The following is a 116,509-nucleotide window of genomic DNA, read 5'->3' as shown; positions in this document are numbered from 1 at the left end:
AAAGTATCCCTGTCAGGATTTGCCATTTTGGATTTTGTGTTTGTTTACTTTCTGTAAGGTGTTTCTATTCCTTTGGATTTAGTAGTTATGTTTGTTTATTCCTTCTGTCATCCTGATGTTAGTTTTGTTCTCTCTCCTGCCCCCTTAGTTCAGTCTTTCTCCCCTCGCCTATAGTTCCCTTGGTGGTTGCTTTCTCATTTATTTATTACTTAGGATGGTTTTCTCCTCTGGTTATTATTAGTACAGTTGTCCTTGCTTCTCTGGGTTTTCTAGTTTAGTTTCTTGCTTAGTGTTTCTGTGCTTGTTTACTGTTAGGTTATTTATTCTTGCTGCATTCTTCTAGTTTATTAGTTCCTTTTTCTCCACTGGCCTTAGACCCCCTTTTGTTATTATTTACCCAGTTGCTTGTTTCCCTTAAGATTAGTTGTTCTTTCCCAGCCTTGCTCTTTAGTATACTTCTTCATGTCCCTTCTTTGTCTAGTTAGTGTTCCTTCCAGATTTAGCCTTGTGTTTAGGTTTCCTTTCCCTAGAGTTGTCTTAAGTTTAGTTTTCCCCTCCTGTCTCTGCGTTCTCGAGCTCCCGTTTCCATAGTAACATATTCCCTCAGTTCCCTTCAGCCTGGTCCACACCCGTTTCATGTTTCCTCTGATTACCTGCCTCCCTGTCTCATTGGTCCATACTCCACTTCCCTGTTTATAAGCTCTCTAGTTTTCATTGTTTCCCGCTGGTTCCTTACGTTGACAACCCTTGTTGTGTTCCCGAGTTTCTCCTTATGGTTTGTTTATCTCCTGACTATACGCCTGGACTACTTGCCTGTAAGTCATTGCTTTAATATTAAAACGTCTTCTACTCACCATGCGGCCTCCTCGCCATGATCTCATTTTGGTCCTGCCACCAAACCCACAACACTGACAACCCCAGCATTAAAGTGTACTGAACATACTGAGCCTGATTCCTCCTAAATAAATATAATGTTGACTCACCCCAAAACTGTGTCCCTTACATGCCACAAGCCATGTAGTGGACGTACTCTTATCAGATAAGACCTAAACTAAGCTTCTAACTAATTCTGCACATCACCCTGAATACACTAAGGGTTCAAGGGGTATGAACACTTTTGCAAAGCACTGAACAGATAAAACAAAATTAATATTGATATCAATATCAATAACATGGCAATGACTACAGTAATGACATAAAATGACAGCAAATGAGAAACTTTTTGAAAGACAACAGCAATTCTTCGTTCAGTCTACTTCAATACAGAAGTCTTATTCTCTCTTTATTGCATTAGAACATACATATTTCATATATATCTGTATATATATATATATTTATATTTTATAAATGTGAATTTGTACACTACAATCTTTTATTGTAACATGTTAGAAAATACTCAGAATGTTTCAAAAACATAGCACTAGAAACAGTTACCAAACAATGATTATTACATTTCTTCCATTTGTTTTGTATTTTTGTTTTGGCCACTGAGAATAAGAAGATGAAGGAGCTGCAACTGTCGGTCGTGAGGAGATGAGAGGAGAGGATCACAGGATGTGATATGTCACTGAGCTATTGCACGTTGACCTGGGAGCTTTACTAAAACCGAACACATAAGGGAGGGCAGGAACAGTGAGGGAAGGGATGAGAGGGATAGATGAACACAGGTGCGTGGGACTATGAGTATCTCTTTCCCACCTGGTGGTAACAATCTATCTCTGGATACAATCAATTAATGCAAACTAATAAGTGCAATTTTTTGCTAACTGCTTTTTTCTATTAGCTCATAGAATTCTGACAAAAGCTTGTAGCAGCAAAGCCCTGTCTAACCTACACAGCATAAGCTTCTAATGCTGACACAAATGTAGATATTAATCATATCTGAAATCCAGATAGAGCATGGTTGTCTAAACCAGTGTAAAAGTAAAAAAAAACCACATATTCTAGGCATTTGCATCTAGATTTGTATATTCTATCAATTGCGTTTAAGCAATGATATTTTCACATTATAGCAGACAGAAGCAGCATTTGTGGCCGTACAACCATTGTATAAGGCCTTGCGGCCATTTATTTGGGCACCAGGGTTCCAACACATTTTCTACTTCAGACTTTTCAAAACTCAACTTCTTAAACATCTGTCAACTCCGAGACCATTTTTGACATGTATGGAAAAACATTTACAAGACCAATTTTCAGGACGTATGCTTTGATACAGAAATGGCAATAATTTTGCAATTCCTCCTGTTTTTGTTGGATTCAAAATGACAATTATCATCCAAGAACGTGTGAAAGACTTTTTTTCAATTTTATGTTATACTCTTAGAAAAAAATACTCCTCATAGAACACTGGAAATCTGTATGTCATGGGAAATGTTTTATTTGTTCATCTCTAGATACATTATTTTTAAACTACAGTTATAAGCTACACACAGCATATCTATCAAGCAGCGGATTGCAGGCTTGCTACCAGAGCAGATAGCCCTACTATTTACCCAGCTAATATCAGCCTATATTTTAAGTGTCACTCTACCGGTAACACATACTGTTGCCCGTCTCCAGAGGTCATTGGGTGAAAGGCAGGGTACACCCTAGATCGGTCACCAATCTATCACAGGGCAACACAAAGACACATTGATATAATAGTGAAGTGTTTGGACTGTACAAGGAAGCCGGAGTAACCAGAGAGAACCCACACATGCTCGGGGGAACATGTAAACTGCATACAGAAAGAGCCAAGGCTGGGATTCAAAACCAGGATGTTCTTGCTGCAAGGCAACAGCGCTTTGAGTAACATTGAGTAGAAATTTGTTTTATATTTCTGCTTAAGCCTATGTATGAAAATCAAAATAGGAATAAATAACATAACACTATTATAACTTTAATAATCACAATGCATTATTCTTGCAGTGGGGGTAATGATGTGTATAGAAATGTTTTTCCATACTTTCAGGACATTTTAGATGCAAATTTCACACTTTCACCTTCATAACTGTGTAGGAAACCCGGTGATCTGTTTTATCTGCTTATTAAAAACCATTTGGCATAGCTTCTGAGAAGTTTAAACTTGATTTTGCAGCAAGTGGAGAGTTAGATGTCATTGCAGAAAAAAGAGTTGCACCACATAACTACATTGTCATTATTTGGTCTCTAAAAACCACATTTCTTTAGGTTGTTTTACAGGTTAGGATAGAGGGAGGCTTTTGGGTCGACAGGTTCATGCTTTCAAAGTGATGAGACATTTCAAAAAGTGCACCTTTTTGTTAATAATCTGTTAAACAAGACCAAAGCCACTGAAGAAAAAACATATTCTACAATAGCTGATGCAGCGGAATCCAGGTTTTGGGGTAAAATACAGCCAGCAGAAGCAGTTTAAAACCAAATTAGGATTCACAGTAAATATAGATATAAACAGGGCAGAAACAAGGAGGAGGGCCAGTAGGAACAATTAGTAGGAAAGGTAGGAGATAGATCCGTTATACAAACAGGTGAAGCTAATGGTCAAAATCAAACAGCTCCCACTCCACACATGCTAGACCCTGTCACCATAGACTTTAATATAAACATGTGTTAACACTCTCACACACACAGACACAACAGGCTGACAGGTTCTGATCCGAAAACACAGCAGATTCAGAGAGTAGAGATTTGTCACAGAACCGAGAGACATTTGGTCCGAACCACAAAGACACAGCAGTCTGTTACTGATCAGACAATCAGTGCTACAGTGGCACAATGTGACATCCAGAGAAACTTCTGCAGTTTTACCAAATGAGCATTTTATCATCAGTCAAAGAGGCGTCACCACACCTAATGTTTGAGGGTCTTATCTGATGAGACTGAGGAGAAATAAAAATATGATTTTGTTCTTAAAAATAAGCAAGTCACTTTACAAAAAGAAACAAATTTCATTTTGCATTTAAGTGATTTATCAAACATTTCTTAGCTCTTTTTTCTACTTTTCTTGATTTTAGATGGTTAGGAATACTTTTTCCAAACAGTTTAATAAAGAAAAACATGTTAACTCAAAATGCTGTATAAGAATTTAAACAATTTCAGCTTTTTTTAATTAACTGTTAACAGGTTAATGAAAATGCAACAATAAGAGGAAAATTATCATTTAAAACCACTGTTTAATATCAAATGATTTATGTCACACTTCCAGAAGGTAAAAGGAAAACAAATCTGATTTTGGCGTTTAATTTTTTCAAAGTTTTCCATCTCATGTTTATGACTTGAGGAGAGGTATTGCCTTTTAAAAGGACTACAATGAACAGCTCACTACTAGGTCCTTATAGGTTTACTTACAGGTTATCTGTGGGTCTACCTACAGCATACATACAGGACATTACAGGATACCTGTGCAGTTACTTTAAGTGCAGCTATGGTACTTACATGGTACCACCATGTTACCTATAGAGCATATTTACAGAGAAGGTTTTTCATCTTAAATGCAGAATTTATATATTTTTGTAAAATTTTGGATTAATTACTGCTCTGAGTGGGTTGTTCTTTCAGCAAATGGCATGTTTTACAGTTTGTATACTCCAGTTAACAATTATTACATTACTAAATTAGTTGGCAGTTACTTCAATAATTGAATAATCCAATTAATTGCTTTAGCCCTAATGGGGTTCCTACAAAAGTAACCTACTGGGTAAATACTGGACACTTATCGGGCTAATCACAGGGTACCTACAGGGACTGGGCTTTATTATTTGGCGGCATATTATTTGGTTCTTGTGGTTTACCCACAGGATACTAGTGGTACACTTATGGGTCACTTGAAGGGTAACTGTTTTATAAAGTGGCATGTTTGCCAGTGCTTAGAGTACTTACATGCTACCTATTTGGTAACCACCTGGTACATACAGGGTACCAACAGGTAGCTGGCTGTGTTGAGTTTTGACTTACCCCCTAGTTAAATCCTGTTCTTGCATATCATCATGGTTGTACAGTAGATTAATCTATAAGTTTGATTTATTCGCTTTTACGTTATAAATTAAACGTTTCTCTTTAATTATTACAATGACTATTAACAGGAAAATGTTTTTTTTTTGCTTACCCCGAGTTCATCTAAATATTGGAATTAAGAAACCTAGACTAATTGGATGTTTCCAATACATTTGAAACAAACACATACATGGTAACACTTTCTAAAAGGTTTTAATGAAATATAAGACCTAAAGTATCTTGTAGTTACGTATTCTTCAAGTACCCTGATAGGTATCCTGTATGTACCAGACTGTAATATACATAGCCAGCAAAAGAAAAACAAAGTTTAGCAGTTATACCTCCAAAATCGAAATTTATCCTTATTGTTTAACAAAAATGATTTTTTGTTACCATTTTAAAAAATACAGTTTGCTGAAATAATAAAATATTAAATCAATGTTTCTATATCAAACAAACACATGTTGTTCTTGTACACAGTGCCCTCTTCTGGATATCAATAATATTGCCTGGCCAAAAACCTAAGCCCGTTTTAGTCATAAAACACAGGGTAGAAAACTTTTTAGATCATACTGAGGAGTATGAAACCATAGAAGAAGCTATATTATTTAGCTAACCTCTCAGGGCATTAGTGTTGACAGGTGTATACAGTCTCATGAACAACAGAAAGCCTTAACATTTAAGACAACTTGTGCGTCCTTCCCTCCCCCCTCCACCTCTCTCTGGATGCGTGGGATTGTGGTGTTATGATCTTAGCTTCCTAAGGCAGTATCACAGAACACTTCATAGAGACACAACAGCAGTACACAATTACAAGCCTGCCCAGAACCTTATATCCACTTGGGTGGGACTTCGAAAGCTTCTTAAAGTTTATTTAACTTTCTAAAGCCTCTGACTTTAATGTATAATTTTCTAATAAATATTTTTAAAACATTAACCCTTAAACTTTGCCCATACCTTAGTTAATATTATTGACTTTGGTAAAAATTGGCTTTACTCATTTTTTCTTTGATTATTGCTATGATATCACATTGATATTGACACATTAAAACAAGGACAAATAAGGAAAATATGCTTCAGGACCTTTGCACAGCTGGATCGTTTATACTTGGGATGAGTGTCAGTTTCTGATTTTGGGTCATATCCTCATCCAGGATTCCCCTCAATCATGTTACTGTTTTTAAATAAATCAGAAATCTAAAAAAGTGCCAAGACTGGTAAAACTACAAACAGATTATTCTATTCTGAACAGAGATTCAGTTTGAGATGAAACCTTCATCCATTGAGACTTTAGATGGAGACAAGCACAGGATATGGTTTCAGCGTTCAGTGAAAGCTAGACTGAATTATTCTTAAATGATTGCAATTGCATCTAGCCAACCAAACACCGCTCTGGTCTGTGAAACCCCCAAAAATAATAGAAAAGTTCAATTAGTTTTCTCGAAATCAGAGTTAAAACTCAAATGTGTTGGTTTTTATCTAATTCTCATGTATAGCCAACTCCTTCAGATCAGTTTTGATGGGACATGATCAAACAACGTCAACACTCACATATTCATCATAGTTATTTTGGGGCATCGTTTTCTGATGTGGATGCAAACTGCAGACTCATATGTGCTCGTCTGAGCTGCTGCAGTAAATAGCATAGGTTGAGCTGATTGTTGTACTCACACATCAATAATACTAAATGGGAGGCAGGTGTTGAGCTATAACAAAGCCACTATCTGCAGTTAATTATGAAGATAATATAAATAATTTAAGTCAGAAAGTACTATACAACTAATGGCAGCATGTCTAAATCAAATCCATAATGGCAGCAGTGGCACTTGAAGACAACTAAACAAACTTTCTGAGGATTTCTGGGACAACCTATGGATACAAGGTTCTGGGTCAGAACTGGGCCGTTAACTGGCCGACTTGATGTGGGGTGGTTATGGCACCGTGGAGGCCGATCGGGCCAGAACAGCTCTAACTGCCCAGTTTTCTTTATATGAAATAAGCTCAACTTTACACAATGACTATTAGACAGTTACTAAGAAGTTACAATGACTTGATGTGTCCAGTTGTACCACAACCAGCCCAGATGTCTCTGCTTAGTGATAATGTTCTGCATCTGGTCTATAGTACAATAGCAATATCATACAGATGGTCCAATACAATTATAGTACAACATCTATACATCAACTATACATTGTGCGTTTTTTTTTTCTTTATGTTTTTGAGGGTTCTCGGGGGTTAGACTTGGTCACCATTACGTCACTGCTGTAAGACTGGGGGGAGCTCAAAATAACAGGAGGAAAGAGCCATAGATAGAGCGTTTGATCAGTGGGATCCAGCAGAAGCACTACTCCATGCTAGGAGGACCACTGAGTGCAATACTAGCAGGGATGAACAGAGAAGTTCAAGAGTGTTTGGGTTTCACTTTAAATATGCTGCATATTTTTTCTTCTTGAATGTTACAATAAATTTCAGATTTGTGCATCATGACCTTGCTGGCTACTAGGAGAACAATAATCGACCTGGAACTGAAACAAAATGTCTTGTTTTGTAGCATCTTACAGTGTCTTGCAAAGGTATGAATACCCCTCATACTTTTTTGTCTTGTGTCACCACAGACCTCAGTGTATTTTATTAGGATTTTATGTGAAAAACCCACATGATGTCTAGTTGATACCTGTGGAGTAGAAGGAAAAATGACGCATGGCTTTCCAAATTTTTTACAAATAGAAATCTAAAAAGTGTGGTGTACATTTGTATTTAGCTCATTTTGGTTAGGTTTTCATCCATCTTTTCCACAACTCCTCAAGGGCCAAAACCTCTTGGCTGCTTCTCCGATTAATGCTCTTCATGTGGGACCTGTCAGTTTAGGTGGACCTCCATGTCTTGGTAGGTTTGCAGTTGTACCATAGTTTTTAACTTTTCAGATGGGCTATAGTTTTATAACCTCACCCTGATTTGAACTTCTCCACAACTTTCTCCCTGACCTGTCTGCTGTGGTCCTTGGTCTGGATCCTGAAATGCACAGGAAGTCAGTGTAGGGAGGCTAGAGCAGGTGTAATATGCTCTATCTTAATATGCTCTATCTGGTGCTTTTCCATTTAACATTTAGTAAACACCAGTGATTACTGATCAAGACATTTGTAGTGAGAATTGCAGTAATTTTATCTGGATGTGAATTATTGTTCTAAAATATACTAACGTTTGTGATTGTAACGTCACAAAAGACCTTTTTCAGGAACTCGGATCATTTTCTGGGGTAGTTTTCCCCACTAGGAACCTGGACAGAATCTAAAGTGGGTAGAAGTCTACCCCATTAACAACCCTGCAGGGTAGAGCTAGGAATTTTAAATGGACCCTAAACTGAAGGTGGAGATCTGTGTCTCCAGAGGAACCCATAATGGAAACGCATCTAAAATATGAAGAAAAAGTAAGAACTGCGAAAACTTTTGCAATTAACTGTGTATTAATTATGCTTGTGTAATTAACTTCCAAATGAGTGCAGCACTGAATATTAGGTTTATAACTGCATCGTTGTCAGAATAAGCAGTTACAGTCCAGCCAGATCAAACCTTCAGTCTATTTATGGCTCTGGTTCCAGAACAGGGTCAGGGCAAAACAACTCGGTAGTTACAGTTCAGGGGTTTGGTTTAAGCAGTCACAACACTGAGGACTTAAAGGAGTAAAGGTTTCAGGGTAACAGGAGGGAGGTGTTACAATACTAAGGTGTTTGAGAGGTCTGGATGATGACGTGTTGAAGCTAAACAGCATTATTTTTACTGAGATACAGTGTTTTAGAGGTTGATGGGTGAGGAGGGTTAGTGTGAGTCTCATGGGATGTTAATGTTAGGATATGATGGTGGCCTCCGTTACTATAGCAGGATCTTCTATGTCAGCTTTACTTTGAATCATCCTCAGTTCCAGCTGGGGTGGACTGGGCCTCCGACCGGGACCTGCCAACTCTGAAGGAGAGACGCGGAGGGAGGGTGCGAAGGAGGCAGGAGGCATATAGGCAAAAGAAAACAAATTTTACTGTGATGATTGTTTAGAAACAACGTGCCACTGATTGAAATCCTGCTGCACATCATGGATAAACTCACAATGGAAACAAAAGCTTTTTTTGTTGACAATGATTGTTAAAAATGCCTAGATGTGATATTGGATAGATATATAAGTGGGTTTTATGTTCTCCTAAATACTGATAAGAATACCTTCTGTTCATTAAATCCAGGGTTCAAAGAGTGTATAACCCTTTGAATACTGAGAATTTCAAGTTTCGGATATTAATGAGAAATCCTTGTGTCTTACCATGAGCGTAAGATATGGTCCTCTGGATAACATGATGCATCACTGAAAAGGTCTTTTCACAGGCCGTCTGAGAGAAAAAGTAAAAGACAAATTAGAATAACAGCTCTGTTTTCCGATTAGAAAGAAGTCCGTCTGAATAACTGAATTTCTGTGGTTGTTTGTGCACCTTTAGGTCATTGGGATAATGATGTGTCCATGCGAGCAGCATAGCTGCAAACAGATCTCCAGTTCCTACGAAGACGGCGTCCACTTTGGGAACTTCTATTCGAACTCTCTGTGTCGTCCTGCTTCCGTCTGGACGAACTGAGCAGCAAAGCATCGACACTCTACATAACAGTATTTACACCCCTTGAACCTTTTCACATTTTTCCATTTAACAACCATAAACTGCAATTTTTGTTATTAGAATTTTTGCAACAAACACCAAGTACTGCATATTTAACAAGTAAAATAAAAATATATGTTGTTCTACATGGGACATGCATTTCTTTACAACCCCCTTTATTCTCATACCCCTAAATACAATACCTAATACTGGACATTGCACTAAATACACCACCCACACTATGGTAGTGGCAGCATCATGCTGTGAGGATGCTTTTCTTCAGCAATGACAGTGATGCTGGCCAAAATTGATGAGAACATGAATGGAGCTGAGACAATCCAGGAAGAAAACCTGTTAGAGGCTGGGCAGAGGTTCACCTTCCAGCAGCACAATGACCCTAAGCATACAGCCATAGTCTTGTGACGTTTATGATACATAGAAATATATCCATCAGTTTCAAACAGTGGAATCAAGCGTGTTCCACCCACCATGACGCTGGCTGCCCAGTGACACGAGGAAGCGGTCTCCCAGTCTAGGGGGAAGATCGGAGGAAGTAATAACGACTGTGTCTGGCCCCATGGCGTGTAGAAGGTCCATCACCTTCAAACCAACACACAGTGAAGTGGAAAGAGTTTAGGTATGAAGCAGCAACTCCTGCTGCGAGCAGAAAGATATCCGTTAATGAAGTTTTATCTGTTACCTCCACAGCATCTTTCTGTGAGCTGATGTTTTTCCCTGTTAGTAATCTAAAACCCAAGAAAAAAAAGATTTGGGATGAGTTAATGTTAAAAAAATAATCACTTCTTTTCTTCTTTTGGTATTACTATCCAACGGTTCTGTCTCTGTTATGACATGCAAAATAGCATTTTCACAAAAAACTATTTCACACTTATTCTGTTACCCTCCAGCTACGTCATGAACTAAATGTTCAGCTTTGATTTTAAATTTAGAAAGTAATTCAACTTTTTTCAACAAAGTTATTTTAAGGGGAACTGATACTCCAATAAGGAGAGAAACCTGAAACACAAAACTGGTTTAGAAACATTTCTCTGGGCATCTTTAACTGCATACAGAAAACATTATATTTATAAAGCCACTACTGGGTCACAGTAACGTTCTCAAAGTCATAGATATACTTTTGTTATGGTGAAAAAAAGTCTAGGTTTTTACAATTCTGGACATAATTATGATCTAGCCTACCTGATACCAAAATTACTTAAATCTAACCATAACTGCAGAAAAACACACTAAAGTTTCTGCTCTGCTCTCTAGAGGTCCTGGAAACGTTTTCCCACGGGTTTAGGACCGGACTTTGACTGAGCCTTTGCATAACCTTGTTGGGGATTTGTGACCTTGTTTGTGATAATTGATTAGGTGTTTGGTGTTTTGTGCTGATATGCTGTGTTTGGATTTTACCAAACATAGTGCTTTACATTATGGCCAAACGATTCTGATGTTATCTGTCCAAAGGACACTAAATTGTTCCAGAACTCTTGTGATTTATCCAGATGCACATTTGCAAACTGAAGTATTCAGTATTGATATAGTCTTTTTTTAATGGGGAGTCTCCTCAACAAGTTATTCTTGTTCAGCCTTTTTTTTTATTATCCAATTGTGAACTATAACATTTTACACGATGATCAGTTAAATCCAGTGCAGCCTATAAGCACTTGAGATTAGATTTAAATAATTTTACAACCTCTTAAAGACAAGCTGGGGTGTCCTTTTACTATGTTCACTAATCAATTAATTCTTGTACAATTAAGATAATAAATAAATAAACATAGATGAAATTATTTAAATGAATTGCTTTAATTCACATTAAATAAGGGAGTGTATTTTCTTGCTAAAACAGGTTAAATATTTCAAGCAAAGCTTAAACTATCAGGTTTAGACATAAAGCTAATGGAATATTTTTGATAAAACGAATAGACATCCAAGCCCCCTTGGAAGAGTCTGGAAATATGATATATTATTTATAATATTTTTGTATGAATACCTTAATTTGTCTGCAGAAAAAAAGGTATTTTTTTGTAAAGCTATGACATTTCTAAAGGCACTAAATGGTATTTAACTAAACTGCAGATATAAAGATCAAATATATTTACAGTACAATTTTTATACCCCCGGCAGATTTAGATGTATAATTGTTTTTATTCCACCAATCAAATGTCCTTTTTGAAAAAACACAGTTTAAATTTACTGTTTTTTTAAGAAATACCCTTTTGAAAATGATTTATACCCTTCTGAATAATCCAGGTTACAATCTTTATTTACATTACAGCAATCAAACCCATGCTTTTGTAGGTTTCCACTGTCAATTTATCTTCACGATTTATCCATCACCCAGAGCTTAATTGTACATAGCAGACAAAAACAAATTATTTCTTCATTGTGTTACTATAAAAAAACCATAAAGAATGAAATAGGTTAATGAGACAAGGTGACTAATAAGGGATAATATGAGATAAAAACATCTTGTGATATAATAAGAGGTAAAACACTCACTCAGCCTCAAACTGGTTAGGAGTAATAATGTCTGCAACAGGAACCACCTTATTCTTGTAGACTGGATAAAGATTCTGAGGAACATACTGTGGGAAGAAACATACAAGTTAAAATGGTGGTGTAGGATTAAGCGCGCAACACATGTGTAGAGGCTACAGTCCTCGAAGCGGCCGTCACCTTTGCCGAATGTCTTTCCCCTCTCTCTCCCCCTACTTGTTGTCTGCCTACTGTAAGAAAAATTTAAAAATAAAGGGTTCTAGTGCCGCGAAAAAATATAAGAAAAAAAACCCCCATTTAACTGGATCGGAGAAACTTGTGTTAAAAACTGACTAAAAGATCATCTTAAATCCTGAACTAGCACAGGTTTACAAAGTGCTATATATAAACACAATATAGTCAGTGTGTGGATCAGAATTCAATCATCTATTCAACGTGTTTAATATTCCCCCATAACAGTAACATTATACGCTAAACACACGCAGCTAAAATATACAGATTAGAACAAACCGGAAAAAATAAAAACAACTTCTGCAACATGCATTTAAAACACAAACACAGTAGATAAGAGTTGTCTGTAATCTCACCATGGATCCATGATCACCAAGGACAGGGTCACATACTGAAAAGATAGACAAGCACAGTCAGAAATCCATCATATACCTGCACACCCCTCTGAGAAGAACTACATTACATAAAATACTGCAGTGATGGGAGAAATGAAGGCACAGGATGTGGACATCTGAACTCATCCACAAATATGGAGGAGAACATAAGAGCAGAACAAACATTTTCAAAATATATGACAAAGAGACTAAAAGGCTCCTCTATAGCCTGTTCTGTTTATTAAACTTTACAACAACATGCTATCAAAGGGAATGACGATGTGCTGATTATTACTTAGAATTATGCGATGCTTCATTAGTGAGGATAAAATTGTTCGACCACAAGGCGGACCTATGCTGTAGAACAGGGGTTTCTAAAATTGGTGTCGGGACCCCCGGGGGGATCACAAGACACCAAGTGGGGGGTCGCGAGATCATTTTCAGAATCATTGTGATGTGAGCTCTGAGGCGTATGGAGGGCCAAAGGGGACATATTAAAAAAAATCATTTATCATGAAATAAATAAATGTGAACATCCCATGAAATATAGAAATGTCCCATTAAATAATTAAATAATATATGATGAAATTAAATAATCAAATGTCATGTTTAAGAAATAAATTAATTTAAAAATACATATAATACTTCTATATAAATATAGAGTGTAAAGATGACATTTGTAGGGGTCCCCAGTCTCTGGCACTCTTATTTTGGAGGTCAGAGGTTAGGGAACCCCTGCTGTAGAACATTGTTTTTACTGAAAGCACCTGTTATAAATGGGAGCTGGACTCAGAACCAACTTAAAAATATGAAGTATAAAAACTAAATTTAAAGGGCATAAATCATCGTTTTTAGGGGATTTCCTTTTCAGTTGTGCCTCCTGATAATTACATTAAGTTGTATGTCCAAAGAAGAGAAATATGTAGAAACGTGAGTACTGGCATTATGTTATGAACACAGAACCTGGGCAGCTTCAATGTGGGCCCATAAGATGGATAGTTAGGTGGTGATTTGTGAGGAGAAATGTTCTGTAAGAGCATTCATTTAGAGATCTAATGGACCAAACACACAATTATGGTAAATATTACATATATTTACTGGTTAATCACAGTCACATTAAACTTGTTTTAAATACTACAGTAAGAATGTAGTGATTTAATGTGAAATCAGATTTGTAAAATAAATTAAACTGTTGCTCACCATAAACCAGGTTAGGATTGGCTCGCTTTAGCTCCTGAACAATGTCCACCACCATCTCTAAGAAGGACGTGTCTCTAGTATACCCTGAACACATCCCATACAACAACAAGGTTCATTTGATTTAGGAAGGATATTCAAAATGTGTTACATCAAGCTTGGTCATTAAAAAGTGAAGACACAAATAGATAAAATAATGGATTATAAAAATAGAATGCAAGAAGCTTTACAACAATGTATGTACAACTCTTCTACAGATAAAAGAAATCATAAGTAGAGCAGGTCTTTCCAACATGCAGCCACACACAAAACATATGAGGTGGTAAATCAATAACAGCGTAGTTTAAAGCCAGATTTCGTTCAGTTCTATTGTGTTGGATCCAAGGACAAACTAATAATAATTTATTTTCAAGTCACTACCAATGAACCCACCACAGTGAAGGTAGGAAGACAAATATCCACCTGTTAATACATAGTCATATTGATGAACATTGTTCAGTTTGATTCCCTCATAAAGAACGTGCAGCTCGTCAGCTGTCAACACCTGGCCTTTCCAGTGAGAATAACCTGTAAAAGAACAAGGGAACAGATTGATTTATAGAGGCCACCTACACAACAGATCAAGCCCACCCTATGATCTCCATGGCTCCACCAGTAAACTCCATCATTATTTCAATTCAGTATAGTCAGCAGCATGAGAGGATGCAGGTGAGGGTTTGTCTGTGCAGAGGGTTGCCACCACTGAACATGCCATCCTTAATAACTACTGTTTAAGGACTGTGAAAAGAATCCCTTTCCAATAGGTGCCTTGAAAATCCAATTTCCATGTACAAAGGACCAGAGAGCAGGATGGTAATTATTTGATGCTTTCCTTTCAGCTGAACTCAGAGCAGTAGCCAGACACAGTGCACATGAAACCAAGAGAATTACAATAATTCTGAGCTCTGTTAATGTGGTGCAGGCGTGATGAGGTTCTACCCCTAACATGAGGCTAGTGTCACCAGTGCCTCTTTAAAAATGTCTGACGATAAAGGCATGAAGGGGCACAATGCTCTCACTGATAAGGCATGCTGACACTGCTGCCCCCATGTTCCCTCATGCCTCTGCTCACTGGGAACAGGTTGCACACTGCACCCCAGAAGACCTTAATAATATGGTCCATTTATGTCCCAACATGGGGATCCCTGTTTTGGCCACGGACCCCTTATCATGTTATGGCAGAAGCTGGAATTAAACTGAAAAAAAAGATTTTCACTTAACATTTACCTCTCACAGTGGTTTTGTTTAAGTAATTGATCTGCGTATTAAACCTTTTTTTCAGTCCATGTGACTTTGGTTCAGATCTAAGCAGAGGTATGAACACACACATATTAAACACTCTCCATGCACATGATGACATTTGATCAGATAAGGACATGGAGGATGATGGAGCCCCTCCCACCAAAACAGACACTTATACTGTCCTTATGTGTAGCTTCTGTCTGAATATGTGTTAAATACCAGATTTTAAATAACTCATCACATTTCTGTGACATGGGCACCATGCAAGCCTGGGTTCATACATGGATGTCTATGAATGGCAAGTTTGCTGCAGGCCAATAATGTCGCAGCTCCAGGTGAGTCACAGTCAAGTCACATGGTGGTGGTGGAGAATCCGGTTGCTAAGCAACAGGCTAGGAGAAAGCCAAAGGGGCTAGAAAAGAGAGATGAGCATTCAGAGCAGCCAAGAGAGAGAAAAAAATGATGGCAGGCTAACAGATAAGGGCCCCTCCTGTCGTCATCATATGCTGCTGTCGCAATTCCAACTCCTGCTGTTTGCTGCTGCGACGCATTCACTCTCATCACTTCGTCTGTGACCTCCGTTCTCTGTCTCCAGTTCATTGACGTTTCCATTTCTCATTTAGGCTTTTTTTTTTTACAATTCATCTCACCGGCATCTCAGATCCAACCATCTACTTCAATATGTCACACCAAATTATACCCTCTCCATGAAGAAATTGCAAATCGTGGTTTCGAACACACAAGATCTGATTAAATTTGAGCAACAGTCTCTGGGAGTTTATGTTAAGGTCACTCACATCAAAGACGGATGACTTTTTTTCTCCTCGTTTCTTCCCCACTCACACTGTAAAAAATGAGCTAATGTCATATTAATAGGAATTTTGTCTTTTTTTTGTTTAAATAATAGATATGATTTCTGATTACAAGGGCATCTCAGAACCTGTGCTATAACTATGTTTAGGTAGAAATGGAAAGCTGGGGCTCCTCCACACACTATCTAGTGCTCTCTTTGTTTAAGGATATATAAACATATATAAACAAAGGCATGTGTTCTTATCCCCAGTGAGACAGTTTAAATCACCACTTAGGGGCGGCTGTGACTGTATGTCACTGCAGTCACAGCCCCACAACACAAACACTGCTCTTAAAAAACATACACACTTTGAATTAGGGTTCTTCAGGACACCAGTTGCATAAAGAAGCGTCACTCTTCACTCTTATCACTAAACCGCACACATTAACAGTATTAAATCATTTTATTGAATTTATTGATGCGCTCATGAGACCCTCACTTATTGTGAAAATAAAAATTCAGACAATACAGTCAGTTTTGGGGGTTTTCAAACATCATTAATTGAAATCTATCATCGTTATCATTAAGATTTTCTCATCACTTACAGGGGTTGGACAATGAAACTGAAACACCTGTCATTTTAGTGTGAGAGGTTTCATGGCTAAATTGGACCAGCCTGGTAGCCAGTCTTCATTGATTCCACATTGCACCAGTAAGAGCAGAGTGTGAAGGTTCAATTAGCAGGGTAAGAGCACAGTTTTGCTCAAAATATTGAAATGCACACAACATTATGTGTGACATACCAGAGTTCAAAAGAGGACAAATTGTTGGTGCACGTCTTGCTGGCGCATCTTTGACCAAGACAGCAAGTCTTTGTGATGTATCAAGAGCCACGGTATCCAGGGTAATGTGAGCATACCACCAAGAAGGACGAACCACATCCAACAGGATTAACTGTGGACGCAAGAGGAAGCTGTCTGAAAGGGATGTTCGGGTGCTAACCCGGATTGTATCCAAAAAACATATAACCACGGCTGCCCAAATCACGGCAGAATTAAATGTGCACCTCAACTCTCCTGTTTCCACCAGAACTGTCCGTCGGGAGCTCCACAGAGTCAATATACACGCCGGGCTGGTATAGCCAAACCTTTGGTCAATCATGCCAATGCCAAACGTCGGTTTCAATGGTGCAAGGAGCGCAAATCTTGGGCTGTAGACAATGTGAAACATGTATTGTTCTCTGATGAGTCCACCTTTACTGTTTTCCCCACATCCAGGAGAGTTACGGTGTGGAGAAGCCCCAAAGAAGAGTACCACCCAGACTGTGGCATGCCCAGAGTGAAGCATGGGGGTGGATCAGTGATGGTTTGGGCTGCCATATCATGGCATTCCCTTGGCCCAATACTTGTGCTAGATGGGCGCGTCACTGGTGATCAAGTTTTGTAAGCTACAAATATAGATGTGTAGAAAGATGATGCTGGAGCTTTATTTACTTAAAGCTGCGCATCTCTGTATAAATATTAATTGTGATTAATCTATTACTAAAATAGTCGTCAGCTAATTTAGTAACTGAATAATCATTAACTGGAGTATACACACTATAAAATACACCATTTGCTGAAAGCCCACTCAGAGCTGTAATTTGGCCAAAACTGTACAAAAAATATATACATTTTGTATTTAAATGAAAAGGCTTATTTGTTTGTAAATATGCTCTATCCAGAACTCTTCAAGTGGTGAAGCTTTCGCTTGACCTAGTAAAAATTCTGTACAAAAAAATCTCCTATAAAGCACCTTTTGTTATCTGATTACTAATCAATTCATCAAAAAAACTGTCAACAAATTAATCAATTAGCAAAACAATTGTTTGTTGCAGCCCCTCATATGAAAGACCAAAAATAAATAAATGTAGGCAGTAATTAAATGATTCAATGAGACATAAATGTATATATATAATTTAAATGGTAAATGGACTGAACTTCTATAGCGCCTTTCCAGTCATACTGACCACTCAAACCACTTTACACTACAGCCACATTCACCCAGACACACTCACTAACACACACATTCATACACCGATACACAGATCGACAGGCAATTTGAGGTTAAGTGCCTTTTCCCAGGGACACATCGACATGTGGCAGGGGGAAGCTGGAATCAAACCCACAACTTTCGGATTGCAAGACAACTACTCTTCTCAGTGAGTCGAGTAGTCATTCAACTTTACACATTAATACATTATTAAATAAATCAATAATTAAAAATTGTAATGAATAATAAATAAATAAGGTAATTATTACAAAGGTGAATAAATAAAGAAGCTAATTAAATTAATTATATACATTTATGTCTCAATAGATCATTTAAATAATGCCTACTTTTATTAACTTACTGTATTTTTTGTGTAGTTAATTGTATGCTTATTTATTTATTGAGCATTTATATATTTATGCATATATTCTTAATTACAGCAGGATTGGTCCTCCTTACTTACACAAGCCAGATATAATAAGCATAAAGGCAGTATAACCAAGGGACCATTAAGACATCACTTTTAAACAATCAACTCTATTTAATGCTCAAGTCAGAACTATCCTAGTTAAATTAAACTACATAAAATGAAATCACTGCTGAGTTTTTACGTTGATTGATGGTAATTGCTGGCCACAATGGAAAAGTTTAACCGCAAACTCCATCCTTTATCTCTACATCTGGTGCTGCTGAACTCCCAGAGCTCGCCCACACAGCAACACGTATCCTTCACTACACCTACAATTATGCTTACCCTCAGCCTACACAATAAAAACAGGTTACTTTACTAACATCTTTCCTCATGATAACTGAATTTTAAGTAGCAAATTAACACTAAACATTAAATTTTTGATGTCTCTGCTTAATTCTTGGAATTTTGGGTCATGTTTGCTGTAACTCCAGATTAGTGTTGATTTATGACCAATATTGAAATTTCATATTGAAGTCTTTACAGTCAACACTGATAAGATGCCAGAAACATCCGGACATTTTTGACCAATCTTGGACAACAAGGACAGAAGGTTTACGGTCTGAATATGCATTGTATCCAGTGAGGAAACAGCTGAACAAACTACTTGTTTTCTCAGCCCACCACTGGTTCATTCTTTTAGTTCTGTTGGGATGAATAACATCAGGTGAGGCTACCTATCAGTTCAAGAACAGTGTAGATTACTCATTCAAAAGACTGGCAATTAGATCAAAATATTGCAAGTGACACAGACGGGATGATGCAGATACCCCCTCAGAGCCATTCAATGATGATACATCATCAATCTAACTTAAAACATGGACTGCACTTTTTGTAAAAAAAAAAAAAAAACACTTTTTTTTGTAAAAGTGCATGAACTGTAACATTTATATTATTATTTTACTACCGATATACAATTAAGTAGCTCTAATACTAGTGAAATTATTTTCTTTTTTATGTTTTGAAAAAGTATATATATAATTCATCTCAGACTACAACAATCCAGAAAGTTCTTACACATATTTGTAGAACTTTCATATCTTTCTTGACTCAAATTTCTACTTTTCACCTTTATAATCACTTTAAAATGTAAACAAGAAAAGCTTTATATGAATTTGGATGGATGGATGAATGCATGGATGGATGGATGGATGGATGGATGGATGGAAGACTGCATAGAAACCCTACAACAGTTTTCTTTTAACACTGTTTGTATTTTTGCAACTTTTTTCCTAAGGAGTCCTTTTTATTTCGACTTTGATATTTGCACTACAAAATGAATCCAAAGAAAACTTTTAAGTAAATAATTATCACTGATGAAGAGTCAGCACTAATTATTACTAATATTTACAAATTAAATGTTATATTTTCTTTAAAGTATTTCTAAATGAAGTATCAGAGAACATTTCATACCTTTAATATTTGATCCCTAATGTATATATGTAAACAAGAGTCTTGAGGAATCTCATACAGCACACTGTCAATAATGTCAATAATATTCGTGAATAAACACAAGCTGAAGTGACTTCTGTGAGCAGAAGCTGTGAAATTAACACTGCAGGGTACAAATAACTCTCAAGCATTTTAAAGGTATATGGTGTTCAGGTGTAATCAGTCTTATGTGTTTCACTAAAGATAAAAATAACTTTATTAAAGAATTGGCAATATTTTTAGTGCCAGCCCCAGTAATATCATGTATGGTTATGACCATATATTTTTCGGCAGTGAAAAATACACTATACTGCCAAAAGTATTCACTAAACTGCCACCTCCATGTTTCGTGGTGGGTATGGTATATTCGGAATGATGGCCTGCCACACATAACACTTGGCAGAATGTTCAGTTTTGGTTTCTGCTGACTATCTTCCACATGTTTGCTTTGTCACCTTCATCTTTTTGCAGTGGGACTTCTTAAGGCTTCTTCTTCAACTGAAATGCTCTTATTTTGCATTCTCTCTTCCTGGTTTTGGTACTCTGGCCCGGCATGCATTCACACTCTAAGCGAACCGCTCCAGGGTCCGGATAAACCGTGCAGAGAACAGCAGCTGTTACCGTGCCAGGGTATGGTTCTCTGGTCCGTTTGAAAACAGTTTGCACTTGAGTCATACTCTTTCCATTTTCGAATGATAGATTGAGCAGTGCTTCCTGTCTGGTGTGGGTCCTTATGGTGCCGTTTGTTTACTAATGTTGAATCCTTCTACTTCACAAAAATACACTACATTTTACTGACCTATCATATAAAATGCCAATAAAATACAATGAAGTTTCTGGTCATAATGTTAAAAATGTGAGGTTTAAGAGGTATTCTTCTGCAAGGCACAGTAGATGTGTGTTAGCGAACTGCTGTGGTGTTTCTGGTCTCCAAGCCTCATTTAATCCTATTGTCTACCCCTCAGCTTCGGTGTGGCCCTTGCTTCAGCAGCAGCTGCCTGTGTTAATACTCTCTAAAACCTCATCACGACATCAGCAGCACTGACTGACTCATACACACCCACACCATCCATCAATACCATTTGCTCACAAACATGTACTCAGAAAGAAAAATTGTACCTGTGTGGTTGGAGAACTGCACAGAGTTGATCGAGTCCACCTCAAACCCTAAAACCTGGACAGAAAGGCACAAAAAGATGAGAATCAGAGAGAAAAGATCCGGAATAACACAATGACACCAGCAACAAACATATTTAAAGTAGATACAAGTAATCTTTTGGAGATAATTTAGCATATCAAACTCAAATGTAACATGTCCCTTTCATTTATGCTTCTGAACCCTGGGAGTCGCATTTGCTTTTTTAGCTACTAAAAGCTTCACCCATCACCAGCTTCCACTGTCTGCAGTTTGTGCTTCACTCAGGTTTGGTTATTTATAGTTCAATACAAATGCCTGTAACGACAAAACATGATGCTCTTGAGCTCGTGAACCAACTCTAGGTGGAAAACAAATATTATTGCGGAGCTAATTCTGTGCAAACCAAACTAAACAAAATGGAAAACCATGAAAATCCAACTTTAACCTTCACAGAACACCCGCTGTAATCTGCAAAGCAGATAAAAGAAAAACATAAACAGTACTTGGTGTCCTTCCTGTGTCTGATTCTAAATAAATGACTAGAGAGAGGCTCATCCACATGCAGTCAATCGCTATCTGAATGACTTAATCTAATTGGACTAAAGCGGGCTGAGTGAATGGGCTCTTTGTTCTTTTCAATTCACTGACTTTCAGATAGGAGCCCCCCTCCCTCCATTGACCTTGGAGGGACATCTATATGCTCATGAGAGCTTGGCACGTGCTTTCCGCAAGGTAACCTGCTGTATGTGTACCGCCAGCATGCGACAATCTCTGAACATGCGACTTGCTGAACAAAACCTTTTTACTGCAAACAAGATGCTGTAAATAAAACTTTCCCAGGAGACAAGCTGAACTGTGGATTAAAATGTGTTAGTTTTTGTTGTTGCTCATCGTCTTGGTGATTGTTCTGTTGATTTCTAAGCAGGTCAGTTATTCATGGAGGTCAAACTTTTAGGATTGTTTCACACATGCCCTAAAACCCAGGAAACTGATCAGGACATATTTCCCAGAGGCTTATGTGTGAATACAGCAAGTAACTCTATGGGACATTTAAAGCAGTAACTCTGATGACCTTTGCTGCTTTGCAATTTTTGTTCATGCTGATTTTTGTTGCATTCTACTAGAATTAGAAAGCACCCCTGGTACACTGGGGACTGTGGATGAGAGGGTAGAGTAATTGTCTTGCAATTAGAAGGTTGTGGGTTTGATTCTAGCCCCCCCTTATCACATGTTGCCACTTAACCCAGTTGTGTGAATGTATGCATGTTAGTGAGTGTGACTTGGTAAATGTGGCTACAGTACTTGAATGGTCAGTATGACTAGAAAAGCACTAAATACTGCAGTGGTAGCAGAACTGATATCTACAGAGGTTAAATAACATCTTGTTGCATGAAATGTTTCAATATTTCTGATCTAATGCAAAGTTAACACTGCAGATCTTAAAGCCCAATTCCAATTATTTGCTGAACTTCAATTTTTCTTTTCTGTTTTTTTTTCTTTTCGTCAGTCTGGATGCTACACATGTCAGCCCCTGTTTATTAGGTCTAAAGGTGTTGAGCCTTTGTAAAGCTTGTTTTGAGAAGCGCTCACATCGTTGCCATCAGCGTGACTTTGTGGGATGCAGTCTACGCTGCTGTTGTGGGCCTTTATACTTCATACTTTATACTGCGTGTTTATATTTGAGTCTCTTATTTAAAAGTAGGACAGGAAGTACTTCCCGAGTTGCCTTTTTGTTTAAACTGAGTCGAGTAGTAAAGACCTCTCAGTTACAAAAGCATTGAAAAAGTTTCCAGTCAGATTTAAATCATTTCTGTTGCAGCATTTTGGCTACTTGATAGAAAAAAAACAGAGCGAAAAGGTTGAGATAAAAACTTTTTGTAACTGCAGTAAGATTACTGCAACTAGCTAACGGTGAAGCCAACAACACTAAAGTTCAGAGCTTCATGTTGGATTAAAGACTGGTTGTGCATTTGATCACCTTCAGTTCAAAATTTAACATACTTAGTTTTATCATACCTAAACTGGATAATCTCTCTATTTTGTACAATTTGACATTTTTGAAACCTTTATTCTAGATGTGAAAACATAAAAAAGGTGTATTTTCAATTAACAAGATATTCATACAGAACAAATTATCAGCCTTTCATAATAAACATTACCAATATTTCTTAACCCTCTTCACCTCCCCCACCCCCTCCAGATTCCACCAACCAGACAGCCCCAGAGAGTCAAGGTCCTATTCCGACAGTTGATCCCTAGGTTTGGGCATCGAGTCTTTCCATGTTGCTATGGTGATTGAAAACGCATTGTTGATCCTTGCTGATGAAAGTTCCAAATATGCAATATTTATGAATAGTCAGAGCCAGTGAGTAAATGAAGTATTGTTAGGAGGCCTGCTTCTCCGGGCTATCATTTTTCAGCTTCATCAGGTTTAGAACCATTGTTGAATCATCACACAATAAATGCATGGATGGTTCCATAGGGAGAGGAGCTCCAAGTATTCCAGAGAGACAACATATTTCTTTGGTCCAGAGATGCTGAACTTCAGGACATTCCCAAACTACATGAATAAAACAACCTGGAGTCCCTGGGGAGCAAAATGTACAGAAAGGATCTGGTGCTGTGCCAATCCTATGCCTTGCACGGCAATATTTTATTTTGTTTATATAAACATAAAAATAGACAGAAAAGCACATGAGGCTTGTAGTAAAAAACACCAAATAGCTTGTCTTCTGCACATTGTACCCACACGTGACTTCAGACTGATTACTGAGAATGCATCTCATATGGAGAGGTGCACGTGTGATCAGGCAGCTGCTAAGATATTCTCTAATTTATGGAAGACACTTTAGGCAGCATTACTTCACAGAAATCCCTACACAGATTTACAGCAATATGCATACATAATGTTTTTGATTTATCTTTAAAGTAAATTAGACATCTATAAGCATGCACAGAAAGCCAACAAAAGGAACCTACTTCTACCCTGCAACTCACTTGCTGTCTCGCTCTAGGCAAGATGAAAAGGTTAAAACTATAGTGCAGCTCTTGATATAAAAAAACTCTGTTCAATCACTGATGCTGCTGAGAAACGTCTCTAGTTTAATTTTCTAGTAAGAGCCGAGTTTGTCCACAGCAGCTCGGCTTTGTCTCCATGTTCAGTTGCTTCACCAGGAGTAATCTCATGGCAGCCAATCAGAGCGTGTTTTCCTCATGCTGCCATATCCATCATGACAGCAAAGAGAGAGGGATGCCCAGCATGCTCGCGGACATCATCTTACCCTTATCTCTTACACCAGCTGAATCATGGACATTCCTCTGAATCCTATGAGCAGCCTCTTCACTGACCTGCCAGTTTTTTTTAAATCAAATTTCCCCACAGTGCCAGATTTGATCACATTTCTTTACTTTTGCTGATGTGGACAAGAATCAGCGGTGAAGAAAACTGCAAAACTGACCATTCAAATATTTTTTGAATGTTAAAGTGACACATTGTTATAATACAGATATATCTATGTCTGATGAATAAAGGTTGAGAAGGCTCTCCCTAATTACAAAAAGCCCTCAAACATTTAAGCCACAACATAAAATTGACTGACTTTGAAGCAGATTCAACATTATAAACCAGGTAACTAAATAAAAACCTATGTGATTGGTCAATTCCCAGAGATCAGACTGGGACCACAATCAAGACATTTTTACATGATTTTTATCAAATCTCTGACTAAACGTAACTCCTGTTGTCTGTTATTATGTCCGCTGCACCTCCAAGCAAGCCATGATGTCCTGTTTAGCACACTTTTTAAAAAATCACAAACTTTTTTTTTTTACGGCTACCAAACTGTACAATAGGCCATGAACATTATTTAGCCCATCTAACAAAACTGTGTTACCACGAAAAGAAAAACTGTACTGGCTGCTGCAACGCCATGTGTGTCTCAGTCATGCTCTGTGCTCAGACTGATGTCCAGGTACTGTGCAGAGAGCAGCTGAAACACTAGTTATTAAATATTCTGTCATTCAGAGCACATTTCTATTTATGAAGTCAGAGAACAACGGTATGTTTAGTATGTGCCACATTAATATGTTATGAGCCAGGGTAGTGCAATTAATCCAACTTATTGTTAAATACATTGCTCAAAAAAATAAAGGGAACCCTTAAACAACACAATATAACTCCCAAGTAAATCAAACTTCTGTGAAATCAAACTGTCCACTTAGGAAGAAACACTGATTGATAATCAATTTCACCGCTGTTGGGCAAATGGAAAAGACAACAGGGGGAAATCTTTGGCGATTAGCAAGACACTCAATAAAGGAGTGGTTCTGCAGGTGGGGACCACAAACAACTTCTCAGTACCTATGCTCTCTGGCTGATGTTTTGGTCACTTTTGAATGTTGGTGGTGCTTTCACACTCGTGGTAGCATGAGACGGACTCTACAACCCACACAAGTGGCTCAGGTAGTGCAGCTCATCCAGGATGGCACATCAATGTGAGCTGTGGCAAGAAGGTTTGCTGTGTCTGTCAGCGTAGTGTCCAGAGCCTGGAGGCGCTACCAGGAGACAGGCCAGTACACCAGGAGATGTGGAGGAAGCCGTAGGAGGGCAACAACCCAGCAGCAGGACCTCTACCTCCGCCTTTGAGCAAGGAGGAACAGGAGGAGCACTGCCAGAGCCCTGCAAAATGACCTCCAGCAGGCCACAAATGTGCATGTGTCTGCACAAACGGTTAGAAACTGACTCCATGAGGATGGTATGAGGGCCCGACGTCCACAAATGGGGGTTGTGCTCACAGCCCAACAACGTGCAGGACGCTTGGCATTTGCCAGAGAACACCAGGATTGGTCACAGATGAAAGCAGGTTCACACTGAGCACATGTGACAGACGTGACAGAGTCTGGAGACACCGTGGAGAGAGATCTGCTGCCTGCAACATCCTTCAGCATGACCGGTTTGGCAGTGGGTCAGTAATGGTGTGGGGTGGCATTTCTTTGGAGGGCCGCCAGAGGTAGCCTGACTGCCATTAGGTACTGAGATGAGATCCTCAGACCCCTTGTGAGACCATATGCTGGTGCGGTTGGCCCTGGGTTCCTCCTAATCCAGGACAATGCTAGACCTCATGTGGCTGGAGTGTGTCAGCAGTTCCTGCAAGATGAAGACATTGAAGCTATGGACTGGCCCACCCGTTCCCCAGACCTGAATCCGATTGAGCACATCTGGGACATGATGTCTCGCTCCATCCACCAACGTCATGTTGCACCACAGACTGTCCAGGAGTTGGCGGATGCTTTAGTCCAGGTCTGGGAGGAGATCCCTCAGGAGACCATCCACCATCTCATCAGGAGCATGTCCAGGCGTTGTAGGGAGGTCATACAGGCACATGGAGGTCACACACAATACTGAGCCTCATTTTGACTTGTTTTAAGGACATTACATCAAAGTTAGATCAGCCTGTAGTGTGTTTTTCCACTTTAATTTTGTGTGTGACTCCAAATCCAGGCCTCCATTGGTTAATAAATTTGATTTCCATTGATGATTTTTGTCTGATTTTGTTGTCAGCACATTCAACTTTGTACAGAACAAAGTATTCAATGAGAATATTTCATTCATTCAGATCTAGGTTGTGTTATTTGAGTGTTTCCTTTATTTTTTTGAGCAGAGTATATATTGTGGTTCCAGACGATTACAAAAAGAACACAAATGAAAAAAAGATTTTTTTAGCATCATTATTTTAGCATATTACTTCACAAGTAGGCTCTTAATTTCTGATGCCTGACTTAAGTGTGTTTACTTACTGGAGGCTAAATTACTGCTGCCCACTTAACAACTTTTAAGACTTAGTTTTCAACTTTTATTTTACTTAAAGTGATTAGCTATAATTCCAGCCACTTTTTCAGGTATTAGGGGAAACCTTTGGAGCACATTGGTGTTGCTCTGGGCCTTTCCCCCAACCTCAAGCTCTCACAGGCAGGACCGGACCTGCATTCTCTGCATCCAGTCTGCGGATCAATAACAGGCGTACGGCCGCTACAGGCTCATCTTCATACAGTCAGAGCAGCAAGGAAAAATGTCAAATTGTCTTTGTCGAAAAATCACTGCATTTCTATTGTCTATTTTGATCTTTTCAGGTTGTTAATGAGGATTGTATTAAAAAAGTAAAAATAGCTGTAACTTCTTGCAAGTGAACCTTAGGCTTAAAAATCGGTTAGGAAAGCCTTAATATGGGTTTAAATATCAATAAATCATTTAAGAAAAGTCCGTAAACACGTGTTGGCGTCAGTGTTTTCACGATATTTCCTGTATGTTTGGAGCTAAGGTATATATTTAAAAATCATAAGAACTGCAGAAACTCCTGTTGGGACTAAATATCTGTCACTGTCAAAAAAAACAAACACTGCAGTGTCAGGACCTTCACTGTGAGTGAGCCAAGTGGGACCCCATCACAAAATTAATGTAGACCATGTAAAACAGGCCTGCAAATAAAACTATTGAACTGGGGGACTCAGTATCAGCAGACACCTATACTTAACCAACTCGGATCAGAATCAGGGACAAAAACCATCCTGATTGGCCCATCTCTTACAATACTAGTAAAATAAGCACATAAAACTTTTTAACATTGCTAAGCTAATTGTCCTCATTATACATTGCTTGTTGTTCAATTGTTCTATCAAATCTCAATATAAATGGTGGCAAATGGGCTAATTGTGACTTTTAAAGTTTAAGTGTACAGCTTAGCGCCGGTCTAAATTTACCTACTGCCTGGGTCAAGCCTTTTACAGCCAGAGTCAAAGCTACGTACTGTATGCCAACTGAGATCAGCTCCACTGCTCTGCATTACTTTACCATTAAAGTAGTACAAATGAGCCTTAATAAGGCATAGTACTTAAAGATTACTGACTGCACTGAATCCTGATGACATGCATCAAAGCGGAACAGCCATTAAGAGAACCACAAAATAAATCCTGGTGTGCTGCAGGCTAAAAATAAACCCGGCACTTTTCACAACGAGCAGCATGATGGGACTTGTACTGTAAGCTCACAGCAGTCTCATACCAACTTCAACTAGCTGCAGAAGCTGTATCATCGTCATCAAGGTAATTATCACCAATGCAAAGGCACTTACTGTCACCCTACTGTCAACAGTGGACATAATAAAGGAAAAATGATAACAACGTTTATTGCCAGCAGGAGCTTATACCCTTAATGTCCTCTCAGATATTATCGAATCAATTGCCTAATTTAGATGCTCTGTTTGGCTCCTTACAGTTCTCGTTATGCTTTCCTGTAAAACACTTTGCAAAAATGCCTTTAGGTGAGGCTTTTACTACTGTTTATGTAGGTAATGACCCAACACAAAAGTTCTAAGAGTTTGTAAGACTTGAAAATAAAATAATCACTCATGTGGGTTATACAACAGAACACAAAAAAGTAAATGTTTGTGAAGTGGAGGAAAAAGAACATGCTTGCTTTTCTAACCTTTTTACAATGAAAGTCTATTTATTCAGTCTCCAAGTCAATACGTTGTACTATTACAGCTGTGAGTTCTTGTGAATATATCCCTGTAAGCATCGCACATTTAGGCACTAAAGTTTCAGTTGACCTGCTGAAAGGTGAACCTCCGCCCCCAGTCTCAGTCTTTTCCAGACTAATAGGTTTTCTTCCAGGATTGTCTTGTATTTAGCTCCATCAGTCTTTTCATCAAGTCTGACCTGATTTCCTGTCCCTGCAGAAGAAACCTTTCCCATATCATGAGGCTGTCACCTCCATGTTTTACCATGGGAATGTTGTGGTACACTATGTGTGGTTAGTGTTTTGCATGTATGCCAAAAAGTTCCATTTTGGTTTAATCTGGCCAGAGGACATTTTCCCATGTTTGCAGTGTCCCCTACATTGCTTACAGAAAGCTGCAAATGAAACTTCTGACTTTCTTCTTGCTGCTGTTCCATGAGGTCTAGATTTGTAAGGTTCATAACTTATTGTTGTCTTTTCAACAGATTCTCCCATCGTAGTGGGCTCCTCCATGAACCTCTTAGATGCTAATCTAATTAACTGTCTCCCTTCCCCGCTTGTCAGTTTAAGCAGACAGTCATGTCTTGGTAGGTTTGCAGTTGTGCCAAACGCTTACCATTTTCAGATGATGGACTGAACAGAGATCTGATGGATGTTCATAGCTTGGGATATTGTTTTCTAACCTGACCTTTCTTTAAATGTCTCCACAACTTTCTCCCTGGTCTGTCCGCTGTGTTCCATGGTCCTAATGATGTCGTTTTTTCACTAATAAACCTCTGAGCCCTTCACAGAACAGATAAATAAAACATACACAAGTGGACTAATGCACTTCTGAAGGCTATTGGTTGTACTGGATTTTATTTAGGGATAGGAATACTTTGCACACTGTAATTGTGGTGAATATATATTTACAATATATTGTGCAAACCTAATTGAAACCGCCTTTCAGAAGGACCAACCGCAAGCATATAATCCGAAGCCATCTGTTCAGTCCGGAAGTTGCTCTGTGATTGTTAAAGGGTGTATTTCAGAATTTTTGTTGTTTTTAAAATATTATTTGAGACTTTTGGTGACACTAATTATTTTTCTTTAGTGTAATCTGAGGCAGAGATGGCAGGGAAGAAGACAGGAAGCAAAGGTCCCACAGGCCCTGGAATCGAACTCTGGAAGGCTGTATCAGGTACTAACAGCCTACAAATTTGAGCCCCTGCTATCCCATGATGCCATGCAAAACCACAGTTATTTTGATTTCTATGCATTAAATGCCTGCCAAATTTTGAGTCAATTTTTAAGTGCTGACTGTGCAAAATAGTATAACTTTTTGCTGCTCTGCTCTTTGTTTAATAACACAAGTACAACAAGCTCATATTAACTGGTCAGGTCATCTGACTAGGTAGCTAGCCTGCAGTCGGCTGCTAAACAGATATACCCATGCTAGCAACCCAGCTGCAGTTTTAAAACAATGTTACCTTAATAAGAGGGATTGGTTGCAGTCCTTTAGTTTACTTTCAATGTTTTTTTTGCAGTCAGAAAAATTTTATATATAACAGCTGAATTTGTCTTTCTTGTAAATAAGGTAAAAGCACAGCAGTTTTTTTTTCAGCCCACTAACCAGCAGTGCACAGCAACAGGTAGGGGAGGGGTGTTGCTACATTACTCTTTAGTGAAGAAAACATTTATTACTTTCCCTGAAATTTCATCAAAGGTCTTTAAACAATAGGAACAGTATAATGAAAAAAAGTTCATTAACACCTTGGTATACCTTAATAACGATAACCACGATATGTCTACAGCAGATAACAGCAACTCACTGATGGATTTAGCCAGAAGTTATTAAATGGAGAATACAACAATTTTCACAACTATCTCCAAATATGTCAAAATCCGGAACTGTTACTGACCCTAACTGATTGCTTATTAAATAAATATAAATCAGGACTAAACATATAGCTGGACTGCCAATCAATCTGTCTATTTAGCCCTTGAGAAATCTGTTTAATTACATTATGGTGGTGTTCCACGTAAAATATTTGATTTATATTTCATATTTCATTCCCCTTCGGGGATTAATACCAATGTTTCAATGATGCATTAATAATTTACATTTTTTGTATTTAAATCGCTTACTCTTCTTATTACAAAGGCCACCACATGATTTCTACAAAATAAAAATAAATTTTATAGTCACTAATCTCAGCCCTAATAGCAAGGTTCTACTTGTTCCATCGCTTTAGTCAATATAAAACGATGGTTTTGCTGTGATCGACGACCAGACCTACCAGAACATCAGGATGACTCAATTATCAGAAATCCTCAACAATGACAGGTGTCGTGCCTCGAACCCGCAGGCGCAAAACGGGTTTCCATTTCGTTTTTTCCCTATAAACCCTCATTCGCACATTTGACCTTAATAAACGAGTTTTTTACCGGGATGTATATTGGAGAGGTGGACGATTGGGTGAAAGGAGGGACTAAATGCGACAGAGACAATGTTTTACGCAACACCTGACTTCAAATATTTAGCTTTATATTTTGTATATTATAATAGTTTCTCTAGTAGCTATTAGAATAGTAAAATTATTTATTTTTATTTAACGAACGTTTACAAATGAACTCTCAATAGTTGGGTGGATGCCTGGTTGATGAAATTATAAGTTAAAAGAATGTTGGAAAGGAATATTAATAAAAAATATGTAGAAATTTGGGCTGTTTTTGTTAGAAGATAGTTGGAAGACAGAAAGACAGTAAATCAGGGTCGCATTTTGTGACCACTGTGTTAATTGACATCTCAGACAGGGTCGTGTTCGATAACGGGTGTTGTGTCGCCCGCTGTCCGATAATGAGAGCATGCAGTTTGCCTTTACCTGTAATGGGAAAGAGGCGCTCTTGTTGCCCACGTATCCCCGGACTACGTGGCTCTGTATGGACAGAACACGACATTCCATGGCGGCTCCCGGTCAGCCGAGGGGAAATTGAGATTATCCGTTATTCAAAGACAACCACCTTTACACATAACAACGCGAGAAAACACTGTTTTAACGCTGTAACAACAGAGGTGAACCCGCGTTAGCTAGCCTTCTAACCTCTCACACAGATGTAACGGAGAGCGCGTGCTGCGACCGTAGTGATGTGTGTGTATGAATGAGGGAGGGAGCGCGCGCGAATGAGCGCACACAAACAGCTGTATGTCCGTTAACGTGACTGTTACCGTTAACGTCACTGTTTGTGGCTCATTTTCCTGTGAGTTCCTAAAGAGAACAACGAGATACTTGTTAACCCGACAAACAGGGTCGCTTCTAGCAAGGACACACATTAAAAATGCACGTACTCTAGCTTTACGTACAGGCAGTCCCTGTGACCGCCTAAACAGAATGACGTCAGCACAGTGCTGAATTTAAATCAATGTAAATTTCAATCATTTTCTCTTTAGTTACAGTATTTTCCTCCAGTTATATATAGCCAAAACGTTCAGGACAATATGTTGCAGCAATTTACGTTTCTCAAATATGCCAAAAACAAGTGAAATGTTTTGCAGTGTTCTTTTTTTGGTTATGTGTTTTCTGTGTTGTGACACACCATTTCACTGGCAGAGTCGTGACTGATAGGGTATTTGACTTGGTAAAGGCTTTTTCTGTCACTACTCCGCAAAATACAGCTAGAGCTAGTGTAACAAATCCACAGGCATGCAGTACAACTGGCAAATGCAGTAATGGCTGTTTGGTGAAATTATGTGTTTTATTAATCCTCTGAGTATGTCTAAAATCCAAATAGGAAAAATGAACTGGAAGGCCCTCTAAAGTTTATGTTCTGACTTGGAAAGTCAAAGGCTCCTCACCAACCCCAATTTAAATATCCAGTATGGCTGCTGTAGACATTTTCTGTCTGTTATCTCAGTTCAGAAAGCTAAATTGATAATTGTTTGGGCTCATTGAAGAAGAAAAACTAAACACAACTTTCAAACAAACTTATCATCTCCTTCATAGCAAAAAGGTAGCCAATGGATTCCTACAAATTCAGCATTTCACATGTTTTTAGTCTTAGCTTAGCTGACTTTTATTATTGTCTGAATTTTTGAGTAATCCTGCATTAACACGTTGCCGAATTTGCTTCCAAATTCCAAATTCATTGTGGTGGAGGGCTATTTTATGGTTGTTTTGCCACCTGGTCCCACTAAGGTCCTCTGTGTTTCTGAATATACAACCTACTATCATGAATTGCTTAGATAGTCGAAGTAGAACAAAACCAGAGGATGAAACAGACTCAGCACACAGGATAAGACGGTAAATGAGGTTTATTTCTACTGTAGACTTTGTTTAAGGAATCTTGAGCTGGAGTTGTCCAGAAGCCAGAGGAGGAGGAGGTAAACCCAGGAATCCAAGAAGAGAGAGTACTGGTGATGAGAATATTTACAGTGCAGTCCTTAGGAGGGAGTATTACCAGATGTTGGCAGGCAGGTAGGCAGGCAGATAGGCAGGCAGATAGGCAGGTCGACAGGCAGGCAGACGGATAGGCAGACAGACAGGAGTCCACATAACTGAGGTTATGTTCCAGCAAAGGTTTGTATCAGCAGCTACCTTAAGAAGCCCATGAGCTCATTAGGAGAATGCGTTGCAGCTGCAGACAATGAGCTGCCAGAACCAACCAGAAGGGGAGGAGCAGAGATCCTACAGTACCCTCCCCTCAACGATTGCCTCCACGCCCCCTACGCCGAACATCCAGGATACGATTGACTGTATATGCAGGGTGGTCATCAATGAGTCGAGCAGGAGGAGGGGGCTTGGTGGGAGGACTCAGGGGGCTTTCTGAGACTGGCTTGATCTGGGAAACATGGAAAGTAGGGTGAATGTGCATGGAAGATGGTAGTTTGAGTCTCACCGCAGATGGGTTGATGATCCTCTCAATGAGAAAAGGGCCAATGAAACGGGGGGCCAACTTTCTAGAAGTATCTTTTAATTTAATATTCCTGGTGGAAAGCCAGACTCTCTGATTGATGCGGTAGACAGGTGCAGCAGAACGGTGACGGTTAGCGAACCTCTTATTTTGTTCCTGGGTGCGTAGGAGGGTCCTCCTGGTCTGTTGCCAGATCCTACGACACCTGGAAACATAATGCTGAACAGAGGGGACCAGGATGTCAGATTCAACACTGGGAAACAGCGGGGGTAGATAGCCCAGTGAAGCCTCAAAGGGGGACAAACCAGTAGCAGAGGAAGTATGTGTGTTGTGAGCATATTCGATCCATGTGAGATGTTTGCACCAAGAAGAGGGGTTGTCATTTATTACGCACCTCAAGGCAACTTCAAGTTCCTGGTTGCATCTTTCTGTCTGTCCATTAGATTGGGGGTGGTATCCAGACGAAAGACTTACGGAGGCACCAAGAGCTTTGCAAAACTCCTTCCAAACTTGCGAGATGAACTGCCGGCCTCGGTCAGAAACAATGTCCAAAGGTATGCCATGGATGCGGAAAACGTGGAGAACCAGGAGTTGGGCAGTCTCCAATGCAGACGGAAGCTTGGGTAAAGGAACAAAATGGGCTGTTTTAGAGAATCTGTCAACAACAGTAAGGATGACTGTGTTACCGTCAGATGGCGGGAGACCAGTGATGAAATCAACGGAAATGTGAGACCAGGTGCAGCTAGGGGTGGGCAGAGGTTGAAGAAGACCAGCAGGGGGTTGATTAGTGTTCTTGTTTCAAGCACATGTGGGACAAGCTGCAACAAAATCTTTAATGTTGAGGTCCATAGTCGGCCACCAGAAAAACCTTTTGGTAAATGTGATCATACGAGTCACCCCAGGATGACAAGTCAATTTATTGTTGTGCACCCAATCCAGAACTTTATTGATGACAGAGTTGGGAACGAACAGCTTGCCCACTGGCCCAGTACCTGGGTCAGGTTCAGACCTCTGCCTCCCTGATGTCCTTTTCAATGGCCCAGGTGAGGGCGCCCACAATACAAGAATCCGGTAGGATGGAAGCTTCAGTCTTGAGTTGGTCAGAATGAGAGAACTGGCGAGAGAGAGCATCAGGCTTAATGTTCTTGGAACCAGGTCTGTAGGAGATAGAAAAATGAAAACGAGCAAAAAACAGAGACCAACGGGCTTGTCTGGGGTTAAGTCTCTTGGCATTTTGAATGTAGGAGAGGTTCTTATGATCAGTCCAAATGAGAAAAGGGACTTCAGTACCCTCTAACCAATGCTGTCATTCCTCAAGCGCCAACTTGATGGCTAACAGTTCACGGTTGCCCACATCATAATTTTGCTCTGCTGGAGACAAGCGACGAGAAAAATAGGCACATGGATGTACCTTATCATCCAGAGGAGACCGTTGAGATAGAATAGCCCCTACTCCAATGTCGGAAGCATCAACCTCTACAATAAATTGTGCACATTGATCAGGATGGGTCAATATGGGTGCTGAAGAAAATAGAGTCTTTAATTCCCCAAATGCCCTTTCTGCCTCAGGAGTCCAATGGAACGGTTTCAGAGAGGAGGTGAGTTGAGTGAGAGGTGCAGTGACCTGACTGTAGTTCCTTATAAACCTCCTATAAAAATTTGCAAATCCCAAGAACCTTTGAAGTTGCCTGCAATCAGTTGGAGTAGGCCACTCTGCCACTGCCTTGGTTTTCTCAGGATCAGTTCTGTACCTGCCTGCCTCAAAAATAAAACCCAAAAAAGACACAGATGTGACACTGAATTCGCACTTTTCGGCTTTAACAAAGAGTTGATTCTCAAAAACCCTCTGGAGAACTGTTCTGACATGCTGGCGATGTTGTTCTATGTCCTGGGAAAAAATCAAAATGTCATCCAGACAAACGAAAACAAAGAGGTTGAGAAAGTCACGAAGATCATCATTAATAAGAGTCTGGAAAACAGCGGGTGCATTAGTCAACCCGAAAGGCATAACCAAATACTCAAAATGTCCTAGGGGGGTTTTGAAAGCTGTTTTCCACTCATCACCCTCTCGGATCCGGACCAAATGGTAAGCATTGCGCAGGTCGAGTTTAGTGAAGATCTTGGCAGAATGTAATTGTTCATGTATGGAATCAATAAGTGGTAGTGGGTATTTATTTTTAATAGTGATTTGATTCAATCCTCTATAATCAATACAAGGTCTTAATGTGCCGTCCTTCTTACCCACGAAGAAGAATCCGGCGCCAACAGGGGAGGTAGACGGACGAATGATCCCAGATGCTAAAGAATCCTCAATGTACTCTTTCATGACCCTTCTCCCGGGTCCGGAGAGTTTAAAAGAGTCTGCTGGATGGTAGCGAAGCGCCTGGGAGGAGATCAATAGAGCAGTCATAGGGGCAATGCAGAGGTAAAGAAAGAGCCCCTTGTTTGCTAAACACAGGTGCGAGATTGTGGTATTCAGGTGGAACTTTGGACATATCAACAGGCTCAAAAGGTTTGAGTTGTTTGATAGAGTGAGAGACAGCAGTCTTTAAGCAGTTCTGGAGACAGAGATTACTCCATCTCTCTACTCTGCCCTCCACCCAATTAATAACGGTATTATGTTTCTGCAACCAGGGAAACCCCAAAACTAATTGTGGAGAGATGGAAGAGACAACAAAGAACTCACCCCATTCATGATGGTTACCAGAGGTGATGACGTGAAGCTGAGGCACTTTAAATCTCACTTGAGACATGGTTTGACCAGTGATGCCAGTGACAGAAAGGGAATTGTTGAGAGGCTGAGAGGGTATTTGAAGTTTATCAACCAGATCCGAGGAAATAACATTCTGTTCAGCACCAGAATCAATAAAAGCGTCAACAGGAAACTTCTCTTGGCCAACAATAATAGTGACCGGAAAACACAGACAAGAGACAGGGGAAGAATGGGATATGCTCATCAAAGTCCCCTGACCTATTGACGAGCCCTCTCTTTTCCCTTCTTGGGGCATCTTGTGATAAAATGTCCTCCTTGTCCACAATATAGGCAAAGACCACCCTCAAAGCGGCGTTGTCGTTCCTCTGGGGAGAGTCGAGTGTGACCAATCTGCATTGGCTCCGGTTCCGCAGATCCCTCTGAAGAGGAAGTGGGTGCGTCGAGGAAAGTGGTTCGAGGCGCCAGAGAGTGCTGCCACTGTGAATTGTAGTTCCTTTCTGTTTGTCTCTCTCTTAGACGGTTGTCAATGCGGATCAATAGGTTGATTAATTCATCCAGTCTTTCGGGTTCATTTCTCAAAACCAACTGGTCCTTTACTTGATCTGCAAGGGAATTAACAAAAATACCCTTGAGTGCCGCTTCATCCCAACCCACCTCCTGCGCTGCCACCCGGAAGTCGATGGTGAACTCAGCCAACGCTCTCCTTCCCTGTTTGAGGGTGAGTATCTTCTTAGCCGCTGCCTCCTGCTGGAGTGGTTGATCGAAGACTCTCTTGAAGTGACTGAAAAAAATGGCATAACTAAGAGACTCAACAGGGTTAGATGCCAAATAGGCGTGCGCCCAGCGCAGAGCAGATCCCTTTAGCGAGGTAACAATATAAGTAATCTTGGAGGCAGCAGTAGGGAAAGGGAGGGGGAACGACTAAATGCTAATTCACACTGGAGAAAAAAACCACCAAAGTTATTAGGATTACCATCAAACAGTTCAGACGGACGGAAGTTAGGCTCTCGGATCCCAGAAGATAGAATTGTGGGTGGCTGAGGATTCTCTAAACGAGCTGGAGGATTGGAAGAGGCAGGTGAGAGTTTGGTTATGATTTCGCTTAAAGCATGAACCATACCACCAAGTTCTGTGAGATGAGAATCCGTAGTCCTTTGTTGTTGCAGTAGCTGTTGAAGCATGGTTTCAGTAGATTGTAGACGTTCCTTTAAGGAAGTCTGTTCATCATCTGAATTGTTCTTCGACATGTTAGATGGCTGGAACATACTATCATGAATTGCTTAGATAGTTGAAGTAGAACAAAACCAGAGGATGAAACAGACTCAGCACACAGGATAAGATGGTAAATGAGGTTTATTTCTACTGTAGACTTTGTTTAAGGAATCTTGAGCTGGAGTTGTCCAGAAGCCAGAGGAGGAGGAGGTAAACCCAGGAATCCAAGGAGAGAGAGAGAGAGTACTGGTGATGAGAATATTTACAGTGCAGTCCTTAGGAGGGAGTATTACCAGATGTTGGCAGGCAGGTAGGCAGGCAGATAGGCAGATAGGCAGGCAGATAGGCAGGCAGATAGGCAGATCGACAGGCAGACAGATGGATAGGCAGACAGACAGGAGTCCACATAACTGAGGTTATGTTCCAGCAAAGGTCTGTATCAGCAGCTACCTTAAGAAGCCCATGAGCTCATTAGGAGAATGCGTTGCAGCTGCAGACAATGAGCTGCCAGAACCAACCAGAAGGGGAGGAGCAGAGATCCTACACCTACAACCTAAATATCCTCAAAACTAGAGTTTTTTAGCTGTGATAACTTTTATTCTGTTTTAAATACTTATGACTTATAATGTATATTGTTTGGCATCTAAACTGGACCCAGTTTAAAAACTACTGATCCAGTTTAAAACTGCAAGAGGGCCTAGAGGCAAAAACAATGACTGTAAAACGGCCTTTTTTTTATTTTTTTGTCTATGAATTTTCTGATTGTAACATATAAACCGGAACAATCAAGCTGGACAGAAACTTAGATTGGGATGTTGCAAATTAAACATAAAGGATATCAGGTAAGTATAAATCAATGTAAAAGTAAAAAAAAAAAAAGCTCTTATTTTCACAACTTCAGATTCTTATTTTTATACTATAATAATATGAAACTAAATTATCTTTCCAGACTCTTTGCATACATTTTTTTTTCGATACTTATCCAGATTTGCCAAATGATCAAATTCCATACTTTCAAGACTGAGGAGGAGACCTTGCGCAGTGATATATTTACCATTCTGAAATAGAGGAGCGCTTAATGACTATCTATCTTTGTAGAACCCTCAGAGGAACTCCAATGCACATTATTCCAGAATTCCTGGTCTTCATCTTTAGTCTGGTCTTCGTGTTTTTCTTAAAAAACAAAGGTTTCCTCCTTGTACTCCTCATGAAAGTTCAGCTTGTGCAGTCTCAAAAGACATGCACTTTACATCAATCGCAAGATCCTACCACTTGTCCCATGAGGAGATTTGAGGGTTTTTGAAGACTTTTTTAGCAGCTTGTGGTGCATTCTCTGAGTGAGCTTGCTTGGACGGCTAGACCTGGACATTTTGGCAGTGGTTCCGAATGTCATCCACTTGTAAACTATGCTTCTGATCAGTGGAAGGCCTGATTTCAAATTATTTTGAGACCACTTTAAATCGCTCACCATACTCATGAGATGGTATAACCATTTTAGAAGGCCACAAACAGCTCTTTTAAGCTTACCTTGGTGTTCAACCTCACTTCAACGATCAGCAACACACCAAACAAAGGTTTAAAGAGGGCAAACCTTCTTTAAAGTACTCATGTTAAAATGAGATAAATGTAGCAGGGTCCAAAGGCATTCCTCACCAGAAAGTGTAGTTTTTTAAAATATGTTTTGTTCAAAGTTTTTAATGTTTTGTTTATTTACTTGTTTATTTATATAACTTAAACCTCACAGTATTTTTAAAATTGATATCAAATGTCCAAATATGTAAAAAACAAAATAGCAATAAAAAACACACACAGGCTTTTATGTAGTATCCTAATTATAGGACTTAAATGTCTCATGCATTTCTGCTTATCTGGTGCCATTTTATTGACAGTACAATATTTATTGTTGATACTTTTGAATATGTTTGTGTGTTGCCCTGCGATGGACTGGCGACCTGTCCAGGGTGTACCCCGCCTCTCGCCCATAGACTGCTAGAGATAGGCACAAGCTCCCCTGCAACCCACTATGGAATAAGCGGTAGAAAATGACTGACTGACTGACTTTTGAATATTATAGCTGGACATTGCAAAATGCCAACAATCTCTGCTCCTTGTTTCACTAACATCCCTTGTGTTGACACCTACAGGTCCTTCTCAAAATATTAGCATATTGTGATAAAGTTAATTATTTTCCATAATGTCATGATGAAAATGTAACATTCATATATTTTAGATTCATTGCACACTAACTGAAATATTTCAGGTCTTTTATTGTCTTAATACGGATGATTTAGGCATACAGCTCATGAAAACCCAAAATTCCTATCTCACAAAATTAGAATATCATTAAAAGGGTCTCTAAACGAGCTATGAACCTAATCATCTGAATCAACGAGTTAACTCTAAACACCTGCAAAAGATTCCTGAGGCCTTTAAAACTCCCAGCCTGGTTCATCACTCAAAACCCCAATCATGGGTAAGACTGCCGACCTGACTGCTGTCCAGAAGGCCACTATTGACGCCCTCAAGCAAGAGGGTAAGACACAGAAAGAAATTTCTGAACGAATAGGCTGTTCCCAGAGTGCTGTATCAAGTCACCTCAGTGGGAAGTCTGTGGGAAGGAAAAAGTGTGGCAGAAAACGCTGCACAACGAGACGAGGTGACCGGACCCTGAGGAAGATTGTGGAGAAGGGCCGATTCCAGACCTTGGGGGACCTGCGGAAGCAGTGGACTGAGTCTGGAGTAGAAACATCCAGAGCCACCGTGCACAGGCGTGTGCAGGAAATGGGCTACAGGTGCTGCATTCCCCAGGTCAAGCCACTTTTGAACCAGAAACAGCGGCAGAAGCGCCTGACCTGGGCTACAGAGAAGCAGCACTGGACTGTTGCTCAGTGGTCCAAAGTACTTTTTTCGGATGAAAGCAAATTCTGCATGTCATTCGGAAATCAAGGTGCCAGAGTCTGGAGGAAGACTGGGGAGAAGGAAATGCCAAAATGCCAGAAGTCCAGTGTCAAGTACCCACAGTCAATGATGGTCTGGGGTGCCGTGTCAGCTGCTGGTGTTGGTCCACTATGTTTTATCAAGGGCAGGGTCAATGCAGCTAGCTATCAGGAGATTTTGGAGCACTTCATGCTTCCATCTGCTGAAAAGCTTTATGAAGATGAAGATTTCATTTTTCAGCACGACCTGGTACCTGCTCACAGTGCCAAAACCACTGGTAAATGGTTTACTGACCATGGTATCACTGTGCTCAATTGGCCTGCCAACTCTCCTGACCTGAACCCCATAGAGAATCTGTGGGATATTGTGAAGAGAACGTTGAGAGACTCAAGACCCAACACTCTGGATGAGCTAAAGGCCGCTATCGAAGCATCCTGGGCCTCCATAAGACCTCAGCTGTGCCACAGGCTGATTGCCTCCATGCCACGCCGCATTGAAGCAGTCATTTCTGCAAAAGGATTCCCGACCAAGTATTGAGTGCATAACTGTACATGATTATTTGAAGGTTGACGTTTTTTGTATTAAAAACACTTTTCTTTTATCGGTCGGATGAAATATGCTAATTTTGTGAGATAGGAATTTTGGGTTTTCATGAGCTGTATGCCACAATCATCCGTATTAAGACAATAAAAGACCTGAAATATTTCAGTTAGTGTGCAATGAATCTAAAATATATGAATGTTAAATTTTCATCATGACATTATGGAAAATAATGAACTTTATCACAATATGCTAATATTTTGAGAAGGACCTGTATATCCCTGTTCAGAGCTACATCCAGGTGTTGGTCATCTTGCCCCTTGGCCTTTTTGGTCATTTCATACCTGCTTTTTTTTTTGTCTCAAGCACAGTCTTCTACTACAGAAATGTTTATACCAAAAATTCATTGATTTTTACCTACTTTAGGGACACTTCATATCCACTTTGACAATTGCAATCTAAGGTCAGTCAGTCATTTTCTACCACTTATTCCATAGTGGGTCACGGGGAAGCTGGTGCCCATCTCATCTCCAGCAGTCTATGGGCGAGAGGCAGGGCACACCCTGGACAGGTCGCCAGTCCATCGCAGGGCAACACACAAACTTATTCATACACCTAAGGGCATGTCTTTAGACTGTGGGAGGAAGCCAGAGTACCCAGTGAGAACCAACGCATGCATGGGGAGAACGTGCAAACTCCATGCAGAAAGACCCCCAGCTGGGAATTGAACGCTGGACCTTCTTGCTGTAAGGCAACTTGCTACCAACTGCGCCACCGTGCAGCCCCTGCAACCTAAGGTAATGTATGGTTATTTGACTCAGATAAATCATGTGTAAAGCAGGAGGTTGTTTAGAAGAATCTGAATCAAAATGAATGGAAATAGGCTGTGATACAAAGTGTTCATAAAATAATAAAAATTTAATTATATGTAAGATTTGAGATTTTTGAAGGCTACCTGTCCATATATTTGATTAAAAAAAACATAACTACCAAGGAAAAATAAAATGATATGCAATGGTTTAAGTACACAGGTGCAAAACGGTTTGTTTAAGGTTAGAAAATGGAAGTACTGGTCAAAAGGCCACATGTGGGTACAAAATCGGGGTGCGAATCAGCAAATGGGCACACCTACAAAAATGCATCAAAATTATTGCATATTTCTCTGCACTTCATATAAAATTTATCCCTGTGTTATATTAAAATAGGATTCTAAAAACTGTCAATATGTTTCATGAACATGAGGCTACAAAGTTCCTTTATTAATATATGTATACATTTTTCGACATATGGGAACTGCCTGGGTCTGTAGACTAGGGAGGGTCAAAGGGGCGGAGAGCTTGAAAAGAGGAGGTAATGAAGCTAAGAACAAGGCTGTTCCACTGACAGGTCCATCTGCTGCTCGATGAGGCATTAACCTGAAAATAGCAGGCTTTTTCAGTCTAAGAGCTGCTCTGTTGAATTCCTTATTGCACATAATAATAAAATAGCCAGGAATACACGTCCAACAAATGAGACAAATAGGGACAGCACCACTAAAGAGAACAGGTTCATTAACATGTTTCATATATAGACCATTTAAAATGTTGGGCTCTGGAGACCTAGATATGTTTTTATTAATTCTACATATTAATAGTTTATCACTGGAGGTAAAAATATAGTCCATAATCTCCATGAAGGATTGGATTATAAGCATCATGGAGAATGAAGTCCTATTCCAGCGTTGAGCCAGAGCAGAACTATACTATTCATACATTCCTACTAGCACATATTCAGTAACTTCGAATATTTTTTTTCCTTTAGCGTTGTCATTTTACCATGTAGATACTCCCATTTGTTTGTCCACATCATGTTTTTGTTTAATACGTTTGTTTTTTAAGCTATGTTTCAGCAACTGAAATGAAAAGAAATGAGTTAACAAGATATCCTCTGCTTAGGAAATGCTCACCTAATTGTTTTAAAGTCCACTGAAGTTTAGTTTTTGAAATATTAAGTTTTGTATCTCTTAGTGACCAAACCTTGATACAAGGATTTTCTGACCCCATGCTTTCTCTTGGTCTGCCATATACTACTTTAATGAGTCAATTTTTCTATTTGCTCTAAAGCTCAACAGTCCCCTTCATCGTGGGGTTAACAACACGAAAGAAAGTCCAACTGAAATCATTCAATCAATGTAATGAAAAGACTCTTGGCTACAGCAGCAATGTGTTTAAAATCATTGTCCTTCTATGTTAGCAGTGGTATTTTTCCAAAGAAAATGCATCCATCCATTTTCTATACCCGCTTCTTCCACACTGGGTCACGGGGGAGCTGGTGCCTACCTCTACTGATATCTCCATAGAATATAGAAAAGATGAAGTTCTGTTACCCATTGCTCAGAACCATCAGTGGTTATCCTTGAAATGTTTTGAAAGACCTAACAGCCTTGAACATATGTAACTCATGAAGGAATACATTGTGTATTTATTAGGGACTGTTTTAAACCAATTAGGGACTGTTTTAAACCAATCCAGACTTAAGTAGCAAGACAGTGTATAGTGTAAAGTAAATTAATCAACAAGGTAAAATATAAACCATTTAGCTTTTACTGCTGTAATTAAAAAGGTAATTTCAACTACAAGCAACTATAAAAGCAGTTTAAAGCTGTTCATTTTTTGGACCACGTTGTTTCTGTTTGCATCCATCTATCCATTTTCTATACTCGCTTTTTCCAGTACGGGGTCGAAGAAGGGAGATATGTTCATCTGACACTGTGTAATTATTGGTCCAAAAACAGCAAATATCTTATAAATGCACCTTTTTTTCACTACTATCTTTGTGGATACTCATGTAATACTCATGTATTCATTTTGAATACATTTCAACTGATTGTTATTATATTTATTATTTCCGTTCAGTACAGAGCTAGGTATATGGTGGGTTGCATTTAGATTTTTATCTGTTATGTCTGTAAATAACAGAGTAAATTTGCTGTCCCCCCCCCAAAAAAAACCCAACACAGCCATATATGTCTAAACCGCTGACAACAAAAGTGAGTACAACCCTAACTTGAAATGTCCAAATTGTGCCAAAAGTGTCAATATCTTGTATGGCCACCATTATTTTCTAGCGCTGCCTTAACTCTAACGGGAATGGAGTTCACTAGATTTTTATAGGTGGCCACTAGAATCCTCTTCCACTCCTCCATGACGACATCATGGACCTGGAGGATGTTAGAGACCTTGCGCTGCTCCACTTGTCATTTGAGGATGCCCCACAGTTGCTCGAAAGGGTCTCAGGTCTGGAGAGATGCTTGGTCAGTCCAGCACCTTTACCCTCAGTTTCTTTAGCAAGGCAGTGGTCGTCTTGGAGGGGTGCTTGAGGTCACTGTCATGTTGGAATAGTGCCCTGAGGGGATCGTGCTCTGCTTCAGTTTTCATAGTACATGTTGGCATTCATGGTTCCCTCAATGAACTGTAGCTTCGCACAGCCAGCGGCACTCATACAGCCCCAAACCATGACACTCCCACCACCATGCTTGACTGAAGGTGAGACACACTTGTCTTTTTACTCCTCACCTGGTTGCCGCCACACATGTTTAACACCATCTAAACCAAATAAATTTATCTTGGTGTCATCAGACCACAGGGAATGGTTCCAGTAATCCATGTCAGGCTGCTTGTCTTCAGCAAACTGTTTGCAGACTTTCTTGTGCTTCATCTTTAAAAGAGGCTTCCTTCTATGATGAAGGTCTTGGCCATCGTTTCAGGGTGCTGGCAATCTTCTTACAACCTCCGCCATCTTTATGAAGAGCAACAATTCATTTTTTCGAATGTGAGAGTGTTACCACCAAATTTAACACATCTGTTCCCTAATCACACCTGAGACCTTGTAACAATAACGAGTCACATGATACCAGGGAGGGAAAATATATTTACAAATATAATGTGAGATACTGTATCTACAGTAATGCTTCACATCATATCCCCAGTAATTATAAAAACATTTTATGAAACTAAAAAATACATCAAAGTACATGCTGATGGATTATTCGTTGCACACATTACAGTCTGTAAATAGGTCTATAGTTTTATTTAATTTGGCAGGGGAGAAAATCTGATGTTTCTATATTTGATCCGTCAATCAAATATCAGCATCAATCAAAGGGAGATGGCAAATTCTGTTCTCAGGCTTATTCAATTGTGCATCTCGTGAATACCTGAGTTCAGTCTGCTGTGGCTCTCTCCAACAGTCACAGTCACTAATGTGGCCCTTTGGGAAAATGAATTGCACACCCAGGTAGTAAACATTGGCTATGCTGGATATTACTAGGCAGCTCATTGGACTGAAGGAGTTATTTTTACAGTTTCTGTGTTAGACAGGTGACGAACAGCTTTCTAATGCTATCTTCTCATTTAGTAACATTTAATAAAGTGTGTCTTGTTAACATTTGTCCGCTTACTGATATTTCAACCTGGAAAGACTCACAAAGAGAAGACAGGGATGCAATTAGAAAAGTTTATTAGTGAATGTTTATTTCTTTGGCGCTCGGACCCAGTGGAAGACGTGAATGCTGAGAATGACATGCGCTTGAATGAACATCTTAGGGTTAGAATTAAAGATGTCTTCCCCCCTGAGATCCGATCCTGGTGGTGGAGTGGAGGCCTGAGGAGATTTGGAAGGAGTTTGGAAGCCAAATGGTGGAGAAGGGGTGGAGGAAGGTCAAAGTTCAGCTGCAGAACGGAAGATTCCATGGATGAAGATCTTTTAAAGCGGAGCCTTGAAGGATGATTGGCCGGGGAGGAATGCAGATTTGACGCTGATTGGTGGAGCAGAGCGGCATGGAGGAGTAATTAGACAAAGCTGGAGGTGATGGTGAGTCTTGTTGAATTTTCGTTTAAACTCCATAAAGTAAAGAAAGAAAGTTAAGAAAATCCAGACATGTTTGGTAAATTTGCCTCAAGGTTAGGCAAGACAGCTTAGTGCTCCTAAAGCAGCAGGATCATTTGTTTTGAAGTTGTAAGCCAGAACAATATAGATTCATAGTCAATAAATTAGAATATGTTTTTCAATGAGGTCAGATTAAAAGTATCTGTGCATAATGAATCTATATAATCCGTATAAATTGTACTTTTTATACTGTGGTTGAGCCTCACAGGGTGCCCAATCAACTATAACTGCTCCATCTGGAACAACCAACAGTGAAGTGCCTATAGGCAATACTGTTTATGACTGAGTGGTGGAGTCATCCATTTGGTCGGGCTGTTCGACATGTGCAGCTCAACAGACATTGCAGCTGTGACGTCACCCGGGATTATAAAACCGGCGGAAAATAAAGTTTCGTTGCCATTTCCAGCGTGTCTCATGGGACAACGCAACGGAGGCTCATATCTGGAAAGACAAAAGCTCGCAAGGGATCTTTTTCTCTACAAGGCCATTCCCGGAAGAGCTGAAAGCTGGAAATCTGTCTGATGCAAAGTCAGAAGATTCATAAACCGATTGAAGACCGCGCCGACACTCCGTCGCAGGTAGAAACCCACAAAGGTTTTATTTCCAAGGAGATGAGTTTCCTCTATGTTTATTCAGTTGACTAAACAGTTCTTGATATTTTCCCCGTTTTGGACGGATAAGATTTTTACGATCCATTTTTTTTTAAGTTGATCACGGACGCGTGACCTCCCCCCTCGTTTCCCTTCAGACCTAACCCATCTTCAACCGAGGGAGAGAAGAAAATCAACGTCAAAGTAATTGATTTATTTTTTTATTAAATCGAATAGATACAGTTAGAGGCCTGGACAGGATGAGACATATTTAAGGTGATTTAGAATCACCAGTAGTTAATTCAAGGTATTTACTTGTGTAGCATGCAATACTGATTGGAGTGTTTTATGCTGAGCTGTTTTGATTTGCTGTGCGGCTGAATAGTGGAGGGCGGATGCGATCAGCAAGGTGCGTGTTCATGTTTATGTCCGGCTGAATCCAAATCAGCCAGGAGTTAGAAGTTGAACTTTTAAAGTTTTCATTCAAAGCAACTGTGGTCTGGGCCTCGCCCGACCACTCCTTTGTTCCAGTTTTATTACTGGAGTTTTTCCACTGAGTTCCCGCCTCACAGTTTTATGACCCTTTGTTTCAGATTTGGGGCAATCAGCTGCTAGTGGTTAAGTGCACAGCCCACCGTCTACCAGCTGATCGCCACAATCCAGTCATCAGCACACCAAGAGGGTTTATCTTTCCATTTAACCCAAATTACACATTCTTTCCATAAAACAGCTGGTTTGATCTTCATAGACACTCAATCAGCATATATTTTCTATTATTATTATTGTTAGGTAGTCATTTTTATCCCCTTTGTGTAGAATAGTGCTTGTTATTTAGGTGAAGGTTTTTGGACCAGAATAGTAATTATATCAGGTCTATATGGGTTCAATAAATGTTCACATCTACATTGGTTGGACAATGAAACTGAAACACCTGTCATTTTAGTGTGGGAGGTTTCATGGCTAAATTGGACCAGCCTGGTAGCCAGTCTTCATTGATTGCACATTGCACCAGTAAGAGCAGAGTGTGAAGGTTCAATTAGTAGGGCAAGAGCACAGTTCTGCTCAAAATATTGAAATGCACACAACATTATGGGTGACATACCAGAGTTCAAAAGAGGACAAATTGTTGGTGCACGTCTTGCTGGCGCATCTGTGACCAAGACAGCAAGTCTTTGTGATGTATCAAGAGCCACGGTATCCAGGGTAATGTCAGCATACCACCAAGAAGGACGAACCACATCCAACAGGATTAACTGTGGACGCAAGAGGAAGCTGTCTGAAAGGGATGTTCAGGTGCTAACCCAGATTGTATCCAAAAAACATAAAACCACGGCTGCCCAAATCACGGCAGAATTAAATGTGCACCTCAACTCTCCTGTTTCCACCAGAACTGTCCGTCGGGAGCTCCACAGGGTCAATATACACGGCCGGGCTGCTCTAGCCAAACCTTTGGTCACTCAAGCCAATGCCAAACGTCGCTTTCAATGGTGCAAGGAGCGTAAATCTTGGGCTGTGGACAATGTGAAACATGTATTGTTCTCTGATGAGTCCACCTTTACTGTTTTCCCCACATCCAGGAGAGTTACGGTGTGGAGAGGCCCCAAAGAAGCGTACCACCCAGACTGTTGCATGCCCAGAGTGAAGCATGGAGGTGGATCAGTGATGGTTTGGGCTGCCATATCATGGCATTCCTTTGGCCTAATACTTGTGCTAGATGGGCGCGTCACTGCCAAGGACTACCGAACCATTCTTAAGGACCATGTGCATCCAATGGTTCAAACTTTGTATCCTGAAGGCGGTGCCATGTATCAGGATGACAATGCACCAATACACACAGCAAGACTGGTGAAAGATTGGTTTGATGAACATGAAAGTGAAGTTGAACATCTCCCATGACCTGCACAGTCACCAGATCTAAATATTATTGAGCCACTTTGGGGTGTTTTGGAGGAGAGAGTCAGGAAACGTTTTCCTCCACCAGTATCACGTAGTGACCTGGCCTCTATCCTGCAAGAAGAATGTCTTAAAATCCCTCTGACCACTGTGTAGGACTTGTATATGTCATTCCCAAGAAGAATTGACGCTGTATTGGCCGCAAAAGGAGGCTCTACATCATACTAATAAATTATTGTGGTCTAAAACCAGGTGTTAGTTTCATTGTCACACCCCTGTACATATCACATATATATTTAAGAGAAGCGTTTGTGTTTATTTTGTGCAAGAGTGATTTATCTGTCAAAATAAGGTTAAACTTCACCCACCTTCATTGCAGTGTTGAATAAACAGTGACGGTTTTGGTTAATAATTATCAATCATTAATGATAAATAACTAATTAAGAGCTTTGAGCCCAAAATCACAACACCAGAGGACATCTCTGATTTCTATTCGTAAGTAATTATTTTGGTTAAGAAATTATTCTCCTGAATTATGGTTTTAATTATGATTTTTGATAAGTATTAATTAATCAGTAATCATAATCCTAACATGAGCTTGCTCAGGTTTGGAGACAAATCAGTGATGAGTTTCTTTAAACGATTACCATGATACAGTTACACCCAAAAATTACTCTAACCCCTGGAAGATTTAGATGTAAAATAATTTTTATTCAACCCAGAAGTTTGTTTATGATCGGAAATGAGATGGGCATCTTTGAAAAGATAATAAAACAACGTAAACCACAGTTTCACCATTATTTTGTTCAACCTCTTGTCAGCTTTTTTTCCATTAATTTACCATTTTGAGGAACTATCGTATTGCCAGTTTCTATATTTTAGAAGCTGTATGCATCTGTCATGTTCCGGAGACTGGTGAAATTGTCTGGGTATATGCCTTTTCCTTCCTACAAGTGAAAGAAGCTTATAAAACGTGTAAAATGCAATGATGCACAAGTAGGAGCTTATAACATCCTGGCAAGATAAAAGTGGTTTACATTTATTGTTGCATAAATTCATCAAAATCAGGGAAATAATTGAATTTCTCACTCAAACCATTTCCTTTGAAACTTCCCACACTCCACCTCCATAAAACAATCAGCTCCAGTCTTGGTCCAAATGAATTTTATTCTGAACATTGAAAGACAAGTACATACATCATCTTCTACAGTGATAATTAACAACAGCCTTGTTGTTATCGCTCCTCATATATTAACTCTCAGGTAACAGCAGTATTATACACAACCTGGAAGGTAGACAGTAAGAACAGGCTCAAACTGGACTGGGTTAGTTTCAGTGTGGAGTGAAGGGAAGGGAAAAGTAAGAGGGAAAACATTTATAATCATTATTACTGGTTTGAATCTGAAACACCAACATTCAATCACACCTTTCCGACACACTTAAGCTGCTGATTAGACAGTGGCTGGTCACTAAACTATTTTGCCTTTGATTATTCAGACTATTACTGTAACCGTGGCATTAAATTAAAAGTACTAATTAGATTTACTATCAGGCAAAGTAACTAGCTAACCAACAAATCTACAACTTCACTGTTGTCAGTTGTCCCACTAGCTAATGTAGCTGCCATTTTGAATATTCAGACCATTAAACTTGGATGAAGATTAAGTCCTGACTGTTTTAAACATGGAAATCATGTCAGTGATATGCTAAACAGTGAAGTGGTTTAAGTGAAATCCACAATTACTTTCCAAGAGGTGTTAGCGTGTTCATGGAAAGGCACTAGCACTAACTTTCTTTTTCATCTTTTTTTAAACAGGCCCATCTTCAACAAATCAAAAACCTTGATCTGAAACCATGAAAGCATTGTTTAAATAAAATTAGATACTATTGACTTGCATACGTTTGCCATATTTTCAGTTTGCGCAGGCTCTTTAGCTAAGCAAATTTCTTGCTAATTTTAAGATTCTGACTGGCAAGTTTGCCTTGACAACCACACAAGTCTGCGTTGAAATATGGTTTCCGAATAAAAGAAATCCTAAGGTTTAGGGTCAACAAATTTTGCTGAACCATTTTTGTTTACAATAATATAAATACATGATCATTTTCGTACTAATAACTGTGACGATTAAAACAAAAGTGGTATCTGCTATATATATTCTTCACATGGTTGCGGGGTTGGCTACCATCAGCAGTCAGTGGAAGAGAGGTAGGTCACAAGCTGGACAGATCACCACTCTAACAGAGTGAAGTCCGGGACAACGACCATGCACGTATACTCTGATAACTAAGGCCAACTTAGAGAGACCAATTAGCCTAAGGTGTTTTGCTACCGTGGGAGGAAGCCAGGAGTACCCAGAGAGAATCCACACATGCACAGGGAGAACAATCTAATTCTATGCGAAAAGTTCCCTGGTCAGGAACCGTCACCTTAACGTGGTGGAGGGGTTTGAGTGCTCAAATGATCCTAGAGGCTATGTTGTCTGGGGCCTAAATGCCCCTGGTAGGGTCTCCCATGGCAAACAGGTTCTAGGTGATGGGTCAGACAAAGAATGGTTCAAGAACCCCTCATGAAGAACACAATATCGAGGCACGTGACGTCGCCCGGTACGGCGGAGCCGGGGTCCCACCCTGGAGCCAGGCCTGGGGTCGGGACTCGTCGGAGAGCGCCTGGTGGCCGGGTTGCTCCTCGCGGGACCCGGCCGGGCCAAGCCCGAACGAGAGACGCGAGGCCATCCCCCAGTGGGCCCACCAACTGCAGGGGGAACCGTGAGGGACCGGTGCAAAGAGGATTGGGTGGCGGACGAAGGTGGAGACCTCAACGGCCCGATCCCCGGATGCTTAGGCTGGCTCTAGGGACGTGGAATGTCACCTCGCTGGGGGGGAAGGAGCCTGAGCTTGTGCGGGAGGTCGAGAGATATCGACTATTGATAGTCGAACCTCGGCTTCAGGAGGAACAGTGTGGTTTTCGTCCCAGCCGTGGAACACTGGACCAGATCTATACCCTCTACAGGGTGCTCGAGGGTTCATGGGAGTTTGCCCAACCGGTTCACATGTGTTTTGTGGACCTGGAGAAGGCATTCAACTGTGTCCCTCGTGATGCCCTGTGGGGGGTGCTCCAGGAGTATGGAATCGGGGGCCCTTTATTAGGGGCCATCCGGTCCCTGTACGAGCGGAGCAGGAGTTTGGTCCGCATTACCGGCACTAAGTCGGACCTGTTCCCAGTGCATGTTGGACTCCGGCAGGGCTGCCCTTTGTCGCTGGTCCTGTTCATAACTTTTATGGACAGGATTTCTAGACGCAGCCAAGGGCCGGAGGGGGTCTGGTTTGGGGACCAGTGGATTTCGTCTCTTCTTTTTGCGGATGACGTGGTCCTGCTGGCCCCCTCTAGCCAAGACCTACAGCATGCGCTGTGGCGGTTCGCAGCCGAGTGTGAAGCGGCTGGGATGAGGATCAGCTCCTCCAAGTCCGAGGCCATGGTACTCGACCGGAAAAGGGTGGCTTGTCCTCTTCAGGTTGGAGGGGAGTTCCTGCCTCAAGTGGAGGAGTTTAAGTATCTCGGGGTCTTGTTCACGAGTGAGGGAAGAATGGAGCGGGAGATCGACAGACGGATCGGTGCAGCTGCCACAGTAATGGGGGCGCTGTGCCGGTCCATTGTGGTGAAGAGAGAGCTGAGCCGAAAAGCAAAGCTCTCAATTTACTGGTCGGTCTACGTTCCTACCCTCACCTATGGCCATGAACTTTGGGTCATGACCGAAAGAACGAGATCACGGATACAAGCGGCTGAAATGAGCTTCCTCCGTAGGGTGGCCGGGCACTCCCTTAGAGATAGGGTGAGGAGCTCCGCCATCCGGGAGGAGCTCGGAGTAGAGCCGCTGCTCCTCCACATTGAGAGGAGCCAGTTGAGGTGGCTCGGGCATCTATACCGGATGCCTCCTGGACGCCTTCCTCGGGAGGTGTTCCAGGCACGTCCCACCGGGAGGAGGCCCAGGGGACGGCCCAGGACACGCTGGAGGGACTATGTCTCTCGGCTGGCCTGGGAACGCCTTGGGCTCCCCCTGGAGGAGCTGGAGGAGGTGTCTGGAGAGAGGGACGTCTGGGCGTCTCTGCTGAGTCTGCTGCCCCCGCGACCCGGTCCTGGATAAGCGGAAGACGACGAACGAACAAACGAAGTTCCCTGGTCAGGATTTTAACCAGCTCTACTGTTCTTTCTAGTCAGGTTTGTGATCACATTATATCACTGAAACTAGGGAGTTCTTTGTGTAATATGGCAATTATAAATCGAAGCAAACAAAGAACATATGTTGGGTTCCTCAAGGCTCCACTCTTGGGCCACTTTCTATTCAATATTTGACATTACCCCCTAGTTAAAATTTTATATATCTGTGCCTCAAGAAAACTCAAGGTATGCCAGCAACATTGTTGTATGACCCTGATACTCAGGCAATATGTTCTTTTGTGTCTTTGTGGTATATATTTAGATATTTTTAATATGACTTGAATGTTTTTGAAAAAAGATTTCAGTACTTCTAATGGATTCTGTTCGTTTTACCAGCTGGACAATTTGATTGTTTAATAATTTATTTTCCACTTTAAACTTCATTCTTTTGTCTTGTTTTGTTTTCAATTGTATTTGGGTGTTGTTTTAAATGTATGCCAACAAGGGCTGCACAGTGGCGCAGTTGGTAGCACTGTTCCCTTAAGAGACTGTTGCTGATTCCCAGCCAGGGGTCTTTCTGCATCCCGGGGTCTCTCCGGGTACTCCGGCTTCTTTCCACATGACAAAAACATGACTGTTAGGTTAATTGGTCTCTCTAAACACAGGTTGTGTGTTTCTGTGTTGCCCTGCGATGGACTGGCAACCTGTCCAGGGTGCACCCCACCTCTCGCCCGTAGACTGCTGGATAGGCACCAGCTACCCCACGACCCCATACTGGAAAAAGCGCGTATAGAAAATGGATGGATGCATACAGAAATAACGTGGTCCAAAAAATGAACAGCTTTAAACTGCTTTTATAGTTGCATGTAGTTAAAAGTACCTTTTTAATTACAGCAGTAAAAGCTATATGGTTTATATTTTACCTTGTTCATTAATTTACTTATACACTTTACACTGTCTTGCTGCTTAAGTCTGGATTGGTTTAAAACAGTCCCTAATAAATACACAATGTATTCCTTCATGAGTTACATATGTTCAAGGCTGCTAGGTCTTTCAAAACATTTCAAGGGTAACCACTGATGGTTCTGAGCAATGGGTAACAGAACTTCATCTTTTATGGAGATATTAGTAGAGGATTAGTAGAGGTAAAGATGTTGAGGTGAAACATATTTGACACTGAATATTTTATCTTCCAGGGAAACTTTCCGACTCTGACTACTTAAAACGGCTGCTAAGTGACATCATCAACTTGGATTGTTTTCTGCTGAATAATCAGGAACAGTGTCTGTTTTCAAAGTGCTGGAAGTGCTGACTTACATTAAAATGATTTCTGCACTGAGCTTCTTCAACCTTAAAGAGTGGAACTTGAAATACATTTCATGGAGCTTCTCTGAAAAGCACTGAATCACATGGCCCCTTGATTTGTTCTTTTCTTTATCCTCTCCCTGCATAGTAGTGACAACCGTGACAGCATAACACAGCAGCAACATGTCAGAGTTGAGATGTGCGACAGAAAAATAAAAGTTAAGACATTCTTGCTCACAGTACCTTGATTGAAATTAGCTTTTGTACCTGTTCACTGCATTGACTGTTACTTCAGCCTCATTATTACATCTGATGCATATGAGAGACACCTTGACATGTCTGTAGTCGGTCATATACACTGAACACTTATCATATACTTGGTTAAAATCTGTTTTTTCGGCTTATTAGCATGGTTTTCAATATACCTATACACAAGTGTTCAGTTAATGTTAAAACCAAAATGTCAAGATCCCTTTATGTTCAATAGCTCAGAGCTGAAAGCTTGAAAAATCCATCATAAGCGTCTGAGAAGCTGGTTGGACTAATTAAAAAAAATAAGATAAATGTAAACCAAATAGTGCCTTTAAATACCACCTACCCAACTTGAAACTCTTTTAGTCATTCGCATCAGTCTTGCATACTTTCAGTCACACACAGACAGCGGTTAATGCTTGGTTGGACACAAAAAAGGAGGGATTGTCTCTGGAATTTCTGTAAGACTGTCAGGATAAAGCAGAAGACGTGGAAACAGTAACAACCCGTCTGATGTCCAAAGCTGGACCGAATATAAACTGGACCCCACCGTAGTGTGGGTCATGAGCATACTGGGATTAACTGGACCAGAAACAGGCCTAGGATTTTCATTATTTGCTGGCATTAGGTACTCTAAGCTAAGCTACAATTAGATTTTGGTGCAGCTCAGGCCTGTTTTTGTTAGCACAGCATTCCCTTTTTGCAGAGAACATGTAATCCACTCTGGGTGCTGTTGTTAAAGCTACATGTCTATATTTCTTTTAAATATTTGCAATGAATGTAATGATACTCCTGTACCCTAAATGTTAAAGATAAACCTATTTTAATCCATAATATGTACCTATTTTTAGAAAATGTACTCCAATGGACCCAAAATAAGCCCATTTCCTCCAAATTATGGAATAAAATGGCAAATAAAATTCAGTAAAATTGTGATAAAACATTTAAAGTTGTTGTTAGAGATGACAATATTTAGTTTTTATATGTAGTTACTGACCTTTCTTGGGGTCTTCTTACAAATGAATCACATTAATCTCCCTAAATAGCCAGACCACATAATGAGTAACCCCAGCCCATTCCAGGCTTCTGGTCCAGTCTATTCCAGCCCAGATGCAGATCCCTGTTCATTTCTGAGAGTTCATCCTCAGGCCAGTTCCATCTGGTTGAACCCTGCGCACGTTTCATGGTTCTTCAAAGAGCTGAAGGTCTAGTCTAACGACGATCTCCCCTGTAGGAACCTCGTGAAGCAGCAGCCTCTTCGTGATTGGTCCTTTGGAGCCCTGGTCCTTCTTTATCTCTGCCAATCGGATCTCAGTCCTGCCGAGGAAGTCTGCAGAGACACGACGGGGGAGACAAAATGGTAAATCAGGAGCATTTATGTTTTCCCAGGGACAAATAATACAGCATTACTAAAAACATTGGATGTTTTAAAAGGTTTGAAAGCATTACAGACCGTCAGGTGAGAACTGGTCTCGTTCAAACACAGTGATACAAAGGACGTCCTGTTCAAGGTCCTTAATAAAAAACTGACAATTGGAATTCCACTTGGGATTCAAAGTGTCCTGCAAACAAAAAAAAGCAAATGCTTGATTGACACAGATTTATTTGCCTTTGAATTCACATTCTGTAAAACCCATGTAGGTTTATCCCAACAGGAAAAATAAACAGTGGATTGCTTTGAATATCGAGAATCTTAATTATTATAAAGCTGAATTAAAGATTAACCTCATTGAGGGTGAAATATTATATTGTGAGTTTAAAAAGTTATATGGCTAATTTATGACACTACCAAAGTGGCACACACTGAACAAATTAAATTAATTTATTAGTAATTCAAAGTAAATGATTTCTTATCAGAATCAGAATCAGAAAAGCTTTATTGCCAAGTACGTTTTTGGACATACAAGGAATTTGTTTTGGCGTAGGCGGTGCAATACAATACAAATTAAACAGTATAAACATATCTACAATATAATATAAATATATGTGCACAGTTTTAAGTGAATGAGAGTAAATATAGAGCAGTATAAGATGCAAGAGCAATACAACAGTGCAGGTGATCAGTGTGCAAGTATGGCAGTGCAAGTAAAGCAGGAGTCCATGCTGAGCGTTAATGTAACACATAGAGTTACAGGTTACAGGTGTCCTGTCAGCAAAAACAGGGGGGGTGTGGGGGAAAGGGAGAGTGTCAGGGTGGTTTCCGGGCTTTGTTAACCAGGCTGGTGGCAGATGGGAAAAAACTGTTCTTGTGGCGTGAGGTTTTGGTCCGGATGGACCGCAGCCTCCTGCCAGAGGGGAGAGTTTCAAAGAGTCTGTGACCAGGGTGGGAGGGATCAGCCAGAATCTTCCCTGCCCGCTTCAGGGTCCTGGAGGTGTACAGTTCCTGGAGCGACAGTAGACTGCAGCCAATCACCTTCTCAGCAGACCGAATGACACGCTGCAGCCTGCCCTTATCCTTGGCTGTAGCAGCGGCATACCAGATGGTGATGGAGGTGGTGAGGATGGACTCAATGATGGCTGTGTAGAAGTGCACCATCAGAGTCTTTGGCAGGTTGAATTTCTTCAGCTGCCGCAGGAAGAACATCCTCTGCTGGGCTTTCTTGATGAGGGAGCTGATGTTTGGCTCCCACTTGAGATCCTGGGAGATGATGGTTCCCAGGAAGCGGAAAGATTCCACAGTGTCAATTGTGGAGTCACAGAGGGTGATGGGGGCAGGTGGGGCTGGGTTCTGCCTGAAGTCCACAACCATCTCTACTGTCTTGGCTTGACAGACTGGTGACTGGAGGTGCAGCTGTTGGTGTACAGGGAGAAGAGCAGAGGAGAGAGAACACAGCCTTGGGGGGAACCGGTGCTGATGGTCAGGGAGTCAGAGACGTGCTTCCCCAGCCTCACGCGCTGCTTCCTGTCAGACAGGAAGTCAGTGATCCAACTGCAGGTGGAGTCGGGCACACTCAGCTGGGAGAGCTTCTCCTGTAGCAGAACTGGGACGATGGTGTTGAAGGCAGAGCTGAAATCCACAAACAGGATCCTGGCGTAGGTTCCTGTGGAGTCCAGGTGCCGGGGGATGAAGTGAAGGGCTAGGTTGACTGCATCATCTCCAGACCTGTTGGCTCTGTAGGCAAACTGCAGGGGGTCCAGGAGGGGGTCGGTGATGTCTTTTAGGTGTGAGAGCACAAGGCGCTCAAAGGACTTCATCACCACAGAGGTCAGGGTGACGGGTCTGAAGTCATTAAGCCCTGTGGTCCTTGGCTTCTTGGGAACAGGGACGATGGTGGAGGACTTGAAGCAGGCTGGCACATGACATGTCTCCAGTGAGGTGTTAAAAATGTCTGTGAAGACTGGAGACAGCTGATCAGCGCACTTACAATTTTAACAGACATACTTCTACAATTCATCCTCTAATGACTGTTTTAGTTTCTTTTCTTAGTTTTTTTATGTGACAGAGCACAAGTCATGAGGGGGAAACAGGTGTTATGTTAAAGAAGATTCCTGATCACATAGGAACCACACAGCAGATAACCCTGAACACATAATCTCAATGGTAAAACATGTACTGTAAGTGGCTGCATCATGCTGTGGGAATGCTTTCCTTCACCAAGGAAACTGAACCTGGGAAGATGGATGGGGCTGAATAAAGAGCAATCCTGAAAGAGAACCTCTAGGACTCTGCAGAAGCCTTGAGACTGGGGTGGAGGTTCACCTACCAGCAGGACAACAACCCAAAATATAAAGCATGAGCTACAACAGAGAAGGTTAGATCAACAGCCCACTCAAAGTCTAGATCTAAAGCCATTGAGAACATGTTCCATGTCTTAAAAATGATATTCATGGCCATTCTCCAGCCAGTCTGACCGCGCTTGAACTGATTTTCACAGACCAGACGACCTGCATCTGTAACACCCACTAAAGGTGGTTTTATATACAGGTCCTTCTAAAAAAATTAGCATATTGTGATAAAGTTCATTATTTTCCATAATGTAATGATGAAAATTTAATATTCATATATTTTAGATTCATTGCACACTAACTGAAATATTTCAGGTCTTTTATTGTCTTAATACAGATGATTTTGGCATACAGCTCATGAAAACCCAAAATTCCTATCTCACAGAATTAGCATATTTCATCCGACCAATAAAAGAAAAGTGTTTTTAATACAAAAAACGTCAACCTTCAAATAATCATGTACAGTTATGCACTCAATACTTGGTCGGGAATCCTTTTGCAGAAATGACTGCTTCAATGCGGCGTGGCATGGAGGCAATCAGCCTGTGGCACTGCTGAGGTCTTATGGAGGCCCAGGATGCTTCGATAGCGGCCTTTAGCTCATCCAGAGTGTTGGGTCTTGAGTCTCTCAACGTTCTCTTCACAATATCCCACAGATTCTCTATGGGGTTCAGGTCAGGAGAGTTGGCAGGCCAATTGAGCACAGTGATACCATGGTCAGTAAACCATTTACCAGTGGTTTTGGCACTGTGAGCAGGTGCCAGGTCGTGCTGAAAAATGAAATCTTCATCTCCATAAAGCTTTTCAGCAGATGGAAGCATGAAGTGCTCCAAAATCTCCTGATAGCTAGCTGCATTGACCCTACCCTTGATAAAACACAGTGGACCAACACCAGCAGCTGACACGGCACCCCAGACCATCACTGACTGTGGGTACTTGACACTGGACTTCTGGCATTTTGGCATTTCCTTCTCCCCAGTCTTCCTCCAGACTCTGGCACCTTGATTTCCGAATGACATGCAGAATTTGCTTTCATCCGAAAAAAGTACTTTGGACCACTGAGCAACAGTCCAGTGCTGCTTCTCTGTAGCCCAGGTCAGGCGCTTCTGCCGCTGTTTCTGGTTCAAAAGTGGCTTGACCTGGGGAATGCGGCACCTGTAGCCCATTTCCTGCACATGCCTGTGCACGGTGGCTCTGGATGTTTCTACTCCAGACTCAGTCCACTGCTTCCGCAGGTCCCCCAAGGTCTGGAATCGGTCCTTCTCCACAATCTTCCTCAGGGTCCGGTCACCTCTTCTCGTTGTGCAGCGTTTTCTGCCACACTTTTTCCTTCCCACAGACTTCCCACTGAGGTACCTTGATACAGCACTCTGGGAACAGCCTATTCGTTCAGAAATTTCTTTCTGTGTCTTACCTTCTTGCTTGAGGGTGTCAATAGTGTCCTTCTGGACAGCAGTCAGGTCGGCAGTCTTACCCATGATTGGGGTTTTGAGTGATGAACCAGGCTGGGAGTTTTAAAGGCCTCAGGAATCTTTTGCAGGTGTTTAGAGTTAACCCGTTGATTCAGATGATGAGGTTCATAGCTCGTTTAGAGACCCTTTTAATGATATGCTAATTTTGTGAGATAGTAATTTTGGGTTTTCATGAGCTGTATGCCAAAATCATCCGTATTAAGACAATAAAAGACCTGAAATATTTCAGTTAGTGTGCAATGAATCTAAAATATATGAATGTTAAATTTTCATCATGACATTATGGAAAATAATGAACTTTATCACAATATGCTAATTTTTTGAGAAGGACCTGTAGTACTGACAAAGAGGGACTCAGTACAAATGCAGCCACGATTAAGAAACTATGAAACCCTGTATTATTGTTTTTGCTTGAGGTTTCATTTAGGGGTATCAGAGTTAAAATAGTTTAAACATATAATATGTCACACTTCTATTTGTTAAAAAACAATAAAAAAAGCATAATTTGTACTTACCCCATAGGAATACAAAACACTAATGTTTGACATTGTAAAAAATGTGGATATGAACAGTTTTGATAACGTTGTAGAAACACTTTCTTTAAAGCTACTTCAAACATTCCAGAGTGTTTATTTTTGCTCCAAATCAGTTAATGCAAGAATATTCATAAAGCAAGTTTTAATCATGTAATATTTTCAAAGCCATAAATATTGTAATTGTTATCCTACCTGTACTGTTTTTGTGATATGGCACTGAGAACCCATGGTGACTTCACAGTAAGGATTGCTTTTTCCTTGAAACACAGATAAAGTTATTGATGCTGATTATTGTGCCTGAAATCAGTTAGTTACTGTTACTATTTGTTTGATTAAATTATTAGATTAAATTGAGATGTTTTTCATAGATAAATTGATAATTTAACAGTTTAAAGATCAACCTTTAATAATTGCCTAAATGTAAATATTTGGATAATTTAAGTACCATGGGTGCGACAGGGTTTGAGCTCGATCCCCTCCACGATGTTGACCATCAGTCTGCCGATCCCCGTCGCCCTCTGAGAACGGACTGCAATGAGGAGCAGAGAAATCAGCTTCTGGTGTTTAATAAAATCATGAAATTCATCACAAATGAGCTGATGGTACCTAAATACGCCTTCTCCCTCTTCTTCTTTTCTGTCTCTATGAAGAGCTCCGAAGCTGCCTTAATTTTTTGAACCCATGCAGTCCTGCAAGGAGATGAACACAGAAGCAAAAGTATGATTATTTTAATTAAAGAAAAACCGAACAGCTTTTTACTTAGGGCTGCTCAAAAATTCAGCCTGTCACTGAATTTAAGGAATAAAGTTGGATCAATCAACAGAGCTCTGCTGATGATCAATTGATAAAAATAGTTCAGACCCTCTGTGGCTGCTTTCTGTTACCTTTCATTGATGCTTTCGGCTCTGAGGGTGTAAACTCTGTCTATGTGCGAGATGTGGAAAAGAGGTTCGTCTCCCGATGGATCCGTGGGTAGCTTCACTAACACTTCGTTCAGAAAGATTGGCTGAAAGAAACAAGAAGCCTCAGTTGAAAAATCTGACCTTATCTATTCAAAAATAAATTCTGTTGGATGAGTGGAAAATGCATTTCAGTAACAGGAAAAAGGATAACATCTTTACTTTCACTTTCATGAGAGCACATGGGTGTTTGCGGGTCATCTCACCGTCTTGTACATGCGGTACTGCAGGTGTGTTTTGGAGGAGAAGACTTTGTCCGACCCGGACGAGCCCAGAGGTTTGGTCACCTGTTTGAAGAAGGGCAGTCTAATAAAATTAGCTTCAAAGTGAGTGATGAATCCCAAAAATATTCTACAACAAAAGAGGAGTTGCAGCTAACGTTTTTAGCCAGCTGCCAGCATCAGTGAAAAACACATGAAAAATAAAGAACATGTAAAAACTTCACTTTGAAATGTACATTTTTTGTGAAATGGCACCATCTACAGCTTAACCCTCAATAGCACTAGCAATGTAGAAACTTATTTTGAATGGTCCCTTTTCTAAAAATGTAGATTGATAATACAATTAATCTGAAAGACAGGATATTTCCCAAAGAATCACCTGTGTCAGCAGCAGGAAGTCATTAAATAGGAAGCCGTACAGCTCTTTGCTGCTCTTGGCTTTGAACAGCTTCCCGCTGTGCAGGAACTTCCTGGGACCCAGACAGTTGGTGACTGAATTAAACACCAGTTGCTAAAACAAACAGAAAGATTACTTTTACCCCTTTTCAATAAACAAATTAAGTGATCATACACGTTTCAAAGTTTTTTTTCTAGTTTTTGGTTTTTTTCATTCCAGTTTTCTATCACATCACAGCACTGAGAAAACACTATAAAAAGTTGTACAAGGCATTCCACTTAAAGATGGTTACATTAAAAACCGAATGGATACTAATGGATGTCAACGCTGCCTCTGACATAGTGGAAATAATGATGTAATTGACTGAATGGGAAAAGTGCATGGTTTGTTGGTTCATATCTTACTTGATAGACTGGGAATACTTTCATTGTCATTTAGCAAACATTAATCAAACAAAGATCAGATGAGGGGTTCCTCAAGGCTCTTTTCTCAAACCAGTTTTATACAGACTATCTACATACTCCCCCTCTTTTAGATTAGTATAGTATGTTGTGGCTGACTAACATCTGGTGTAATTCTTTTAATATAAATCTTTTCTTTTAATGTAGCACCTCTTTCTCTCTGTAATGTGTGTAAAAAAGCCATGAGTACCTCACTACCTCACTCATTTATCTAATAAAGGGGTTGCTGCTGAGACTGTACCTCTGAGAGCCCCTCACACTGAACGTGAGCCTGAATCCACTCCAGCCGATCAGAGTTCTCCTTCTCTCTGACACCTTCATTCACCTGAAAACACAGAAAAAACACACATTGAACACACCCTGCACATCCAGGTAATTTCCTATCAACATTTAAATGCAACATGTTTGCATTTTTCACCTGTGAGCACAGCTCCTCTGCTTTCTCCAGGGCAGCTTTCAGATGACTGTGGTCTGGATGAGACTCTGGAGTGTTTTCTAGGATCTGTAGTCAACAAATTCACACACGGATTAAAGGGCGGAAGAAAAAAGGTCTCACAACTCCTGAATCTTAATGAGAATATAATGTGCTCATATGATTCAAACATTTTTGATGATGAGAGGGTAGCGTGTCACTCTCTGCATTGGCTTGAGGAGAAAACTGGACAGAGGCATTCCCTTGCACCTGGGATCCATGGCTAACCTCTGAAGGAAACATAAAACATCAAAATTCACTGTCTTTTATGTAGTTTTTCTTTCACACTAGGTTCTTATTGTTGTTTTGGATACTTTTCAAGCTATTTAATGTTTTTGTAAGAGGTAAAGCATGCTTTCATTTAACAGCAATCAGAAGTCTTCACCACAGCATGCTGATGAACAGATTTAGAGGTTTAACCTTGAGGAAGTCTTTGATCTCAGGGTTGTCATCCGTTTTCTGTTGAATCAGCGTGGCCCCATTCAGCTGACATGAACAGAACCTGTGAACACAAACACAAAAAAAGATGGCTGCTTCACTTCAAGACAAGACAAAACTTTTTACAGCCAGAAATTGATCCTAACCTGATATACGGCTGCATGTGAGGCAGCTGGTTGGTCAGGATGTCTCCGATCATCTTCACAGGCATCCGATCGCCTGACATCTTCTTCCTCACCCTAAGAGCCCTGCAAGAAAACGTTGGGTCAATGCATCCATAAAATTATGAGAACAACTGCATGTTTGTTAATGTCTTACATCTAAACCCTGAATAATATATAGATTAGTGTGCAATGCCAGAGTGTGACCTCAGTGACACTAGTGTCATTTAGAAAAAAAACAGATCATGTGGTTGTTTGGGACTGAACACTCTTCCTTACTTGAGGAGTTTGATGTTGCACATGATGAGCTCTTTCCAGTTCACAAAGATCATGGCCACTTCCTTCTCTGTCAGCAGCTCACACTCCAGCAGAGGCTTGTGGAAGATCTACATAAACAGAGCAGTCATAGTATAATTCATATTATACAGTATTACTCCATACAGTCTGCTGTTTTATGGCATTTGACATAAATTTATAGTAAATGTTTGAACATCAACATCCATCCATTAACTTTGACGACTGTCAGGCCAGGCTTACAGGCGTAACAAGTTCAGGATAGAAACCCGGACATTCTTCTACCACCTGAACCACTTTGGACACTCATCAGATTCCTAAGCTGCTCCCAGATCAGTAAAGCTACAGTGCCTTGCAATGGTATTACTCCCTCTTTAACTTCACATTGCAAGATCAGTGTATTATATTGAAATTATATGCGCATTACATAAATTGTGAAGTGGACTGAAAATGATACAACCCTCTTAAATCTTACTCTTTTAAATAAAATCTAAAACATCCACCTCCAGAAATCACCTAATTAGCAAATAGATTCTCTCTGTGTGTAATTTAATCTCTTTTAGCCTACATACAAAACTCTATGGTGAAAAATGAACATTGTGCATCACCTTGAACACACCATCACAGCCTAATGTCAAATATGGTGGTGGCAGCATAGTGATGTGGGAATACGTCTCTTCAAAAGAGAGGCTGTAAAGGTCTTAAGCTTGGGGCGGGATTTTCACCTTCGAACAGAACAACAATCTTTTCATTTTTGTGTGGATTCAGTCATATGCTCAACAAAAATGATCTAAATTTCATGATTAACTTTATTAATTCCACATTCCATACATTATCAAAATAGGCACGCCACATCGATGTCATAGTGACCTGTGTTTGTATGACCTTCAACCATTTGAGTATTCGTGTGTTGGTGCGTGGGTGTGTGTTTGTGGGTGAGTATAAGTGTAGAAATAAGTGTGTTTGTGTTATGGTGGTTGTGTAAATGCGAGTTTGTCACCTGGAAGTGTACATTCGTAAGTGGGGTGAGAACGATAGAAGGCCTGCAATCCACAGCCCCTAGGAGCAGCAAAGGGCAGGTAGACCTAGTTATGGAAGGCAGCAGCAGTCCCAGGCATCCAGACATCAAGAATCACCACAGGTCAGTTATATGCCAAGCACAGAAGCACAGCTGCGCAGACCAGGTCTAGAAACCAGTCCCCCCCGCAGCCCAGGGCCCACACCAACCCTCAGCAGCAAGACCGTCCAGCACCAAGTAGAGGACACCCCTCCCAGAACCCCCAAACAGGCACCAGCTCACCGCAGTAGTCGGAGCCCAGAGGGACCAAGGTATAGCGGGCACATTGTATTTCACCCTGGGGGGCCAGACTTTCAGGTGTGATTACATCAAAAGGTGCGCCTACAAACTAACCTAGGGGACCCGATTACAAATGCACGCTTCACTTTCCAAATTTTTATTGTTAAAAAATGTGGAAATCCACACACCGTTTTTCTGTTCATTTCATAATTATGTACTACTTATTGGTTTATCGCATAAATACGACACAATGCCATCAGCGTTGCAGGTAGAACTCTGAGCAATTTCTGGCCCAAATATGTTGAATGGCATACACTCTGGAAACAATATCACAGAAATGTCCCAAACTCTTTATGATATTTTCAAGTATTCATTTGCTCAAAAGCAGTACAAGAAACATAATAAAGTGTGCTTGCAGCTTTACTTAAAAAACCAGCATCATTAAAGGTTATGTAAAGGTTATCTAAAGGAAAATAAAACCTTGAGCCTGTGGGTTTACCTCTGTGACGAGCTGCAGGTCGTTGACGTAGTTCTCCTCAGTGACGATCAGCTCGTGGATGTAGCCCTGCCTCTTCCTCTCCATCGGACTCAGCATGTCGAGCAGGTGGAGGTCGGCGCACCCTGAAGTTCAAATATGACAGAAAAACACATCTGCTGTCACCCTAGCTTTACTCAGCAGGAGCAGAGCTACATACAGCAGACACCATACCAAAAAAGAGCCATTTTAAACCATACATACCTGAGACCAACATGGACATTGGAGGAGTTTCACTCAAATGTCAGTTTTGATTAAGTTTTAGTCTGAGCTGAAACTGTCAATGCAAAGCTCTGGTTTTTGCACAATACACTACAATGGAGTATTTTTTATTAAATATAAGGATGGCCTTCATTGATGCATGGAGGATGGTGGATGACTTATTGTGGTAGAGGAAATACATGGCAGAATGCTGAGGCGTGGCCACGCAAAATGAGGCTGGGCAGTAGAGTTTATAGGTGAGAACAGCCTCTACCACCTTAGGCTTTCCACCATTAAATTACCCTCCATGGACAACAGGATGAGTTAAAAAACAAAACTGCAAGTACAGATGCAGCATCGAGACCCACAAGTAAGACTGCTGTGTTTTTGTTTTTGTCCATCTCCACATCTGAATCCAGCTGGACAAACTAGTGGTGCTGGAAGCTAACATCGCTTTGTCCAAAGTGGTTGGTCTTGCAGTAGGGCTGCACAATATATTGCAAGTTTTCTTCTAATCCCAATATTGCTGAACGCAAAATGTATATCACGAAGAACTTCCTGGAGTGCAATAAATGTTAGCTAATTATTTAAGAACCATGGATTCCAGTCTCACTCTGCCTGTAATATATTTTCTGACAGTAGCTGGTTAATGCTGTATGAAATGTTAAAAAGATTAAGAGGAAGTATGAATGGACCACCTATTATCTGGGGCCAATGTTTGCTAGTAATCCAACACTTATCACAAGTCATATCACTATTACTCCATTCACCTGCTTTCCTAATAGCGTTCAGCCCCAGTCTGCAGTAAAATCTAAACACTAATATCTGGGGTGAATGTCTGCTTTATAACAAGAAGCAGAGTGGAGACTCCCAGTATAACACCGCTGACAGCTGGTTACCATGGAGACTGAACATATACTGGTGGACGAGTATTATAGCTGAACAAGGAGTTATAAGGACTTCTTAAGAGACTCCTCCTGTGGTTTTGGCATGAAAAGATGAGACAGAAGCTACTGCCCTCCCAATGGTGTTTGATCTCCTACAGGAAGATGCTACTACCTCCACAGCCACAGAAACGCCTTTTCTATTCATTCTTTGCAGTTAAATTATTCATACGCCTGGCAGATTTAGATTTGAAGTAATCTTTTAATTCTACCAGCTGTCTGAATGGGAGTTATACTAATGTTTTAGAGTCACCCAACACGTCCTGAATGGAGTTAAAGGTTAGATTAGGGTGATGGCAAGTAGGCCTTTCAACCTCAAAGACTTGGAACTCATCAGCAAAGGTAATTGTCAAAATAACAGTGGAAATATGCTTAAAGCTGGTCAGAAATTAGATTTAATTAGTTTTATCTGCTATAATGCTAACAAATAATTTTTTTCATTATCGAGTTGCTTTCTAAGTAGGGTAAAAAACAATTTCCGAGATGCTGTTCTTAAAAAAAAACTAATACTCTAATTATATTGTTTTATTATGTTTCTATTATCTTTATAATCATGCATATATGCTCAAGGGACTCATACTAGTCAGTGACTCAAAGCAATCTGCTGGGTTTCCTTAGAAAACGTTTTTACCAATAAGAATAATAACCTGAAACTGACATCATTATTTGTTAACGTAGATCAAATTGGAATATATGTGGCTGACTTTGGACCTGTCTGTATGATTGAACCGAATCAGATATTTTGTTAAGACTCCTGTTTCATTTCCTATTAGAAACAAACTTCTTGAACTTTAAATCTAAATCTGCTGGGGTATGAATCATTTGGGGATCAACTGTAAATTAAATGAAAACAAAATAACGTATTTAGCTTCTCTTGTAATGGTTTGGGTTAAAAAGCAACCCATTTTACAAGCAGGCAGCATCCTGATATTTCATCATGCGTTCACTTATTTTATTATTCAGTTCTCAACATGTCAAGTATATTTATAATATTTTATATTTCTACAATTTATTACACACCAAGTTGCTATATTAAGAGATATATAGCATTTTTAAAACAGCCGTGTGTGTGTGTAATAAAGCGAATAGGAAGGCCAGTTGTCTGCAGTCAATCTTCAAGAGTTTAATCATCAGAACCAGTAGGCTTCACTGTTTCATCAAAACCTTCACTCAACAATTCAATAAACACCATCATTCTGTACACTTTGTTCACTCATTCAAGTCTTCTGTGTTTCTATCCGATTTATTTGTTTCCATAAAAACTGCTCATTTAAACATTACTTTCAATCACGCACCCGCTCAAACATTCATTTATTCATGACTCACTCCCACTGTTCTGGTTACATTTGGCTTTGTTTTCATTCATTCATTCAACCATCAGTTTAGCTATATGTATCCACATGAGGGATCAACCTTTACCATTCATTACATTGATTATAAATCAAAAAGATTTTATTTATTTATTTATATTTTCAACTAAGCAAACTAAACCAGAGCCATGCTTTAACTCAGAGTTTAGTGAAGTGTTTTGTTAAAACCAGCACAATGTAATCACAATAAAAGTTTCTTCTACCAATAATGAACTGTGCATATAAAGTGATAGCATTTACCTCTTTGACCTGCATCATTTTAAATCCCAGAATGGTTTAGAGAAATGATAACAGAGACAAATGTAACTGTGGATGGTGGAACACGGTCATTTTAGCCAGCATATCCTGAACCAAACTGGTGTGTACTGGCGTGGCTCTGGTCTAGTTGGCTCTTCTATCTAACCATATAAGCTCTCTCTGGCAAGCCTGGATCATCAGTAACCGAACTGGTTATAATCAGGATGTGTTGTTTAAAAAAGAAAAAAAAAAGAAGCTCCCAAAACAACAAGTCCAGTTTGCTGAGACCTTAATTCATCAACCAACCAGAGAGCTTTACTTCCAATACTGACACAATGAGGAACTAACGAGATTCAAACAGGCTCACAATGCTAGATTATTGCTTCTTGTATAAAACGTATTTCAATAATCATTTCATTCGTGTTTCTGAGGGTAAACATAAAAATCACAATACTGTCATTTGAATAAACAACAACAAATAACCCCAATACAAACAAAATATGGCAGTCCCTCTAATACTAGTCTGTTGCTATGCAAAGAAATAGTGTAAATAACCTGCCTTAAATTAATGAGGCAGTGCTGTTTCAATGCATCACTTGATTCAGTAAAATGACACTAAAACGTGACGTTTTCAGCATGGAATGAGGTGGGAAAATGATCAGGCTGGAAGCACCAAAAAATCTGCCTGCGAATGGAAATGGCGGATTTCCAGCTTGATCAATCGGTGGGAAACTCAAAACTCCATTTCTTTTTCCTAATTAGGGAATTTATCAAACGTAAATGCTAGCAGGTTGCCCTAGTAGCAGTCTTCGGTCTGGAGGTTGTGAATGATGAAAGAAGACTGTAAGGTTCAGCATCTGTGAAGTGTTTCAAATTGAAGTCGGAGGTATAGATAAGATGCCATTTAAAAGGAAACTGTATTTTCTACATATACATGGCAGCTGTTCATTTAGGCTGCTACAACAGAGAGACAGACTTCACTGGGTTCTCATTATTTCACTGTTTCAACCCTATTGTACTTTTGTTGTTTCATACGAACAGTTTGAGGTGCGAAAAAGCGCAGTTTGACTCAGGACCCAAAGCTGACTTCAGCAAAAAATAGGGAGGCTCAAGGTATTACAGCAAATTTGCTCCATTTCATTCTTTGAAGGCTCTACCTCTGTCTGTCATCCAAGATGCTGAATTTCTCAGGAAATCTTAGAGTTAAGGTAAGGATTTACTTCCTCTAAGACATGGATCCTGCTGTTTACAGTTAGTAACTGAGAATGCCAATTATGCTAATTACTAATAAAAAGTGCTAAGAGCAATATAAATCATTTTTACTATAACAAAGTAAAACCCTGTTTTACAGCCACTGCAATCCCTCTTACACAGTGTGACGTCGCATCTGCTCCTTACATAAATAATGATTGCTCATGGCGTGAAGGGCAGAAAGAAATATTTTCAAGGCTGATAAATATAGTTCATAGAGCTGAATCAGAAAACTCTACAATCGGTATTGGCAGGTCAGAGATTTAGAGAGATCGGCAATCGACCACAAATCTTTGAGTGGTGCATCTCTACTGATTTTAACTGTGGGGAATTTGAGAAACAACCCAGTGTTAGCAAAAAAGTAGTTTTTTTCCCCCATTTCTCATTGATGTTTTAGTAAAACAACACTCTTCTTTAAAATCTCAGAGGGGTGAAATGATTGTGCATGGCTAGAACAAGTCTGCATACAGAGCTCAAAGTTTAAAAGGTGCCTTACCAAGCATAAAATAGCACCTGTTTGGTAAGGAAAAAAGGAAAAAGGAGTTTGGCATGTTAGGAAACAGGGTTAACACCTTTTTTACCAAGTGGGAAACAGGATAAATAAAAGTTATATTATCTGAGTGTTTAATCGGAAGCTGAAGCAATGTGTTAGGGTATCTGGTTTAACCGGATGACGGAATAATTCCTCGTTTATTCCTCCTACAAACAAAAACCTAGAAATAACAAGCTGGATTCTTATGTGCAATATGAATCATTTGTCAGATCTGAACCCAGCTTAAGCCTCAAACTAAAAATGACAAACAAGGTTGACAATACTCAAGTCAGATGACTTCTTTCACTGGAATGATTCAGACATCTGAAAGCAGCCTCTGCACAATCTTTGCACCCCTGCATGTTTAGTACTAAACCCATGTGTGACAATATGGTGCCATTATCTTGGTCTAGCTCATTATTGCATAAATGCATCCTATCATCATAGCAACAGACAAAATAATAATGTGTAAACAAGAAAAACGAAACATTAAACGGATCAGTTAAAGTTAATACACATTCAGAATGTTGTGCTGTTGTGTTTGGGTGTCTGTCTGTGTTCAAATCTGTGTGTACCAGCTTGTTTTGTGTAATTTGGTTGCTGAGCAGCTTCAGCATTGAGCTGAGCTCCACTCCAGCCACTCGCCCCCTTCTCTGCCTCACCTTTCCCAAATGGGACACAGATCACAGCGGCGCTGCAGCAGGAGATTTAAAGGGATAGTTCAGGATTTTTTAAGACGGGTTCTGTTAAAAGGTCATAAGCATTAAATATCTCACCTGCAATATAGAACTCTCATGAATATTTATTATTTAGTATAAATCTAGATTAGCTGATATTGGAAGCTAACAGCTACTCCCAGAGGGGCCAAGACTAAAGCGGATTTCAACCGACCAGAAACAACACTAATCTCACATAACATCATATTGGTTTATGCAAAATTTATTTGGTGAAGCTTTAAACTTGTCGCTTTTGTATTAGATGGTTGCTTACACAAAAGCCAGTCATTATTTACACAGAAATTGGAGGTAGGAAGGAGTGCGCCACCAATGATCTACCTGCAGGAAACACTAACTGTACCTATCTGATATAACAGTGAAACAGTGAAAATATGTAAAATATTATAGTTGTTAAAGTAAACACTATTTTATTGATCTTTTTACATTGCTTTACTTTTATATTATTATTATTGTGGAAAGACGGATTCTTCATAAAATGAAGAACATTATGGAGAACCCTGAGCATCCTCTTCATGAGTCTGTCCTACAACAACAGAGTGTCTTCAGTCAGAGGCTTCTTCAGATCTGCTGTAAGACGGAGCGCTACAGGAGATCCTTCCTGCTCACAGCCATCAGCATCTACAACGACTCTTTGAAGAAACCTACATAATATGAGCTATAACAACATTTAATTTCCCTTTGGGATTAATAAAGTATTTTTGAATTGAATTGAATATTAGGTAATTACTCTTGCAGAAAATACTTAAGGTGAGCATATTTCACACACTGCCTCCTGTCTCCATTTCCTGTATAAATGATAATCAGTGCTGTAAACATAGCAAAGGCTCCTAAAATAGAGTTTGCATTAACCTGCTTTAAAGTTTATAAAAATGAAAGTTGTTGACGGTAAGATGCCAAGACAATTATCTACTGCAAGTAAAATTCTGAACTATCCCTTTAGCCTTCGACTGCCTTCAGTACTTCTCTTCTCCTTTTGAGCAGGGTGGGGAGGGGAAAGAAGAAAGAGGCAAGAGGAGAAGGGAATCTTTGGCATTGAGGAGAGGAGACAGTTTAACTCTGAGACTTGTCCTCCTGCAGATAGTGGGTCTTTCTGTCAAACTGTGGGAGGGTTAGTGAGAGAGGGGAGCCAGCACTTTTGACTGACAAGTGACTGAAGCAATGACAGCGGGGTAAAAAACAAAAACCAAAAAGGGATAAAATGAGTTGAGTGAGTGACGCTAATGACTAAATCTCCCATAAAGCCACAAAATGACCCACTATCCACTTCACCCTGCTGGCACAAGGCTGTGTGTGTGGCTATGGGCGTGCATGTGTGTTTCTGTGTGTATACAGTCTCCGTGATCCAGTAATAAGATGTTCACTAGTCCAATCTTAAAGGGAGGAGCTCAATAGTTCTTCTTGATTAACCTCCTCTTCTCCCTTCATTCCTAATCGAAACATCTAGAGATAGATGAAACTGGAAGAGATGAAAAGCAAAAAAGGAAGAGGAGGAGGAGTAGGAATGGGAACTACTGATCTCCCTCCTGGTGAACCGTGCTGTTTGGAGCCACAGCCCAACATAAACAGAGTTTGGCCAAGTCCGAGTCCATGCATAGACAGAGTTCAGGGCGTGTTTGTTTAACATTACAGTCTGTCTGTATGTCTGCCTGTCTTTGGCTTCTACAGGTGGAGAGGCGCCATGTCCGGGTCATGTGACCTCTTGCTGCTGTCCCATTGGTAGAGTGGCCTAGTGGGCGTGGCCTAGTGGGTCTCTTTGAGGGCTTTGAGGAGAGGGGGGTTCTGGGTAATGATATGATCCTAGAGAGAGGACGACAACAACAACATCAACAAAAACAACTAAACAAAAAAACAACAACAAGAAACAACAACAACAATGTCTAGTTGGGAGCTAGGTGGGTGGAGCGTGCAGCAAGACAGAGTGTGGAGGTGTGCTGTGACATGGAACAAAATCAGAGGGTCTAAAGCAGCAGTGACACTACTTTATTTTATCCTTTTTATTTGATTAAGAGGTTTTCTGTAAAATTCAAATATTGATTTTTTGATCAGATATTGAAAAGAAAACTTCTTGAAATAAAAAAGACATCTAAAATTCTTGTTGGATTCCTCGCCTGTTGTGTTTGGTGGCTGAGCCTCACCTGCTCGATTTGCTATAGTGGTTAAGCTCTTTCCATTTTGTAATGAGGGATTTAATGATGCTTTGTACAACATGAATAATAAGGTCAAATTAATGAACAGCTATTTAAACAAAATATTTAGATCAGTCATACTGTATAACATCATAGGATGCTTACTGTACAAGAATATATTTGTTGGCAGCCCTGGTAAAGATATGTGAAAAAACTTTATATACATTTATCCTTTGTGGATGAGGTATAATCCACCAAAAGATGTTTAAAAATCCAACCTTTAATTGGTACCACTAACGATCCCTGAAATAAAATAAGGCATTTATTTAATTTATATCTGACTTGTCACTGCAAACCCCATGAGACCGTTCAGTCTGTTTACTGGTCAGAGATGTCTGGGGTGGGACATCCAAACGTCAAGACAGGAAGCAGATACTGTGTTCTGAGCTAGTAGAAAACACTGAGAATTTATTCTTATCATTAGTTTGTTTCTCTGTACTCTTTCATATAATGTTATCTGAACACGGCATAACGAATTAATTTGAGAAGATGTTTTGAAAGTGGCACTGGGCTTCATGCTTTATGGAAAAAGACACACCACCATTGTTTATTGATTTGTTTACATCCTACAATGCAACGCATTCCTGACTGCACCGAACACCTGGTATTTGTGTCGGTTCGAGGTCGGACCACATTCACACCATAAACAAACCACTCGTTTGTTTGGAATCGTACCTTCTCCAAACGGTCTCAGTACGGTTGTGATGGCCCACACCCTACTGTGATTGCTGTGTTCGCATTAGGCTGCACAAAATATCGCAAATATATCATTGTTGAATTATCAGTGTGTACAATATTGATATCGCAAACGACTGCATGCAGTATCAATGCATACAAATAATTGTTGGCTAATACACTATCTTACAAAAGTGAGTACACCCCTCACATTTTGGTTAATTTGTATTGTATTTTTTCAATAACTCAACACACAGCCAAACAAACATGAGTACACCCCTAAGTGGAAAGGTCCAAATTGGGCCCAAAGTGTCAATATTTTGTGAGGCCACTGTTATTTTCCAGCACTTCCTTAAAGTGCCTGTGACTTCAAATGTTCAGACGCAGCAGAGTTGCAAGAAAGTCAGCTTTCATCAGATGGGGGAGCACAAGTGATGTAGCAATTTGAGTTTTTTTTTGCAGGATGCCGGCTGGTGTCAATATGCATGAATCATACCACACCACCAGAAAACAGAACGAACACAACATCCAGATTTTCAACATAATTCACTAATAATAATTAATTGAACAAGAACAAATAATTCACAAAGACAAACTAGATCTGGCTACATTAAAAAATGCACACATATATTTATATATACACGTGTATAAATTAACAATGGTAACATTAGATCAATTAGATCAGTTACTGGGTTAACTAAGGTATTACAAACTGAGTAATTAAACGTTAAATGCACCAAATTAAGCAACAAATATAGCTTTGGTATAAAATAAAAAATGAAGCAGTTTAACTGGTTTACCTTAAACAGAATGATTTGTTTTGGACTTGCTACTCAATTTATCACCGGCTTTTATTGCGTGATCTGCATTTGGCTGCTGGAGCTCCTCCGTGCTTTGCAGCAGACCGGAGCAGATCCGGGTTTAGAGTAAATATGGCACTGAGTGAAACAACTGGAGGCGAAAGCTGAGCAGCATGGAGCAATAGCAGCAGACACAAGGTATGATCTGAAGACGACCTGATGTCATTTTTTAAACTTTATATTAGAATCTTTAGAGAAACATTGATTTTAATATATTGTATGTGCCTGCAATTTATTTTATTTTAATGAAAATAATGATTTTGGATTCTTTTATTAATAATAACTGCTAAATGTACTTTTGCAACAAGGAAGTGTTCTTACCTGCTGAGCCTTGATCCGTTTAGCAACTGCAGCAACAACCTTTTCTTTGGCGATCTTTTCTTATCAGATGCACTGAACAGCATGGCTATAGACTCTGCTTCAACATTCTCCTTCTGTCAGAGATCCCGACCTCTGACATAATTTCTCTTGTGAATTCAGAAGTTTCGTGTTCGAAACAGTTTGCTGAGAAGTCCTCCGATCACAGCTGCCTGTGCTTGGTGGGACCAGCCCATCTGTTCCTCCTCATTTTTCCAGCTGTGATCTTCTTTGCTTCAGGAAAACAGTGCAGACTTACGGCTGCTGTCGTAATATTGCTGCCACCACCAGCAATGAACTGTGTCACAATATTAATGCTGTTTTTATTGCAACTTGGCTTCTGCCTGAACTGTTTATTATTGACGCTCACATACTGAATGACCGGAGACTTCCCCTTTGACGTAATGTCCGGGAGACTTTTGACTTGCAAAATTTTACATTGAAATATGCCTATTTAGTGTCACAATTGTCTTTTATCACGTCTTTAATTCTAATATGTCAATTACTGCCCAATTTAATAAAATTTCTGCATTTGTGGGAAGTGTGTCACAGGCACTTTAAGTCTCTCGGGAATGGAGTTCACTAGATCTTTACAGGTTGCTCCTGGAATCCTCTTCCACTCCTCCATGACAACATCACGGACCTGGTGGATGACAGAGACCTTGTGCTCCTCCACTTTTCATTTGAGGATGCCCTACAGATGCTCAGTAGGGTTTAGGTCACACTTGTCTTTGTACCCCTCACCTGGTTGCCGCCACACACGTTAGCACCATCTGAACCATATAAATGTATCTTGGTCTCATCAGACCACAGGACATGGTTCCATTAAACCATGTCAGGCTGCTTGTCTTGAGCAAACTATTTGCAGGTGCATCATCTTTAGAAGAGGCTTCCTTCTGGGACGACAACCATGCAGACCAATTTGAAGAAGTGTGCAGCGTATGGTGTGACCACTGACAGGCTGACCTCAATGCTGGCAGCACGTATACATCTATTTTCAAAGGACAACCTCTAGATATGACACTGAGCATGTCCACTGAACTTCTTTGGTCGACCATGGTGAGGACTGTTAAACTGTTAAAAGTGGAACCTGTCCTGTTAAACCGCTGTACGATCTTGGCCGCCATGCTGCAGCTCAGTTTCAGGGTGTTGGCAGCCTCAGGCGTCTTATTATAGAGCAACTTTTTTTTTTTTTGAGTGTGAGAGTAAAACACCAAATTTAACACACCTGCTCCCCAATCACACCTGAGACCTTGTAACACGAACGAGTCACATTATACCAGGAAGGGAAAAATTGGGCACAATTCAGATATTTTCACTTTTGTTGCCAGTGGTTTAGACATCAATGGCTGTGTGTTGAGTTATTTTGAGGGGACAGCAAAAGTACAGTTATACAAGGAGTACAATACCTACACTGTGTCAAAGTGTCATATCATCAGTGTTGTCCCATGAAAAGACATAATAAAATATTCACAAAAATGTGAAGGGTATGCTCACTTTTTGTGATACTGTATATTCCAAGTGATATGAACTTACATATATCATGTTAATGCAACATTTAACCAGCTGGACTGAGTTTTATTGCAGCAGATGCTCATACCGAACACTAATGACATCGGTCAAAATGCTAAAGGTCACAGAGTGAAGGAAATACAGATGAATAAAAGAGGGAATAAGAAAATAGGCGCACTGAGCAACTGATATCATCACTGCAATATTTGCTAATATTATCGCCATCGCAAGATTTTCTAACATTGTGCAGCCCTAGATCACAGGTTCTTTTTTGTAATACAATGTATGTGTTGTTTGGTGAGTGGACATGCTGCAAATCAATTTGCCATCGGGGACAATGAGGTGACCATTCAACCACTGAAAGGGGGAAATGAACCAGAGTTCGTTTTAAATGGACTAAACACCTCAGATGTAAAAACAACAAGATTAGATTTTTCAGCAACTAACACTCCAGTTGGGTCTGGTGTGGAACAAAGGATGAATACCTGGGAGCAACACTTCATGCCTACTGTAAAGTATGGTGGAGGATCTGTGATGCTGTGGGCCTTGTCAGAGTACAGTTTCCCCCTACAGAATGAATAAACTCTTAAGGTTGGATTTCTCTGCATTATTCAGTATGACATTATGTTGCAGTAGCAAAAGATTCTTTTAGTTACATTCTTTTTGTACATAATCTACTGGGGGTGCCAACAAATATGCATCTGTATGTCCTTGTATGTCTTCAATAAACAACAATGCATGTTTTTTTGTTCGTATTTCCTGTGCAGCAGTGTCTCTGCTACTCTGTAGAAAGTCTTAACGTCTTAGTGGATCATGCTGGAGGAACACATGCAGGAAGAAAGGAGGCGTTTGTGCCCTGACACATGCAAATAAACACACACCTGCATGCGGATACACAGTATACAAACACACACAGACACCACCCAGAGGTGGTGCATGTTGGGGAAGTTATCAAAGAGGCCCAAAGGAGTGTGAAGGTGAAAGGTAAAACCAGCCCGGGGTCAAAGATCGACAGAGGGACAGCATCTCCACACCTGGCTCTGGGTGTGTGTCTGAGTGTTTCAGTGTGAACGTGTTACACGGATTAGACAGTATGTTAGTATGTTCATTTAGCACACTCTGTAAGTGTAATCCACGCTACAAGGGATGCTGTGTGTGCGCATACTCACACTGCGTGCTCGGGTCCGTGTCCGTTGTCAGCTTGACGTAGTTGCTAGGAAACAGTCCTTCCCTCCCATTCAGCTCTCCTTTCCACCAATCACAGTCGTCCTTGTTGAGCACATTGATCACCTGACCCTTCTGGAAGGCCAGCTCGTCGTCGTTCTGGGCCACGTAGTCATACATGCCGATCACCTGACACAAAACTTCATGAAAACAGAAGAGATGGACCTCACATCAACATTTTCAGTTTTGAGTAACCCAAGAGATGACAGATTATGTCTGTGTTCCTTAGATCATGTAATGATTAAAAAACGCACCGATCCCTTTCTGAAGGGAATGCACCTTTATTTTTATTGTATTATTGTGTTGTGAGGAAGATACTCAGGGCTGTAGCGTTCATTTTGTGACTTTCATTTTATAAAAACTAGTCATCTTATGTGTATACACATCAGTAAATGTGTGTCTGTGTACCTGTGTTGGCAGGAGCCAGTTTAGGAGGGGTGGGCTCTGTGGGTGTCGTCTTGCTAGTGCTGGGACTCAGAAGCTTCACGTAATTGGCTGGAAACCAACCAATCTGCCGCTTTTTCCCCCGAGCCTTCGTCATTAGAAACAAGATTATGGCAGCAGATATCAGTTTGAAAACCAACACTGAGCTGTTTCAAAACATCCTTTAGAGCAATTTATTGAAATCAGTGCTATTTAAAACAACAGATTTTAGTTAAGGCCATCCATCCATCCTCTATGCCCACTCGTACATTTTTAATTGACAAAAATCTGTCTGCAAACATGAGAAAATCAAATTATTTTCAAAAATTATTTTTTCACTACTGAAATGGTAAAACAAAATACATTTGTTTTTCGTAATCAAATGGCACGGAACCATAACTTTAAAACCAAGGTAGGTAAGGAACTTTGACAGCTCTAGTAAGCATTTCTACACTGCTCAAAAAAATAAAGGAAACACTCAAATAACACAACCTAGATCTGAATGAATGAAATATTCTCATTGAATACTTTGTTCTGTACAACATTGAATATGCTGACAACAAAATCACACAAAAATCATCAATGGAAATCAAATTTATTAACCAATGGAGGCCTGGATTTGGAGTCACACACAAAATTAAAGTGGAAAAACACACTACAGGCTGATCCAATTTTGATGTAATGTCCTTAAAACAAGTCAAAATGAGGCTCAGTATTGTGTGTGGCCTCCACGTGTCTGTATGACCTCCCTACAACGCCTGGACATGCTCCTGATGAGATGGTGGATGGTCTCCTGAGGGATCTCCTCCCAGATCTGGACTAAAGCATCCGCCAACTCCTGGACAGTCTGTGGTGCAACATGACGTTGGTGGATGGAGCGAGACATCATGTCCCAGATGTGCTCAATCGGATTCAGGTCTGGGGAACGGGTGGGCCAGTCCATAGCTTCAATGTCTTCATCTTGCAGGAACTGCTGACACACTCCAGCCAGATGAGGTCTAGTATTGTCCTGCATTAGGAAGAACCCAGGGCCAACCACACCAGCATATGGTCTCACAAGGGGTCTGAGGATCTCATCTCGGTACCTAATGGCAGTCAGGCTACCTCTGGCGAGCACACGGAGGGCCTTGCAGCCCTCCAAAGAAATGCCACCCCACACCATTACTGACCCACTGCCAAACCGGTCATGCTGAAGGATGTTGCAGGCAGCAGATCTCTCTCCACGGTGTCTCCAGACTCTGTCACGTCTGTCACATGTACTCGGTGTGAACCTGTTTTCATCTGTGAAGAGCACAGGGCACCAATGGCGAATTTGCCGAGCGTCCTGCACGTTGTTGGGCTGTGAGCACAACCCCCATTTGTGGACGTCGGGCCTTCATACCATCCTCATGGAGTCAGTTTCTAACCATTTGTGCAGACACATGCACATTTGTGGCCTGCTGGAGGTCATTTTGCAGGGCTCTGGCAGTGCTCCTCCTGTTCCTCCTTGCACAAAGGCGGAGGTAGCTTTCCTGCTGCTGGGTTGTTGCCCTCCTACGGCCTCCTCCACGTCTCCTGGTGTACTGGCCTGTCTCCTGGTAGCGCCTCCAGGCTCTGGACACTACGCTGACAGACACAGCAAACCTTCTTGCCACAGCTCACATTGATGTGCCATCCTGGATGAGCTGCACTACCTGAGCCACTTGTGTGGGTTGTAGAGTCCGTCTCATGCTACCACGAGTGTGAAAGCACCACCAACATTCAAAAGTGACCAAAACATCAGCCAGAAAGCATAGGTACTGAGAAGTGGTCTGTGGTCTCCACCTGCAGAACCACTCCTTTATTGAGTGTGTCTTGCTAATCGCCAAAGATTTCCCCCTGTTGTCTTTTCCATTTGCACAACATGTGAAATTGATTGTCAATCAGTGTTTCTTCCTAAGTGGACAGTTTGATTTCACAGAAGTTTGATTTACTTGGGAGTTATATTGTGTCGTTTAAGTGTTCCCTTTATTTTTTTGAGCAGTGTATGTTTTCCATGTGAAGACAGGCTGACCAAGATGTCAGTCTTGGATTGTGTTGGTGTACCTGCAGCTCGCCTTCCCACCAGCCCCCGGGATTCTTTTTTCTGATCAAGATAAGCTGTCCTGGAGCTAGAGTCAGCTGCTCTGCACCCGTGGCACTGTAAGCAGCGATCACCTGAGCGATCTCTAAAAGAAGGAAGAGCAGGAGGAAGATGGGATTTATTTTATCCTTATATCTACTAAAAAAAGTTGACTTAAAGCAGAAATTAGCAAAGAACTCCAATTTATATGACTAAAGATGTAAAACAAGTTATGATATTAAGACGGAACCATCAGAACAAATGATGGACCTGGGTTAGACTAAATTTTGTTTAATTATATCTCAGCCGAGTCTGGGTAAATAGAAATCTCACCCGGTTTCTTCCCCAGACTTCCGGTCTTTCCTGCTGGTCCCAGTGACTAGAAAAAAGAAATTTCAAGCATTAAAAAAATTCCCAGATCCTACAAATATGCCAGAATTCAAATTTTAGTCCAGACTAAATCATCTGAAACAAGGATTCACATCTGTCACTGAATCACGTGGTTTGACGTAGTTGGACGGAAAGACTCCAGTCTTTCCTGCCACCATGCCTGTCCACCAATCCCCTTCTTTCCTGGTCACCACGACGATGTCTCCTTGCTGGAAACTAAGGTCTCCCTGTTCACTGCTCTCATAGGTGTACATGGCCACATATTCTGTAGAAAAGCAGGAGTAAAAAGACAAAAATAAACACCAATCTCTCTTTAGAGAAGGTTGAGATACTGTACATGTTCTTTATTGAGTTACCTTCTCCAGATTCTGAAGGTTTTGCTGGAGAGGATGAGGGTCGCTTCCCATTGGGTGGACTCTCAGATATTCCAGATTCACTAGGAGACACAAGGACAAACAAAACCAAATAATTCAAAATGTGTAAATATTTGGGGATCTCAGCTGCACCCCCATCATGGTCGCAGCATAGAAAGGGAGCTCCCCGACATAGAATTTTATAAGCCCGGCTATCCTGGCAATAAGCAATCACAACAGGTTAAATAATACCCAGAACAGGGCATTGATAATAATGAAATTATGCTAACAATGAAAAGAGGATATTATAGCAGAGGAGTGGTTACAACACTTAGAGGATGCTGTAATTTAAATCCTGGAGCTAAAGAATTGAAGCCAGGCTGGTGGATCAAGATGGACGTTCAAGGAGGGAGAACGTTTGGAATCAAAAAGTCAAAGAGGGAGCAGAGGACAACGCCTGATTGATGGCTGACTTTACAGTGAACCTTCTGAGGGAAACACTGGAGCCGCCTCTATCCCTTCACTTCCAGATAGAGGGAGCTCACTTAGCTCTTGTGCTGTGTCCCTCCTCAGGATACCCACTCTGGGATCCCCACCCTTATCAATAGAGGTGAAGTTTTTGAGTTTTAGAAATAAAAAAGAGAAATTAAAGAAAACATGTTGGAAAAAAGGGCTTTATGTACGAGTAGATAAAGTGTTTCTGGACCGTGATTACACTCCGGAGGTACTGAGGAAACAGATGGAATACATAGAAGCAAAAAAATGTCCCAGGAGAGAAGAAACTACACTTCCAGACGCCATTCCCAGCAAGACTGGAGGTGTTTTATGGTGAAGAAATACATGTTTACAAGACGGATGAGGAGGCGGCTCAGGATGTGGTTAAGAGACAATTTCAGGTGACGGTGGTCAAACCTGTGGAGAGCAATCTGAAGATGATCAGATGCCTTACCTCCAGTAATTAAAAAGAAATGTTTTCTTAGCCTGGCCCTAATACTCTGTCGTACTAAGCTGGCAGACCAGCAGAGGAGAGAAGATACAGACACCCAGTAAGACAGACACAAGAAATAAACAACTGTAATGTTTTGGGAGAAGTCAGGATAAGGATTACAGAACACTGGAATTAAAAAGATGAGGATTTTAACAATATTTAGTTCTTTATGAGGTGTTCCCCAAAGGATTAAAGTGAGAAACAGGGTTTCCCTCGTTATGAGTTCATACTGAAGAATTACTAAACGGGTCAGTTTAGTAAGGTGTTTACCTTGATGTATTTTGTAACCCTTTTTGTTTTTCTAGATTGGAGCTGTTGAATACACATGAACACAGCTAACTGCAACATAAAGAGCCCACTTCCCTTGGAAGGGAGAGCGCCCAATGGCACGATTTGAAGAACTGTACACAGAAAAGTTTGTTTAAGGGTGAAATTTCTATTCACATTTGATTCCTTGTACATGGGGAGAGGGAAAGAAAGATCCAAAATTTCAGGGGACAAATATATGTTTAGGGTCATGTTAAGTGGGTAGTAAAAGCCATTACTAGGAAATGGCTGAAGACGGAGGCTCCCAAGAAAGAAGACTGGGTTGAGGTAATATACAATATTTATATGATGGAAACGTTGACTTTTTCAGTCAGATTAGAATCAGGCAAATTTAAGAATTTTTGGGAAAACTGGGTTGAGTTTGTATCACCACTGAGATCTGATTTTGTTGAGTGCTTGTATTTTGTTTTGTAAACCCACTTAGTTGGTGCTACAGACTGGAGGGATTCTGTGTGAAGAGGTCGTAAACACGAAGACAACCGGAGAAAAAGAAAGAAAAGAAGGACCTGGCTTTGTTTTTGAAGTTATGCTTATTGAGGACAGTAAATGATTCTCCTGTTTGCTTTTTCTATAGGACATTTTACAGAGGGTAATTTGTGGATGTCTATTAAAATCAGTTTAAAAAACTGAATTACAAAAAAAAAAGGGTAAAGATTTTGAAAAAACAAAATTATACATAAGAAATGGTCACCTGTTTGTTGACCTAAGATCGCTCACAATTTTTAATATAACAACAAAAGCGTCCAGAATTGAGAAACACTTAACAGGGCCAATAATACTGAAGTGGAGCCATCATCAATTCAGTCTTCAGTCTGATACACAGTCCCTGGCTAAATATTTATACTCCTTGAGAGAGACTAAAACTTTTCCTCATTCTTCTTTGGAAAAACCTCAGTCAGACTGGATGGGGGGCATCTGTGAACTTCAGCCTTACCACAGATTCACACTCCCCTTTAGCTCTTACAGGGTTGCTGTCCTGCAGGAAGGTGAACCTCTGCCCCAGGCTAAAATCTACTTATGCCAATAACTGGTTTTCTTCCAGGGCAGCCCTGTATTTGGCTCCATTTATTGCTCATCAACTCTGATCAGTTTCCCTGTCTCTGCTGAAGAAAAACATCCCCACAGCTATGGGGTTGGTGGGTTTCTTAACAACCTCAGAGTCAGGTCCACTTATATCCCCTCAGTGGCTTAAAATAACATCACTCTTACAATGTTGCACCACACATCGATAAGAAATGTTCACTGTTTGGGTTGTGGTGTGATGGGCTCTTTTGAATTTACTTAGTGTTTTTGCTGCGGACTGCAGCACCAGCAGGGATCGTCGTGTTGGCTGAGATGAGCTTGACGTAACTTTTGGGGAACCAGCCTCTTTGTCCGTTCTGAAGTTCACCTAGCCACCACATGTCCTGCTGCTCCAACACTGTTATGATCTGCATTAATAACAACATTACCACTTTCAGCTCAATGACCTCATAAACATTTATCTATTATTTCTGTAAACAAGGGCACGGAACAGCAAACAGTTTGATTGTTACCTCGTTCTTGTTGAAGTTGAGGTGGTTGTCCTTCTTGGCTCTCCAGGGATACAAAGCCTGGGCCTGAAGTCCTTCCACCTTTTCCCCCTGAAAGAGAAACAGAGGATTGCAGCAAAATTACAGCTCCAGGTATTTGTCTTTGTGTAGGAACCAATTCATATAATCTGTTTTCACTACCTGTCCTAGTACAGGAGAAGGGGAGGAGCCCGTTGTCATGGTGGCCGGCGTGAAGGCGGAGCGTTGGCGTAGCTGTGCCGATGGAACGCTGAGAGAGGGATTCTGATTGGCTGAGGAGGTCGGCCATGCATCCCATCCCTCGCTGTCTGACTGGCTGGCTGTGCTGGATGGCCAACTGGAAATAATTCAAACAGATGTGGATGATCAGGCGTACAGCAGATAATAATCTGCACATGTGGGAGTCAGAAAATAACAGCAGTCGGACTCACGTGGTGCTGAAGTCAGCCCAGTTACTATTGGCAGAAGATGTGGAGGTGGAGGTGTGTCCAGACGCTGAAGGTGGCGTGGCCATCGGCTGCTGGGTTGACGGGGGTGTGGCCGAGGATGAGGAACGCAGGCTGATTGGTGCTTCACTTTCAGGTATCCGCTCTGCATAGTTAGCTGGAAACCAACCAGTCCTGCCTCTGAGCTCACCTCCCAGCCACCCGGGCTCCCCGGTTTGGGATTCATCCACCTGTCAGAACAACAAGGCTAAATTACAAAATGGTCTAAAGACACTAAGGCAGCTGTCAACACTTACAACTAATTAAAAGGGATGATGAGCAAGAAGAACGAAGTCTTGTCGGTGGGATGGTCTGTCACAGTGAGGAAAGTTATTAAATACAAGAAATGTATCAGAACAACTAAAGACCAGCAAATCGTTGCTGGTTAATGTACCACCTGGAGTTCATCATATTCAGCAAAGTCACTCACTTTCTTTACCAAATAAAAATAAAATAGTTACTTGGCATCTACTTATTGTATTTTTATCATTTCTAAGGATAAGATGGGAATTATCACCTAAAGTATGTGTACAGAGGACTTTTAAATAACATGTAACTGAAAATAAAGTATTATCATGAAATAAATATGAATAGTATTTGACTGAAATATGATTTAGTTTTACTTTATCTTGAAGAGGGGAATCAATCGCTTCCTTTGCATCTCACTCATACTGTCTGGCAAAAAGACATTGGTAAGTTTACTAGTAATATGGGTCTGGTTGACACAGCCACAAAAACAGGCTTTAAGTAATCTTTTTAACATGTGCTGCTCTTCCTTCATGGTGCAGGTTCCTGACGCAGGGGAACCAGATTGTGTCGGGGATAACTCTCTTGGCAAAACACCTACATCGATCTACATGTGTCTAGTTCTCCTCAGTGATAAATCCAGCAAGAGAGCCAGTAGCCAATCAACAGACGGTCTCACTTAAAGCTGGCATTGTGTTTCAAGGAACAACAGGAGTGGGAGGGGAGAGGAGGCAGGCAGCCTCAGCCCAAACACAGCGGGTTCAGAGGTCACTGAGCGACAGCAGTAAAGCGTTTCTTTAAAACTCCAGAAAAGGTGTGTGTGTTGCATCCTCACAACAGGACAAGTGTGGATGTTACAAGCACTAACATCCTCCACAGGTGCCATGCCCATGCCCCACACGCATAATTAAACTTGGTTATGTTTAGTAATTAGACGATAAATCGACAAAATGTGCCCAAAGCAGGTCCCGACATAAGAAGTACAGAAATACCAGAAATGACAACAAAGCTTAAAATGATCAAGGGCTGAATTGTCCAGCAACTGGTTAGTGACCAGAATCAGCTTGATTAGCTTTGACTGGTAACCAGCTGATCTGAAACTAAAAATCTTCTTCAAATCTGTAAACACAATACCTCCAGCTTCCACACAGAGCTTTTAAAAGCCCTCGTCTGTGTGGAACTTCCTACTGAGAGAAGAAGACTCAAGGCTGGCTTTTTCAGTATCAGTGAGTCACTGGAAGCACAACATATAAACGTTAGATTTCTACATGTTGAGACATGTCTGCTGTCATTTGGGCTTTGAGAAAGTGTGAGAGATAGATTTTCAGCAGGTAACATTAAAACCTAATGTATTACTGCAACATTACTGTGTTTTATCCTGTAAAGTACTCTGTCACGGAACATCCCAGATTTGGAAATGTTAGGTAAGGAAAACATGGAGACTGAGGTTTTAGTAACGCTAACCATGCTAACAAAAATGCTAAAGCTAGTTTAAAATGTCAAACCTGCAACCATTTTATCTTTTAAAATCTTGTTTTCAAATCGTGGTAAAATGTTTTCACACACACACAGTGTGATGTCACCTCCGCACCAGTTGTAGATACCAAATTACCATTCACATTAGGAAGACTAAAAAAAACTGATTGTGAATGCTGTTGTACTGTCTTCCAATATTTGTTATAAAACGAAATTGAATTGACTAAATGTGCTATTAGCAGATCAAACCTTTACAAAAGCAGAAATTTGCCCACAAAACTCGGACTTTTGCATCTCAACCCATTCCTATCTATTGTTATTCTGATCCTCATTAGGCCCAGTCGGCTCCGATTAAATATTACACATTACAACACCCTATGAATGACCTTCAGTGTGTTGATATTCTTTACTGGAGACAAATAACCATATTTATTAGAACAATTAACTATATGTCCTTCATGTCCACGTCTAAGGCATGTTTACATTCATTTTGACAATAAAAGATGCGTGGCAAAGACATTCATCCGCTGGAAAATGAAAAACATCTAGATATGAGATGAACCAATGACAGCAAGCATTTTGTTGGCTTGTGATTGGTGGAAGCACACAACACTGCACTGCGCAAGGTGGGTTGCAGGGGTAACAACTTACCCATTCCCCCTTCACCTTCAGTTTGCACAGCAGAGGAGAGAGGAAATAGTTAATACAAACGGCCCATCTTTCACACACAAGCACACAGCAGCAGAAAAACCAACAAGACAAAACAGGGGTCAAAGGTCCTATTCTAAGGCTTCTGTGTTGTTTCCTACTGAGGTGATGGGTCATATTACGCACCATGATGACATCCCCGGGTTGGATGCTGATCTCGTCATGGCTACGAGCATCGAATGGATACAGCGCCCTATAGTAGACCACCTTCACTGGCTGTTGTTTTTGTTGCTCGAAGCCACTGACAGATGCTTTCTGATCAAACAGACTTGGAGTGGGAGCCTTCTCAACTGTAGAAAGATCAGAGAAACAGAAATATAACAACACAGGCAGCTTAGAATCAAAACCGTTTTACTGACAACCGAACAGCACACAGTTAAGCCCAAAATTATTCATACCCCCTGGTAGCCAATGCGTTTTTTTCTGACTAGAAAGGTTATTAAATGTGCTAAAATAAGGCACTACCCTGGGCCACAGATTTCAGCAAAATGGAACAATTTCTATGTGTAACCTGCATGTTGTGTAAAAGGGAATGTCTGACATTATTCATACCTACTGCAAAATGTGAGTCTCTGGTGGTAATGTTCATTAATTAATTGGAAACCTTTTAATGAACTCAACAGGTTAATAAAAGCAGCTCTGCAGTTGGCTTGTTGCGTAGAGCTCAGTAAGGAGATGCAGCATAACTTCTGGTAGCTTACAACTTTCAAAACTGCTCAAAGGTCGTTATCTAAATGCCTTAGATTTCCAGTGACCACCATACAAAGTAACTTTAAAAAAGGACGTTCCACGCTGTGAAAAATCTCAGAGGACAGAGAGCAAGTAACAGGAGACACCTGCATGGCAAGGCTGATAGTGTGAGTGGTTAAAAAGAATCAAAGCACCACCACCACAGCCATCCTGAAGAATGAGGCCTTTCTCAGTGCAACAGAAAGGAGGCCATCCCGATGGTCAAGAATGTTGGTGGGAACACATCTCTTTGGGAGCATTTTTTAGCCGATGGGACAGAAAATCTAATTAAAGTAAATAAAACCATGAGAAAAGAAGATTACATAAAATTCTCAACAACAACATTAGGCTATGTGTAGAGAAAGATCTTGGGTGACATTTGATGTTTCAACATAATGACCCAAAACACACAGCTAAAATGACAAAGGGATGGTTATACATTTTAGAGTCCTGACATGAATTGGAGAATTAGTGGAGAGAGCTTGAGATGGTGATGGTATAAATGACCTGGAGCCCATTGCAAAAGATGAACGATCAAGCATACCAGTGGAGACATGTGAGCAATAATGGAAACCATCTGGTTCAACTAACAGCATCTCCAGTAAAGACCTTTCCAGGGATTAATGATAAGGGTATAAATAATTTTTGACATGGCATATTATTGGTCAGCTCTAATTAAACCAGAGGATGTTTTTCCCACAATGCATTGTGGAATTTGGGCATGGTCTTGTTATATTTTGTGAGATGCCTGGATCTTTTCCAATAAGAAAACAACTTGTTGGTTGAATGAAAGTAACTAAAAACCTCAATGTGCAAGGTTTATGAATCATTTGGGGCTTTACTGTTGGCTGTCCAAGGGTGAGTATTGAACACAGCTGAATCAGAGGAGCAGCCCTCAGCCCCAGCTAATGGACATCAGTTAATTAGCCCATCTTTCAACATGCAAGGGTAGGAGGTATATATTTCAGAGCCTTTGGTGACCAACAACATGGTGTTTCTATAAAGCAGGTCTTTACTCTCAGGATTGACCAAATAATTGTAAAAAAAAAAAAAGCCCAAAATACCTACATCTAAGTTTTGTATTCATGTGGCTTCACAGAGAATTGAAATCAAATGGTGACTGCTGCATGATTGGAGCAACCAAATACTCCGTCAGGGTTCTGACTCTATATTTGTTCGGACTTATGTGACACACGAAACCACTTTCCACCAGATTCCAACCACATCTTTAGGAGAATCCGAAGTGTTTCACTCCTCACACATCAGAAGCAGCTGTAACCCACCTGCTGAAACCCAGGGGTCAGCTGGCTGGCCGAACAGCTTGTTCAGTTTATCTTGCATGTCCTTCTTGCCTCTGCTCTCAACCTCCTTCTCTTCCACTGAGCCGGCTCCCTTCCTGTCCTCCTCTTCCTCCTCCATCCCTCTCCTTTTCCTCTCTTCCTCCTCCTGAGTCACCCTGTTTAGCCAGGCATGTGATGCAGACACAGAGGCAGGGCTAGGAACTTTAGGGGTGGAGCCTCCAGTTTCACCCCGCCAGGCAAAGCCTTCCTTTGATGATAACCTGCATATTGGCAGAATAAGGTGCCCATCAGTTCAGCTAAAGTTTTGTACACCTTTCTAAATAGATTATTTACCAAAAAGTCCTGTTTTAAAAAAACTAATTTTACTATTAATTTCCTTCTTACCCGCTCTCCTGCAGCTCAGCAGACTTCCTCTCGCTTGCCGTTTGCATGTAAGGTTGGGAGAGTGACTGTGTGCCTCCCTCCAGCTCCTTCTGTTTCTGTCTCTGCTGCCGGCTGTGGATCTCCCGCAGCTCCTGCGAAGCATCATGGTATACAGGAAAGGAACAGAGATGAGGGCGAAGTGGGATCAGAGGGTTGGTGGCTATGGGTTACCATCGACAACTAACAGCAACAACAACACCAGCAGCGCCCGCAGGTTTGCATTAGTCAGGTAATTGAGGCAAGCTCCGCCCCGTCCGACTGCCTGACTGGGGCTTTAAACACCCTTACTGGACAGTGCTCTAAGATGATGTTCAAGTTTCTCGAGTCGAGGACTTTAAGACTGAATTAGCCCTAAGGCCTGCAGAATCTGTCCAAAAATCACTAAAAGAAAAAAGAAATAAACAAAAAAGTGGAATTCATTTTACTCTATAAATTGATTTCTTGCTTAAAAACGGAGGCAGTTGTAAGTTCAACTGTACAGCTTACTCAGTCAAATCAGCTTCAGCAAACTATACAGACACCATTGAGTTGATAATATACAGACCCATTTAGTAAATTAGAATATTGTTGAAAAGTTTATTTATTTCAGTAACTTAGCTTATTAACTGAAATATTATATAGATTAACTGTACACAAACTAATGTTTTCAGGTAATTATGAGGATTTTCTGCTGAAAACACAACATTTAGGATTAAAATATTACATCAGACCAATAAAAAAAACTATGTTAATACAGACATGTGGGCTATTTGAAAGGTATGTTTTATACCTGCTTAAAGGTTATTTTCAAAACATAATCTAACAAACAACTCTCATTGGAACACATTTTCTAATTTATTGAATATGACTGTATTTACACAGAATTAGGGAAAGCAAAAATCATTAAATGAAATGGAGCTCTTTGTACACTGATTGTTTATGTATGATCTGATTTATTAACCTGCAGCACCATTAGTGTTGTAGAGTAAAACACCTTTGGGTTGACACATTTGAACAAAACTGGATTCACAACTAGGACAAGTGGCAGTTTAAAGTTAGTTTAAGTTCATGACGTTATGTTTAACAGTCTATTAGGGGCTGGAGGGGTGCAGCACTTCTTTTTTATGCTTCGTTTATCACTGGTAGAAAATACGCAAAAAGTTCTAAGAACTGATTGGGAAGCATCTTGCTTTGGTCACCAGAAGATGTGACAGATATCGAGCAGTTTGTTTACATCCACAATATTCTTTCTTTAATGTTCACACAAAACTCAGCAGCACGATGTTTAGCATCTTGCCAACAAAAGGAAACAACCAAGGCAACTAAAAATATATACCGTATTTTTTATAAACAGAAATGAAAAAAAAAATCACAATCCTTTCATACATCTCACTGTGCTCATAATGTAGGTTTTGTTGTCCTGCAACTTCATTGTCCAAATATGGTAAGGTGGAGTGTTTTTACCATCTGACTGAAAATGCGATGAAAATTTAGATTTTGACATAATTGTTTGTCAAAACTTGCCAAACTTTTTGATATTTCTTCATTTGATTTGTTGCTGTTCACTTATATTTGGTGCAGTCACATTTTGTACAATATTTTAAAACCATAATATATTTTGTTCGTTGGCTGTGTTTTTACATCTTTTATTCTTCCCTTTATCTAAATTATTTTAAAAAAATTTTAATATATCCAAACTTTCTAACAGACAACTGAGTGAAAAAGAAGACAAAGTCAAAAGAGAGAAGCTTGGAGAACCTTTGATTACCTATTGGCTCATTGGAGGGTTTTGCTGCTACCAAGCCTAAAGCACTGTGCACTAAAAAGGTAAGAGGGGCGGAGCTTGCACAAGGGACTCTCCACGACCACAGAATGGGTTACAAGGAAATAAATAAAGAAGGAGACAAAAAAAGGAAGAAAGGGGAAGTGTGTGTGTGTGTGGGGGGGGGGGGGGGGGGGGGGGGGTTCTTCTCTTCTGTGTACCCATGACAACCACCTGTGCCATTAGAAACAACTCTGTTACTAAAACAATGCAATGCACATGCCGTGTTTCAGCCAATCAACCAACGTGAAGACACTTCAAGAAACAACCAAACCAAAAAGAGAAGAGACACAACTCTGAGGAGACAGAAAACTCCAAATCACCTGCAACAGGAAGTGGAAGAGACATGAGACGCTAAAAACACAGAGGCATTCACTCACATTAAATCTGTTTTGTTATCTGGCACGACTCTCCTAGCTTATTGTCTGGCTGAAACATCAATAGTTATAGCAGGACTACATTGATATGAGGTAAAGTAGCCTAGCACACCAAAGTACACCCACCTACAGTGTTAACTAGAGATGCACCGACAATTTGTCCGGGGGTCGGAATTAGACGATTTTTAGCAGCCCTGATAATCAGAAATCTAGTCTTTCCCAGTAGTGAACCCATCATTAGTGAGCACTATCAGGTCTCATTGACAAACAAAGGGAACATTTGTTATAGTTAGCCATTTGCAGTATATGGTACAGTGCCTTGCGAAAGTATTCGGCCCCCTTGAACTTTTCAACCTCTTGCCTTCAAACATAAAGATATAAAATTCTAATTTTTTTGTGAAGAATCAACAACTAGTGGGACACAATCGTTAAGTGGAATGAAATTTATTGGATGTGTCAAACTTTTTTAATAGATAAAAAACTGAAAAGTGGGCCTTGCAATATTATTTGGCCCCTTTAGTTTCAGTGCAGCAAACTCACTCCAGAAGTTCAGTGAGGATCTCTGAATGATCCAATGTTGTCCTAAATGACTGATGATGATAAACAGAATCCACCTGTGTGTAATCAAGTCTCCGTATAAATGCACCTGCTCTGTGATAGTCTCAGGGTTCTGTTCAAAGCGCAGAGAGCATCATGAAGACCAAGGAACACACCAGGCAGGTCCGAGATACTGTTGTGGAGAAGTTTAAAGCTGGATTTGGATACAAAAATATTTCCACTGTGCAAGCAATCATATTGAAATGGAAGGAGTATCAGACCACTGCAAATCTACCAAGACCCGGCCGTCCCTCTAAACTTTCATCTCGAACAAGGAGAAGACTGATCAGAGATGCAGCCAAGAGGCCCATGATCACTCTGGATGAACTGCAGAGATCTACAGCTGAGGTGGGAGAGTCTGTCCATAGGACAACAATCAGTCGTACACTGCACAAATCTGGCCTTTATGGAAGAGTGGCAAGAAGAAAGCCATTTCTCAAAGATATCCATAAAAAGTCTCGTTTAAAGTTTGCCACAAGCCACCTGGGAGACAAACCAAACATGTGGAAGAAGGTGCTCTGGTCAGATGAAACCAAAATCAAACTCTTTGGCCACAATGCAAAACGATATGTTTGGCGTAAAAGCAATACAGCTCATCACCCTGAACACACCATCCCCACTGTCAAACATGGTGGTGGCAGCATCATGGTTTGGGCCTGCTTTTCGTCAGCAGGGACAGGAAGATGGTCAAAATTGATGGGAAGATGGATGGGGCCAAATACAGGATTCTGTTGGAGTCTGGGACGGAGATTTATCTTCCAACAAGACAATGATCCAAAACATAAAGCCAAATCTACAATGGAATGGTTCACAAATAAACGTATCCAGGTGTTGGAATGGCCAAGTCAAAGTCCAGACCTGAATCCAATTGAGAATCTGTGGAAAGAGCTGAAGACTGCTGTTCACGAACGCTCTCCATCCAACCTCAGAGCTCCAGCTGTTTTGCAAGGAAGAATGGGCAAGAATCTCAGTCTCTCGATGTGCAAAACTGATAGAGACATACCCCAAGCGACTTGCAGCTGTAATTGCAGCAAAAGGTGGCGCTACAAAGTATTAATGCAAGGGGGCCGAATAATATTGCACGCCCCACTTTTCAGTTTTTTATTTGTTAAACAAGTTTGACACATCCAATAAATTTCATTCCACTTCATGATTGTGTCCCGCTTGTTGTTGATTCTTCACAAAAAATTAGAAATGTATATCTTAATGTTTGAAGCCTGAAATGTGGCAAGATGTTGAAAAGTTCAAGGGGGCCGAATACTTTCCCAAGGCACTGTATATACAAATTCAAAAAAGCAGTTGTCCCTGCTCCTAGTACTGAAACACCCACCCACACGCGCAGTATACAGTATACACACAAACACATGACGGGCAACACCCACACACAACACACATAGTATATCTCTCAGAGTTTCATTAACTTTGTTCACAACTTCGACATTTAAAGATAGAACTTGACGTTTTTGTCAATCTGTTTTAATCTAAGCTCTTTGTAAGTGATCTAATAATAATAACCAATACATTTTACATACTCTTGTTATATAATGTCTTTAATATCAGACACATTAAAGGTAACAAGAGCTTTGATGTTTTAACATTCCTTTAACCACAACTGTCCAGATTTGCTTTCAAAGTCCTAATTAATTTCAAACGGCAGTTGTTTTTTAAAAGCTATGACCGTGACTCATTTAAAGGAGGGCGTTCTGTGATTCACTGGGATGAGTAATACATATTAACAAAAGCAGGTTAAGTTAGCATTATGCAAACAAGCTAATGCTGGCACCATTATATTTATTTTATTCATCGCTACGATACTGATAAGATTCTAACACTTTTACTGTTTATATAAAGGAGTTTTTTATTTATTTATTGCATATTACCGGAAAACAAATGTTCGTTGGGGAGTCTGAGAGCATATAGTATATAACAGTGCCTAAAGTGAAAACCAAGTTTAAATTTTCAATACTGGAAAATTTCTGAAGCTCCAGAGAATGAGCCACTGGTTCCCGTGATGACTTTCACCTTTTCTGGCTCGCAATGTGAAGGGCGGGTCAATAGCATTACCACAGTCGGCCTGAAACTTAAAACTCTGATACACAGGTGCTGTGAAAAAACTAATCAGTTTTTAAAAACGTAGCCACACAGAAATGGGCAAGCACGTCTGCTGGGTTTCTGTTATAAACACTGCAGATAAATATCTCCAGTTATATGTAGGAGACATGCCATGTTCAAAGGATCCCTTCACTTCTGGTGTTAAATAAAGAAGAAATGGTAACAAAGTCAGGTAAAGTCCAGTTTTCTGTGACCCATTTAAACTTGGACTTATGATGTTACTATAAAGTGTGGCTAAGTGACAGCGCTCCACAGGGGGTAGTTTTCTCATCCCCTTCGATAACATGCCAATACAGCTTATTGGGAAAAACATTTCCCATTTATTAGTGAATTTCCTAATCGCTGCATGATTTAAAGCTACTAAAAGTTATGGCACACTATTTAGAGTCAAGCTGTTTATCCGAGTGGATTTTTAGCGGTTTTTTTCTCCCCAGTGCTGTTGAAGGACATGCAAAGCAGATATGGATGCGTTAACGGTATCACCTGTAACTGCACTTCAATAAAAACACTGTTATGTTGTTCGGGACCACACAGGTCTACAGAAATGTAATTAAATTTATGGTTCAGATTTACAGCTTGGTGCTACCTTAAATTATCAAATTTGAACAGAATTATCGAGCCAGCAAAACTTCAAAAAGTGAGTTAAGTTTTTTGATGCTCTACTGCTTATTTATTTTCTTATATTCAGAGGAAAAAAACCTTACTTTGGCCTTGTCCATTTTCAAGCTGGAAAGTCAAAGTTCTCAGAATGAAACAGCAGTTTAGAAGCTTCAAAACTAAACTTCATAAATGACAAAATGTTGCAAATCAAGCACATAACAAAGCAAAATACTACATAAAAAACCATAAGATTATGAATGCATGTGAATTATAATGTGGCTTTAATGGATGTTTTAGAATGGAATTATGAGAAAGACTCTGGTGACCGAATGGACGACATTTAGCTCAATAGACCCTGAACGGTCACAGGCTGCAAGGAAACTCAAAAACCACGTGTTTTGCAGATAAGTGAACACACAGATCTACCAGGTTGAACAGCAGACAACCATCTTCGGTATGGATGCTGTAACAGAGCGAAGAAGACTGGGATATGGGATGAAGGTTAAAGCTGTTTCATTTTTCTTAAATTTTGTTCATAGGCGTGGCGCTGATGGTGTAGGGGTTAAGCGCGCTACAGTCCTCGAAGCGGCCGTCCCGGATTCGAGTCCCGGACCCGGTGACATTTGCCGAATGTCTCCCCCTCTCTCCTGTCTGCCTACTGTCAAAAAATAAAAAATAAAGGCCACTAGTGCCAAAAAAATATCTTTATATGTTGTTCATAAATCTTTCTAGGTTATAGTTGTAAAAAGGAAACTGGAATCCACTAAAATAGGTATCGGCAAGTCAAAGCCTGAGAACAACAGGAGATTTGAAACAGGCCATAAATGTCTGATCGGTGCATCTCTATTATCTGTGGCCAACCTGCAAACAATAATAACACAAGTATTCAAGAAAGGAAAATACTTTGTTTTAACAGTTTAAACAACTTGGGAGCATGTTAGCATAACCCCATGAGTTAAGTACTGTTGCCCTCTGATAGAGTCGTAGTGTGCTTTAAAGATTAGTGAGCATATTTTGCATAGAAATCCATGTTTACATGATTCTTCTAAGCTTTATGACCAATCTCAAAGAAGACAAAAGGCCACAAAAAATGGTGGATCAGTGTGTCTACAGACACAAGTCTGTCTGAGTTGAACACAATTAGGTATTCCTTACATTTAAGGAAAGAATGCCAGATAATGTCAAAGAATGAGAAAAATGGAATTCAGTCAGTCAGTCATTTTCTACCGCTTATTCCATAGTGGGTCGCGGGGAAGCTGGTGCCTATCTCCAGCAGTCTATGGGTGAGAGACAGGGTACACCCTGGACAGGTCGCCAGTCCATCGCAGGGCAAAAAAAAAACATTGGTAAATATGCAACCTTAGATGAGTATTTGTCATTAACATTCACTTGGTTAGTACTTTTAATCTTTAAACTGAGTCACATATTTTTTCAGTAAAGCATTCCTTTAGTAAACACTAGTGCATGCTTCCTCCTCAGAGGAGTTACTGTTTCTGATGTTTAAAACATTAAAACGTTTACAACAATAGAATGAGGATGTGGGTTTATATGCAGAAATGTTTCACTGTAAAGTGTGATTTCCACAGGCTGCAATAGATGAATCTACTCAGTGAGGGAAATCTAATTGCTGTGTAATAGGGTTATTCTCAACCATCACCACAAATCAAAATGTTCAGGATTCTGGTTCTTGGCTGTTAAAGTCAAAAGCAGGTTAGTCACCTAATAAGATCTAATTCAAACACAAAAACTGACCTTAGAATCAGCCTACATTAACAGTAGAACTGTCATTACATAATCACAAAATATATCCCAACTGCAGTACCACCCCCTTCCAGCAGTGGCAGTGTGCTCTACCTGTCTCCCCCTCTCTTCCTCCTGCAGCTGGCGTCGAAGGGCTTCTATCCTGGCACAGTGGTTGGCATAGAACTCACACAGACACTGGCATGGGAGCAAAAGGCCAGTGTGGAAGGTAAATAAAAGGAGTAGAAAATATAGAAGGAGGGGTTTAATAAGTGGATTAAACAAATAATAAACAGGGAGAAAACAAATGGGAGGAATGTAGGTCGAGTAAGCAGAAAAAATATAGACAAGTACAGCCAGGAGCAAAAACGGGCAAAGAAGCATTGCAGATGAAGAGCCCCAGTTGTTATAGAGGACAGGTGAGGCACAGCAGTGACCAAGGAAGATTCAGGGAGTTAAGGTGGTGTGAAGAGGAGGGTGGAGGGAGGTACAGTCAAATATTGTTCACACCTCAGTGTAAGGCGCTCTTACTGTAAAGAAATACACAACTGAGAAGTGGCTCAAACTGACAAGAACTGTTTTATTACTTGTTGCTCTACTGCACTGTTTAGCCAGATCCTTCTGTAATGTTGCCTACACTAAATAAATACTGAGCCACATTGATTGAATTAGTAGTTGGAAAATCAGTTTATCATTGTCTCTACGGTATCTGTTCTTCTGCCTTCCTCCTGGTGCTTATTGTTCCCATCTGCTTCCGGCTGGAACAAACCACAGGACTGATTCTGCATTCCCTAACCTGTCTCATTGTCCTACATAAAATTAAATAAAAGAACGGCAGCTGTGAACTGACTCTGAAGAAATCTAGTCTCTTGCTGGCCAAAGCTTCAGTGCCTAGGAAGGTATTTATGGCCCTTGGACTTTTTACACTGAACACGCAATCCCCACACCGAAACATGGTGGTGGCACCATCATGCTGTGGGGATAATGTTCTTCAGCAGTGGAAACGGGTCAGAGTTGATGGCCAGATGGATGGACGTAAATACAGTGTATTCATAAAAGAAAACCTGTTAGAGGCCAAAACCTTTTTAAATCACATTTAATTCTCCTTCCACTACTTGGTGCTTTGTCACATAACTCCCAATAAGCTACAGCGAAGTTTGTTGTTGTAATGGGAGAAAATGTGGAAACGTATAAGGCGTATGAATACACAGTACATAAAGCAGCTGCCTGAAACCACCAACTGTTTGCTTACATGGTGTAAAAAACACAACAACTAACAATGACAGCAGCAGTACAACATCATACAGAAACGCACCAATAAATAAAGTACAGTACAACTAAGCTAGGATGAATGCTATGAAGAATGTGACACATTGTTATAAAATTCATTTAGGAATACAGCTGAAGTGTCAGTAAGCGTTTGATTGGTTAATTATCTTCTCAACCGAGTTTATACATTAAACTCATTGCATTACGGTAAGTATACTGCTTTCTTGTAAAACAGGTCAATATTAAATCCAAAGACAACAATCAACATTTTTTATTTAGATCCTAAGATTGCTTTTTGGAAATATAACTGCTTACTTTCTTTAGGAGACTGTAACAGAATGGATAATCTGTGAGATTACATACATGTTTTTGTTTTTAAATTTACACCATGTGTTATTACCTAAATGCTTCATCGATTAACTATCAGCCATGCCAATGAAACTGTCCTTGCTTCGATGTTTTTAAACAATGCTGACTGATTAGGGAATCTTTACTTCCTGGGGTGAAATTATATTTGAGGGATTTAATCTTGATGTCAAATGTTCTACTATTCTTGTCAAAAAACAAAATCCACACACATTAAATGAATAATAGAACCAAGTTAGTTTTTGAACAGATTTCACTAAAGAATCCTGTAGTTTAAATATTGTCCACATTTTAAAAAATGTCGTTTATCTTGTGGGCTGTCCACACTTAACCAGGTTTTAGATTTATATCTGATAGTTTTTTAAGCTTGAAGCAACATCCCAAACTCTATTTACACAAGCATTTTGTTTATTACGTACACTGCATATTTTTGTGACACAGCTAGGTTTTTTCTCTCATGGAGACCTGTATAAATGCATCGATTAATTACCTTCAGTTGTGTGTTGAAGGCGTCTATTTCCAACAGTTTTGCTCTGGTCTCCCTCTCTACTGTATTGAGCTGCTCCCTGAGCTGCTGCCTGCTGCTCTCCTTTTGCTCAATGGCCTTCTGCAGCGATGACAGACTATCACCTAAATACATACAGACAGCACGACAACAACTCAAGTTAGTTAGATAAGATCAGGCAGTAGTTTGAAAAAGCACAAAGACTGACAGGTCCGGCTTTCTTAGGAGTTACTGTGAACTACGAGTAAAAAAGATTTTGACTGCTTCTGTGAAGCAAACATTTTTATCTTTAATCTAGTTCAACAGTTTCCAGGGTTGAGAGCAAGTTCTAACACCATGGAAAGAATAAATATGTCATTGCTCTTACACACGTTTCATGTAAAAGGTTGACACCTTCCCAGGATAAATATTCAAGTTTCTCAGTCCTTTTTCAGCACATTTTAAAATCCAAATCCAAAATTCACAGAGGAAGGAATGAAGGAAGGAAAGATGAATGAATGGGTGGATCGATGGAAATATGACAGTCTGGTAATATAAATCTTTTTTCCGAACTCTAGTGTCTGTCTTATTAAAATACATATTTTATGGGACTGCACCGGAACCCTGATACGTGTATACTGAGTGTGTGTCGTGCATACAGGACTCACGATGCAAACTGTTCTGCTGAACCTGTTTCAACTGGTCGTTCAGATTCTGTTTGTCAGGAATCAGCCTCCCCAACCACTGTTGGGAATCCTGCATGTAGCAGAAAAGCATCAATAGAAACTTAAATCATTTCAACTTGTTAAACATACACCTATGACCATGTTTTGCCATAAATGCAATAACAGAGAGAGAAAACCATGTTTTGATTTGGTGTGTGTACCTGAAGCTGCTGTTGAAGCTGTGTGATTTCAGCAATGCGTGTTTCTCTGGTCTGATTGGTCTGCTCCATCTCTCTCCGCTGAGTTGAAAGACGAAACCGAACATCCCTTAGTTTACCTTCCAACTGGTTCTTCTTGTCATTCTGGTGAACAGGAAATGGATATTGTCTAATTTATGTTGCTGCTGCAGAAGAAAAAAAAACATTTTCAGTCCTAAAGTTGGCCAAATTCTACTGAGACCTGAACTGGAACTATGTGCTTCAGCCAGATGACACTAAGGTTGAGATTTTCAGCAACAAAGTCCAGGCAAGTTGGGTGTGAATATGTAGAAATGCATCTCATGCCTACTGTTAAGTGCAGTGGAGTTCTTGTGATGCTGTGGGCCTGTTTCACTTCCAAGGGAAACTGGCCCACTTTGAAATACCAAGATGTGGGGGCCTCTGCCAGAAAACTAAAATGGGTTGTCACTGGGTGTTTCAACAGATTTGGGATTTTAAACATACACTATATTTTCAGAAGTATTGGGTCACACCACCAAATCAATGAATTCTGGTGTTTCAATCACTTCCATGGCCGAAGGTGTACAAAGTTTGGTGTGGAGAAACTTGACTGGTCCTGACCTGAAACGTCTTGAACACATTTGAGATGAATTAGAGCAAAGGCTGCAATTCTGGTTTTCACACTCCTAAACCTTGTGGAAGATGTTTACAGAATAGTTAAAGTTGCTATTGTTGGCAACAGTGGGTCCATCAACAACAAACTGGACCTTATAGACTCATAGGATATCATTAAAGTTCATGTAAAAATAGAGAGACAATTACTTTTGGCAATATAGTGTATGTTCAAATCAACACAGAACAACGGAGATTAAACACAACTGTGCTTGCCAGTTGTGTTTAATCTGGTGGCTCTGCGGGGTGACAAACTGATACAGGTCTGAGGGCTGCCAGACAGAGACAGGACCTCTAAAATATAACTTTTGAATACTTTAGCGAGTATGCTATTAAAACGAGAAGTCATTAAACAACTTCAAAAACTATTTGTTGGTTTTGTTTGCACTTTTCAGCATGTCATTAACTATCTGCTGTGATTTCTTCACTTTTAAACCGAGAGAAATTTGTCTTTTTTGACCATCTTTAGGCTTATGTGACGTGTTTGAACTTTTATTTTTAATTACCAGAGCCTCCAATTCAAACTCCAGTGTCTTCTTCCTGGCTTTGAGCAGAACGATGCTTTCTTGTTCTCTGTTTCTTTGAGTTAGAAGCTCCTGGCGACGTTGCCGTTCCCACTCCAACTGACGCTGGCGCTCCAATTCCCTCTTTGCAGCCTGGGACACAGAGACACAAATGCTGTGTTCAAATGAATCTGCATCACCACAAAGAACTACACGTGGTCTTCAAACTTACACAATAGTGATTATAACCTAATGTTTTCAAATATATTGTATTATAAACAAGAAAGCAGCTGCTGCAGTCAAACATTTGAGTTTCTTTACTGTAAACACTGAGATTCAGAATAGTGAGCCGTGAGAAGCTTCTATGAGTGATTACAGCTCAGGTAATTACAAGTCAGCAGCATCTTATCTTCAACTTAACCCACACATTTTGTATGAAATGCAGAAGGCTGGTAATCGGTCTCCTCTTTCTTTATACCTCTCTCCTTTCTATCTCCTTGCGCCGTTCTTCTTCTCTCTGCCTCTCCAGCTCTCGCTGCTTCTCAAGCTGTTTCTCCAGTTCCTGTTGTCGTCTTCTTTCTTGTTCCAGACGCTCGCGCTCCTGAAACACAAAGACGCAAATATAAACAATCCTTTATGTTCCTATTGAAAATTACTTGTGCATGCTGCTGCAGAACAGCACCATAAATTTTATGACTTATGTAAATGTTATAAACCGGATGGAAATAGGTGACCAGCAGTAGAGTCAACCTTTCTCTCCTGTTCTTCCCTCTCCAGCGATGCCAGCCTCTCCTGTTCCTTCCTCTGCTGCTCCTGAAGAGCCTGGCGTCTTTTCTCCAGCTCCAGGTTTCCTCTTTCGAAGTTCTCCCTCTTCTTATCCTCAAATGTTGCTGTGGTGAGGCAGTCAGAATATATAAAAATAGCAGCTGTTAACAATTAAAAAGACTGAAAATTACTGAAAACTGTGAGCACTAACAGCTTCTTTCTCAAGCAGCATCACCACATCATCTTGTTGTCTCATCTGATGAAAAGATTTTATACCAACAAGAAATCAGCTAAGAGTTAAACAGAAATGCAGTCAGGGCTTTTGTCCTAATCAGGTAAACCACTTTAATGTTTCCATAACAACACAAAATATGCAATATTTTAACCTTCAAAAAAAAGTTTTGGAAGTGGAAAGAAGATTGTAAGATGTAGTGGAATCACCAATGAAAACATCCCAGAAGGTACAAGATTATACTTCTATAGCAACAGTGCCTTAAAAAACTATCCATCCTGTCAAGAAAAGCCTTTCCACAGTATGATATCGCCACCCCCATGTTTCACTGTAGTGATGGTGTTTTTAAGATGATGTGCAGTGTTGGCCTTCCACCACACATACATTGCATGTAGACCTAAAGGTTCAACTTTGATCTCATCTGGCCAGAGCACATCCCTCCCCATTTCCTGTGTCCCAAACGAGCTGTTTAACACTTCTGAAAGTAGAACTGTAGGCTTTGCATTGATTCACAGCAGGAAGGAATAAAACTTGATGGCTGCACATTGGCAGAGGGATAACTTGGGGACAGAACACACTCAACAAGTCACCTGGTAGTTTCTTCTCCAGGCTGCTCTCGTTCTCCTCCTCTGCCTCCTCCGGGACACTCTTCTGGTCGGACTGAACACTGTCGCTCCGCACGCGCCTTTAACACGGATGCAATCCCAACATATTCATCTATTTTGTTGCTAATCTTTGGTTTTACATACATTACACCAAACCAATAATATTTTACATTCATGTTAAAGTCAATCAGCACAGGTTTGATTTAAAGGTAAGAAATGAGGTCATGAGGTCATCACCTGAACGTTGGTGGGAGGTATTCTGCTGGTAACACTGGAGGCAGTGGCAATCCTGACATAGCCATATCTATGAGGTGCATAGCCAAGATAAACTCCTCAGCTGTCAGCTTTCCATCCTGGTCGATGTCTGACAGACTCCTAAAGGAGATGGTAATCAAACAGAATTTCACAAATTTGCTTTGGTTCTAGAAACAACAAATAAATAAATGGTTGAAATTGAAATGCATTTACCAGATGGTGGCCAGCTGACTCTGAGGAAGACTGGACTGCATCAGAATAGTGCGAGCTTGGGGTCCTAAACAAGAAACCCATGTAAATATTTCAGAGACACACACATTCAAACTAGGTGGTAAATATAATCTTATCTTAATGTGTGTCAACGCACCAGTGAGATATCCACTCATCATCTTGTCATGAGAGTTAAACAGCTGTCTGTACTTCAGTCTGGAGGACTGAGGAACTGCCCAATCAGAGGGAGGCTGAGTACTGGGATAAGATCAAAACAACATGAAATATGAAACAATTTCTGTGCTCTCATTTTAGCAAGTAAAGGTGCATCTCGGTGTATTTAAATTTAACTGAAAAGCTAATTCAATTCAAACTGTGAAACTATAGTTTTCCATACACACAAAGTTATATATCTCAAGTCTTTATTCCAGGTCATTTAGGTGATTGCAGCTAGACAAACCAAAATTCAGTTTCACAAAACACTTTCATATTTCATGAGAATAAAAAAAGATTTTTATACAGAAATGTTGCCCTACTGAAACATCTATTCATGGGCAGTACAGCACATGCATCACATAGCTGGTCAGGTCATTAATTACTGCATCAATGCAGCGTAGCATGGAGGTTCTCTGCCTTACTGTCTCTGGTGTCTCTCATCTTCTTTATGATAAATACATGCATACATTCTTTATGGGGTTTAGGTCAGGTCAATGTGCTAGCCAGCCAGTGGTGTGGAAGGTTAACCAAGCCCTGCTGGAAATAAGCATCAGCATCTCCAGAAAGCCTTTCAGCTAAGGAAAGTATGAAGTGCTCTAGAATTTCCTGGTGGATGGTTGTACTCACTTTGGACTGAATAAAACAATGCATAGCAACTTCACATAGGTATTTAAGCAGCTCTCCACTCTTCATCCAGAATCTTGAACCATGGAGCAACAGTTTACTCCTCAGGCCATCTGACGCCTTTAGTTCAGGAAGAGGCTGAACTGAAAGAATGTGACAGTGGAGTCCATGCCCAGCAGCTGTCTGTGTGTGGTGACTCTAGAAGCTCTGACTCCAGCAGCACCTTATAAATCTCCCCTAAATTCTTCAAAGGGATTATTTATTACTGAAATAAATGACCTTTTCAATAATATTCTTATGCTTTGAGATGAACCTGTATATGGAAAGCAATCAGACTCTGAGCCTACCCTGCAGCATCAAACGACGACCCCTTCTGCAGCTTCGTACTGGAACGATTGAACGAAGACGTCTTGTTCACAGAAGGAACTGAGACAGAAAGCATGGAGAACATTTTTTACTAAACACACTGCTTTAATGAGACCAGAATTTCTGAAGCAGTGCATTATCAATGTTTTTTCTGAACTATTTTCTCACTATTTAAAACAAGTAGACATGTATTTTGTTAATTTAGGCAACACCTTTAAGAAATATTGGAACAAACTGTTTTCTTCTGTTTCACCTGGGTGGGGGAAGCCTGAGATGGGCGGCATCATGGCTGTGGGGGGAGCTCCGTTGGCCATGGGTGGCGGAAGGGGTGGTGCAGCAGTAGAGACAAGAGGGGGAGACACCCCAACGGGAAGAGGAGGAAGGGGGAGCGGGGGCATGACTGGGAGAGGAGCTGGGATGGGAGTTGGAATTGGTGCCATAGGGGGCATGCCTGGAAGGAAACACAGGGGAACATGTGATTACTTTAATTATAAAAAATATTTACATAAAATTGCTAGTGTATTGGTTACCATATCAAAGGCCTAAAGGAGAAAAATACTGTTACTAACCCTGCTTTTATATTTTTGCCTCCCTAAACAAAACAGGGAATGACATAAACTAACAACAAAAGGCAAATTATCTAATGAACATCTCATGTACACACACACACAAACGCAGTGTTTTAGCATGTTTCTTTTCCGACTTAAAAAGTAAAACCTTCCCATCTGTGCCTTACCAAAGCTGGCCTGTGGGTGTAAAGCGAGCGGCGGTTGCTTCATGCTGGGAGGAAGCGCTAATGGCAGAGAGTGACCCTGGAGTTTCAGTTTGATGAGTTTCATGGCGATGGAGAACTCGTGGATATCCATTCGGCCATCGCTGTTCATATCGGCCAAAGCCCTAAACATACAGAGGGAACAATTATTACACAATAAAAAAATACGTGGCAACACGAAGCTCTTAGAAAGTAGGGGGAGAGGACAAACTAAAGGAAAAAATGCTTTTCTCAAGCGCACAGCTAAACTTTCTGCAGCAGCTGAATCTTAATAATCAGCAGATTTACGCCACCATACGGGTGTTTTAGAAAACCACTGCTATATGCCCTATATAACCATTGTTATGATGACATCATAGTAAAATACACTGAAGTTAAAGGAGTATGAATACCTTTGCAAGGCACTGTCATTTTCACAGTGGTGTAACAAGTTTGAATGAAGCCTTAAGAAAACTAGAGCAAAAGCTACTGAAGACTGAACATAGAAGCTACTAATGCTGCCAATATAACTATGCTAGTCATTCATACTTATTAGTGTAACAATTGTAGCAAAATGTAATTTAATCATTTCATCAATAATGCAGCTGTAAATATAAAGAAACTTTTGGAACTGTGCGACTGTCTGTCAGAGGGTCAGCTAAGAGCTTCCTTTTGGACTATATGACTCACCATATTTGGGCCAGGATGGGCGGGGGCAGCCCTGACTGAAGGAAAAAGTTTTTGGCCTGGTCACCTGATGGGCAAACATAAACAAGATGTGAGACAAACGCAAACAACAGAAAGAAAAAACAGCACGACTTCTGTAAATCCGCTGGGATGTTAGGTAAAGGAGAAGTTATCGAGTGCTGACAGAGCCAGGGTGATACATGTCTTCCTGATGCCCTTATCTCAGCTCAAAAATGCACCGTAAAGGTTTTAGGATGTGGAAAGACGGCTTGTTACCTGTTATGTAACCCCCAGCAGTCGGAGAGAGGCTGTGAAACTGCTGATCATGTTTGGCTCTTTCATCCGCAGTGATCAGAAACACATCTTGTCCTAACACACCCATACAAAACACACACACACACATATGGTTAGAATCTGGAAGGGCAGGGCAATGCCAGACAGCAAGAAAAGGGTGGAATGAGAGAAATGTGTGAGTCAGAAGTTTCAGTTCTTGTTGGAAGACATCTAGAAGTAAAATCAAAGACTGATGAGCAATGAAAATTAGGATAACTGACTAACCTAGAAGCAATATGATCCTGGTCAGCTTTGTTAATGTGTTGGAGGTCTTCCTTAATAATCAACCTACCTATTAGTCTTGATGTTCTGTGCCACGCTAATAGCACCATTGCTGCATCATTCTCAACCTATTAAATTAGATGCTACATCATTACTCCAGGACTGATCCATTCAGAGAAGTGCTTCCCTTAAAGCCCAACTTCCTGTACATTTTGACCCACATATTTAGAAACTTGTGGTGACTCAAGTTTAGACCCAAAACCAACCCTTCCTGACTGACTTTTCATTTAGGCCTTAGTCCTAAGGCAAACTATACATTCAAATGATGCTTTCTCAATAGTTCCAATGAATGGATATTATATATTTTTGACAAAATCCAGCAGGAACAAAACAAAAAAATAAAAAAGAACTGAAGTGCCTGCAATGTGTTTAAATACCACAAATAGAAGGTGTTAGCACTCTCTTCAAATGCTAACATGATTTTGGCATCACTGGTTTCTTTCAGCCTCAGTTGCTTTAGGCAGACTCAGACATGTTTCTAACATAAACAGAGGCTCAAATGGCTGATCATCAACCAGCAAAGGGCAGTGTGAAGTATTTTCTCTGTTTTAACTACAGTTCTGTTTACGGTGTGACAGATCCGACACCAGGGCTTCTAAATACTGGTCTCTGTCTGCTTTCATTCCAATCTGACTTTCCAAACTAAAGTGGAGAGTGAAGGCTAAACCTGGCAGGACTTAAAAAAAAAACAGGAAATATGACAGCGAAAGAAATTATGGGGGAATATATTACTTGCTAAGCATATTTTTCAGGGGATATGGTGAAAATAGTTTTTCTTGGAGAAAACATAAACATAAAACATAAACATTACCCCTCTCCCGTTCTGGGTCACATTTGTACACATACTGACCTGTGAATGCAGTGGGGAACTGTGCCATGGTTCACTCAGTCTTCTGCAACTACACAATGTCTAAAACAACAAAATGGGGAAAAAAAGCCAAGGTTATGATCCATTGCAATCCAACACACCAACCATTTATTAGCATGAGGCTTGGCTGGTTTCCAGTATCAAAGTATAGCGAGGTTTTAAAAAGTCACGGTTTCAAAAATGTTACATTTCAATTTAAGTTACATAAGTCCTTTTAATGAGATGCAAGAGAGAGTTTTTTTACAGTTATATGGAGCATCATTGGGACTGCTGTTCAGCTGGCTGAAGGAAGGCTTGCTTAAAAGAAAGCTCGTCCTTCACTCTTATTAAGGTCAAATTACTTTAAAACTACAGTTGGCAAGCTACGAGCAGCCTGTCTGTTAAACAGCTGACTGCATGTTGTACCTGAGCAGATGCCCTGACTAATTAACCAGCTAATATCAGCTTAGCGTAATTCCAGTGTCCCTCTGTAAAGAGAACAGCATAATGGTATAAAACCACACTATAACTGCTTAAAAAGTACTCTACCAAATGTTTCATATTTTTATTCTATATGTTTGCTAAAGTCTATGTATCAAAATAAAAATAAAAATATGAATAATATTTCTTCACATTCCATAAAATGGTGAGAAATAGATAGGCGTCTAGAATCTAGAACCCATCTAGAACCCACTTAAACTGCGTGTGACTTCATTTCCAGTCATGAGTTCTGACTTGTAAGATCAATTTAAAGTGAATGTGAATTGCTGCATTTTTCTTTTAAATAAAAGCAACTGGATTATGTTTTAAACTTTTGTGGCAATCTATCATCATGCCGTATAACTGTGGTTTTTTTACTCAAGGTTCTCACATCACGAAAACTTATAACCAGTCCATCCCTAATGTGCACAATAACGTTCAGCGGCCGAACGGGGTCAACCAATAGGTGATGGAAATGCTTGTGTGTGTGCATGCAAGGACTAATACTCCTCCTCTAACTTACAAATCTCACGAGGTCCTTGGTTTGTATCCTATTAAAGGTAACTCTTGATCATCAGCCAGAAGTAATGATACAGCTTTTAGACTCAGTCAGTGAAAATCTTTTTTTCTGCATCAGTGTAGAGTTAATTTTACACTCAAATGTCTTTTACTGCTTCAGTTGTGAATTTCTATTAGGTGATCTTGCGGCTATCCAGTGTCTGTGAATGTCAACAGAGCAGAAACCCTCTTTTTGTGCATGCTGCCTCACAGATCCACATTTTCAAAACTACTCTGCTTCACATTCACATATATGGAATAATTTATGGTTGATAGATAAGCAGCCAGACACCGGATTGCCCCTGCTGGTCTCTGGAAAGCTCTGTAAGTCACGGGTTGGACAAAGCAAAGAGAGACGAACATTAAGTCACCAACAGAAACTGTTCATTTATTCATCACTAAGTTTAAGGAGCTAAAATTTTAATTTCTGGCCGTTTCTCTAAAACATTTGTTGTTAAATATTTCCAAATAAAACCATACTTCAGCCATTAACATTAACATATGTTTCTGTAACACAACTTCACGCAGGTTTGGTAATCAGATCCAGACCTGCCTTCTTCCACTTGAGGCAGGATCATGGGTCATGACCAGCAACTCATAATGTGACAAACATTGCAACACAGAAGGAGCTTACAGAGGGTGTGTGTATGCGGGTGTTGGCTTTATTACTTTTACAAACAAATGAGAGCATTCACTGGCATCTACCTAAACAACTTGACCTTTGCAGTCTTCATTACAACATCAATGTGTGCAATATCACAATTGCTTGGATGCAATATTTGGAAGGTTACAGAATATCCCATATTATATTTGGCCACTAAGATGGACTTTTGTTATTTATGCCCACAACTACTACAGATCTTATAGCCCAAAATCAGAAACTTAAAGGAGATCGGTGGACACACTGATGGTGGACAGAAGTCTATTATAAATGCTTTCCACAATATCTGCATTACTACCACATGTTGCAGGGGATAAGTGACAGTTTCTTCTGGCCCTCTCAGGGGTGAATAGTGGGGCATCTGTGTACTCCCTATTATCATCAGAGTGGCGGGACAAAGCAACTAGGTCAGAGGAATAAAGAGCACCCCACGCAAACACGTTCAGTCTCACTCCTTGTCAGCAACAACCAAAAGAGTCCTGAAACTTCTGAGCAACTACAGAACATTTCCTAACAGGCAAGAACTATAGATATGAGCAGCCAAACTTCCTCATAGCTGGTACTTAAGCCTGAACAGCTAAACCTATTTCAACACACAAAGCCTTGGTTTACAAAATGAACAATATCAGACATAAAGCAAGTAATGCTGAGCTCTGTTAAATTTCATCACTCATGTTCCCACAATCTAGTGAGAAGTGGGCTGAATCTCTTCCCAAAAAAAAAGCTCACTGTTGGTTGTCAACTTTACACAATACTTCTGACTGATACATGAGTGATCATATTCTATTTGTGTAGCACTAGAGAAGCTCTTTATCTATACTGCACATGAATTTCAGCGAGCCTCAGAGTTGGCTCAAGTAGGGTGCAAATTAAAGAGTTGTGTTCATATTTTATTAGCAAAATAAGGAAAAAAGGTATGTGGAAGAAAACAAACACTGTACATTACACAGCACCCCCATAGTGAAACATGGTAGTAGCTGTATAATGCTGTGGGGAGGACTTTCTTCAGCAAGGACAGGAAAGCTAGTCACAGTTACTGGTAAGATGGATGGAGCTAAATACAGGGTGGCAGGGCACTCCCTTAGAGATAGTGAGGAGCTCGGCCATCCGGGAGAAGCTCGGAGTAGAGCAGCTGCTCCTCCACATTGAGAGGAGCCGGTTGAGGTGACTCAGGCATCTGTATTGGATGCCACCTGGACAGGGGACGGCCCAGGACACGCTGGAGGGACTATGTCTCTCAGCTGGCCTGGGAACACCTCGGGCTCCCCCCCGGAGGAGCTGGAGGAGGTGTCTGGGGAGAGGGAAATCTGGGCGTCTCTACGGAGTCCACTGCCCCTGCGACCCGGTCCCGGATGAAGCGGAAGACGACGAGTACGAGTACAAGATGATCTCTTTACAATCTGACAGAGATTGAGCAGTTTGCAAAAAATAAAAAATGGGCAGAGCACATTTAGAGACTGAGAAACATTAAAAAGAGACTAAGAAACAGTAAAAATGAATAGGTTCCTTTAGGTGTATCACAACGTCACTGGGTCTTTGCATGTGTACGATAAGGCTTAATGCTCTGTTTCCCCTGAGCACTTTGTATCTGTGGGGTTAGTCTATATAATTGCAGCAACGGGATGGTACTGCATTGTAGGTCTGTTGTGTACACAGAGTTGTGTCAGAACATGACACAAACGACGGTTCAGAGCGGTTCTTTCTCCCATTTTATTTTTTTTTTACCTAACATTCCTCATCTGTAATGGGCTTGGACAAGTTGAGTACAAAATAACTATTGTCTTGCTCAACTAAACTGTAACCACCTAAAAACATCTTTCTAATATGCAGGAGCGATGGTCTGAATAATCAAATGTCTAAGAAAACAACACCAACAGATTTGAGGTAAAATATTGTTGATGTTGAACGATTAACTTAAACCAAACTTAATACCAAAAACATAACATGTATTTGCTGACTGTATTTAACACAGATGATTTATGATTTTGTTGGTAATAATAACTGCATCACCATACTCAATTTTTCCACTCACAAATGGCATGCCCATACCGCCCATCTCCAACACACACCCACAATAAGACGGTCTGTTTCACACTGACACATTACAGACACAAGTGCTCCGAACTCTCTGTCACCCTAAGGCACTGACACTAAGCTGCTCAACCCACAGTGGGGAGGCCAGATAGGTGACTGGACCTCAATCCGGGCTGAATGCAAAAAAAACACAGGATCACTACAGCAGTCAGCACCATGTCCTGCTTCATCACCCATTCCTTCCCTCTGGGTCCAGTCCCTCCACAGTAACACGTTTTAAAGCCCCACAGGAAATTGCTGACAGCACTGCAGGTGTGACCGTTTTAAAATGCAGGAATAATTATGTTATACAGACATGCACTGTCAGTTCCTGCCGTCACTGCTTTTCAACTGTCCTTCCTCCACCAGCAGATGTGTTAAAAAGGCATTGTAGAAACTACCAAAATAAAAGTCAAAGGAAATGTGCAAACTAAGATAAAGAATAGAAATACACACAACACTGGAAGAGGAACGACAAAGACACATCAGTGCAGTGGCAGCCATGACAGAGAAGCAAAATTGCTTCATCACAGTAACTGGCAGCAGATATCAGTTCATTATCAACTTTTATGTTTGATAAGTAATGTGGAAAATGTTATAGAATCCTCTTTACAAATTTGAATGTTTTTAAATGGTACACATGTATGATGTGTCAACAGCTACACTCCAAGTACAGTTACAGTGCCTTGTAAAAGTATTCCAACCCCTTAAGCAGGTTTTGGCAATATGCTATAGGGTAGAAAACTAACACTAGACATGACCCTAAACAGACCATGCCTGCAGTAAAACATGCTGGCAGCATCATGCTGTGGTTATGCTTTTCTTCAACAGGGACAGGGAAGTTAGTCACAGCTGATGGTAAGATGGAAGAAGCTACATATAGGCCAATCATGACAAGAAAGCTGTCAGAGGCTGCAGAAAACATGAGACTGACTACATATTTTATTAACCATGTATTCCTTTCCTTCACAGTTATGCACAACTTTGTGTTGAGGTATCACTTAAAATTGGAATTCATTACATTGATGCTTGTGGTTGCAATGTGTAAAAAAGAGATGTGACTTTTGCAAGGCACTGGAAATATACAATACCTGTGATATTTATGTTGTACTCAGCAAGGTTCCCCAATCATTTAAAGTAAAACTTCCCAATATAACAAACCGCATGCATCATCGCGATATGAATGCATGCAACAAAGACAACGGCCTGATAAGGTAATACCAGATGAAATACCAACAAACAACCCCAATGTGAAGAACTTCAAATCAGGCTGTGGTTGCATTTTAAGCCAAACTCGGTGTGATGGGCTGTCACCAGTTTATATCAATAATGCGCCACTGCCCAGCTGATGACCAAAAGCTGCTTTCTTGGGGATGAGTTTTTTTTTATAAGAACATTTTCTGGTTAACAATGAGGAAGCCCTCAGAAAGCTTTGCAGGGTTCCTTCACCTAGGATGAAGTGCACTCTACACTCTCAACGACCTATTACAATGTGGGTGAAACAGCAAATTTGGAAAACCTCCTTCATTGTGAAGATGATAATGATGCTTCCAAGCTCTTAGTACACAGCTACTCTGTTTTTTTTCACGTCTCTGAGATGCGGTCTTGTGCGCTCACACCGCTCTATATGTCAGCATCACATTCTCACAATTATCCCAAGGTGACCCAGATCAGGTACACCTATGCACCACGGCCCAAGCCTGGTACAAGCCTGGCAACAAGGACTTAGCCTTGTTGTTGAACACGGGTGTTTAACCCCAGTCCTAAAGGGCCAGTCTCCTGCATGATTTAAATGTGTGTCTGGTCCAACACAGCATATCATCAAGTTCTGCAGAGAACACAGAAACAAGTAATCATTTGATTTACTGGGCCTTAAATCATGAATACGCTGCCACTAAGATAATTAATCACCACAATCTTTGTACAGAAATGTCATAAATGAATCCTCAGGGAACTCTCATGATTCATTACACATAATAATGTGCCAACTGTGTTCTAAATGCGTTCCGCAAGCTATTAAAACCAAGATGATAAAGACAGCTTGAAATGACAACTAATTTAGTCTTTTTTTTTCAAAACATTAATAACCTGTTTTACAGCAACTGCTCTTCACGCACACAGTGCGACATTGCCTCTACTCGTGAAATAAATAATTAATGACTGCTCATAGCACGAAGGAAATAAAAATATTTTAAATGCTCGTTGTATAACTTATTAGATTCTTGTTCATAAAGAGAAACTGGAACAAGATAAAACAGAGAGATGTTCAAAGTTTTACAAAAACTGCAATAGCCACATAATTCTGATCTGAGCATCTCTAATCTTGTATGTTGTTACTTAAAACCAAACTAAGCAGATCAGAGTTAGAAAAACCAGAACTGCAATTGGTGCAAAAAATAACAAAAATATTTTAGCAGTGTTGATGTGCTTGAGATTGTCCAGCCCCAAGAACACTCTTTGTCCAACGCCTAGTTGATTGGGACCTTATTGCCCTGCCCCCATCTTCAAGAGACCTGTCAGCATCCCTGTCACCATGGAAACCATACCAGACTGACTCTGCTTTGTAAGCCCTTCTCTCCCATAAAAATGATGAAGTTACACCTCAGTGAGGCTAAGGCTCCTTTTTTTCCAGAGAGCTGGAGAAAAGGAGCGTTTACAGTAACAGGACGGATTCATTCTCGCTTCCTGTTTTCTATTCAGCGGAATTCGGGAATAAAACCAGCTTGGTCTTTAGCCCCATGAGAGCCTTTTTTATGGTTTTAATAAGGTTTTCGGAGCACTCTTTGGATTTGACGGCTGTGACTAATATCACGATTTATGTTTGCGAACGGAAGAGTAGTAGAGACAAATATCCCTTCCAAGAAAACACACCTTTTTTCTTTTAATCGGGGGAACATAGTCGGTCTATGAGACTGGTCAGACTGAGCATTACTGAGACAGAGGTCAACCATCAGTAACTCCGGTCAGTTTAACGGGGGTCACAGAGGAGATGCACTGATTTCACATTAGCATATTGGCTAATTCCGAGACTATGAGCGCGTTACAAATTTGTTGTCCATCTACTGTTCTAACACAAATTTCAGACACAGCCTAAATGGCAAATATAACAAGTTGACCTCCACACCAATAAACTACTCCTGGTAGAAAATGAGCAACTGGCCAACAAACCGTTGTCAGTAGAATTAGCATGCAGGCTAACCTCAGCCCGCTAAGGGGCATTCTTTAACATCAGCCACTCTACACTCCCTCCTTCTTACCTCATAGTTTAGTTTCCATCCTTAAAAGGTGTATAAAGTAGTCCTCTGTGTATTTATGTAACCATAAATTGTGATATATTCTCCCAATATGCGACGGTTTATCACCAAAAGCCTTTCCGGTGACTCTCCCGTGGTTCAGAAATCCCGACCGAGTGAGGGACAGCTGGAAAATGGGGTAACGCCATGCAGGTTTCGCGAGATGTCGTTGATGTTTTTTCAAAGATATTACGTGATCTCGCGAGAGCCCTGCCTTCGCCTGGATCACATAAACAGTACAAAAATTGGAAGCGCTCCTCAAGTCCGTTTTCTAAAACTAAAACCCAGAAAAGCATTATTTTTATTAATACAGAAAAGACATTCAGTGCATCTAAAGGCTACAAGTTTATAGCTTATTTTTATGTCTCATAAAAAAAAAAAAATGTTACATGATACAGGTTTAATTTTACTTTATTTCTCTGAAATATATATTTTAGATTGAATTCTTATCACAGTTTAAGGGTCTGTTTTAAAATAACACGTAGTAATTGATTGGACTAACTTACTTATAAATTAATACAGACTTTCAGCTGCCAGACAGATTTCTTCACATTGCACACTAGAATACTTTATATGCAGAGAAGGTCATTGTCGTCTCAATGACTCCAAGGTGCAGGTCATATGGCTGCAAAACAGTCCCAAATAATCACTCTTCCACCACCATGCTTGACAGTTAGTATGAGTTGTTATTGCAGATAGTTTTGTTTCTAATCATCTCAACTTTGCTCTCAACTGTCCAATGAACATTGATCCAAAAATTCTGTATTTTATTTAGATGAAACTTTTCACACCAAAGCCATGCTGCCTTATTAAGTTTAGAGAGACATGTTTGTTCTTCTTTTCTAATTGTCCTTTCCTGAAAGCGTTAACCCTTCCCGGAATAGCGTTTTGCAACCATTACCCTTCTAAGATCATTTCTGATGGGTTTCCATCCTGACAGTGGCATGCTTCAGACCAGGAACATGTCAAAACTTCAGCTTTTACAAGAGTTACTCTTGGTGATGGTCAGTATACCAATGCATTTGATTAGCAGCCTGTTTATTCCTAGCAGTGAAAATGGCCCTCATGTTTTGAGCTCTCCTTCAGCATTCAGGTTTAAGTTTTAAATTAAAATGAGGCCGTACTTTGTTTCCCACTTATCATTAGTTTTAGATCATTCTTTATATCATTCTTCAGCATTTATGCTTATTTAGCATTTTGTAATTGAGTTGAGGTTGTAAATTCAATATTTAACAAGTGCATATTTTAATACACTGAAAATCATCTCCCTGTCTCCTCTGATAAAGAGTTTGGGTGTACTCTCTCATTCCAGTCACATATCAATAACATTACACGCATTGCTTTCTTTTACCTCAGAAACTGTTTTTGTCCATCTCTTTCCCCTTACACAGCAGTTATCCTTGTCAATAGCCTTGTTATCTCACCTCTTGATTACTATAACTCCCTCCTGTGTGGACTCCCCCCAAAAACCATTCACAAGCTACAACTCCTCCAAATGCTACAGCCCAGGTCATTACCAGAACATCCTCCATTCAGCACCTCACCCTGGTCCGCAGCAGCTTCACTGGCTCCCTGTTCACCACCGCATTCAGTCAAAATGCAGTTCAAAATTCTGATCCTCACTTTCAAGTCTATCCATAACCTGGCTCCTTCTTATTTCTCAGAACTCCTTCATCTCACCACACACCCTCGTTCCCTTAGGTCCTCCTCCTCCACCCATCTTACAGTCCATCCTGCCCATCTTAGCACCATCGGGAGTAGGGCCTTCAGCCGCTCTGCTCCACATCTTTGGAAAAAATCCCCCGACCTCCGTAACATTCAATCACTTTAAATCTTTAAATCCAGACTTAAGATACACCTCTTCTGAGTTGCTTATTTTATTTAACATTAATTTCTTCCTTATTGTTTTAATTTTATTTCTATTGCATTGGCTAGTTTCATTGTCTGTTTTTAATTGTTTATCTTTGTACGGTGTCATTAAGTGTCTAGAAAGGTGTCCTCAAATAAAATGAATTATTATTAAAATCATTATTAAAAGTATGACAAAGTCCAGTTTTTCTTAAAGAGTCTCATATCTTTGCTGAGATGGGTACCTGGGTGTCAATATCCTCATAATTTTAAAAGAAGCAGAGTGGTCGGAGTTAGTTTTCCCCTCTGTTTCTAAACTTTGGCTCACGTTTTTACAAACACATGATTATCTGCTGTTAAATGTCACATGAAATTATTAAGATGGGGCGAAATTTGTCTGTTTTATTACGCATAATATGGAAACGTTTAAAATTGAAAAATGAGATGTTGTTTCCGCTGTTGACATAAAATGGATAGTTCTGCGGTTTTAAAGTTGTAGGAAATGTAGCTGGAGGTTAATGGAAACGCTTTTCATTGGTTCCTGTAAACTGAAAAAGTTCAAAATGTTTTAGTAAATTGTGTTTGTGAGTACTCCATCCAGTAGAGGGCGGTATTTGTGTTGTGTAAATTTCCACCTCCGTAGAAGAAGAGGTCAGCTGATTCAAGCAAGCTGGAGGTAGAAATTTGCAGCCTGTCTTCTCCGCTTGTATTGTAGAGTAAACCTAAAGCTCGTTGCTAGTGGGAATTTGCTTGTTCAACATTTCTGTGCATGAATTAAAGACGGGGCAGCATGAAAGGTTTATTCTGCCAAGCTGCAAAAAGTGATGCTGAGCCAAAGTTTGTTATTCAGGAAACAGTGAGTTGGGCTTTAAATTCAGACATTATTCCATCATTCAGACTACAGCGCACTAAACTGTCAGGCGTCGGCTCAGAAAAAGCCAATTATAATGCTTTATATTTCTGTTGAATTCATTTTTGAATTCTCACATGTAAGGAGCCATGAACGTATTCATCTATGATATGAGCAAGTATTTTTAACTGTCGTATTGCTTTGTTTTCTCCAGACCCTCCCAGATGTTTTAGGCAAACATCAGATCAGAGTTAAAGTCAAAGCATGTGGACTGAGCCCGCTGGACTTCAAGGTAAAATAATATAGGGCAATGCCCAACTAAACTATGAATTACTGGAGGACAGGCCACTCAAATTGTTGTGGAAACTTACCTGTTCATAGAAAGATTGAAAATAACAACTACTATTTACTACTTCCTGGGTTAATTAAGCATAGATAACCCCTTGTGGGCAAGGTTATGAGTAAACAGTGGAAGTTACCATTTCTTCAGCAAATATCTATAGGATCCATCAATAACTCTTTCTGACATATACATTACAGAATGAACTGAGGTGAGGGAGAAACCTAAGTTGGTCATAATCAAGCGGCCTTTATGTTGAGGCGGTCTTCATATTGTAGTAAGACCGCACCACACCTTAACTATCAGCCAGGAGATGTGTAGTTTATGCAGGGTTATGA

The 116,509-nt window shown here is 40.4% G+C and overlaps 3 protein-coding genes and 1 long non-coding RNA gene across 9 annotated transcripts in view; 2 read left to right on the top strand and 2 right to left on the bottom strand.

The window, feature by feature from the left end:
* Positions 1 to 1,239: 1,239 nt before the first annotated feature.
* pdxkb (pyridoxal (pyridoxine, vitamin B6) kinase b) lies at positions 1,240 to 31,816 on the bottom strand. 3 transcript variants are annotated; one of them, XM_047351976.1, is made up of 11 exons: positions 31,408 to 31,816; positions 21,012 to 21,066; positions 14,320 to 14,454; positions 13,891 to 13,974; positions 12,673 to 12,707; positions 12,089 to 12,174; positions 10,281 to 10,326; positions 10,069 to 10,180; positions 9,422 to 9,558; positions 9,256 to 9,322; positions 1,240 to 8,909 (listed from the first exon to the last, which is right to left on the bottom strand). In XM_047351976.1, exons 1-11 carry the CDS (start codon positions 31,486 to 31,488, stop codon positions 8,794 to 8,796), a joined length of 954 nt encoding a protein of 317 aa, XP_047207932.1. In that variant the 5' UTR covers positions 31,489 to 31,816; the 3' UTR covers positions 1,240 to 8,793. The 3 variants fall into 3 exon arrangements, with proteins under 3 accessions (XP_047207932.1, XP_047207933.1, XP_047207934.1); XM_047351977.1 differs by having other exon boundaries at positions 14,350 to 14,454; positions 31,408 to 31,812; XM_047351978.1 differs by lacking the exon at positions 14,320 to 14,454 and having other exon boundaries at positions 31,408 to 31,815.
* A 21,225-nt stretch (positions 31,817 to 53,041) lies between these two features.
* Positions 53,042 to 113,244, bottom strand: itsn1 (intersectin 1 (SH3 domain protein)). Its single transcript, XM_047351192.1, has 47 exons — positions 113,098 to 113,244; positions 106,072 to 106,131; positions 104,883 to 104,975; positions 104,610 to 104,673; positions 103,905 to 104,065; positions 103,422 to 103,619; positions 103,150 to 103,228; positions 102,120 to 102,220; positions 101,966 to 102,029; positions 101,735 to 101,872; positions 101,483 to 101,577; positions 100,646 to 100,785; positions 100,374 to 100,496; positions 99,899 to 100,048; positions 98,724 to 98,864; positions 98,506 to 98,593; positions 97,844 to 97,983; positions 95,833 to 95,916; positions 88,453 to 88,583; positions 88,051 to 88,328; positions 86,165 to 86,328; positions 85,982 to 85,996; positions 83,555 to 83,799; positions 83,286 to 83,460; positions 83,109 to 83,195; positions 82,855 to 83,003; positions 80,262 to 80,341; positions 79,998 to 80,170; positions 79,849 to 79,894; positions 79,500 to 79,621; positions 77,421 to 77,544; positions 76,958 to 77,152; positions 64,891 to 65,012; positions 63,080 to 63,186; positions 62,786 to 62,887; positions 62,622 to 62,703; positions 62,333 to 62,431; positions 62,148 to 62,231; positions 61,971 to 62,054; positions 61,251 to 61,382; positions 60,857 to 60,937; positions 60,576 to 60,697; positions 60,298 to 60,380; positions 60,137 to 60,220; positions 59,884 to 59,948; positions 55,411 to 55,519; positions 53,042 to 55,287 (listed from the first exon to the last, which is right to left on the bottom strand). The coding sequence occupies exons 2-47, from the start codon at positions 106,097 to 106,099 to the stop codon at positions 55,139 to 55,141; spliced, it is 5,376 nt and encodes a 1,791-aa protein (XP_047207148.1). The 5' UTR covers positions 106,100 to 106,131; positions 113,098 to 113,244; the 3' UTR covers positions 53,042 to 55,138.
* On the top strand, positions 55,187 to 60,286 carry LOC124858882. Of its 3 annotated transcripts, XR_007035961.1 has the most exons (3): positions 55,187 to 55,317; positions 57,557 to 57,709; positions 60,151 to 60,286. It is a non-coding gene; the product is annotated as an uncharacterized LOC124858882 (long non-coding RNA). The 3 variants fall into 3 exon arrangements; XR_007035963.1 differs by lacking the exon at positions 57,557 to 57,709 and having other exon boundaries at positions 60,134 to 60,286; XR_007035962.1 differs by lacking the exon at positions 55,187 to 55,317 and having other exon boundaries at positions 57,210 to 57,709; positions 60,134 to 60,286.
* A 2,419-nt stretch (positions 113,245 to 115,663) lies between the features above and the next one.
* The window catches only part of cryzl1 (crystallin, zeta (quinone reductase)-like 1), a 22,197-nt gene continuing 21,351 nt past the window's right edge, over positions 115,664 to 116,509 (top strand). For both annotated transcript variants that reach the window (XM_047352557.1, XM_047352556.1), the window contains exons 1-2: positions 115,664 to 115,837; positions 116,046 to 116,123. In XM_047352557.1, coding sequence (XP_047208513.1) covers positions 115,772 to 115,837; positions 116,046 to 116,123 — 144 coding nt within the window. In that variant the 5' untranslated portion in view covers positions 115,664 to 115,771. The remainder of the gene's footprint in view (positions 115,838 to 116,045; positions 116,124 to 116,509) is intronic.

Source organism: Girardinichthys multiradiatus, chromosome 22 (assembly GCF_021462225.1).
Source record: "Girardinichthys multiradiatus isolate DD_20200921_A chromosome 22, DD_fGirMul_XY1, whole genome shotgun sequence".
NCBI classification, from domain to species: Eukaryota; Metazoa; Chordata; class Actinopteri; order Cyprinodontiformes; family Goodeidae; genus Girardinichthys; species Girardinichthys multiradiatus.
Note: the sequence above shows the minus strand (reverse complement) of the source record. Positions and strands in the feature narration are given on the sequence as shown.

Coding starts and splice junctions, on each gene's coding strand:
- pdxkb (XM_047351976.1), bottom strand. CDS start 31,488: ATGGAATGTCGTGTTCTGTCCATACAGAGCCACGTAGTCCGGGGATAC. Junction 10,327..12,088: donor CCTAACCAGTTTGAGGCTGA/GTGAGTGTTTTA, acceptor CTTGGGTTTTAG/ATTACTAACAGGGAAAAACA. Junction 9,323..9,421: donor ATTATCCCAATGACCTAAAG/GTGCACAAACAA, acceptor TTTTTCTCTCAG/ACGGCCTGTGAAAAGACCTT.
- itsn1 (XM_047351192.1), bottom strand. CDS start 106,099: ATGGCACAGTTCCCCACTGCATTCACAG. Junction 103,620..103,904: donor ACACCCACAGGCCAGCTTTG/GTAAGGCACAGA, acceptor GTTTCCTTCCAG/GCATGCCCCCTATGGCACCA. Junction 100,497..100,645: donor GGGAAGAACAGGAGAGAAAG/GTTGACTCTACT, acceptor TTTGTGTTTCAG/GAGCGCGAGCGTCTGGAACA.